Below are 144,179 nucleotides of genomic sequence, written 5' to 3'. Positions count from 1 at the left end.
CTTCGACTAATAAGAGCACTGTTACTCTAAAATGATGAGGTGTTTTTTGTACAAAGTACCCTAGTAAATGTGTCATGCAAAGATGAAATTTTAGGACTAGCAAGCATTTGAGATTTGGCAGTTTCGAACTCAGATGGAAGACCAGCTAGAAAGCTCATGATGGCCATTTGTTCTCGTTGGGCTTGTTGAACCTTCACATCAGGACTAAATGGTAACAACATATTAAGTTCTTCATAAGTCCTTTTGAAATCCATAAAATAAGATGTGATGGTCCTATCCTATTTTTCTACAAGATAGAATGCTTTGCACACCTCATATATGCGAGAAAGGTTACCTCTTCCAAAGTACAAAAAATCTAAATATTTCATTAGTTCTTTAACCAATTCACAATGATTAATTAAATTGACTACCTCACTTTCAATAGAATTTCGAATCTGTAAGAAAAATCGAGCATCATCTCTTAGTCATGCTTGTCTAGTACCATCCATAGGAGGAGCTTGCGTGAGGTGATCATCTTTCTCAAGGCTTAACAAATATAGTCGAACAGTTTTACTCCATTCTAGATAGTTGAAACCATTAAGCTTGTGTTCAATGATTTTTGACATTACTGGAACCATTTCAGCCATAGTTATCGGTTTAATATCTGTCATAATAACGCTCAAAACAGCCGAATAGAATAAATAGCGAGAAACTCTCGCACAAATTAATTTCTGTAGTAACTAGGATTTGAATACATTGCACAATCGACAAAGAACAATGAAAAAGAAGCGAAAATCTGGTCAGAAAGAGAGATTCGTTGACGACGACTGTTCCGACAATGACGATGGCGATGCGTGCGACAGCAAAATGCGACAAAAGTATGGGGATCTGAACGGTCAACGTTGTCTGATTCTAGTTGTGCCAACGGTGAGATCAGCGCGCCACAAAATAGGAGATCTGAGTGCACATTGTCAAAAGAAACAGGCGGCGCGTGTGGGTCACGCGCTGAGCTTCCCGTGGTCGAATTCTGGGAAACTGGCGATCGGTGAAGCGTGCTCCTTTTTAGGGTGGCGGTGAGAACTAATGGTCACTCTACACCAGTGAACCACAAAATTGCTCACTAGGGCTAGAAGAAATTTCCGAATTTGCACACTAGGGCAAACCGGGCTCTGATACCATGAAGAAACTGAAATTCAGAGTATAATTTTATTCATATCATTACTATTACAGAGATACGTTTATATATACACATTAGGTATTCTAGATTAGGAAACGAAATATTTGATTCTTATAACTGAGATCCTATAATCAGCATCTATCAAAATTAATTCCTATAATTAAGCTCTATATACACTAATGCACATATTTACAGATTTTGTAACATATCATATAACCATAAAATGCATAAAAACTAACAACAAAACCATCAACTCAGAATATCCTAAGCCAGCTTTAGAGAAGCTGGTTCTCTCCCCTTCTCCTACTCTTTTCTATTTTCTTCCTGACTCTTTCTTCTCTCCATCCAGGTTTAATTCTCTATTTTGCTCACCATAACTGCTTCTCCAATCCTGCAGTGCCACCTCAGCTGAGAATATTTCTGTTGTCCCATGACTAGGTTGCATGCCTGCTGGTGCTCCACTCTTGGCTAACTGCTTGTTTGCTGCTACTGTTTCTGCTGGATGTGTGCCATGTGTATCCTGTTGATTCACGACTAGTGTTACAAGTTTTAAAAGACGATTGTGGTTGATATTCGACAATATTGGAAAAGGCAATAACAAACTCTTCAATGGCGACAAGAAACCATGAATATGTGGTCGGCTTCTAGGTGAGTTTTCCTCTCTTGAATACCATGTGTTTGGGGCAATGAGGGGTCAGTGGGGATAGAATATTAAAATAGTCAGTCCAATTTTTGGGGTTTCTAGTTGGTTTTGAAAATGGCTTATGGTAAAAGGAAGTGGTTTAGGGTTTGAAAACTGTGTTTATGGTTTAATTTTTGGAGCAAAAATGGTTCTGTAAATAGAGTTTGAGGCTTTAAAATGAGTTGTTTGAGCGTTCATGTTTGGAAGCTGAGATTGTATATTTGTTTGAGATGATGAAAATGATTTTGGATTTAGAAGTCGGTATATCATATAATTGTTGTATCAAAAAGGTTACATAGATAGTGTTAGGATTTTTAAATGAGCTGACTGAGAGTTTATTATTATAAATTGGGATTGAAATTCTTTTAAATTATAAAATTCAGCATGATTGATAGTATTACTACAATTTTCTGTTAGTGAATGGTTCTTTTTATTTGCTAGCGGTGCATGTATTATGGAGCTACTCTATTTATGTTTTGAAATGTTTACTAGTTTACTTGCTGGTAACTGTTAGGAGTTATTCAAACTCCTACAACTTTTGAATTGGAAATCCTTGCTTTTGAGTAATTAATTTTTTATTCAAAATTTAGGTACTTGCTATTGGTTTTGTCTACGTGAAAATTGGGAATTTGGCTTATCTTACTGTGTACTTCCATTTAAATGTCTCTGGAAGAAATCTAAATCTGAACTTAATCATCAACATTCTCCTTACAAGTCAGAGGTCAATCCAAACCTCCACACAAGCTTTAACCCTTACTCAACAAAGAAATAGTTAATGCAGAATATTGTATTGGTGTTTGTTGATTATAGTATTTTATTTTATGTGTTTTTGGGATTAATGGTTTAGTGGAAGTGAGTATGTTGGTAGTGGAGTTTGAACTTTTATGTTGTTGCACTTCAATTATTTTTGTAGTTCACTGTATTTTTATGTTTGTGTGGCTTTTATTGAGGTTGAAGGTGAAGTTTATTTATATTTGTGTTGCAATTGTAGATTTGGATGGAGTGTATAATTTTGTTGTTGAGTGTGTTTGTGTTGTAGCCACAGATTATGTGCAGATTTGGTGATGTTGATTGTGTTTGTGTTGTAGTTGCAGATTCTGTGTAGAAGATCTTGACTATATTAGTTGGAGATTTTAGTGCAAATTTTGGGTATATCAGTAGCTGATTTTGGTGGAAACTATTGCTGATAAGGGGTTGCAATTTTTTTTGTAAAGCTGCAAGTTCTAAAAAGTGAATTGGTGTAGAGGACTCTGTCTAAAGAATTCTGTAAAGTGTTCTAACTTTGTCAACATTATGACATCAACAATCAATGCAAAATTCTAGTCTCTTGCTCAATATAGATTATCTTATTTTATTTTTTCAGATACTGTTTTCTTTTTTGGCCAATTGAATTCAACTGAGAATTGATATAATTTATCACTTCCAGGAATTCACTAGGTCATTGTATTAACATGAGAACACATATAGTGTTATTGTTTTACATTTCATTAATAAAAGACATTTAAGGAATTATAATAAATATATAAAAATATATCAAATAAGAATAAATTAGATGATTAAACTATAAATTAAGGGTGTTTAAGTAATTTTAGGTCAATTTAATATATAATAACAAAAATTCAGCTCCAAAGGGTATTACAGTAAACTATGTTGTTTTTGTATGAAAAAATGTTATTAATGCTAACTAAGGGTCAAAAAATGACATTGCACCAAAGCTTGGGTGAGACAATGTTAATTACTTTTTAAAACTAGACTTAACAAAACTTGAGATGACCCATTAACCCATCATGATATAATATGAAAAAAATCAGGGCAGGATTGTAATTTTTGATATGAGAAGTAATTCGGGTCAGGTTAGAGTTGACCTTTAAAAAATTGAGTTGGGTTAGGGTTGATATGATGTCAACCCAAATTGACCTGAATTAATTCAAAAATTTTAAACAAAATATCACATAACATCATAATAGTAAAAAAGAAAAAAACCAATATCCTTTATTTTTTTCATTTAATAGAAAATGTTTTAACTCACAAAATCTATTTTCTCTAATTGAAATCAATAAAGAAATCGATATTGCATCACCAAATACAAAATCTGCATTATCTAAAAACATTCATTTTAATTTAATAATTCTTTTTGGGAGACTTGTAAAAAACTATTTGTATCTTTTTTTTTTGTTATAAGTACTATTGATTTAAAATTATTATGTTTAATGTGTCATATTCATAAACTTGTTGATGGTTTTAATATTTATGACACTCATATTCATCATATGAATTAAAAATTAATTTTTTTAAATATTTGAAAATAGTTATCAATTTCATTGGTTATCAGGTACATTATTTTGAAATTAAAATTATAGATTTATTTGAGTTATTGATTATAATATTTGTTTTTTCTATCCATACAATTAATCATATAAAGAGGCAATAAATAAACTATTATGTAGCATTTGGTTGGGGTAATTTTTTATTACAAAAAATAAAAAATGATAGCAGAAATAGATAATCTAGAAAATTCTTAGCTATAAATTATTGTGATGTTTGATAAAAATTAGTAGATATAAATAATTATTGTGTTTGATTAGATATAATAAAAAAATACTAAGACATAATTTTAATTAAATGCCCCCGAGTTTAATTATTTTATAATATTTTTTATGTTACTTATTATATTAATTGAAAATTAAAGTAATTTTATCCTAAAATTAATAAATAAAGATATAATTGTAAAAAAGTCAAAATTATCTTGGTAATTTATTAATATTTAAAGTGGAATTGATAATCAGATTACATTTTATGTTACATACCACTTCATTGTTGGGAATAGAAGAATATCAAAATTTTTAATTACTGACCAACTAAATAAAATAATGTTAGTAATAAAAAATAAATTATCAGAGTAATTTTTCAATATAGTGAATCAACTACCTCCTTATTATTAATTTGAAATAGACTAATTTTGTTTTGAAAAAATGTCATTTTGAGTCAAAATGTCTTTTTGTGTAGTATTGCGCAACAAATCTTGTTATTCCTTGAAATTTACCAAAATGTGTTGTTTCGTAAAAAATTATGTCATTACATGTGTTTTGACGCAACTTTACTTATTACATAGTTTAAGTTAATTTGGGACAGGTTAGGTTAACCCAAAAAATATTTCAGTTCAGTTTAAAATTAAAAAATTTTGACATAATTTTATTTTGGGTCTGGTTAAGGTTTAGAGTCTTCGATCCAAAACTCGAATTGACATGATACGAATACGATCTGATGATATAAACTGTCAGGTCTATTTTAAGCAACATTAATATTGAAATACCTTGTTAAATTAAGTTTAACCATGACTTTTATTTGGACCCCTTCATCCGAATTTCAAATTAGAGCTTTTTTATACCATATTCCCCAATTTCATACTCGACTTGACAATTTGTATCATGTCAGTTCAAGTTTCATATCAAAAACATTTAACTTTAGCTTGACCCAAATTAAAATCGTATCAAAATTTTTTAACTTTAACTCAATCCTTTAATATTCAAGTTGACCTTATCCAACCCAACCCAAATTAATTTGAAATTATCTATTGTTTTCACTTTTTAAAGTGTTTTTATCGTTTTAATTTCTTCACTAAATTATCACAATATACCATTAATAAAACACATAAATTAATATTTTGTCTTATCAACAAATAGTCTAAAAATTTATATACTAATATTTTTAAAATACGTCAATAATTTGACAACTAAATTAAATTTTTACTACTTAGTAATAAAATAAAATATTTAAATAAAAATAAAAATAATATAAGTAATTATAATTATACAAAGATACAATTATATGCAATCTATAAATATTTTAAATTCTTAATATAAATATGCAATATATAATTATACGACTAAGAACTTTAAAAAACGTTTATAATCTAACAAACTAAATTAATTTTTTACTATTTAATAATAAAATAAAAATATTTAAATAAAAATAAATAATAATAAGAGTAATTATAATTATATAAAGATACAATTATATATAATCTATAAAAATTTCAACTGATATTGATATTGTCTTTTAACATTTTTATAATTTATTAATAACAAATTATATTAAAGTAACATCTCTTCAAAATATTCGATTAGTTTGGATCATGTTGGGTTACTTTCATGTGAACCCTAATATTACTTGATTTAATTTTATGTAGTGTCAAGTTGATTTTAAATAAATTTCGTATCAAAAAACTCAGGTCTAACCCAATATTTTTCATATCACATCGAATTAACAAGTGTGTTGAAAAATGTCAGCTCTACTTTATACTTAATGAGAGGTTTTTTTCTCCAATTTATTAATCAAGTTTTTGTTTATACCCCTTTTTCCATATTTCAAATTTAAAACTTATTTTTCCATATTTCGATTAATTTTGTTATGTGATTTTTTTTTTTCACAAATTTACTTTAAAGAATTATTTGAAATATAAACAAAATATTTCAATGATTTAGAAGATTTAGGGTTAGGGTTTAGGTAAGAACTAAAAATTTAAAGCAAAAATCCTAATAATTTATTCTCGCAAAAATCCTAATCCTATATCTTCTAAATCATTGAATTTTTGTTTTACTTTTCGGTTTGATGAAAATTTATAAATATGGAGAAAGTAATCATAAAATGGGATGGATTTTGAATCAAAATAAGAAAAGAAAAGTTTCAAAATTGTGTAAAAAGAATGTTAATTAAGTGTGAAATTGGGAAATGTAGTAATGAGGTTTTTTAAAAATAATATAGGTTTTTTTTTGTGGCGAGGAATTTTGATTAAATGTCAATCGCATTTCTCAAAGAGGAAAAAAAAAATACTAAGGTACATGAAATTCATAAGCTTTTACCTTGAGTGTTTCTGGGCATGTTATACAAATAATAAAATTATGTATATCAACTTTAAATTTATAAATGAGTACATATTTAATTTGTATCATTAAGTAATTAAGGGATTCTCTTATACAAAAAATTTAAGGGTGTATTTAGCTCAAATAATCTTTTACTATTAAAAATAAAATATTATCATAAAAATTGATTATCTATAAGATTATTACTATAATTGATAAAATTCAATATATATAAATAATTATTGTTTTCTATTGGCAGTGGTAAAGATTATTAAGTTATTATCTTATTTAAATACTCTTAAAGATTATTAAATATAAATTAGTATCGTGTTTGGTTAAACTAACAAGTTATGTTAAATATTTTCTAAAATATTTCCATCTTAATAATGTATGAGGATTTTTTTTCATATTGTTATATTATGAACTTAATTAAATAATTTTTTAATTTTGTTATGTTATTGTTAATATATTTTTTTAAAATATTTTTCATTTTGTTATTTTAATTAAAAATAAGAATAGTTTTGAAACTATTAACAAAATTAACATTATCTTGGTCATTTTAATAACTAAAGCAGAAGTAATAATCAAATTATCATCTATGTTACCCACCACATTACTATTAGTATGAGAATATTAACACCTCCTAAATGGTTATATTTTTAAGGTTTAGCAATGTATTAATGTAATTAATCATTGAAGTGTGATAAATTAACATAATTTTTCCTGTTAACAACAAGAGTCTCTTTGAAATGATAGTATAAGTGCTTAACGTATTAATGATGATATATATTATATTATTTTTAATTTAAAATCACTTTAATATTATGTTATTATTTATTCCATAATTTGAAATAAAAACAAAATATTTTAATGATTTAGAAGGTCAATCTTTAGTAATTTTTATTAAGGTTAAATTTAGTCTAAAAGAAAAATTTTAAAGTGAGGGGAACTGCTCAATTTGATAAGAGCTAACAATCACTTAGTTTATATTAAAAGGTTATCATTAACCTTAATAAAACAATAAAAATATATATATTAATTTTAAATATATAAATTAATATATATTTAATATGTATTATCATATGATTAGATGATTTTAAATTAAAGATAAAGTGAATCTCACTCACATAATGACAAATATAAGTATATACCTATTTGTATATTCAGAATAGGTACATATAATATTACTTTAAAGATAAAACAAAACTCAATAACATGTATATCTAATTTAGACTTGACAAAATTTGACACAACTTGTTAATCCAATACGATACAATACAAAAAAATTGGGTTATAATTATGATTTTCACAAAAGTAGTATAGGGTTGCCCATAAAAAATCGAATAATGTTTAGATTGACATAGGGCCAACTCAAATTGACTTTAACTAACTAGTTTATTTTGAACTAAATATTGCATAACATGATATCAAGAAAAAATTTTCAATATTCTTTATTTTCTTTATTTGACAAAAAGAGTTTCTATTTATATAATCTTTATTCTCTAATTCGAATCAACAAAAAAATTGACATTATATCACCAAACACCAAATCTATGTCACTCACCCACTACTTCTTGAAATATTGTTCAGGATAGCTAAATGTCTACTTGAAGGTGCTACCTTTAGGCCTTTTGACAAATTTTTATTATTTTCTATTAAAGACATTTATTCTAATTTAATAACTTTTTTTGGCAAGCATGTAAAAAACCATTTGTAGTTTGTTTTTCTTGGTTAGTGTGTACTATTGATTTGAACTTATTATGTTTGGTATGTCATATTTATATATTTGTTAATGGTTTTAATATTTATGACAGTCACATTCATCATTTGAAATGAAATTTAAATTTCTTAATATTTAACAAGTAGTTGTTAATTCGGTTAGTTATCAATTGTGTTATTTTGAAGTTAAAATTGTAGATTTTTTGACATTTGACAAAGTGTGTTATTTCATAATAAATCATATCATTATATGTTATGCTTTAATATGATTTTTTTATATGACCAAGTATGATTTTTTTTATGATCGGAGAACCCCATCCGACTTCGTCAGACAAGTAAACCCCAAAGTACAGTGAGTAGACCTGCAACCACTACATTGGATAAATTAGCTATGATTTATCATGGTACACACTAGTCAACCCCCTAAGCTATTCATACCTATTGAGTTATATGCGAGTTGTATCTCTAAATTATGAAACAAATAATTAGGGTGATTGCATCTTTGTAAACTAGGAAAAGTACATATACTCTTTCCTAAAATAGGATTTAGAATTTAATATAAATATTGATGTAAATTCACTCTTTTGATATATAGAACATTTTTCTCGAGGTTATTCACATGGTATCAGAGTCGATATTAGGCTTTTAAGATTTTTTTTCCATAATCTTGATTTATTTTTCGGTAAAGTTTACGTCATTTTCTGGCTTTCTTTTTTAACCACCATGCTTTTGTCATTTTTCAGTGGTCGTGTCTATACCATTGTAATTGGAACGACTTCACTGATAATCCCCTAAAAAGAGAGTCGTCATATACTAACACACGCATCGTCAAACTTCTCGATAGCCTCTATCGTCGATCTGCTTCTCTAACGAGCACACATTGACACCGCCTCTTCCAGTCCACTTAGAAGATGTCAACGAGTTAGTCTATGGTGACTTCATCGTCATCAGTCACTGGAATCGATTGCACACATCAGTTGTTTCCATCTTGGATCGTCATCTCTGATCTGTTTTTTTGATAAGCATTAGCCTACACCGCCAACACTGTTGAACTCAGAAGATTCCGACGAGTAATCACCTCATAGTCTCTTTGTCATCCGTCGCTGTTGTCGTTGTTGAAAAAATCAAACAGTGCTGAATTTGTTATTTCTTATTAATGGCCAGTGAAGGATCTTCTAAATCAGGTGCATTTACTTCATTTCTCTCCTTTCCTATTATTACTACTGAAAAGTTATTAAGAAGTGTCAATTATACGTCATGGGCTGCATCTATAGAATTATGGTTCACAGGACAAGGTTTAGAAGACCATTTAACTATTCGAGCTATTGATTTAAAAGAAACTGAGATTGATAAGGCTAGTTAAGTCAAAACTGATGTGTTATTATGTAGTCTGTTGTGGCAATCTATTGATCTATCTCTCTATCCTATTTACAAGGCCTATAAAACATGTATTGATATCTGGAATCAAGTCAAATTACTCTACACTAATGATATTCAAAGGTTATAATCGGTCGTCTCTAATATGGTTAATCTGAAACAACAAGATATAAGTATATCAGACTTCCTAGGGCGGATGTCATCTTTAAAACCTGAATTTAATATTATTCTGCTTGCAAGGAAGACTACAGCTAAGGATTTGGCACAACACAACAAGTTCTTTATGATCTTGACTCTCATTGCAATCAATCCTGACCTTGCTCCTGTTAGAGATCAAATCCTGGGAAGTACAACTATTCCAACCTTAGATGATGTATTTGCTCATCTGCTTAGAGTTTCCTCTACCACAGAACCTTCAATTACCAACTTTGTTGCCTTAGTCTTTCGATCTCTGAACCACTCTAAAAAGTCAAGTGACCGTGGGAGTAGAGGTGATTGTCCAAAATGCAGTTACTGTAATAGACAGGGACATACTCGAGAAAAATGTTATAAACTACATGGGAGACCTATACGCAATGTCAATGTTGCACAATCAGTCCCTTAATCAACTCTTTTTGATCATCATTCAGAAATTTCAACAAGATAGTTTAAATTAGTTTCCTAGTCAGTTACTCTCACAAAAGCTAATTATGAAGAATACCTTTAGTACCAGACGACGAAATAGACATCTCAATCCTCTATTGCTTCCTTCACACAGTATGGTAACTTGATCGCTTGTTTATCACAATCCTCCACTCTAGGACCTTAGGTTTTAGATTCAGGTTTCTCGGATCATATTTCTGGTAACTCTAGTTTATTTTCATATTTTAATCATTCCAAATCCTTTTCTTCTTTCATACTAACGAATGGCACAAAAACTGTAGTTAAAGCCGTAGGACATGCTAATCCATTACAACTCTATCTTTAGATTTTGTTCTTTATCGTCCTAGATTCAGGTGTCTCAGATCATATTTCTGGTAACTCTAGTTTATTTTCACATTTTAATCATTCCAAATCCTTTTTTTCTGTCACACTGGTGGATGGCACAAAAGTTGTAGTTAAAGTCGTATGACATGCTAATCCATTAGCCATTCTATCTTTAGATTATGTTTTTTATCTTTCTAATTGTCCATTTAATCTCGTTTCAGTTAGTAAATTAACACGAGCCTTGAATTGTTCCATTACATTTACTAATGATGCCTTTATTATACAAGATCAAAGTTTGGGCAAAACGATTGGCACAGGACGTGAGTCACAAGGGCTTTATCACTTGTCACTTCTTTCTTCCGTTGCTTGCACTATTATTGAGTCTCTAACTCTTCTCTACAATAGTTTAGGGCATCCTAGTTTATCTAAGCTTCAGAAAATGGTCCCTAGTTTATCTAGTTTATCATCTCTTGAGTGTGAGTCTTGTCAACTTAGGAAGCAGTCTCGTAATTCCTTCCTAAGGCATGTCAATGATCGAGCTTTGTCTCATTTTGAGTTAGTTCACTCAAATGTGTGGGGTCCTTGTCGAGTCAAGTCTACTTTAAATTTTCAATATTTTGTGACAGTCATTGATGATTATTCGTGTTGCGCGTGGATAGTTTTAATGAAAAGTCGGTCTGAGTTATTTTCTCATTTTCAATTATTTTGTGCCGAAGTTAAAACATAATTTAATTCCTCTATACGTACATTATATAGTGATAATATGAGTGAATATTTTTCCACTCCTTTTAGAAATTTCATATTTTCATAAGGGATTCTTCATCAATCTTTTTGTGCTTATACCCCATAACAAAATGGGGTTGTTGAGCGCAAAAATAGACACCTTATTGAAACAACTCATACATTATTATTACATTCACATGCTCCTATACATTTTTAGGCTGATATAGTTTTTACTGCTTACTATCTCATTAATTGGATGCCCTCATCAGTATTGTAAAATCAGATTCTGTATTAAATTCTCTTCCTTACTGGCCCTTGATACCCTATTCCTCCACGTGTATTCGGTTGCACATGTTTTGTACATAACCTTTGTCCAGGTTTTGATAAATTATCTACTCGGTCTATCAAATGTATACTTTTTGGTTACTCTCGTCTCTAGAAAGGTTACAAATGTTACTCTCCTACAACACGTCGTTACTTTATATCCACTAATGTTACTTTCTTCGTGTCCTTTCCTTACTTCTCTTTATCTGAAATCCAATCTTCTGTTACTGAGAGTTTTCCATTACCTAATTTTATTTCTACTTTTAATGTACGTCCTATAATCATCTCATAATCTACACTCACACAAAATTTGGAACATGTTTCCCCGATCGTTGACTCTCTTGCAGGTATTGATATCACTTCTATTGCTTCAACGGCTCTTGTTGACTCACTTCATGCTCCTACATCTAGCCCGGCTAGGGTCCTACCTCCTAATGACCAATTTCTTATTGTCATCCGTAAAGTTATAAGATCCTCTCGTAACCTTAATCCTATTTATACCTTTCTTAGTTATCATTGTCTCTCCTCACTATATTATGCCTTTGTGTCCTCTTTATCCTCCATTTCAGTTCCTCAATCTGTTAGTGAGATTCTTTCTAATCCAGGTTAGAGGCAAGCAATGGTGGATAAAATGACTATGTTACATCATAATAGTACTTGAGAATTGGTTAAATTACCTCTGGGTCACTTCACTATTGGTTGTCATTGGGTATACACAATCAAGACTAGTCCTCATGGTACTACTGATCATCTCAAGACCCGGTTGGTTGCTAAAGGTTATACTCAGGTATATGGTTTGGATTATGGTGACACGTTCTCTCCAGTGGCCAAGATGTCCTCCATTTGGTTATTCTTATCTATGGTCGTCATTCATCATTGGCCTTTGTTTCAGTTAGACATAAAAAATGCCTTTATTCATGGTGAGCTTTAGGAGGAGATATATATGAAGCAACCGTCTAGTTTTGTTGCTTAGGGGGAGTCTGATTTAGTTTGTAAACTTTGATGCTTATTATACGGTCTAAAACAATCTCCATGTGTCTAGTTTGGATGCTTTAGTACAGTTATTCAAGAATTTGGTATGACTCGATGTGTGTCGGATCATTTTGTATTTTACAGACACGTCACAAGGAAAGCGCATTTATCTAATTGTTTATGTCAACGACATTATTATCACTAGTAATGATCAGGAGGGTATCGATCAATTAAAACAACATCTATTTAATAATTTCCAGACCAACTTAGGAACACTTAAATACTTTCTTATGATAGAAGTTGCTCAGTCTAAAATAGGTATTATTATCTCTCAGAGGAAGTATGTCTTGGATATCTTAGAGGAGATAAGGATGTTGGATTGTAAACCTATTGATTCTCTTATGAACCCTAATACTAGACTTATGCCAGGACAGGGGGAGTCACTTGCAGACTTTAGGAAATATCGAAGGTTAGTAGGTAAACTCAATTATTTGACTATCACAAGACCAAATATCTCTTTTTCAGTTAGTGTTGTCAGTCAATTCCTCTAATCTCCGTGTGATTCCCATTGGGATGTAGCTATTCGGATCCTGAGGTATATTAAGAGAACACCAGGAAAAAGATTACTTTATGAAGACAAAGGTCATACTTAGATTGTTAGATATTCTGATGCTGGTTAGGCAGGATCTCCATCTAATAGACGCTTGACTTCAAGATATTGTATTCTTGTTGATGGTAACTTGGTTTCATGGAAAAGTGAAAAGCAAGATGTTGTGACTTGATCTAATACAAAGGTAGAATATCATGCTATGGCATTGGCTACCTGTGAATGTGTATAGTTGAAACAATTGATTCAAGAGTTAAAATTTACAGATATATCACAAATGAAGCTTATTTGTGATAACTAGGCAACACTTCATATTGCTTCTAATCCAGTATTCCATGAAAGAACAAAACATATAGAAATAGACCGTCATTTCATTTGAGAAAAGATTTTAACAGGGTGCATAACTACCAACCATGTCAGCTCCAATGATCGACTTGCAGATATCCTTACTAAGTCTCTTAGGAGTCCTCGTATTGAATTCATTTGTAACAAGCTTAGTGCATATGATTTGTATGCTCTAGCTTGAGGGGGAGTGTTAAGTTATATATGAGTTGTATCTCTAAATTAGGAAGCAAATAATTAGGGTGATTGTATCTTTATAAACTAGGAAAGTACATATACTCTTTCCTAAAGTAGGATTTAAAATTTCATATAAATATTTATGTAAATTCACTTTTTTGATATATAGAACATTTTTCTCAAGGTTATTCACACCTAACTAGAGGTGCACATGATCTGGTTTAGTATGGCTTAAGACATTTTTCAAACCAAACTAAAAAAAAAAAATAGTTTGAAAAAATTCTAAACCAAACTGAAGATCAGGAAGAAAAATGACTTACTAGAGAGTTGAGCGACGATTGGGAGGAGTTTGACAATGGCACACACAACAATGGAATTGTTGGATGACAAGTTGATTGATGGCTAAGATGATCACTGATACTAGATTGATGACGACGGAACAATGATTTTTTTCGATTTAAAACAACAATAGTGACACCAGAGTTCAAGATGACAATTGACTATGTCTAGCTGCAACTACGCTTCAAAGGGAGAGATACATTTTTGTTTTATATTCTAAAATTAGGGTTACATGTGGTTGTATTATATACAATATAATATATTTATAAATAAATATCAAAATATATATAAATAAATACGGTTTGATTCGGTTTTGAAATTGCTCAAATTGTAACCCAAACTGTGAACCATTTTTAAAAAAATTTTCAATCCAAACCAAACTAAACCATAATTTTTTAATGATTCAGTCTGATTTTATGATTTAAATCGAATTATACACACCTCTAACCCTGACCTTTCATAAGGGAAGTCTTCCTCTTCACCACTTAGGCCGATCTCTGGGCTCTTAATACAATTTTACCTGTTATATAATTTGAGTTGGATCAAATTATCCTAAAAAAATTTTGATTATGTTTAGGATTAAAAAATTTTAATACAATTATATTTCGGGTCAAATTTGGTTTAAGGGTTTTAATTTAAAATTTAAATTAATACGATATGAATATGATTTCATAATACGAATTATCAAATATACTCCAATTGGTTACTTATAACTTATTACACATAACATTTCTTGTGGTTATCATATACAATCATTAACACACGCTGACAGTTCATTAATGACAGTTTTCTTTTTTTTTTTAATTTTAGAAACTGCAGTTGAAATTTTGTTATTTGATAAATTCGAATAGAGATATACATAATTTAGTTTAAATTATAAAATTAAATTAAATTAATTAAAAATTATAGTTTGATTTAGTTTATAAAATAGTTTAGTTTAAATTGAAAATATCTAACACAAAATTATAAAAAAAAAAAGATCCCCGGTTAGCTAATAGAATGAAATTGGTTGGTAATAAAACTGAATTTTTAATACCATTTGTTAACTTGATACAGAAAAAATAAAGTTAAAATTAAATTTTTCTTACATAAAATTTATTTTGAATTAATCAAATATAATTTTAAACTAAATTAAATAGTATTACGTAAAAATAATTTGAATTAACTCGAATATTTAGATAAATATTATTCTAATTGAATATATTATAAATAAATTTTTAAAATGTTGAAGGATTATATCAACAACAATTGTATGTTTATATAATTATAATTATTCATATTATTTTATTTTTATTTAAATATTTTATTTTAATATTCAATAATAATAATATGATTTGGTTAGTTAGATTATTGACATGATTTAAAGGTCTTGGTAAATATTTTTTAGACCATTTGTAAATACGGTAAAAAATTTAGTATGTGTTTTTATTAATAGTTGGTTGGGATAATTAAGTGAAAAAATTAAAAAGCTAAAAATACTTAAAAGTGAAGATAATAGATAATTTCGAAGTAATTTTAATAGATTAAGTCAACTCAAATATTAAAGGGTTGAGTTACGATTAAAACTTTTTTATACTATTCTAATTTGGATTGAATTAAAATTAAAGGTTTCTTACATAAAACCGAAATTTACACTATATGAGCATAATTGGACAAAACGAGCTGTTACGTCTAGTTGGTAACATGACTATATCATGTTGCCTCTACAGAGGCTACCACACACGATACAAGCCAATCATGATCTGATGCGGGCAACTCCGTTCAAAGCCCCCTACTGATTGCAAGAATTATCATACGAAAACATTCAAGACTAAAAATCCAAGTTCAAATACACATATTTTCCAGTTTCAAGTTTTATAGCAGCCGTGTTTCTATCAATAATAACCCAACCAAAATCAACTGAGTATTCTTCCTGCACAATATGGGAAATGTTTATTCAGGGCAAATCTCAGCCAGTGCTGTCAACCTCTTCCTAGCAGAGGGAAAATACAGAACAGTATCAATATGTGCATCTATCTTTTCCCTCGACAGATTATCTGCATGCGAAGGCAACGATGCAACCTCAATGCCATCGTCCAAAGGCGACCAGCCCGCTTTGGTGGTGCTTGAGCTAGGTTTCTGACTGCCTTCTCCATGCTTCAAAGTAATTGGATTTATGAAGGTCTTGCTGGTGGTAGCCGCAATTGGAGTCTTGACGAGTTGATGAATGAAACGACACTTGGCTCCATACACACATGATCCTGTAACGTATGCCTTGCAATTCTGTGAATACCGAAAACAAAAAGAAATAAAATCATCTCACTATGGATTGGATTACATTAAGTATCAGAATTCAGAAATTTCTTCACTGCTTCACCTCAGATTTGTTCTTGATATTGGAGAAGCGAGTTGGACGTAGCTCCTGTTTTCCGTGAGCAAACTGCCGATAATGAAACTATGCCATTCATAATTTACCAAAAAAGATAAAAATTATTTCATTGAGGACTTTTTCAAACAGTTTGTATGTTACCTGACACTTAACACCAAAACGACATTTTCCAAGGTCTTCCCAAGACCTGCACAACTCCGTCTTGTAGAAATCAGCAATATTACTCCCCGAAGGTGGTGAATTTACCGAAATGCCATCCATCACCAACACGTCATCTTCGTCAAAAACACCAGACAGTGGACTGTTACAGTTACCGCTACAGGAAAGAGGAGAGAACGGATCGCGTGAAGAGCGCGAACGTGAACTGGAACTGGAATTGGAAGCTGAGTTGGAGCTCAAGTATTTGATCATCAATGGCGATACAGCAGTCTTTTGACTGTTCACATTTACCATTTTTGAACTCTTATTCTTATTGTTGTAAAGCGACTCCATCAGTTTCTGCATTTCAACTCAACTCTCCCGCCTAAATTTCAAAACTCTTTCAATTTCACTAACAAATCACACGCCGTACAGATCAATCAAATTATTTTAAATTTTGAAAATTATGTTTAATTAACCTACAAAATAACTTACAACTCGAATTCAACGCAACAAAAATAAATCAGAATAATTGAAATTTCGAAAATCAGGTCTAATTTACCTAGAAAATAACAGATAACTCGAATTCAACAAAAGAAACATCACGATTGAAAATTTCATATGATTAAAAATTGAAAAAAATGTATGATAAAACAGAATTTAATTACTGATGAACTAGAATAACAGTAACAGGGAACTCAAATTCAACATATAAAAATTTATGATTGAAATTTGTAATAGTTAAGAATCACAAAAAAAAAAAAAAAAATGTCAACGAAATTTCGGATGATTCAGTACCGTAATATGAAACATAAATTTTTGAATATGAAGTACCTAAAAATTGGTGAGAGCGTGTGATTGACGCTGAGTTTTAACAATTTTGAGAGAAATGAAGTGAATTGTTATATTTGTCACTAAGACATGGCGGCTCTCAATCTCGAGCAGCGTTTAATTGAAGAGGAAGAGATTCAGAAAGAAAGAGAGACAGAGAGCGCTTTAACTTTAAACTCGTTGAATTTGTACACTAGCCAGTAGCAACAGAGTGAGAGACAGAGAGACAGAGAGCACGCGCCATTTTTCAATCCCCAACTCTTTTTGAGTAACGACCACAGTTTGCAAAATTTCACTTATTTCAAAATAATAGAAATTTCTGTATAGTTGAGTTTTAATTTTTATTGATAGTAATAATATTTTTATTAGGGAAATTATTAAAAATAGGCAAAATTAAAGGGGTCTAAGCGAAATTGTCCAAAAAATTCAGGTTTAAGCAAAAATACCCAGGTTTTGTGAAATGACGAAACTGCCCCCATATATAAACACAGCAAATTTTCACTGTGCAATTCAAAGAGCTTCCCACCTCCCATGGCAATCCCACGGCGAACGTCATTTTGGCCAATTTTCTTGCTTTCCGGCAACTGAAAATGGCAAAGAAGGTTAGTATATCTCCTGTAATCTTGTTTGGATCAAGTTATTACTCATATTATTGAGATTTGATTGAGATTTTTGGGTTTGAAATTTTAGGGTTTACGGTTTGAATAATGCTTAAAATGTTTTGATTCTTGGTTGTTTTCGTTGAATTGATTGAGGGGTTTTGTGTGATACAACGTGTAGATTTGATTTTCGTGAAAATCGGAGACTGAAACGACCAAAATTTGGCCGAAAATGACTGCCGAAAGGATCGACAGTCTTGCCGTGGGAACAGCGTTTCCCACGGCAAACGATTTATCCCACGGCAGCTACATTGACCATGAGTTGGGGGGGGGGGGTAAAGTGGCTTTTTTAAAATATTGGGGTGTTGGGGAAATCATTAGCCCACGTCGGGTTTTTATGAAATTTCCCACGTGGTCGTGGGAAAGGTGAAATGACAAAAATGCCCCTCTTTATAAGCACAGCAAAAACTTCATTTCTTCCCACGACAACTTTCGTTTTCACTGTGCATTTCTACTGAAAATTCCAAAGCTTCCCACCTCCCACATCAATCCCACGTCGATTTTCTTGCTTTCCGACAACCGCAAATGGCAAAGAAGGTTAGTATATCTCCCGTAATCTTGTTTGGATCAAGTTATTGCTCATATTATTAAGATTTGGTTGAGATTTTTGGGTTTGAAATTTTAGGGTTTACGGTTTGAACAATGCTCAAAATGTTTCGATTTTTGGTTGTTTTCGTTGAATTGATTGAGGGGTTTTGTGTTATACAACGTGTAGATTTGATTTATGTGAAAATCGGAGGTCGAAACGACCAAAATTTGGCCGAAAATGGCTGCCAAATGGATCGGCAGTCTTGCCGTGGGAAAAGTGTTTCCCACGGCAAACGATATATCCCATGACAGCGTATTGAGCATGGGTTAGTGGGGGGGTAAAGTGGCTTTTTTAAAATGTTGGGGAGCCGGATGCGATTCGTTAGAACACAGCGGTTTTTTTTGGAAATTTCTCATATAACAGTGGACCTTTTCGATTAAGGAATATTCATGAGGGGGTAAATTGAAAATTTTCTTATCTAGGGTTTCTGATTGTGTAGTTTTCGAATTTTATATCCGTTTTTTCTGTTTTAGGGTTTTTCCATATGTATTTTTCAAATTTGAAATTCCAGTTTTCGAATTTTGGTGCGTTTTGACACAATTTACTATGTAATGATGTAATTTCAACTTAATATTTCGATTTTTTCGTTTATAGTATATCTTGATTCGTGTTTTTGAATTTTAGTTGCGTTTTTCCATATTTTGTCTTTTGATGATATATCGATTCGTTTTTTTAAAATTTTCAAATGATTTTTCGGTTAGCGACATTCATAGGTATTTCAACTGATAGAGTTCAAATTTCAATTCCTTTTTTTCGAATTTTACCATTTCAGGATATATCGATTCGTATTTTCAAAATCTCCTAACGATTTTTCGATTATCGTGACTTTAAGGTATTTCAACGTATAGAATTCGAATTTCAGTTCCATTTTTTCAAATTTCACCATTTTAGGATATATCGATTCGTATTTCCAAGATTTTCGAACGATTTTTTTATTATCGTGACTTTAAGGTATTTCAACGTATAGAATTCGAATTGCAGTTTCGTTTTTCTGAATTTCACCATTTCAGGATATATTGATTCGTATTTTGAAGATTTCCATTATATTTTTCGATTATCGTGACTTTAAGGTATTTCAACATATAAAATTCGAATTTCAGTTCCGTTTTTCTGAATTTCACCATTTCAGGATATATCGATTCGTATTTTCAAGATTTCTGAATGATTTTTTGATTATCGTGACTTTAAGGTATTTCAATGTATAGAATTCGAATTTCAGTTCCGTTTTTTTGAATTTCACCATTTTAGGATATATCGATTCGTATTTTCAAGATTTTCGAACGATTTTTCGATTATCGTGACTTTAAGGTATTTCAACATATAGAATTCGAATTTCAGTTTTGTTTTTCTGAATTTCACCATTTCAGGATATATTGATTCGTATTTTCAAGATTTTCATTCGAGTTTTCGATTATCGTGACTTTAAGGTATTTCAACGTTTAGAATTCGAATTTCAATTCCGTTTTTCTGAATTTAATCATTTCAGGATATATCGATTCGTATTTTCAAGATTTTCGAACGATTTTTTGATTATCGTGACTTTAAGGTATTTCAACGTATAGAATTCGAATTTCAATTCCGTTTTTACGAATTTCACCATTTCAGGATATATCGATTCATATTTTCAAGATCTCCTAACGATTTTTCAATTATCATCACTTTAAGGTATTTCAACGTATAGAATTTGAATTTCAGTTCCTTTTTTTCGAATTTTACCATTTTAGGTTATATCGATTCATATTTTTAAGATTTCTGAACGATTTTTCGAATATCGTGACTTTAAAGTATTTCAATATATAGAATTCGAATTTCAGTTTCATTTTTCTGAATTTCACTATTTCAGGATATATTGATTCGTATTTTCAAGATTTCCATCCGATTTTTTGATTATCGTGACTTTAAGGTATTTCAACGTATAGAATTCGAATTTCAATTTCGTTTTTCTGAATTTCACCATTTTAGAATATATCAATTCGTATTTTCAAGATTTCCGTATGATTTTTTGATTATCATGACTTTAAGGTATTTCAACGTATAGAATTCGAATTTCAATTCCGTTTGTCTGAATTTCACCATTTCAGGATATATCAATTCGTATTTTCAAGATTTTTGAACGATTTTTCGATTATCATGACTTTAAGATATTTCAACGTATAGAATTCGAATTTTAATTTTGTTTTTCTGAATTTCACCATTTCAGGATATATCGATTTGTATTTTCAAGATTTCTGAACGATTTTTCGATTATCGTCACTTTAAGGTATTTCAACGTATAGAATTCAAATTTCAGTTTAATTTTTTTGAATTTCACCATTTTAGGATATATCGATTCGTATTTTCAAGATTTTTGAACGATTTTTTGATTATCGTGAGTTTAAGGTATTTCAACGTATAAAATTTGAATTTCAATTCTATTTTCTGAATTTCACCATTTCAGGATATATCGATTCGTATTTTCAAGATTTCTGAATGATTTTTCGATTATCGTCACTTTAAGTTATTTCAACGTATAGAATTCGAATTTCAGTTCTATTTTTTTGAATTTCACCATTTTAGGATATATCGATTCATATTTTCTAGATTTTTGAACGATTTTTTGAGTATCATCACTTAAAGGTATTTCAACGTATAAATTTCGAATTTCAGTTTCGTTTTTTCTATTTTTCATCATTTTAGGATAACTTGATTAATATTTTGTTATTTTCGATCGATTTTTTGATTGTTAACATTCTAGGGTATTTGAATGTATAGAACTCGAATTTCAGTTCTTATTTGTTAAGTTTTGTCATTTCCGTTTTGATTATTTGGTATTTCTCATATTTTTATGTTTTTTCCACTAATACATTTGTTTACATATTTATTTTTATGAATGTCTAACAAATTTGTAAAATTGTTACAGGATATTTCTCGCAAAAGAAGACGAGTTGACAGCGATCTGTGCATTCCCGATGAGTCTAGACACTTCCAAATAGATGTGATATCTCGTGCATAGCGTACCGCATTATGTCAGATTTTTTCTACATTGACCCTGGGTCAGTTGTGACTATTTGAGAGGACATGTTTTGGGTCTCTCCTTCATTTACCAGAAACCAAATTCCTCGGGATATTGGTTCATGCATTTCTACTACGACAGCTACATCCACCCTTTGCCAAAGACGAGTTTTCATTTAGGGTTAGCGGGGTTGATGTGAGATTTAGCCCATTTGAGTTTGCGTTGGTGACAGGGCTTTTGTTTAGCCGACGCACTGATGTTTCTTCATATATTCCTCACTCCTTCAGACATAGGACCAGAGATACGTACTTTCGCAGTTGTCTGAAGGTGCAGTATTACGACATTGAGCGTGTCTTCTTATCGAGGCCATGGGGGGATGACGATATTGACGCTGTCAAGATGGCCTTGTTGTATATTCTTCACATGGTTTTGTTGGGGAATGATCGATGAAAGAAGGTGTCCACAGATTACTTACAGTTAGTTGAACATTTGGACGGGTTTAATTCCTACCCCTGGGGCGTTGTTGTGTGGCAGATGACATACGATTCTATGTCACAAGTGAGTGAGAGAGTCTGTTCCGGATGAATGCCTAAAATTCGTAAATATGACCTTTACAGATTTCTTTTCGTATTTCAGGTAAGTTTTATATTATCATTTATATTTATTAATTGGAAAAAATATAAATTGATTTATTTATATTGTAAATGATTATATTACAGTACTGGATATATGAGACTCTAGAGACTTTACACGATTGGATTGACCTTGTCCATCCCTATTCATCCCCATGGATGTTGAGGTGGCGTACGCGAGACATCCCTAGTTGGACTCATATAAGTCGTATTTTCACTAGTGATCCGGTATGTACTAGTTAATTAATAAGTCAATTAATTCATTATATGTTACAATTATTTTGACTTATATATCTTCATCATTAGGAGGATGTCACATTCCTTCTTCGTCCATCAGCGATCGAGGAGGGTTTACCATGGTACGCTGAGATTCGTGAGTACACCGATTTACCCGATGTTGATTCCTCCTCATCTTCTTATGTTCCGACCGCGACTAGAGACGGGGCTTCCTATCCTCAAGACCTTCAGATGTACCCGTCGAGAGTTCTGAGACACATGAGAAGCCTATTTAGCCTCCTGTTATAGAACACCCTATATGTTCCCCTGTTGTTCAGAGCCTACGGACGACAGACCATCCTGGAGTGAAGGACCACCCTAGCGTGGAGGAGCACCCTGGAGTGAAGGACCGCACTACCTATCATGCCACCGAGCAGTGTCCCCCATTCGTACCATCTAGTATTTCTACATCAGATGCTATATTTGCGCACTAGGGTGTTACGATTTTACGTGAGATATCGAGTTTTCGCGACGATATCTCTTCTCATATGTCTCAATTACGTGATGATATCTCTTCCCAGATGACTCGATTAGAGGATTGTATGACTCGTTTGGAGGACATCGTCACGCGTACATATCCAGCCCTCGTCGCTAAGGTTGTCAAACTACTTCTAATTTATTACTTATATAAAATGTCTATAGTGTTATTATTCTGACAACTATTATTACATTCGTACAGGAGAGGGACGACGTTATTGGGATGACCTCCCCCATTGATACTGCAATACCATCTCATCAGTCACATGAGGTACGTATGTAATTTCAAATTTATATTTAATGTTTCAATGTTGTTACTATATTACAATATAGTTATATATAAAATGTCACTGAATAGATTTAATATTACTATTATCTTAGGGTAGTCGACAGGATGGGGCACCGGTTGACCCTTCCGTGACTTCATTGATCCGATCTGAGGTATGTCACTTATCATTATAACTTAATTTTTAATACTATTTTGTTATCGATTAATTCATGGTATATATTTGTATAGGGTCTTCGTCATGAAGGTCAACCGATCGGATCTCCTATCGCTTTAGATCGTCTACTAGAGGTATGAAAATTATTGTTTATATGATATTTTATATTAAATATCATTAACCATTTTTTCCTTTTGATGCATATAGGGACTCGACATTGACATATCATCGATCGAGGGTTATCTCCAAACACCATCCCCGAAAGTTCAGGTTATGGGGATTTAAGAAATATCATTGATCAATTTGTCTTTAATATTATATATTTTTTTAAATGATGTTTTGTCTCTTTTTCAGGACGAGCGACTATGGTTACTTGCTGATATCCCAAGCTCGATCAAAAAGCTTGTGGATATTAGTTCACGGGAGGAGGACTTTCAAGAGGATATTTCTGAGACCGTTCACATTGAGGTTTGTCAATTATAATCATTAAATAAATATAATTGATAAATATATGTCACTAAGATGTTTTAATATATAATTATGCAGTCTGTCGACGGAGCATGCGCTGTTGACTTGACCACTTCTCAGGATTTTCCAGTTAAACCTCTTCCCGCATACATAGAGAAGGTAACATAAATCGAATAATGTGTATGTTTTTGTTGAATGAAATAATGAATTAATAGTTTTTTGTAACATGTAGTTGGTTCGTACAGCACGTGGTCGGATCATTCAGAAGGGTCCACTGGTTCACACCCCTTATACAAATCCACTCAGAGGGAGGGTAAAACGATAACTCACGACTATTCCATCCTCTGCGTCAGACTGTGAGGAATCTTTCCTCACATGGTATACCAGAGTTGCGACTTCTGACACACATGATGTGTACTTCATAGGATCGAAGTCGAAGGATAGCTTCTAGAGGCTTGTTGTAGAGTTGCGTGAGTGGTTGACCGACGATGTGAGTTGTCTATACTATATAATTTGGTAAAAAGCTAGATATATTTATTAATAACTAACACGTGAACTTGTTTATACCATTTTAGCATGTCGATTCTTTTTTGGCTTTATTACGTCGGCAGCAGGACGATCACCAATCAACTATCTCACAACAGTGGACGACTACCCACACATTCTTTGGAGGCCATATTGAGATGGTCTGGAAGAGTTAGCAGACCACACCGATTGACGAGTTTAAGTTTTCGAGGCTTTTCACGAGGATGGTTGATACAGCGTACACCCCGGGATTGTTGTACAAACCATGGAGGATGGTCGATTAGGTAGAGTATATATATATAGTTCTATTACATTCAATTGGTTAACGACAACGATAAGTAACTAAAATGTCTCACTGTTTATAGGTTTTCATCCCTATAAACTTTGAGAACGCACATTGGGTCACCGGAGTTATAGATTTTCGTGAGTGGTCGATTACGGTATACGATTCAGAGGTTTTATATTCAGGAAATATAGGGACTCTAGAGTAGCACATGCGATTGTACATGACTTTTATTCCCGCGTTATTAGAGGCGACGAGTTTTTGGACAGTTTTTGGGAGGACTCTACGACGTGATCCCTTCACTTTGCATCAAGCGTCGGATGTCCCTCAGCAGGGATTGGGCTCCGATGACTGTGGCATGTTTATGTTACGATTTTTTGAGTGTTTGGCGTTGTCACGGAGCTACGTTTTTCCCTGAGAGTCGTCTACCTCTATGCGTCAACAATTAGCGGCGCAGTTGTATTTTCACTGTATCGAGTAGCTCACGGATGTACATTTATCGTTATTCCTATTTTTAGATGTATATATTTATTGTTTAGTCGTCTACCTCTATGTGTATGATATAATTTATCTGTGGTTATATATGGATATGTATCGTATTTGATTTCATTTTTTAAATCATCTTGTCATGAAAAAACAATAAAAATGTATGATTACTCAAACATTTACACATTTGAAACAATTAGAAGAAATAAAGTAATACTGAAATAACTCATAAGAAACACTAAATTTATTACATCAAATGACAATACAATTACACGTTTGAAACAATAATAAAATACATCGGTTACATAAAACTGAAGTACCACAATGAAGAATCATATAACAAACAAAATTGAGTATAAGCATGTCAAGATCTCGTTCCTTTGCCTTTTGTAGATGAACGTTGCGAGGCGGAGCTCGAGACCGGTGCTGGGGATTTACATTGGGTTCTTGTGTGCCCCGGTTCATGGCAACGACTGCAAATCCTTGGTGTAATAATTTCTCCTTGCGATGGACGACTTGGACGACGACTATCAAGGACGGGGGCCAATATAACTCTGTCTTCTGGTGAGTGTAACCAATCACATTGATTTCCAAGAGGATTGATTGGTTCCTGATATATTGCACGGTAAATATCGATGCGGAAGAATGGATGAACCCATGCGTGCACATTCGTGAGTCTCATATGTCGTGCAACGGCAATGGCATGCTTGCACAGAATACGTGAAAGCTGAAACTTTCTACACGTGCAAGACATGTCACCAAAGTCCACAATACCCATAAATCCACCAAATATAACAACCTGATACCGAGTAGGTGTAATCGGTCAAACATCCAGACTTGCAGACTTTGATAGATGATTGCTGATCTTATCTTCCGCCGAAGGGGTGAGAAAGTTATGACATTCATCTGTAATTTGAAAAAAATATTAAGAACACATTTGGTAATATGATTAACAAAGTGGAAAAAAGTACATGAGACAACTTTTAATTAATATCGATTTGATACTTACTTGCATGGGTTCTCATCTCATAAAACCATCGTTGCATGGTACCACGAATAAACTCCAAGAACATGGTTATAGGTAGGCCCCGTGCATGTCTGACAAGGGCATTAAATGACTCAGCAATATTTGTGGTCATGATGCTTTATCGATGTCCTGAAAAGTATGCTCTACTCCAACGCTCAAATCTGACATCTCGTAGATAAGCTTCAGCTTGGGGGTTCATTGAGTCAAGGGATTACATCATCGAACCAAATTCAGATTCTATGTAAGATTTTGCGGCTTTCCAATATGCACCCGCAACTTGTAAAATGGTATAAAATATGAAAACTCAATATAAGCAAAATGTATGAAAATGCTAAACTGTTATAAATTTAAATACTTGTTTACACTATACCTTCGAGTCTCGTTTATACTTTGCCCACATGTTACATAGAAGATGATGATAATAGCATCCATAGTGGACATCTGGAAAGACTTCAGCCATTGTCGAGTAGATAACATGATGTCGATATGAGATTATTTCAAGCTTAGAGAGGTCAGGGATGCAATCTTTAATTCTCATAAGAAACCAACACCACGTGTCATGATCTTCTTTTTTGCTGACACCGAAACCAATAGGATATATCTTATTATTACCATCAAGAGCCACCGCAATAAATAAATGCCCCAGATATCGACCTTTAAGGAAAGCAACGTCAATGTAAATAATAGATCGAAGATATTCTCTGAATGTACGAACAGAACATCTTAATGCGATGAAAAAATTCGTAAACCAATGGTCATCATCTATTTCAATAGTAGTAACGGTGCCCAGATTAGTACGTTGTAGATTGTAGCAATAATCTGGTAAAAGCATAAATGATTCCTCCGGTGAACCCCTCAATGAATTGATAGCCCAATTTCTTGCCCGCCAAGCCTGTGAGTAGGAAATATCAATTTTATATCGATCGACGATGTCCACAATTATTTCTTTAGGCCGATAAATTCGATCAATCATCACAAACTTTGATCTCATTAATTGACCTAAAGCTCGGGCCCCAGCTTGTCTGTGATGTGGCATGATTTGATCAACTAAACATGTGTGGGTAGGATTCATAGAGTTGATCCCCCACACATCACCGACAGTGGACTTGGTTGCATGTGTATACCACTTACAATTTTCACCCTTGCACTTAATTTCTCACCGTTTCTTGTCAGACTTTTTGACACCAAATTGAAATCCTTTAAGTACGGTGAATTGCGTCACAACGTCTTTCAATTGGACTTTATTATGAAAAATATCACCAATCTTGACCCCATTCTCCTCTCGGATTGATTTAGAACCATTTGATGATGCTGATGGCTGTGGAGGAAAATCAGGAAGCCACCTAAATGGATCAGTGGGGACATTGTCAAAAAATGGCCTAGAATAATTTCCACCACCTGAAATAGGATCTTCAAGCTGCAAACTATCCATACCCTCGGTAAATGATGCCATATACGCAGACTCTACATCTTCTGAAGGAATGTCGGGCATATCATTTCCATCAAAGTCACCCCAATAGGGAACTATATCTTTTTCTCCATGAGCCCATGAGTTTACAATATACAATAGGTCATTACTGAAATCAATCAACTTTTCCAAATCGTATTTTTTTTTTACCCAACTACTTTCTTTTTCATCTTCATCTTCATCTTTGTCCTTCTGCCCTTTAATTGGGGTACATATAACAAAAACAAGAATACATTCCTGAAAGTATTGGGACATATCAAGAAGACCTTGGACATCTTCATCATTTTGGATCTGGATGGGGCAGTCGAGCTCAATTTTTCTTGGCTTCATTGATACTTGAATGTAGTTTTTCATTGGATCAATACTGCAAGACTTCGTCAAAAGCTCAATAAATCCCTCGAATGTTGTTCCATAAGGGATTTTAATCTATTGTTTAGCTCCTCCAACATATTTCATTGTGTTGTTGCGACCTTACCTTGAATCCATTCTCCCTGGTAACGAATCGATGCATAACCATCCATTTTAATTATCAATCCTGCAATGACAAGTTTTTGAAGATAATTATTCATTTATAATAAAAAAATCAATAATAACTATGTAAAACAGTCGTACAATTATTAATAATTAAAAAAAACTCTTCATATTTTTCTAATATTTTATTTATCCCCCTATAATTATTTAACAATTTATATAACACTTTCGTATGTTATCTTATATCAAAATGCATCTATCTGTTTGTAACGTTCCATTTAAAACGTTTTTATAATATCTATATTTTGAAATAGATATTCAAATTCTATACTTTCAAAAACTTTAAAATGTCAATAATAAAAAATTTCTTCAGAAATCTGGAAAATACTAGTAGATATATCATAAAACGATAAAATTCAAAAAAACTGAACTGAAATTTGAATTCTAAAAGTTGAAATACCCTAGAATGGTAATAATCGAACAATTCTACGAAAATCTGAAAAATACGAGTTGATATATTCTAAAACGGTGAAATTCAAAAAAACAGAACTGAAGTTTGAATCCTAAAAGTTGAAATACCATAGAATGACAACAATCAAAAAATTCTTCAGAAATCTGAAAAATACGAATCGATATATCCTAAAGCGATGAAATTCGAAATATCAAAACTGAAATTCAGAATCTAAAAGTTGAAATACCCTAGTATGGCAACAATCGAAAAATTCTTCAGAAATCTAGAAAATGTGCATTGATATATCCTAAAGCGGTGAAACTTGAAAAAACCTATAATTTCAATTATAATGCGCCTATAATGTTTAATATGAAAATGCGCCCTAATTTTAATAACATTTCATTTGACCCCTCAATTATCTCTTTCTTTATTTAACACCCTTGTATATTGTCTTGTATCAAAGCAATACCTATATATTTTTAACATGTTATATAAATCCTGTATATATTGTAAAATATCCAAAACCCCCATATTTATCTAAAATATCCAAAAACCCCCATATTTACCTTAAATTCTTTAACCCCCTATACTTGTCAAACATTACATTTAACCCCCATATTATGACATAAAAACTGGACTTAACAAATAAAATTAAGTTTTAGGCTAAGATTGGCATAAATACCTTTTTTTGATGAATAGTATTTTTTCGAGTCGAATTTAAAAATACGAACTTCTTTCGTCCGAACGAATCCCTACTAATTGATGTTGAAAAAAAGTGAAAGTGAGAGTGAGTGTTTGAGTTATATGAGAAGTGTGTGTAAATAAAATGAGTGAGGGTTTATATAGATGAGAGGAAGGGTAATTTTGACATTTTAGAAAAAGTAATGAAATAAATAAATAAATATCAAAATGCCTTTACAATGTAAAATATCCAAAAAAACCCCATATTTATCCTAAATTACATTTAACCCCTCATACTTGTCAAACATTGCTTTAACCCCCATATTATGACAAAAAAAACTAGACTTAACAAATAAAATTAAGTTTTAGGCTAAGATTGGCATAAATACCTTTTTTTGATGAATAGTATTTTTTCGAATCGAATTTAAAAATACGAACTTCTTTCGTCCAAACGAATCCCTACTAATTGATGTTGAAAAAAAATGAAAGTGAGAGTAAGTGTTTGAGTGATATGAGAAGTGTGTGTAAATAAAATGAGTGAGGAGGGTTTATATAGATGAGATGAAGGGTAATTTTGACATTTTAGAAAAAGTAATGAAATAAATAAATAAATATCAAAATGCTTTTACAATGTAAAATATCCAAAAACCCCCCATATTTATCCTAACTTATTTTAACCCTCCATACTTGTCAAACATTACATTTAACCCCCATATTATGACAAAAAAAACTAGACTTAACAAATAAAATTAAGTTTTAGGCTAAGATTGACATAAATACTTTTTTTTGATGAATAGTATTTTTTCAAATCGAATTCAGAAATACAAACTTCTTTCGTTCGAATGAATTCCTACTAATTGATGTTGAAAAAAAATGAAAGTGAGAGTGAGTATTTGAGTGATATGAGAAGTGTGTAAATAAAATGAATGAGGAGGGTTTATATAGATGAGATGAAGGGTAATTTTGATATTTTAGAAAAAGTAATGAAATAAATAAATAAATATCAAAATGCCTTTACAATGTAAAATATCCAAAACCCCCCCATATTTACCTTAAATTACTTTAACCCCCATACTTGTCAAAATTGTATTTAACCCCATATTATGACATAAAAACTAGACTTAACAAATAAAATTAAGTTTTAGGCTAAGATTGGCATAAATACCTTTTTTTGATGAATAGTATTTTTTCGAATTGAATTCAGAAATATGAACTTCTTTTGTCCGAACGAATCTCTACTAATTGATGTTGAAAAAAAATGAAAGTGAGAGTGAGTATTTGAGTGATATGAGAAGTGTGTGTAAATAAAATGAGTGAGGAGGGTTTATATAGATGTAAGGAAGGGTAATTTTGACATTTTAGAAAAAGTAATAAAATAAATAAATAAATATCAAAATGCATTTACAATGTAAAATATCCAAAAACCCCCCATATTTACCTTAAACTACTTTAACCCCATACTTGTCAAACATTACATTTAACCCCCATATTATGACATAAAAACTGGACTTAACAAATAAAATTAAGTTTTAGGCTAAGATTGGCATAAATACCTTTTTTTGATGAATAATATTTTTTCGAATCGAATTTAAAAATACGAACTTCTTTCGTCCGAACGAATCTCTACTAATTGGTGTTAAAAAAAAATGAAAGTGAGAGTGAGTGTTTGAGTTATATGAGAAGTGTGTGTAAATAAAATGAGTGATGGTTTATATAGATAAGAGGAAGGGTAATTTTGACATTTTAGAAAAAGTAATGAAATAAATAAATAAATATCAAAATGCCTTTATAATGTAAAATATCCAAAAAAACCCCATATTTATCCTAAATTACATTTAACCCCATAGTGAGTGAGGAGAGTTATAAAAATATGAGGGAAAGGGTAATTTTGGTATTCTAAAAAAAGTCATAGGCATTTTTGCTTAGGAATAGTGATTTTGGGCATTTTGGCTTGAAAATAGTGATTTTGGGCATTTTTGCTTAATGGGAGGGCATTTTGGCCATTTTTTAAAATTTCCCTTTTTATTATTTTAAAAATAAAAAATCATTAATTTGTTATGATACCTCAAAGAGCCGCTTTTTCAATTATCTTTATTCATTATTCTGTCTCCTAGTAGACATAATTTATCTGATATTTATTTTAACTAATTTTAATATTATTAAAAATGGATTGTTATTATCAACTTTGCTTCACCAAAAACAATTAGTTCAATAAACTGAACACAACACAACACATCCCTGGAAAGACAAAATCCTCAATCCACTTCTCCAAAAGGCTAAATCTAGGCATTTACAAGTTTACTTACCCTTGAACGTAAAACACAAAACACAAAAAATTGCATGATCTTACAAATTAAACCTCAAGCAAATCAAACAATAATTAAAACGACCACACCACCACCGATGATGCATTTCCTTGGTCGCCCACTGTTATTTATAATCCATGACAAATCCATCATAATCATACATCACAATTAATTAAACACATAAATATATATCAACAGACCCCAAATCTTATACACAAATTCTGCTTCTTAAAATACCCCCTAATATTTTCTACATCATAACATAACCTTCAATTTCCATCAATAGGATCTTTCAGACTCCCACCAAACAATGACATGAGTCCCCCACCATGAACTCTTCCCTCCGGTAACACTAAATTGAAGCTCTTTCTTTCACTGCTTCCACCAAAACCAATTCCTCCTTTCTCCTGCTTACCATTATTCAACAAACTTGAGTAAGATGAAAATGACTTCATAGATAGCGGTACCAATACCTGTGGTGGTATGAGTTGTGGCCTTTTTTCTGGCTTTTCCAATGACTCAATGCAATCAGATACAGCACTAACTCCTGATGATGAATAATTGTTGTCGAAACTGCTACCTGTTGTTGTTGAAGCAGCAGATACAAGCCCATGAAACAGTTCAGTTCTAATAAGACCTCCCTTGTTTGTCTCCCGATCCTGAACCATGCTGCTATGTGCTGCGCACAAACCACTCTTGCCCCGAGCAAATTTCTCACATTTTCCCTCCCCCCAAGAGCATCGCTTTCCACCGCCATGAGCTTTGCAGTAATCTGTGCTACCTTGGGCACTTTTCCCACAATTCTCAAACTTACAACGCTTCCCACCACCATGTCTAACACAACAGTCAGTGCGCCCACGTGCACTCTTTGTGCATCCTGGCACAACACATCTCTTTCCACCACCATGGGCAACACAAAAATTTGTGCCTCCATGTACACTCTTTGGACAGATACCACCACCATTAAAGAGGCAGCGCTTTCCCCCACCATGTCCTTTACACAATGGTGTGCTCCCTTCTGCACCTTTGTTGCAACCTGCAAATATGCATCGCTTCCCACCACCATGTGCCTTGCAGAACATGGTACTCCCCTGGGCACCCTTCGTACATCCCTCGTACTGGCAACGGCGACCACCCCCATGAGAAATGCACAAGCCAGCCTGTCCTTCAGCACTACGGGTGCACCCATCCACCTTACACCGCTTCCCCCCACCGTGTCTAATGCAAAGTCCTGACTTGCCTCGAGCTGCCTTGGTGCATCCTTCTGGATACTGACACCGTCTCCCACCCCCATGGGCAATGCAAAAATCTGTCTTGCCCTCAGCACTTTTTGTGCAACCCAAGTGCTGGCACCTCCTCCCACCACCATGGGCCTTACAGAATGCAGTACGGCTCTCAGAGCCCTTATTACATCCTAGTTTTTGGCATCTCTGTCCTCCACCATGACCAATACAAAGACCAGACGCCCCTCGAGCTCCCTTTGTACAACCTACAAACTCACATCTTTTTGTGTTGCTCATTCTATAGTTTGAAGATGTCAGATTAGTTGTTTGCTCAGACACACTCCCTGATAAATCCATGTGAGAAGATGGCTCATCGCTCAGTTGTGATTGACGAAAACTGGATTTGGTCCTGAGCTGTGAAAGTTCCTGTTCCTGCACCGTAACTTTGCAACCATCTAGTCTTGGAGCCAAAAGGAGTGATTGCATATAGCCACCAGACTTCTTTGCTGATGTGGAACCCTCATCAACAACAGGAACATCAGCCGGAAGTTCAAGTACAGATGTGTTTATATCAGTCTCGGTTGAAAGAGAACATTCAAGCCCCTTTAAATCTGCCTTCGCCCCTCCAAAAGGGCCAAGTTTTAGGATTGAATTGCCCTCGGATAACAACCCTGGAGGCAATCTGCCAGCCGGTCCTTTGATCTTGTCAACACCAACATTTTGACAATCATTACAATATGTACTTGGTGCTGGACCTAATCCAAGAACCAAACCACAGCTGTCATCAAGAACATTGCCAAAATCCAAACATAGATTGCTTTTACTTCTTAATCCAGTAGGGTTGCTTCCTCCATAGCCAAGACAGTTTAAACGAAGAGTGGTGTCTCCAAAACTGTCATTTTTTGTTAAATCAAAAGTTTGAGAAAACTGTAATCCATTGTTGTTGAGATCCATTTTTCAGAGATGTGGGCTATACAGCCCAAAGGAAACTAGCAATAAAAGTCTTTAGTAGATGCTACCAGCAGGCACATAAATCAGAACTAAAAGAGCCAGCACAAGACATCTAAGAAGCTACCTCCACCACTCACAAAACCAGATGTGTCCGATCTGTCCATCTTACTAACAGTCACCAGCAACAACCAATTATCTGATTATTCAAGCAGTTAGTTTGCTGAGTATCTCACAACATTTCTTGGATAAAATCCTTTAATGAGAGCAGCCAAAGTTGATGCAAAGATATCTTTGGAGCGTCTTTTGCCCCTTATTGATGGATCATTTAGCTTCATTCACCCTGACAAAGAATTAAAAGGTAAAACACACCCTTTAAATGATTAATTAATGAAACCAAAGAATAATGTTAACTAGCTCATTCATCAGAAAAAATAATAATGATAAAAACAACATAATGTGCAAATCCTATACATGTATACAATTAGTGATGCCAAATTCCATGCCACTAAGCACATGTGACAGCACATTCATGAATTAAAACCACAAAATTGAAGAAATGGCAGTTTATTAATTGAATAAAAGTAATATATATATATATATATATATAAAAGAGAAAGAATGAAGTAGCCTATAAGAATTACAAAAATTTTAAATTGCAACAAGGTTCCTATATAAATGGTCAAGACCTAGGCATAAGAAGAAATATAAATATATTTCATGCAAGTAATCTAAATCATTTTCAACTAGAACCTAATTAGGAGAATTGTATCTAGCAGAAAAAAAAAATAGTCTAATAAAATATCTTGATCCCTAAATTAAATACTTCCCTAAATAAATAATAAAAATGATAGATTCTTAATTCTTCTTCACTATCACTTGAGAAAAACTACATAACTCATCTTCCGGAAATCCAAATGAATCTATTAGATGCATTATTACCAAATTTAAACAGGAAAACAAAAGAAGCTGCAAGGTTCTCCAGCTGGCTAAAGTGAACATAAATTTTTTCAGATTCATGTTTGAGAAAAAAGCAGAAAAGAGAGACAAGAGTCCCAAAAGCACATTCATGTATTCAACGAAAGTGTGTCTCTAGCACTACCATGGGAATCAATGTCTAACACCATAAAATGCCTCAATAAAATACAGAGATTCATAATTCTAAGTTTTGACAAAAGTTCATAAATTCGGTGAAGTTCAAAATTAAATGGGAGTCTGAAATGAATTTCAAAGAATTTAAATTTTACACAGGGTGTATGATACTTCACAAAATTAAGTAATTGTAAGGCAGTGTACACCAAGGTTGTGTTTTGATAGAGAAATGGTCACTTCCATAGAATTTTTGAAATAATAAGATTTCAGTATTTCAATGTTCAGTGAATGATACTACCATCATTGTTCATCAGTAAATTAGACAAAGAGATGTATTTTCACAGAAAAAGACAACTGAATATAACATTACAGAAAATTTTACTCCAGTGTTTGATGCCAAAGACAATTACATGCAAATAAAATTCACTTTTTGACTTGTTTACCCAACGCTTTTTTACGTCAAAACTGCATAAGAATTTTTCAGCTTCAGAAAAATATCAATTCCAAACAAGACCTAAATCAATCATGCCTTCAGAGATCCGGTCATAAAATAAATTCACCATCTACAAATCAAATTAACCTAAAAGCTTTTTTCGAAGGAAAAAAAAAGGCAAGTGACAATCATAAATTGAAAATTAACAATCTTAAAACCAACACCAGTTCTAAAGTCTTACAAATAACATACAAATAGATTAACAATCTTAGATCAAAGTTTTAACTACCACAAAATGGCTCTGTCTTATAGAAATTTGTAAATTAAACTGAATAAACACAATCTTATTTTATACTTAAATGTAAAGTATGACCACCAAAAAACAGACAAAGAAAGCCTTAATATTTCTGAAGAATTTAGTTGATAAGTAAATTTTCCATAGAAAGGACACAACTAGTGCATGTAAATATCTTAAATAGTAGAGATCTAAGAATTAAAAAAAAAAAAAAACTATTGTATAACTAAATGTGAAATACGAAGAAGACATCTTCACAACCACAAATTTTTCGTTCATGTTAAAAATTGCACCTTTTTTTATTAAAAAGAAGGCTCTTTAAAGGGAAGCTAATGTTCAGTCTGCCAACTTACAAGTTTATGAATCAATTCATCGATTGAAAAAAAAAATAAGATAAATTAAAATTACCCAATAATTTTACTTTTACATCCAAAATTTCCAATAAATAAAATTAAAAACTCTAAAGTAATGTGTTTGAGATTGAATTCTAGTTCAAGCCACTTATATCAAGAACAAATATCAAGATAGAATAATTCATCTTTAAAGATTAGATCTAACCATATAAAATTGTTCACAAAACATATTCTAAATACCTAAAATTCAGAATTAATTGCAAAAAATAAATATAAAAATAAAATAAATAACTAACAATCATTCAACAAAACATCACATATCAGTAAATTTACCAATCAAGAGTCCCAGCAAAAATTCAGAAAAATAACAATATTTAATTGAAAAAAAAAAAAACATAATAGTTAATCCGTTAAGTATTATACACATATCAAAAAAGTTGAAAAGGAAAACAGAAATGAAATAAAATAATCCGAGATGAGAAAAGAAAAAGGAAATATTAAACCGTGAAGTTGGTGGCAGCGGATCTGACAAGCGGCTACAGACATCTTCAATGTTGAAGGAGAAACGAAAGGAAAGAAGGGAGCCAATTGGAGAGAAGTGCTGAGAGAGATGATTGTAACTAGGTAAGGTGCTGTAATAAACAACCATGGAATTTCATTTGGGCGGCTCTAGTTTTTTTCTGGCCAGAAACTATTCCCACCCTAGGTTTTCTGAAATACAATGTATACCCTCAAGTCTCAAAACGCCAATTTCACACCCATCATCCACTGCTACAAGAGGATTTGAAAGGGCAGGAAATCGGGAATACTATTTTACATAAATTTTTTTATTTTCTCTCTTATTTTTTTTATTTTTTCTATTTTCTTTTTAAAAAATTTAGGAGAATATTAAAAATGATTAAGAAAATTTTTAAGGGTTTTGAAAATTTGAATAAACTTAGAAAAATTCATAAGGGTTTTGAAAATTTGAAAAAAAATTTAGGGGTATTTTAATAGTTTAAAATGTCTTTCAATAATTTCAAAAAGATAATTATACCTTGAAAAAGTGGACAAAACACAAAAAATTTTAAAGTTAGAGTTTTGATTTTTTTAGAAATACAAATGATAAATTTTTATATTGATAAAGATATATAAATAATTTAATATTTATATAATTGTTTTATAATTTTAATAAAAAATTAAAACAGTTATTTTTAAGAAAACCAAATAGAATTTATTAAGGGAAATGGATAAGAAATGAAAATTTAGGTTTTTTAAGTTTGATGGGTGAAACTGTCGTCTCATCTAACCTTGAGTGGTAAATGGTATCTGGCCTTGTAAATGTAAACAACACAAGCTTTTTTTTTGGAGCTCCGATGTTAATTTAAAATATGATTATTTTGTCCACATCAATTGATTGATAATTGTATAAAATTTAATGATTTACTGATGATTTTTAAGTAGGAAAACTTTAATTATTTAAGAAAGGCCAAAAGACTTATTCCCAATCAATATTTAGTTGGATATCAAATTCTCATTTTGTCAAGTTTTTAAAATTTAAATAGTCATCTATTAACTATTAAAGTTAATAAAATTTGTTAAATTTAAAAATAAAAGTATCATTTAACCAATAATATTAAAAGAATAATATTTTATTTTATTTTTCTCTTTTTAGTTTAAAAAATTAATAATTTTAGGGTTTGCACTTTTTTCTCTTACTTCTCCTGCAATTGAAGCTAGCCGACGGCGGATCTTGTCATATTTCGATGCACGACAAATCAAAAAAGGAAGGGCATCTTCTCGTTACGCATTAGTCGTTGACCGATGAAAATGAGTTTGTAAATAGAAGAATGATGGGAGACATTTTGATTTACACCAAAAGAAAGGATGAAGATCCATCGCGCGATGGGAGACGCTTCAATTCATGGTCAAGATCCATCACCCTTCCTTCTTTGATTCATCGCTTGTCAGACGTAGATGAGATCCATCACCCATCCTTCTTTTTTGATCACCAATGACATCTCCCCAGAGAGAGAAAAGATGGGTGGAAAGATCAACTGTAATCACTAGAAAAGCAACGAAAAAAATGTAAACCTTAAGAGGGGAATGGTAACTTTTTGAACTTTTGGATTAAAAAAAATTGTTAACTTTTTAAACAAATGGAGGAAAATGAAATAATTTTTTTTAATATTATTGGGTAAAAAATATTTTTACTTTTAAATTTAATAAATATTATTATTTTTAATAGTTGACGAACAAATATTTGAGTTTTTAAAACTTAATAGGAGTAAGTTTAGATTGGATTAAAACCTTAGGTGGGAATAAGTTTTTTTTGGCCTTTAAGAAACCTCATATTGATTTTAATTATAATGCCATACTCTTTGATTCTTTGAATTTTACTGTAGAGCTGTTACTACAATCAATTGCTAAAATATCTACAAAAGTATCTTCCTAGTACAACCCTGAAAGACAATGTTTTTTCAAATTTTGTATTTTAAATATTGTTTTAGACACTCCTATAAATATTAAAATCATTGAGAAGATTATTTGTTTGATTATTTATTTATTTATTTAACAAAATTGATACATCATTTTTGTTATTGTTGTTGTTGTTGCTTTAGGATATTTAATACAAATTTTATATTTAATAAGAAACTTTATAATTGTAATTTTTTTTTTTTAAATACTATGATTAGGACAAATGCCTGCTTTTTGTTGGAAAATGTCAAAGTTTATCTTTGACACCCAACTTCTCAACAATTATCAACACACCTTCCCATTGTTTTGAACATTAAATTTGCTAGATTCTATCCCAATCATGAAAACTATAAAGAAAAATATTATAAATTAAAATTTGATTTTATTTGCAACTAGATTTTGTAACAAAAGAAGAATTATATTATGAAATGGGACTTAACAATAACAATAATAATAATAATAATAATAATAATAATATATGTCATCAAATATGAATAGGTTTTGAAAATTCTTGTAAAACTTAAAGTTAAAGAGAAGATATCAGGAAACTTGTTATCGCTTTCAACTTCATCACGTTTCTTCGAGAACTCACATTGGATTAATCTTTGATACTTTCTTGATATATTAGTTATAAATTTTTAGATATTCGATTTGATTGTTTTTCAAGGTATTGAAAAAGCTATGGTAGACATATAGAAATTTTTTATATAATCAAGTTAGAAGGAAATATTTATAATCTTAAAGCACTATCAATATAGGATTTCTCTAATGTTGTGTGATCGAATTTCTCCTTGGTTAAACTTACAAAGGCAATAATAAAGAGATGATTCATCTATACATAACAATTAGTATACACACTGCATGTAGTAATCTTTTATCTAAAGTGCGAGATCAGTAACTCCTAGCAGTTAAGATCATTTTCCACAATCTCCTAACATGCAATAGTAATTTCTTATTATCATAAAATCATTTTTTATAACGTCTCTATCTACAATTGAAAACCAATCACACTTATAATAGATGAAAAACGTACGATTCTTTACTTTTCATAACAGAAGGATTTTAACATCTCAAACCCTTTTATCTTATGAATAAAATATCATAAAAAGTCTTAAAAATGACACTTTTGACATTCTATTGATATATTGCTGAATTGTGAATTCAGTTACTCAATAATATAACTGTCATATAAATAGTAGATCAAATCATATTAAAAATGATACTCTATTAATTGTAATCTTATAGTATTATTCTTAATCATTTTGTATTGAAAATTATACTAATTTAATGTACTTATCATCGTAGATACCATTTTTGACATCAACAATAGGATTTATCCTTTCATATAAATTTCATTCAACACTAATTAACTTGGACCAACAAACTTAACAGTAAGAAAGTTAATGGGTAGTTTCGAAAATTGAAGGGAGTACATAGTTAAGCCTTATCAGTTGACTCGAATAAGGGTATTTGAGTCATTTATGAATTGTGTCCCAGATGAGACAGTGGAGTGAAGAAATTAGTGGTCCAGACTGACTAATATCGCAAGCAGAGAGCCAAAGTGAGTTTATAAACAGAAGCTACAGAGCGAACACGCCGCGCCTCACCACACCGAATATTAACACCTCTGACTCTTTTCGCAACAATTATAATACAGCCTTTGGCCCATGGTAACTCGCAAGTGGCTTTTGTCTTTTTTGTGCCAAAAGTGCTTGAGTTATTCATTTGCCACTTAAACTTTCATGAAATTACCATTTTCGCTATTTAAGTTTAAAATAACCATTAATAAAATATATTAATTTTTTTTTAATTAGTAAAAAAAAGACGAAAATATTCTCTGTCTTTATTTAAGCTGAATGACATTTTGTTCTTCAAAAATATATAAATTTTTTTTATCTACTGCTAATTAATAATTATAAAAAAATATATCCGTATGATCATACCTGTTTTGCCAATTGGAAACGACAAAGATAAAAGTTGGTTAAAAGAAATGGATATGAAACTAAAATAGTAGTCAACAATGTATACAATGTGAATCAAAATTGCAAAGAGAAATAAACAGAGCTTGAGAATTTTCTACGATAAAAAGACATTAACAATGAAAAAGTATTTTAGGGATTTATTTTTTATTATTAAAATTATTTTATTTGATTTATTTATTAATAAAAAATTTTAATACTATTTTATTATTAATTGCATGTGATAGATAATATAAAAATAATTTGATTATCATATTTATCATAAATAATTACAAATTATTAAGGTAAATTTGATTTTATTACAATTATACCCTTATCAATTTTTTAAGAAAAAATATCTTTATTTTTAATTAATATAAGAAATAACATAAAAAATATTATAAAATAATTATATTCAATAATTTTAAAGATATTTAAATAAAATAATATCTTAGTATTCATTTATTTTATCTAATCAAACACAATAATTATTTATATTTATTAATTTTTATAAAATAAAGTAATTATAATTTATTTTTATAATAATCTTTTATTTTTTTAAATAAATAATAATCTTATATTATTTGTTGGGAAGAAATCAATTGTGACTAAAATCAAACTCTCTCCCTCTTGAATAAATTATATGACAACAAATAATCAACCGAAATATAATTCTATCATACTAAATAATCAAACATATTTATGTGTATTATTATATAACTAGGGGTTATTTTATTTTAAATTTAAAATCACTTAATTACATGATAATATTAATAAGTATGTATATATTTGTATATCCAAAGTAAATACATATAGTTTTATTGTAGTCAAAAGCAAATATAGTAAAAAAAATACCACAATTTATCATGAAAACCTTTTCGATGCAAGAGTACAATAATGGGGCATCGCCTAAATAAACTAATCCACTATATTTAAAATAATAGTATACTATTTTCTACCTACAAATGAGTAGACAACTCTTCAAAACAATAAAACAAAGAAATAACACAACTACAAAAAATTAAATAATATAATAGAAAACTCGTAAGTTTATATCTCAGTTATAGATATAACATAAAAATCTTCAACTTCCAAAATATAACACTAGATGTGCCTAAAATACTATAAAATTTTGAGAGTAATCCAACGGTAGATAAAAGAGAAAAAGACAATTTTCTAAGAGTTGTTTAAATTGAACTGCGCAATATAATTAATCACGTTCCAACACAAATAACATATTACCTGAAAAACAGATAAGATCTCTACCATTCAAAATAAAGAAAAATGAGTCTATTACCAAAAGTCTAAAAATTAGAGTAATCAAACGGTGAAATGAGAGACAACAAAAATCTCCCACGAACGTGCACTGAGAAACTAAAACAACATTTTTGTCTCTTTCTCTCTTTTCTTTTTTTGACTTTTACGTATTATTTATATGTATATGTTAAACCTTAGTTTACCCTAATTTATTAATACGGTGAGTTGGAGTTTTTATATAAGATAAATCTGAATTTTTCCATGTAAGAAGAAACCAAAGAGCCCAACACTAAGAATTAAAGGGCGCAATGCGAGAAATTTTATCAAAGTTTGGGTAGGAATTGGTTATTCCGCCACCAATATATTTTCAATCAATTTTAGTCTGACTGCGTTATCCAGATTAGGTCCAAAATTCTAATACGTAAGTTTAATATACAATTCCAGGATTTTACATTCTCAATCAAATATATTCTTACTGAAATTTTAACATTCCAATAATTATAGATGGATTAATTTTATCGCTTTTATAAATTATTAGATACTTATGTGAAATTGTCAAAAACTTTATTAAAATATCATAAAACCTCTAAAATATATATTAAAAAAACCGTAAAATTATATTTTAAAAAAAAACCCTTAGGGGCGTTTGGTTCAAGTTATCAAAGATTATCTTGGTAATTTACCTTTTATTTTCTTGTTTGGTTTGTCAGTAATAAAATATTACAGTAATCTTCTATTACTAATACTGACGTGGCAGGTAATATAAGTGGTAATCTGATTACCACCTTCACTTTAAGTATTTAAAGATTATCAAGGTAATCTTGATTTTATTATAATTATATTATTATTTATTAATTTTTTGAGATAAAAATAAATTTATTTTTAATTAATATGATAAAAAATATAAAAAATATTTAAAAATAATTATATTCAAGCGCATTGAAGTAAAATAATTTACTAGTAATCTTTTATTACCTTTAACTAAACACAATAATTATTTATACCTATCAAATTTTAGCAAACATAGTAATCATTTATACCCAGTAATCTTCTAAATAATCTATCTTTAATGTAATCTTTTTATTTTGATAATAAAATATTACCCAAAACAAACGCCTCCCTTAAAGTGATATTTTTAATGCTTTATGATAATTGATGTAAGATATAACATTTCTCAGGAATGAATAAATTATAAACTTAATATAATATTTGTGTTTTAATCATAGAATTAAATAAGATAGATAAAATTTCAAAGACCCTATTCACCTACGGAATGTAAATGGAATTTAATTAGTAGAGCCTTTTTTGGCATCTCTTGATTGGAAGAAAAGACAATGATTGGATTAAAAATGGAAAAAAAAAAAAAAAAAAGTCTTCCTTTGTATTCGTTTGTGCCGTGTTTCAACTGTAACCTAACCTTGACTTTTTATTTAGGCCAAAATGGTCATTTTCTACTATGAAACAACGATGTTTCTTTTGTAGTTTGAAAGCCTATCTTTTTTTCACCCTTTCTCTTTCCACTAGTGTAAACTCTGAGAGACATTTAGTTTTGGAAATATTTTATTATTAAAATTTAAAAATTATTTTAAAAATTATTAGATATAAATTATTACTATATTTGATAAGATTTAGTAAAATTATTAAGTATAAATAATTATTGTGTTTGATTAAAGATAATAAAAGAATACTAATAAATTATTTTACTTAAATACTCTTAGGTATAATTATTTTAAAATATTTTTTATGTTATTTATTATATTAATTAAAAATAAGATTATTTTTTATCCTAAAAAATTAATAAATAAATTATATATTATAATAAAATCAGTATTACTTTAGTAATATTTTAATATCTAAATAGAAGGTGATAATATAATCAGATTATCTTTTATATTACTTGTCACATTACCATTAGGAATAGAAAATTACTGAAATCCTTTATTACTTATAAACTAAACAAAGTAATAGAAGTAATAAAAGATAAATTATCAGAATAATCTTTAATCCCGTTCAATCAAACGTACTCTTACATTAAAAAGGTAAAAAGGTCATTTCATCTAAAATTCTATTAACTTGTAACATCCATTAAATATATACATGGGTATAATAGTGATTTTACTTTTTTTTTTTTAATTTTCTATTTTCCTGCCTTTTACCTCTTTCTCCCGTTCCTCTCTTTCAGTTTCTTTTTGCATCTCATTTTTGGCACCTCTTCTCCATCCTTCATTTTTCTGCCAAACTACAGATCATGCTGCCGGAAACTTGGTATGAAGAGGAGCATGGCAGCATTCGAAGAAGCCATTCTCATTAGTCTGAATGATAATTAAACTTTTGGTGTCTAATGTGATATCAAAATCAATTTTTAGTGCATATGGAATGCATCTGAGATGATATAATGTTAAATTTATACCTAAATATGATTAAAACCATTACGTGCATGAAAGATTGGGTAATGACATATTTCAAGTTTCAGAATCAAGTCACTGAAGACATATTTGAAGAGTTCAAGAATTTAAATATGAAAAATGACTAAAAATGTATGATATTGACACTTTATAAATTTTATGATTGAGTTTATTTTTAGATGTATGATATATTTTATTTTTTACTATGTAACTAAATTTTTTTTTTTTACTATAGGTGTGGCTATTTAAATAAAATTTTAAAAATACTATCTTTATTTTATTTAAATATAAAAAATTATATAATATGACAAACTAATCAACAAAACACGCGGAATAACCTATCTAAAATCCATAGAAACATGATCAAGGGCGTCCTCTCAAGTCTTACTCTTCTAACACATTGGCATAATCCACAAGACTTAGTCTTAACATGTCACGACCTGTAAGTTTAATGAATCATACCAAATTTGACTAGATATAGAACATAGACATCTCTATGCCTAGGGGTAAGGAATGGTACGGAACTCTTTGCTCTTATCTAAAGTACCCTTGAAACAATCTATTTAAAATTTAATTACTTTATAATTTAATAATTATTAATTTCCATCCCTATCGGTGTCATGTTGTCATCTCTAACTGGTGACAATCTCAAGTAACGCTTTCAATGTTACCTTCGATATGTGAAGAACCACATAACCTCGATCTGGGTAGATTTTTGGCAATTGAAGATGCCGAAAATGACGTCATGCATGGACGTAGAAAGAATTTATGAACATGCATGATGTCACCTATGAAATCTTTGGTGATTAGAACCTACACAAATTGATAGATCATCATCTTCTGGTTTGTCAAGTGCCAAAGGTGACACTAGTAGGTGTAATTTTGGTGATGATCATGATCACAAGTGTTGAATGACAATTGAACCATTTTAATATTTTTAAATCTTGTAATTTTTTAATCAAATAAAAAATGTTTTTATTGTTTAGTAAATTAAATAAACTAATATTATATTGAAATTATTCATAATACTTAAAATTAATTATTTTTACCAAATTTTACCCATCATATAATTTTAATCATTATTTTTTTATCGTACAATTATAATTAAATTAATACAAAATTCTAAAAATACTTCTTCACGGCCCCTCTTTCCCTTTCAGCGTATGATACTTTAAAAAAAATTTCTCTCCTCCCATTTTTAACAATTTTTGCTCCCATCTTTCAATCTTCTTTAGTTTTTCAGTTGTATTCATCTCGAAAATGGCTTCACAAGTGAGTTTTTGTTTCGTTTTCTTTTGGTTTATTTGTTTGATCAATATTTCATTAGGGTTAAGAATTTTCAACTAGATAATGATATTTTTTAGTTTGAAAATTGTTATTGATTGAGGGGAAATGCTTAATTGTTTATTTACTTCTTAATTTAAGCTTGTTTACCCAATGTCGTAGCCAAAAAATGAGGAAGCCAAACTTTTCCATTGGCTTTGTCTTTGAGATTCGAATTTTGGTGAAGTAGAATTGTGCATTTTTAAGTTAAAAAATGGTTAATATGTGTTAGAATAAGGTTTCTGATTGATTATTTTGATGATTTGTTAGTTGAAAAATGGTAAAATGTTGGTTTTTTGAGCTGAAATCGTCGGACTACCACTATTTAGGTGAACAATTATCAAGTCGAGGCTCGGACACCACCCTAAACCACAACAAAAATGAACTCCATAGAATATTTTTTTACAATTGTACATTGTTAGTTTTAGATTAGGTTTTATTAAGAATACTTTATTCAAGAATTACCAAATTAGTAAACTGGATTAGCAAGAAACAAAAGATAAAATCAACATCAGAAATCAACAAGATAACACAAGAAATACTTGGTTTATGTTTCGATTTGAAACCCTACATCCAAGGCAGAGACAAAACTCTAATCGAATCCATTATTAAACATAAGCAAATACAACTCACAAAACCCTTTGATTAACACCTCACACGACTACGATACACCATGAAACGAAGTCCCAATCCAAGCCTTCATCAAGACTCAAAACACTTATTCAACCGGAGAAAACCAGAGGATTTCTCTCTGGTTCAACTAAATCACAAGAACACAACCCCAATTTTAGAGAATAGAGGAAGAATAAGGAAGTTGGCCAACAATATACATTACTGCACTAAACCCTAATAAGAAACTTTATATACTTAGGTTAAACACCCAATAAAAAAGACTATATTACCCATTTTGCTTCAAATTACCACACAGACCACAAAACACTCCATAATGACTAATTACCCTCTGACACATTTAAGCGACATTTTACACAACTCCACCATGGCTTAAACAGGTAAAGAAGAGAATTCCACTAGGAGACCTGCTCTGCATCAATTCTGTCACAAACTTGACAGATTTTCAGTAGGTTTAAAGTTTCCTTAAACTTGCTCGCAGGGACAACTTTAGTCAATATATCTGCTAAATTAACACTGAACATGATCTTTTCGACCAATACTTGCTTGTTGGAAAACACATCTCTGATGAAATGAAGTCTCACATCAATATGCTTAGTCCTCTCATGATATGCACTGTTTTTAGAAAGATGAATGACACTCTGAGAATTACTACAAATCATAGGAACATCTGAACTCAGGCCTAACTCAGATGTAATCCCTTTCAGCCATATAGCCTCCTTCGCAACTTCTGTCAATGCAATATACTTTGCTTTAGTGGTGGATAATGCTACAATAGACTGCAAGTTGCATTTCCATCTTACAATATTCCCACCATAGGTAAAAACATAGCCAGTTAGAGACCTTCTTTTATCCAAGTTAGCTGCAAAATCTGAATCACAAAATCCTTTAACCAATAAACTGTTAGTAGCATTAGATGTGTACAATAACCCAAAGTCTACAGTTCCTTTGAGATATTTCATCAGCCATTTTGCAGCAAGCCAATGTTCTTTACAAGGATTGCTCATAAATCTATTTACTAAACTAATAACATAGGCAATATCAGGTCTTGAACTAATCATTGCATACATCAAACTACCTACAACATTTGAATAAGTTATTCTATTCATAAATTCAGATTCAGTAGCAGATAGATTAACAATAGATTTTAATCTGAAGTGAGCACCTATAAGAATATTAACAGGTTTAGTTTCAGACATTTTATATATGTTTAACACTTTTTTAATATATCTAACCTGTGATAGAAACAAAGATCTCTTACCCTTAACTTTTTTAATATCTATACCTAAAATTCTTTTTGCTGACCCTAAATCTTTCATAGCAAATTTAGTTTTCAACATTTGTTTCAAATTTATCAAAGCAGACATATCTTTAAAAGCTAGAAGCATATCATCAACATATAGTAGCAAGTAAACATAATATCCAATATCAAATTTTAAATAATACACACAATGATCATAATTGCATCTTAGAAAATCAATAGATAGAAGAAACTTATCAAACCTCTTATACCACTGTCTAGGAGACTGTTTGAGCCCATACAAGGATTTATGAAGCAAGCATACTTTATTTTCAGCTCTAGGTTCTACAAAACCCTCAGGTTGCTCCATAAGGATTTGTTCTTCTAGTTTTCCATGCAAAAATGCTATTGTGACATCCATTTGTTCCAGTTCCATGTCAAATAACACAACAACTGATAGTATAAGTCTTATTGAGGTGTGCTTAACTACAGGGGAAAATACTTCATGGTAGTCAATTCCTTCTCTTTGAGAAAATCCTTTAGCCACCACCCTTGCTTTAAATCTTGGCTGTTCAACTCCAAGAATACCTGGTTTCCTTTTAAATATCCACTTGCAACCAATTATTTTTTCTTTCAATGGTCTATCAACAAATGACCAGGTATTGTTTCTTTTCAAGGAATCTATTTCAGTTTTCATTACCTTTAACCAATTTGAGCTATCTTTACTCTCATAGGCTTGAGTATAATTCAAGGGTTCACTCATCTCAATCAAATCTCCTATTTGAAAAACATAAGAGATGAGATCAGCTTGATCATATCTTGGAGATAGTCTTATTTCTCTTTTTGGTCTGTCTCTAGCAAGTTGATAGTTAGATAAATTTTGTCTTTCTGGACTATAAGGACACTCAACTTGACTCTATGGTGAGGGTTGCTAATTTAAGTTTGTGATTTCGTACTTTGAAGTACGAATTGTATCTAGACCCAGATCGGGTCCCTTACCAAACTCTAAAGGCTGAGTAACAGACTCAATACTACTTTGGTAAACCTGACACATGTGTCTCCACCTCAAACTGAACCTGTCCAGATTGTCTTTCTAAAGAGAAAAGATCTTTGTAGAATTTTAGTTCATTAAAAGTAACATTTCTACTAACAACACACTTACGCTCATCTAACAACCATAGTTTATAGCCCTTAGTGCTTATGGGATATCCTAGAAAAATAACCTTTAATGCTCTTGGGTTGAGTTTACCTTGACTAACATGAACATAGGCAAGGCATCCGAATGGTTTTAAGTGATACAGTAAAGGTGGTCTATTTGACCACATTTCAATTGGGGTTTTAAACCTAATGCAGATGATGGAGATCTATTTATCAAGTAATAGGCAGTTGCCACAGCTTCTGCCCAAAACCTTTTACTTAATCCAGAATCAGCTAGAATACATCTAACCTTATTTAGGATGGTCTTATTCATTCTCTAAGCCAAACCATTTTGTTGTGGTGTTTTACTGCATGTTTTATGCCTAAGTATATCGTGTTTCTTACAAAAATCAGAAAAGTATTTGCTGTAATATTCTAGGCCATTATCAGTTCTGAGTACTTTAATTTTCTTATTAGTTTGATTCTCAACTAGATTTTTCCAGTCTTTAAAGCACTCAAAAGCTTCATCTTTGTGTTTTAGGAAATATACCCATACTCTCCTAGAGTAGTCATCAATGAATGTCATAAAATAGTGTGAATAGGACAATGAATCAGGGACATGGGGAGAGCCCCACACATCAGAATGCACATACTCAAGAATATCTTGGGATCTATGTGTAGTAGATGCAAACTTTAACTTATGAGACTTTCCAAGCACACAGTTTTCACAAAACTTTAAATCAGAGATTTTGTTTAGGTTAATAAGTTTTGTTTACACAATTCATTCAGACTTGCCATACTAATATGCCCAAGTCTTTAATGCCATAAGATTGTTTCATCCAAGTTATCATGAGTAGAATGCATGCCATCAGACATCACACTACCTTCTAGTATGTACAAACCATTTGATAATTTTCCTTTTATTACAACTAAAAAACCTTTCATGATTTTTAAAACACCATTTTCAGATTTGTAAGAAAAACCATTTAAATCAAGTGAACCAAGAGAAATTAAATTTCTTCTTAACTTAGGCACTAACCTAACATTTTCAAGAATTTTTACTGAACCATCAAACATTTTAAACTTGACATTACCAATTGCAGTCACATCACAAGAATCATCATTACCCATCAAAACTTTTCCCCCGTTTATGTATTTCAAATCAGTAAGCCATTCTTTCCTAGGAGTCATATGAAAATTACAACCAGAGTCCATTACCCACTCTTCATCTAACCCTATTTCAGAGAGAACTAACACTTCTGCACTTTTATAACCCTCAAGAAAATTTGCTAGTTCTAAATTTTCAGGTTTATTAGTATGTACCTTCTTTTTCTCTGGACAATTCCTTTTAAAATAGCCTTCTTTATGGCACAACCAACATGTTTTCTTTTATATAAATTTTGATCTAGCCAACTTTTTAATTGTTTGGTTATTTCTTTTTTCTTGTCTATCTTTAATTTGGAGACCCTCACCAATGGATTTCCTCTCAAATTTTATTTCTAAGTCTTTAGATCTTAAAGCATCTAAGACCTCATCCAATGACAAAGATTCTCTACCATATTTTATGGCAGCTTTAACATCCTTAAAAGATTCAGGTAAAAAATTCAAGATTATTATTGCCTGATTTTCATATGATATTTTCTCATCAATACTATTTAGGTCAATAACAATTTTATGAAAATCATCAAGATTATCATCTAAAGACTTAGTGGAATCCATTTTAAATCCAAACAGTTATTCTTTCAAATAAATCTTATCTATCAATGATTTAGTCATATACAGGGATTCTAATTTTAACCATACTTTTGCAACAGTATCAACATCATCAATTTTTCACAAAACATTATTAGACAGATGCAAAATTAATAAACTATAAGCTGTTTCCATTACCTCAGCTATCTCAACATCAGTCATACCTGCAGAGAAATCAGATGGTTTTCCCAAAGCTTTTGCGTATTTCTGATGAACCAGTATTGCATACATCTTCTTTTTCCACATGTTGAAATTGCTCTTGCCATCAAACTTCTCAATATTGATTCTGGTATGACCCATAGTTATTTGCTGACAATTTCCTTTTTAATCTTTTAGCAAGAAGCAAGATTAGTAGTAACAGAGAACATATACAGGCAAAGATTTAAACAATAGCACCAGAAATAGATCAATCAAAAACATTCAAAACAAAAAATCCTAATCGTCTCTGATACCACTTGTTAGTTTTAGATTAGGTTTTATTAAGAATGCTTTATTCAAGAATTATCAAATTAGTAAACTGGATTAGCAAGAAACAAAAGATAAAATCAACTCAGAAATCAACAAGATAACACAAGAAGTACTTGGTTCAGGTTTTGATTTGAAACCCTACATCCAAGGCAGAGACAAGGCTCTAATCGAATCCACTATTAAACATAAGCAAATACAACTTACAAAACCCTTCGATTAACACCTCACACGACTACTATACACTATGAAACGAAGTCCCAATCCAAACCTTCACCAAGACTCAAGACACTTATTCAACCAGAGGATTTCTCTTTGGTTTAGGGTTATCACAAGAACACAACCCCAATTTCAGAGAACAGAGGAAGAATAAGGAAGTCAGCCAACAATATACACTACTGCGCTAAACCCTAATAAGAAACTTTATATACTTAGGTTAAACACCCAGTAAAAAAGACTATATTACCCCTTTTGCTACAAATTACCACACAGACCACAAAACACTCCACAATGACTAAATTACCCTCTGACACGTTTAAGCCACATTTTACATACATGTTATATAGTAAAATCTCTCCTAAACTTGTGGTCTTTTTTTTGTCAAACAACAAAAGGTGGTCAGGGATAATAACCGAAGTTTTAAAGCATTATTATTTTGACTTTGATTTTACACGCTATTATAGATGTGGCAGTGGGTCGTGCCCCACATTATTTTCACATGCCTCACATAATTTTTGAGTCGTATCTCAGGCAAAAATGGTTGGAGAGGGAAGAAAGAGTGACTGGAGGGAGAGATAAAGCGGAAGGGAGGATAGTTATCGCTAGAGACGATGAATCAATGCTGGAGAGAAGAAGAACAAACTCTAAGGGGGCGTTTGGTTCCAGTTTTTTAAGATTACCTTGGTAATTTATTTTTTATTCCCTTATTTGGTTTGTCAGTAATAAAATATTACAGTAATCTTCTATTATCAATGCTGATGTGACATGTAATATAGGTGGTAATCCGATTACCATCTTCACTTTAGGTATTTAAAAATTACCAAGATAATCTTGATTTTATTATAATTATATTATTATTTATTAATTTTTTGAGACAAAAATAAATTTATTTTTAATTAATATGACAAATAATATAAAAAATATTTAAAAATAATTATATTCAAGGGCATTTAAGTAAAATAATTTACTAGTAATCTTTTATTACCTTTAACCAAACACAATAATTATTTATACCTATCAATTTTATTAAATATAGTAATAATTTATACCTAGTAATTTTCTAAGTAATCTATCTTCAAAGTAATCTTTCTATTTTGGTAATAAAACATTATCCAAACCAAACGCTTCCTAAGGGGTATTCGTTAGTTTTTAAACTTTGGATTGAGGGGAAATTGTAAATTTTTTAAACCTAGAGAGAAAAATGTTATAAAACTTTAATTTTTAAATTTTTTTAATAAATAACGGTCTTACTCCTAATCCTAACTCAAATTTTTAATAGAAATTTACTTATAGATAGATATTTAGATTTTTAAAAATTTGAGAATAAAAATTTGAGATTTCATAATACCCTAAGTGAGAATAAGTCTTTTGGCAATGTGATTAAAACTTTGACATAAAATAGGATTGTAGCGTTGTTGGGATGGGAATGCAACAGTTTGTTCTTTCGATCGTATCTGAAGTTGAGAAACAAAAAGTCTGTCCCTTGAAGATTACTAGAAGGCAAATTCAAATTTTAATAATACAAAATAATTTATTTAATTTAAAAAGAAAATTATTACATGATTCTTATTGGTTAACGTCAATGGCATGAATATTCAAAGCAAAGGTGATGTTGATTCTGTCATTATCAATTTTACGAGCGATACTATTTATACATATTTTTAATATATAATTTGAATATATAAATGATATATCATAATTTAATTAGATGTTTTTTTTTTTAATTCAAAATTATCTAATCACATAATAATACATTATCATATATATAAATTACATATAAAAAAATATATACATAATTTTATCAACCAATTATAAGTTAATTGTTTCAAAATTTAAATTTCCTATGCCAAATTATAAACCATTTGAACAAGAAGTGTGTCTAATGAGATAGTCTAAAGGAGAACTAATTAACATAACCTTAATTTTTTCTGCCTATGCAGTTTTAGCCCTCTTAATTTTAATTATATCTTTCTATCCAAAACCCAAATTTTGTACCCATCATACCCTTAATCTTACCACACGCCTTATGAACCTTAGCTTCCTTCACATTTTGTGTTTCAAAAAAGAAAACATATAAAAGTGACAGACTCTTTATCCTACAAGATTACCACATTCTAAAGTATGTTTCTTTACTCAGCTTATAATATACAAAAAACGTTCATTCTTGTGTTAATGATCAAAGTTTCAAGGAAATCACAATGGAATTTTGTGGGTTGATATAGTTTACCCAGACTCGTATTTTTACCAGCTTTAATTTGACATGACTGAAGGCATTATGGACTATACGAATTTTGCCCTGCCCCAGCATTCACAGGTTTGCCAGACTTGGATTATAACACGGAGCCAAAAGACTTATTCTCACCCATCGGTTAGTACATTGACAAAGTTTTAAAAACTTTCACTTATTAGGGTTTTTTTCTTGGTTAATTGGTCCTTGATCTTTTAGAAAATTTCAGTTTTACACCCACAATTGCATTTTCTAAGGGTGTGTATGGTCTGATTTAGTACGGTTTGATATATTTTTTAAATTAAACTAAAAAAACGGTTTAAAAACTTTTCAAACCAAACCAAACTAGAAAAATATAGTTTGGATTAGAATTTAAATTATGATTATAAGTATTATATGATACACAATACGTATTGTATTCTACAATATGATACGATATAGATGAAAAACAATACATATCATAAAATTTATTAAATTAATATGATACGGTAAACGTATCATACGATATAATATATATTACCTATACGAAATGATACACTTTTTTAAAGAAGAAGATAATACATTAGGGTTGTATATAAAAAATTTTAAAATATTAAAGGTGTTTGTGATATTTTTTAAAATGATGGTGTCTCAATTATAATATTTTATTAGTAATTTATTATTTTAATTTTTAAAAAATGTTTCATACAATATGATACACAATATGGTAAATTGAGTTTTTGATATACGAAACAAACACGATTCGATTACTATGGTTTGAATATTTTAAAATTATTCATATTTATATATGTATCATTTAATAAAATTAATTAAATTATAGTTTTTTAAAACATATATATACGCATGTAAAATATATATATATATATATATATATATATATATATATATACACACACACAATATACTTGTACATAAAATAACAAAATAAATGTAAAAATCCAAGTTGTATATCTAATTATTTATTAGAATATTTTGTCAAATATAATTATATATATATATATATATAATGAAAATATAGTTTGAAAAATTTTAACCAAAACTGAACCATTTTACAAATTAAACCAAACTAAATTATATCTTTTAAATGGTTTAATTTTATTTTATAATTTGAATCGAATTATACAAATTTCTAATATTTTCTCTTAAAGTCAATGGACTAAATTTTGGATGAGAAGAAGTCTTTTGGGTTATAAAACGGACTTAAAGGGCGCGTGATGACATTTAGTGGGGTTTCTCAAATTGAGGTAAGCCACTCGTTATTAAATATTTTACCCTGTCCACTCTTTTACCAAATTTATATAATTTTTTAATTTGATTTGACAAAAATCTACCTTCAATATTCTTTTTGTCAAATTATGATATGATTACAATTACAAGGTGCATACTGACGGTGTTAGTCGTTACGAGTTCCAGTAATAATTCAACCCAAATTATATTAATCAGTTTTAAGACAATGAGTGTATGATGATGGATTTATTTTATTTTATTCAATAATTCAGTATTTGTTTAGAAAAATATGTTTTTTACTTTACAAAAAAGACATTTAATATTTTCAAAAGGATTTTTGGTATTTCTAAAAGATTATAATATCTATAAGAATTTTTAATAAAATAAATTAGTTAAATTCTTGACAATACTTGAGAAAATAAAAAAGCTATGTGTTAATGTGAATAGGCCGAAAGAATTATTCCCACCCATAGTATAATAAAATCTCAAATACTTATCTTTTAACTTTTAACTTTTAAAAACTCAAATATTTATCTATAACCAAATTTCTGTTAAAAATATTAATTAAAGTTTGGGGTAAAACCGTTAGTTACTAAAAAATTTGAAGTTTTATTATATTTTCTTCTCAGATTTAAAAAAACTTATAATTTTCCTTTAACCCAAAGTTTAAAAACTGACAAACACCCTTTAGGGTTTGTTCCTCTTCTCTCCAGCGTTGATTCACCATCTCTGACGATCAATCGTCCTTCCTCCAATCTTATCTCTCTCTCCGGTCACACTCCCTTCCCTCTCTAGTCGTCTTTATCTCAGTTAAAAACGGTCAAAGAGGAAAGGAAGAGTGACCGGAGGGAGAGATAAGACAAGAGGGAGGACAGTTGATCGTTAAAAATGACAAATCAACATTACAGAGAAGAGGAATAAACCCTAAGAGATATTTGTCAGTTTTCAAACTTTGAGTTAGAGAAAAATTGTAAGTTTTTTAAACCTAGGAGAAAAATGTGATAAAATTTTAATTTTTAAAATTTTTTAATAAATAACAGTTTTACTCTTAACTCTAACTAAAATTTTTAACAAAAATTTAGTTATGAATAAGTATTTAGATTTTTAGAAATTAGAGAGTAAAAGGTTGAGATTTCACAATACTTGGGTTGGAATAAGTCTTTTGGCCATGTGATTAAAACTTTGACATAAAAGAGGATTGTAGTGCTGTCAGGAATGCAACAGTTTGTTCCTTCGATTGGATCTGAAGTTGAGAAACCAAAAAAGTCTGTCTCTTGAAGATTACTAGAAGGCAAATTCAAATTTAAATAATACAAAATGATTTATTTAATTTTTATAAAAAAAATTATTATGTGATTCTCATTGGTTAACGTCAATGGCATGAATATTCAAAGCGAAGGTGATGTTGATTCTGTCATTATCAATTTTACCAGCGATACTATTTATATATATTTTTAATATATAATTTAATTATATAGATGATATATCATCATATGATTAAATATTATTTTATTTTAAATTTAAAACTATATAATTACATAATAATACATTATTCGTATATTTAAATTATGTATAAAAAATATATACAAATAATTTTATTAATGAATTATAAGTTAATTGTTCAAAATTTACATGGTTTTTATGCCAAATCATAAACCATTTCAACAAGAAGTGTGTCTAATGAGATTGTCTAAAGGAGAATTCATCAACATAACCTTAATTTTTTCTGTATATACCATTTTAGCCCTCTTAATTTTAATTATATCTTTCTATACAAAACCCAAATTTTGTACCCATCATACCCTTAATCTTACCACACACCTTATGAACCTTAGCTTCCTTCACATTTTGTGTTTCAAAAAAAGAAAACACATAAAAGTGATAGACACTTTATCCTACAAGATTATCACATTCTAAGCATGTTTCTTTACTCAGCTTATAATATACAAAAAACTTTCATTCTTGTGTTAATATTCAAAGTTTCAAGAAAATCACAATGGAATCTTGGTGTTTTTGATAGAATGAAGTATTTTTTTTCATACTTTTGAATTTAAATCAATTACATGAGCGTTAGACAAACATTATCTATTATAAGAACAAGTTTAGTGTTTACATCAAATGATTTCAGATTTATATGTGTTTTTCTTGAAAAATGTTTTGCTTATGTCCATGTATGTATGTATATGACCAAAATTCGATTTTTCAAACTGTGTGGGTTTTTTTTAATGTGCAATAAGTTTGGTTTTTTTGTGAGAATACTACAATCTTGGTATTGTTTTTGTTTTATCTTTAATATCATATCAATAAGAATTGGATAAGATCATATTTATGCTCAAATATGGTGGACGGTAGGTTACTAAATATGATATCAATCAAAGATACCAAGGTGAGGTTCAAAAAATGGATATTAGTTTACTCACAAATCAATTATAACAGACTGATAGAAGTTATTTGTGGTCAATTGGGCATAAATCAAAGTTGCAATGATGTACAAGTGTTTTCGCAAAATGTAAGCACTTCAAATGAAATGAGTTATCAGATCCAAGATGACTACGATGTTACAGTTTTGATAAGGTTAGCCAAGGGATAGAAAACTATAGCGACAAGTCTTTCTATGTTCATAAGCCTAAATAAAAGAGAACCAATTATGAACAACAGTATTCGGAAGGACAACATGGGGTTGGCCCAACCTTGATCATGGACAACAACGATAAGGAGTCTTTTCTACTTTTGTTGGAATACTAGTATAACCTTAAGCAAAAAAAAAAACCTTGGTACTATTACACATATTGAGACAGGTGGAGAAAATCAGTTCAAGTTTATTTTTATAGCTTTGGGGTGCTCAATTAGAGCATTTCAAGATTATTATTGTCCTATCATTTGTGTGGATGGAGAATGTTTAAAACTTCAATACTTGGGGACACTTTTTATTACTATTAGGAAATATGAAAACAACCAGATTTATCCATTGGCTTTTGGAGTTGGCGGAAAGGAGGAGACGATTACCTAGACCCCATTTATGAGAGCTTTACATAGTTGCATTGGCGACATCCTTGGTTTATCCATTGTTTTAAATAGACATCACGTTTATCATTGCCTCAATGAGGTGTTTCTGAATGCCCACCATGGTTGGTGCAACCAACATATCAAAGGAACATGCAAAATAGGTATGAGTAGACCAAGTTGATAGAAGGGTTATTTTGGAAAACGACAAAAGCTCATCGAGTGTCAAATTTTAATGAGGCAATATGGAGAATTTATGTTGTAAACCATGAGACAGCTACCTATTTGAACAATATTGATTTTAAAAGTTGGGCTTATGCTTATTTCATCGATGTCTGTTATAATATAATAACCATTAACATTGTCGAGTTGTTTAATGTCTTTACATGACATGCAAGAAAGCTACCCGTGACAATGTTTATTGAATTTATTCGAGCCACCTTATAAAGACGGTTTTATAGCAAATGTAACATGGTAGGTTCTTATCAAATTAATTACAATAATGTTTAGTATTTTATAACACATTTATTAAATATTAATGTTTTCATTGGATTTATCATACAGAGGCTTATGTTAACCTATTGACCCCGTGGGCCAAGGAGTAAGTGGTCAGACAAGTCCACAAATAAACCATTATGATTATTAAGCCAATAATTGTAAAAAGATATAAAGTGCATGGTTCAAGTCAATTGATCTTTCAAAGGGGGGGAATGAACCTATAGAAAGTTTTAACTGTCGCCCTTCCCTCTACACATGTTGCAGCAGTTGTCAAGTTTATGAACTTGTCAGATTATTACTAGTGGATTAGTAAGTATTACTTCATTAAATATTAAAGAGTATTATACAGGGAAAGTGTAACCCTGCTAGGGGATCAATTAGTGTGGTAGTGTCTTGAACAAATCCTTGTGGTACTTCTGCCTCCAATGCAACATCGACAATTGAGGCAACCTTCTAAACACAATTGATGACCTTCACAGGGAGAGGCAGTGTGGGAATGATATTGCAATTGATGCCACCAAGCTAGACATTTTAGATTGAATTGTTCGAATCTAATCTTGGATGCCAACAAAGCATGTTATGAGACTTCAGCCTGAACATGATAGAAATGAATATTCATAATAATATGTATTTAATTTTCGTATCCTACGAATGAATGTTATTTGCAATGTTTAATAAATTTTTATCAATATTGTTTTTTAATATTGTGAAAGCTTTGATATTATTTAATGCATTATATCATAACCTTAATTTATCCGTTTTACGTGATTCATGAAAATGGGGGCCTGGGCTGGGCTGAAAATTAGAGACTCAGGCCGGCCTGGTCCTCCTGCCATGTCCAAGACGAGTAAAATGAAAGCAATAATCCACTTGCAAATTTCCAAACTTTTTATTTCGCATAATTTGGATACATAATGAAGTTGAAAAAGTGGTTTTAAACTCTTTTCAACTATAATTTAAAGCTCAATTTCCCATTTGGAAAAGAGAAGTAATCATCATGAAGGTCTTTGAAAAAACTCGATTCAAATCCTCACATTCAATAAGTGCTTCAAGCTGCCGACATGAAGCACATGGTGTCCCACTGCAATCTTTCTGTTTCCATTCTCATCAACAACACTTAAATCCTTGCACCCATCAATTTTGAACTTCACTACCGATTCTTGTTGCCCTTTTAAAAATACTTTCTCAAAAGCAATCAAGTGCTTCTGCGGAGAGTTGTGAACATGTGGAGGAGTGGAGAACAAGAATACTGTATGGCTCCCACTTATGCTTGCATTGTTTTTAACTCTGAGATGTATATTAATATTCAAGTTTTGACAACTTTTTTCAACAGCGTCAACTGATTTGCAATTGGATTGGTAGCAAATGTGACTTTCCTTTAATGGCACATATAATTGCTTCGGTGCTTTAAGCAATTGGTGATTGAAGTTTGAATAGCTTAATCCATCTCCAAATGTGACAGCCATTTTATTTTTTCCAAATTGGCGATCTGCTTTAGCTCTGCTCTCTAGAGTTCGTCGGCCATTCTATGCTTTGACACATTGAATGCTTCTGCCTTATTAGCAACATAGTGCTTTGAAGTTGTTTTGATGAACTGTATTGCCATGAGGCATCCATCTCAAGTGCATTCTGTCCCAGCCAAGCTTTTTTCCATGAGGGTAATGGCCTGTCCAGTGGCCAACTTGCCATTCTAAATGTCTGGCCCCATACTTTACGGAAAGCTCAAAGTTACCATTAACTTGTCATGGGTTTTTGTTGGCATAAGCACGACCGCACACAGGAAAAATTGAGCACTATTGTTGATACTTGTTGTATGTTGTTCAACTTCAATATGAATCCTTGCAGGTTATCATGTGTTGATACTCTTTTAGTATTTATTGTGGCCAGATTACACCCTGCCTATTGCTCTTTGCAAATGCCTTGAACTAGAAACAAGAACTTTGCTTAAACTTTCCTTCGCTATAGCTTGTTGAAGGCTCTGATTTTCCCAGATTTCTGTCCTTATTGTCTGCAGACGTTGCTACCTGGACACAATTTTGGCATTTTTTTTGGTGTGTCCGGCCGGGCAGAACAAAACATTGCTGTCACTTGACAATCATACATGTAGATTTGCACTCTGGTGGAAAGTGGCAGTGACAATGATTTTACTGTATTAGTGTAACCATATGATATATATGATAGTTGAATCATATATTGTATGATGTATTAAAAATGTAATTTTTTTATATTGAATATCGAATCATCATTGAATATTATACAAGAAATCACAATATGTTATAATTAAAAATCTAATTATAACATATTGATAGATGTCGTTTGTGGTCAATTGGGCATAAATTGAAGTTGCAATGATGTACAAGTGTTTTTGCAAAATGCAAGCACTCCAAATGAAATGAGTTATCAGATCCAAAATAACTACAATGTTACAGTTTTGATAAGGTTAGCCAAGGGACAAAAAATTGTAGCGACAAGTCTTTCTATGTTTGTAAGCCCTAAATAAATAAGAACCAACTATGAACAACAGTGTTCGAAAGGACAACATAAGGTGGACCCATCCTCGATCATGATGAATAACGATAAGGAGTTTTTTCTACTTTTATTGGAATATTGCTACAACCTTAAGCAAAAAAACTTTAGTACTATTACACAGATTAAGACAAATGGGGAAAATTAGTTCAAGTTTATTTTTATAGCTTTGGGGTGTTCAATTTGAGCATTTCAAGAGTATTATCGTCCTATCATTTGTGTGGATGGATAATTTTTGAAATGTCAATACTTGAGGACACTTTTTATTACTATTGGAAAATATGGGAACAACTAGATTTACTTATTGGCTTTTAGAGTTGGCGGGAAGGAGGAAACAATTACCTGGACCTCATTTATGAGAGCTTTACATCATTGCATTGGTGACATCCTTGATTGATCCATTATTTTAAATAGACACCACGGTATCATTGTCTCAATGAGGTGTTTCCAAATGCCCCCTACGGTTTGTGCAACCAACATATCGAAGGGAACATGCGGAGTAGGTATAAGCAGACCAAATTGACTGAAGGGTTATTTTGAAAAATCACAAAAGCTTATCGACTGTTAAATTTTAGTAAGCCAATGCGGAGAATTTATGTTGTAAACCATGAGACAACTACCTATTTGAACAATATTAATTATAAAAGTTGGGCTCAAGCTCATTTCATCAATGTTCATTATAATATAATGACCATTAACATTGTCGAGTTGTTTAATGCCTTTCACGACATGCAAGGAAGCTACCTGTGACAATGCTCATTGAATTTATTCGAGCCACCTTATGAAAACGGTTTTATAGCAAACGTAAAATTGTAGGTTCGTATCAAATTAATTACAATATTGTCTAGTATTTTATTACACATTTGTTAAATATTAATGTTTTGATTGGATTTATCATACAAAGGCTTATGTTAACCTTTTGACCCAATTGGCTGAGGAGAAAATAGTTGGATAGGTTCGCATATCAATTATTATGATTATTAAGCCAATAACTGTGGAAAGATATAAAGTACATGGTTTTAGTCAATTGACCACTCTTATTGATCTTTTAAAGGGGGAATAAACCTATAGAAAGTTTCAATTGTCACCCCTCCCCTGTACACACGTTGCAACAGTTGCCAAGTTTATAAACTTGTTAGATTATTACTGGTAAATCAGTAAGTAATACTCCATCGAATATTGGAGAGTATTGTCCAAGGAAAGTGTAACTCCGTTAGAGGATCAATTAGCCTGACAGTGTCTTGAACAAATCCTTGTGGTACTTCTGCTTTTCAACCTTCTAAACACAATTGATGACCTTCACAGGGAGAGGAAGTGTGGGAACGATATTGCAATTGATGACAACAAGCTAGACATTTTAGAATGAATTGTTCGAATCTAATCTCGGATGCCAACAAAGCATGTCATGGGGCTTCAGCCCGGACATGACATAAATGAATATTCATAATCAGTTTGTATTTAATTTTTGTATTCTATGAATGAATGTTATTTGCAATGTTTAAAGAATTTTTATCAATATTGTTTTGTAATATTGTGAAAGCTTTGATATAATTTAATGCATTATATCATAACCTTAATTTATTTGTTTTACTTGATTCATGAAAATGGGGGGCCTGGGCTAGGCTGAAAATTAGAGACTCGGGCTGGCCTGGTCTTCCTGCCATGTCTAAGACCAGTAAAATGAAGGCAATAATCCACTTGCAAATTTCCAAACTTTTTATTTCGCATAACTTGGATACATAATGAAGTTGAAAAAGTTGTTTTAAACTCTTTTCAACTATAATTTAAAGCTCAATTTCCCATTTGGAAAAGAGAAATAATCATCATGAAGGTCTTTGAAAAAACTCGATTCAAATCCTCACATTCAATAAGTGCTTCAAGCTGCCGACATGAAGCACATGGTGTCCCAATGCAATCTTTCTGTTTCCATTCTCATCAACAACACTTAAATCCTTGCACCCATCAATCTTGAACTTCACTACCGATTCTTGTTGCCCTTGTAAAACCACTTTCTCAAAAGCAATCAAGTGCTTCTGCGGAGAGTAGTGAACATTTGGAGGAGTGGAGAACAAGAATACTGTATGGCTCCCACTTATGCTTGCATTGTTTTTAACTCTGAGATGTATATTAATATTCAAGTTTTGACAACTTTTTTCAACAGCGTCAACTGATTTGCAATTGGATTGGTAGCAAATGTGACTTTCCTCTAATGGCACATATAATTGCTTCGGTGCTTTAAGCAATTGGTGATTGAAGTTTGAATAGCTTAATCCATCTCCAAATGAATAAACTGTTTCTCCTGTGTAAAATCTGTAAGTCCTTCCTGGATACCGATGTGAAGCATCTGGTCTCATGTTCATGCTACTCATTGGGACCTTTTCAACATATGATTGTGGATACCAAGTCATTGGCAACCGTCCACCTGTAACATAACCATTTGTAAATTATAAACACATTGTCAATTCAAAATTCATGGACAGTGTAACACCCCAGCAATTGTGAAGAAATTGCAGAGATTGATTTTTAAAAAGACTTACTTGGATTATATAGTCCAAAACAAACATCAGCAATGGCAGCTCCACCGGCTTCTCCAGGGTAACCAACCCATAGAATGCTTGTAATTTTCTCATCGTTTTTGGCAAATGATAAGTCAAATCCCCCTCCTGACATTATAATGAGAATCACAGGTCCCTTGGCTGCCATTGCAACTTGAGTTATCAACAGTTGCTGCTGTCCTGGAAGAAGGAGGTCAGTCCGGTCGCGGCTCTCTGCCTCAATCGACTGGTCAGCACCCATTACGAGCACGGTCGCATCTGCCGAGGCAGCAATTTTTTTAGCTTCATCAACCTGTGCAATGCTGCATTGCACATTGGAACAACCCGGCTGATAAGTTGTCGAAACCAGAGCTGCAAGGCCCTGCACAGGCGTTGTGTATTTGCAGGGATTGCCTATGATCATATACAAAGAAACAAATTATAAAGTCTGGTTTAAGAATGTCAATCCAATTTTTTTTCACATTGAGTATAGATATTTGCCTTCGTAATTTCCAATCATGGTCTTTGTGACATTGGCATTGGGTCCAATTACTGCCAGGTTTTTGATGGCAGTGGCAGATAGAGGAAGTGATGCAGCAGTGTTCTTGAGGAGTACTATTCCTTGCCTTGCAGCTTCCCGAGCGAGCTCCTGGTTCTGTGGTGTACACACATTTTTGGGGCCAAGCTTCCCATAAAGTTGCTTTCTTGGGTCACCGTCGAAGAACCCAAGTCGCATCAAAGTAGCAAAATTGTTGAACAAGGCTTTGTCAATGGCCGATTCATTAACAAGTCCTGCTTTAACAGCTGCCTCTGTATGTTGGCCTAGGAAAGATTGGCAGTTGAGATCCAACCCTGATCAACCAATATTATTTTTCAATTCAATTGAATTCAAATTCTAATTAACAATCTGTCTTTTTAGCTAAGTAAATCAATGATGTTATGGGCACCTGCTAAAATAGCTTTAGCAGCAGCTTCTTCGGGGGTCTTGGTGTAGTGCTGTTGATTGTAGAATACATCAACTGAATCACAGTCAGAAACTATGTATCTGCATGAAGCACCAACCCCATTTTCTCACACATTCAGTGAAGCAATTGATGAACATTAGTGTGAAGAGTTGATGATTTAAAGGGTCTAAAAATTAATAAGTACCCATTTAATTTCCATTGGCCTCGGATGACACCTGCTAGCAGATCTGGGTCAGCACATGTTGGCTTACCATTAACTTGATTATAAGAACACATAACACTAGCCACTTTCCCATCAGTAACACAACTCTTAAATGGTGGTTGAAACGTATCTTCCATATCTTGCTTTGTTACCTAAATCATAATAACAACAAAATTAATTAAAACAAAATCATTCATTAACTACTTGAAAAAGTAAAATTTTAAAAAATTAATTACCACAGCATTAAAATGGTAGCGATTAATCCCTTTCCAGTTATCTAAATCATAGGCTGTATAATGTTTACAGCATGCAGCAACCTTAAGCCGATTTGGGTCATTATCATCACTCTTTTGCAGACCTGTAACATAAGCTGTTGCATATTTACTTGCGAGTAAAGGGTCTTCTCCTGGAGTTTCTTGGCCTCTTCCCCATCTGGGGTCTCGAAATATGTTAACATTTGGTGACCAAAATGTTAATCCAGATAGTCCCACATTGTACATAGCTCTTGCTTCAGTTGAGACGACCTAAAAATAAAAAAAAATCTTAATTTCAAAGTTCATTCTTTGAAGCAATGTATATGAATACAATCAATTGCAGAACATATATAGTCAATAATGTGATGATATTCTGGCGTTGGAGGTAACATGCCATCTACAATTAAGACATTAATTTTTAGATTTTTATCTCTTGATCATCTAAAATAGTGACACTTTGATTCTAAATTACTACTTTTTGATTCATTTCTAAAGACAAAAGTAATCCGAATCCATACATTATCTTCTTATTTGATCTCTCTCTATCACCATCTCGTCAATCCTTACTAAAAATTCTACTTGGGAGTCTATGCATGACACTACTTTAAGTTTTTGTCCTAGAAGAAATTTGCGAGGTATTCAATTCATAATATGGACCACTTTCTTATAGATAATATAACCAAATTGCTTTACACGACTCACTATCTTTGGCAGTCTCCCGCATAATTTTAAAAGTAAAAAAATAAAGAAGCACAAGCATCCATTCATTGACCACTTGTGTATAATATCATAGAAAAAAGAAATAAGTAATAAATTTCCACAGCTAAAAAGAGAAAGTCATAGCCACTTGTGTTTTCCTGCCTTTCTCTTTCTTTCTTTTTCTTTTCCTGTCCATATCATATAATATTCCCAGTACATTTTTATGAATGTGGTTACTTTCAATCAATTCAGACGTTTAATTAAAACTTGTTTTCTTAATACGAAAATGATTGTACGGTGGAAGAAGAAGAAGATGAAAATGGATTGAAATATGAATGAACTAAAGAATTCTATAAAAATGCATGCATAAAGAAGAATAAATATTTACCCTTCCAATGGCTTCAAAGAGAGAAGCGTTGAAGGAAGCGGCAGTAAGAATAACCTGAGGAAAACTCGTAGCTCCAGGAATAAGACTAGAAAAATGAGTCCCTGGACCAATGTAAGAGACTCCATGCAAAGCCTCAGACCACCATTCATATTTTGGTATTCCAATTCTAGTAACAGCACCGGCACTATTAACCAAAAACCCAATTTTCTCTTTCAATGTCAATCTCTTCACCAAGTCTCGCACTCTCAAATCTATCCCCAAGGAAGAATTGCAGAACCCCAAGCTCCCCAACGAAGGATTGCTCGCAACATCGCAAGCGAAAACCGGCGACGACTGCGCCCCAACTATTCTCCAGCATAAACAAAAAAGGGTTATATGAATCATAACAAAGAACTTGAGTGCTCTCTTCATTGTGGAGAATAAAGAGAAAGATTTTTTTATGAAAATTCTAATGAAGGTGGTTAGTATTATTATAGTGAGCACATGTTGTTTTGTAGCAACCCGTGATGGATATTGCAAAGTAAGAAATGGGATTGAGAAGTAGTGAATTGAGTCCGTGATATAATATATATATATATAGGTACATTTAGCTGTAATACTTTCCTTTTTCGGTTAGTAAATTTAGCTGTAATACTGCTTTTAGTTATTGTGTTTGAAAGCAGAGACTTTACGCCCGTGATAATCTGTGTATGCTTATACTAATTAGTATGGAATTAGGTCAGTTTCTCGTAAGTCGAGAACTTGGTTGTTTTATCAACGATTCAGTAACTCACGTGCTAATATCTTGGCCTCGTCCAGGCTAGCAAAGCCGATGACAAGTTCAGGTGGAGCTGTGACTGGGCAGGCACAGCCGGAACAGGAAAAAGCACGGCCTACTTTTAGGGTGGGTGAGGGCTTGCAGCTTGCAGGGGAAGTCTGCAGGCTGGCCACATAAGTCAAATAAAAATGGCCAAAAGACTTCTTCACACCCAAGGTAGATCTGAAAATCCAAATTCTCTTTTTTTAATTTTTTAAAACTCAAAATACACATTCATAAAATAATTTAAATTAAAAATTTTAATTAAAATTAAAGATAAAATCATTATTTATTATAAAATTTATAAAATTAAATCTTATTTTTCCTTATAAATTTAAAATTTTTATAATTTCTTTCTACCTAAAATTTAAAAATCATCAACTTGTGATTGGAGAGGAAAATGAGAGAGATCAAAAGGGAGAGATAAGATAGGAGGAAAGACGGTTGATAGCCGAAGACAATGAATCATCATCAGAGAGAAGAGAAAAAAATTTTAAGAAAGAAATTGTCACTTTATAAACTTTAGGTGAGAGAAAATTGTGTGATTTTTAAACCTGAAAGAAAAATATGATAAAATTTTAATTTTTAAAATTTTTAAAATAAATCATGATTTCACCTTTATCCTTAATTAGTATTTTTAATAGAAATTATGTTTTAGATAAATATTTAAGTTTTTAAAAATTAAAGAATAAAACTTTAAGATTTTATTATATCTCGACGGGAATTACCTTTTTGGCCATAAAAAATCAAAGAAAACAAAAACATAATATATTTTCCAATCGTCAGAGTGGTAACTTTGTCCACCAATGGGCGTTTCTAAGGATTATTTGACCTTTTTTTTTGTTATTATAAATACCATAAAAAATTACCCTATTTTAAACTCTAACTCGCAAGCCTCTCAATGTCTCTCCTTGACTCTCGTTTCAGGAGAAGCTCGCTTAATCTGTCTCTCAATTTTTCAAATAATTTTGTTTTTGTTCATTTTAATATCTTGTCAATAATTATATTTCTCTTTGTAATTTCATATCAAATTGGATTATAATTCAAAGAAATTTAATCATTTTTATTATTTTAACGATGAGGATAATAAGTATTTTACCGAAGAAATAGAATCACACCCACAAACACCACCACTTAAAAAAAAAAAAATCAATGGTGTAAGAGTATTTCAATTAAATAAAAAAATATTAGTGGTAAAATGGTTTAATATACAATGTGTTTAATATGTGTTTGTTTAGTTGACAATTGACATCTCTAAGACATATCAACAAGTATTATAAAAATAAAATGCCACAATCAGTACGTGAATCTTTTACTACTAATCCATTCAGTTATATAATAGAAAAAATGTCTAATTTCACATATAATCGAAAGAATATGAGATTATATGGTTAGGAATGTTGTCACAATTTATCAAACTTTTCCATTAGGTTATAAGTTTTTAAGAGTTAATTAGAATCTGATATAGTTAGAAATTATGAACTAATAACAATAAAAACAATAAATGAACTTAGTTAATTTGATAGAACTATTTCAATTTCTGATTTATGAATATCTAATACCTAAGATTTAGGGTATATTTGTGCAACAACTTATTATATTTATTTTGATGAACAATTACAAAAAGATAAAAATTTCATTTTAAGTTTTAGAATGCCCACATACTAGTGTAACCATTTATGACGTATTAGCAAACATTTTTAATAAATATAAAAAAAGAGTATTTTTTCTATCACATTTAATAATGCAAAATAAAACGATAAAATTATTGAGTTAACATTTTTGCTATTAATTATTTCACGTTAAATATGTATATCATACAATGAATTTAATTGCATAAGAGGGAATAAGTTTAGCACATTCAAAAATAGGAATAATTGCACATACTATTACTTATATTTCATCATCTTCTTTCCATTTACAAGCATATCATTTAATATATAAATAAATAAGATTAAAAAGGAAAAAAAAAAAAAACGGATATTACAACTTGTTGGAACTTAACATATTTAAAATTAAAATCATGTGGAGATTATGAAAATATAATTACTTGATATTTTAATATACAATCAAAAGATAAAGATTTTATAAATCCTATATTTTTTACTAAATGTTATTCATAAATTGGTTCTGCTTTGATGAACATGTTAGAATTTCTAAAAAATGCTACTAATCAATGTTTTTGCAACTTGATTAGTTTCTTATTATATAATGAATATTAGTTTTATTTTTTTAAGAATATGGACGTCAAGAAATTTTTGAACCTATTTCAAAATTAGGGGAAGAAATTAAAAAATTGAAAAAATTACACTTTTATTGCTTGCTGCATTTGTTGAACTAAATCTTACGTAAAATTATTAGAAATAAAGAAAGAATATATATATATATATATATATATATATATATATATATATATATATATATATATATATATATATATATATATATATATATATATATATATATATATATATGACACTCAACCAATTATACAAATAATGAGTAATCAACTACTTCTAATGCTAAAAAAGCATAAATTATCAAGTTCAATTCATAATTTTATAGATCTCCCTGATAACATATTTCTAACACTCAGAATTACCTAAAGCATGCTCACAGTTCCAACAAATCACAATCTAGCAATATAAGACATTATTAAAACCAAACCATTATCCATACAAGTCATCCTCTATTCCTTTCCTCCATCGATAGCAAGGAATCTTCATGTGGCTTTGATTGAATTCAGGGTCCAAAGCTATTGCAAAATCACTCTCTCAACTCACACTTTTGTGCTTGGGTTGTCAGCCATGAAAATCCTTTTATTTTTCTGGAAATGATGTCAAGAATAATTGTTCACGAGGTTTTCCACTTAAATGCTAATTTTGAAATCACCGCAAAATAGTTTATATCCAATTTCAAATTCGGTAAACTGATGAACGGTCTGCATACTACTGGGAACACTCGTTCATCTTCTTACACTTTGCCATTTTCATATAACTGAAGCGAAATGATTATTTGCCCCTCTTAAGACATGAATGGGCATCCATCCTTATGGCAAACATCTATTCCAACCCTTATGCACTATTTACACACTTTAACACATTGACACAATAATCACTACAAAAAGACAAAAATACTACTCTTAAGCATATCTATGGATGTTATATTTCTCCATCTTTAAAAGAATTTTATCCTCAAAATTCACTTAAACAAATGTAGGAACCTTTATTCATGTCTTGCTCAACCTCCCAAGTGGCCTCTTCGACCCGATGACTCCTTCATAAAACCTTAATTAGAAAATCATGCTTAATCCTGAGCTTTTTAACCTATTTATCTAGAATTTGAACATAACGCTCCTTATAGACCAAATTGTCCTCAAGCTCCTCATCCTCTATCTTTTGCATATAAGTTAGGTCACTAATATACTTGCATGACAATGATACATGACAAATGTTATGAATGTGATTCATACTTGCTAGTAACGTAAGTTGTTAAGCAACCTTACTTACTTGCTCTAAAATCTCAAACTGTCCCACATATCTCGGAGCCAACTTACCTCTTTACTGAATCTCATCACATGTCTATAAAGGGGAAACCTTAACAAAAACTTTATCATCCACCTCAAACTCATAGTGTCACCTCCTCTGATTGATATAACTTTTCTAGTAATCTTATGCTTGTCTCATCCTCTCTTTAATTAGTCTAATATTCTCAATCATTTTCTAGGTCATCTTCAGTCCCAAAGTCTGTGTCAAGACATCTCTCTCACCTATGTCATCTTAATGAAGAGGTGAACTACACTTTCACCCACAAAGTTCCTTGTAAGGAGCTATCTAAATGGTTGCCTAAAAATTGTTATTTTACACAAACTCTATCAGTGGCAACACATCAGTCTAACTCACTTCTCGATCCAAACAACATGTCCTCAATCACTTTATTAACCCTTTCAGTCTGCCTATCGATCTAAGAATGATAAGCAATACTAAATGCCAACCTCATGCCCAAAAACCTCTATAAACTTTCTTAAAAACTTAACACAAACCTTTTGTCTTAGTCCGACACTATAGTTTTGGTTACCCTATGCAATCTTACAATCTCTTTAACATAAATTTGACTCAGCTTATCAGTACTGACATTATCCTGACCAGAATGAAATATGTCAACTTGGTTAACCGATCCACTATAACCCATAATACATTATATCCACTTTTAACTGTCGAGTCCAACTATAAAATCTGTAGAAATGTGCTCCCATTTCCACTCAAGAATATTCAAAGGTTACAACAACTTAGATGGTTTCTGATGTTTAGCCTTTATCTACTGACATACCAAACACTTAGCAACAAAACTTGCCATATCATTTTTCATACCAAACCATCAGAATGATCTCCTTAGATCTTAATACATTTTTACACTCTCAAGAAGAGTAGTGTAATGAGAACTATGGGTATTTGTGAGGATCCTACTCCTCAAACCATTATTACAGGGAACAAATTTGACCTTAAAATCAAAGACATTATCAATAACACTGAACTCGACCTCAATACCCTTAGTAGTTCTCTATCTCACTTGTTGTAACACTCATAAATATGTCTTAAGGGTAAAATGGTCTTTTATACAGATATGATTAATGGTGTAATGATTCAAAGTGAAATAAATGTTGAATTGTAATTTTTTAGTGACACACAACTATGCATGGATAGGTCATGTCTATGTGTACTGTCACATTAACCAAATAAGGTAATTTCCACATGAAATTTGAATTGAGTGATACATGACCGTGTATGGTGTTACTGTTGGGACTAGTGCCCTAGGCCTAATCCCTATAATGATAGAAGTTCATTAATAAAGGTCATGGTTGTAGTTTTCTATGGAATTCTTCATCATATATGCTTAGACAAATGTCTTAAGAATGGTTGAATCATGACAACAGGATTAGTGTTCAACATCTGATTGTGAAAACCTTATGTTCTTAACACATCCGTAATTCTGATATTACCATGACCAAAAATGCGAGTAATAATAATAGAGTTATTATAGTGTTAAACGATCTTATCAAAAGATGATAACGGTTCTCATATGTCAAAGTTGTTTGTTGATAAATTGGTACATCATATGGGTGCACGTTGTAGACTCATATAGATGGTTGTTCTAATGTCTATGAAAAATATCCTCTTAGTGAATAAATGTATATTTAATCCTTAAACTTGAGGTCATCAGATCGTTTTATATAAGGATCAGTATGGTTTCACACTAACCCAATATAGTATAATCAAAGGATTGCCATAAAGGTGACGATTAACCATATATGATTTACACGAAAACTGTGGTGGATCAACAGAGCATTTGTCACTCTCGATCACAGGAACTAATATCTAAGTTAAGGTCTTTAACAGATGACAATGACCAATTAAACTATAGTCATAATGGGATTGAGTAGAAACTCAATCTGATATTTTTTTAGTCATTAACAAAAGTCAATTTATATAACTCGAGGATCCTTAAGGAAGACAATTCATGTATACCTTAGTCTCAAAGAGATATCATATGACAAAATGATCAAATTGTACAATTAACTGAATCACTAACAGGTTAAAAAGTCATATGTTGACACTATTAACTAGGTGGTCATAATGTCTTGTTAGAGGCAACTTTTGGTCTGTGTTTGTATGGATGCTAGGTCGGGAGCCTGACATAAAAGAGTTCAATATCAATTTAGTGAAGAGTCAACAAGTCATACACAAAAAGAAGTTGATCGAATTCTTAAGGTAAAGGATTTTTTTTTTTTTTTTGTGAATCTAAGTCAGGTCTTAATTAGATTTCAAATTGAGAGTTTCGAGTCTTGGAAAAGCCTTTAGAACTAAAGTAAAATAATCATGAATGGTTAGGATTATATGTGAGAAAATACAAGATTGGATTGAATTTATGCAATTAGATAAAGTCAAGCTTAACTCATAATTTCATATGAATCATAAGTTTAAATAAAATGAAATAAAAATAATTTATATATATATATATATGCATGCATGTTATGTGCATAATTCTCACATGGAAAAAAATGTGAGGTGCACTTCATATAAGGTTCTCATGCAAGAAACAAAGAAAGGTGCACATAGACATGTCAAATGGGTCGGACTAACCCATAGCCCAATCAGAACCACAAAAAAATTATATGGCCCAAAAAGGCTAGACATGCACTGTGATGGGCCATGGGTTGGCTCATGGGCTTTTCGGATCGTATCATGGGCTTGGGTATCAAGCCCGACTTGGCCTGTTACTATTTACATAATAAATAAAAAAATTTTAAAAATAATTAATTGGTTGATTAAATAACAAATATAATATAAAAATTATTTTTTATTAGGTCGACCTAGCTTTATATATATAAGGTCATCTATGATGATAAGCCTATGACTTATGTTGAGGTTGTGTTATGTCCAGACTCTGAGAGATGGCTTGAAGTCATGAAAATTGAGATAGATTCTATGTACTAAAACCAAATATGGTCTTTGGCAAATCCACCTAAAAGGGTTGGGTTTTCAAAGGGAAAGCTAACATGAAAGGTAACATACATATTTATAAAGCATGTTTGGTTATGTAATACCCTTAGGTACGTTCCAAGGGCATTTGTGTCTTTTGATCATACTTTGAGACATTTCCAGTTTTAAATTTATATGTTGAAATGTATGTGTGTGTGTGTTATATACAAACCAATTACAAAGAAAAACAAAAAAAAAAAAAAATATATATATATATATATATATATATATATATATATATATATATATATATTAATATATTCAAAAGTATGTAAATTTATATATATGGTGAGAAAAGTCAAAAAAGGCAACCTTTACACTTTTTCCATCATTTTCCCGTCTCTTCCAGAAGGAGGCAGTTTCTTCCTTTCTTTGCTATGTTTTTGAAGAAAAGTGAGTGATTTGGAAGGGTTTTAGAGGATAAATAAGGAAGGAAAAGAGGAAGAAACACTTTGGGAGCTTGATAACCAAAAGATCTCTTCCTTTTCCCTTTACCTATGTTTATATATATATTGGATGCATGTTATATGACTATGTTAGTATGTTTTGGTGTTGATTTAAGGCGATTTTGGTGATAAAGAAAGCAAAACAAGGAGGAGGGAGCCAACTTGCAAAGATTGGCTTGAAACAAGGTAAGAGATATCATCTTTGATATGTTGCATGTTTTAGGTTTTTGGTTCCTTAGATCTATGTTATAAATGATGATTTTAAAGTTGAGAAATGTTGTTTTGCCATTTGGGTTGTCTATGTGTGTGATTTTGTTCATGGCAGAAAGTTTGATAATATTTATAGTTTTGCCATTATTTTGTCCCATGTTTTGGCTATCTTATCTAATGAATTATGAGTGTTATTATAGCGTGTTGGAAAGATCTTTAAATTCTCTTTTCAATGATATATAACTTGTATGAATTAGAGACCGTTTGGACTGTTAAATGACATGAACAAAAAAACTATCTTACCAAATAAACAGTGAAGACAGTTTTTTTGCCACTGACTTCATCCCACGTTTTGGCTGTCTTATCTGATGAATCATGAGTACTATTATAGCTTGTTAGAAATCTCTTTGAATCCTATTTCCAATTATATATAGTTTGTATGAATTAGAGATCATTTGGACTGTTAAATATTGTATGAACCAAAAGAACTATTTTACCAAATAAACAGTGAAGACAGTTTTTGCCACTGATTTCATCTCACATTTTACTGCCTTATCTATGAATTATGAGTAATATTATAGCTTGTTGGAAATCTCTTTTAATCCTCTTTTTAAATATATATAGCTTGTATAAATTAGAAATCGTTTGGACTGTTAAATTGTATGAAAAAGAAGGCTGCCCTGCCAAATGACTGTTTTGTGAACAGTATTTCGCAGTTTTTGGAAAGAAAGAAAATGAGGAGAAAAAGGAAAGGAAGAAAGAAAGAAAAGAAAGGAAAGGAAAGAAAGAAAAAAAAAAGAAAAGAAAGAAAAACAAGAAAAGGAATTTGAGGCTCAAGATTCAAGGGTCGTCCCAAGAGTATGGTCTGGTCAGTTATGAATAGATTGAGATGGAAGCAAGATTAATAAGATATAAGACACGCATGCATGCTATAAACTATGAGGGGGCACTTTACACTACACCGCCCGTAGTAGGGCACGTCCGTAGTAGGACTTAGACCCCTAGTAGAGTCTGTTCGCAGTAAGCATGCTCGTAATAGAGCTCAATTCAGATTCAAAAATGGTGTAGTAAGAGAAAGAAAGAGAGCTCGAGCTTAGAAAAGTGTCAAATCCCTATAGTCAGCTTCAAAAAAATATCAAATAGATACCATATGGGACAAAGTATGACCCAAATAATAAAAAATAAACTAGATTATTTCCTCGATTTCTTATAGAGGTTATAAATGAAGTTGAGTCCCGAAAGTGAGTTAGAACAGGAAAGGAGATAGTTTACTTAATTCTTTCCCCTTACTGAGTGTTTTTATGTCTCACTTCCTTTTCTTTCATGATTGTAGGTACAAGTGATCGAGGTAGCTGCGAGGCAGGGTCAAGTCAGCGAAGGTAGATCCAACTGGAGCAGGTTACCTCTGGTTTATATTACATGCATATAATCACATGTTCTTATTGATTTTTGACCTTTTTGAGATGATGGTACAGTTATATATGATTACTCCACGTTTTCAGATGTTTTCAGATGAGTTTTCATATGAGTATATACATCTTTTGTTCGCTTCTAGATTTTCAGTTTTCTTAGAATAATTTCTAAACACTTTTAGTGATGCGTTCATGTTAAAGTATTTTAAAAGAAAAAAAAAATAGATGCTCTGGATATTAATTCGTAACATTTCTCCTTTGGTGGTTATTACTTCTAGGGAGGGATGTTACAGGTTGCCAAAGATTTCACTCAAAAACATTGCATTAACTATGATGAGACCATTTCACTGGTTGCAATTCTTAAGTCTATCTTTATTATGTTTGTGATTGTTATATACCATGATTACAAAGTTTGGCAAATAGATGTTAAGACCATCTTCTTGAATAGTAACCTAGTAAAGGCCATCTATATAGCACAACCTGATAGTTTTATTCTTGTTAGATAGGTTGGTAAAGCATTCAAGTTTCAAGAGTTCATTTATGGACTCAAGTAGACTGCAAGGAGCTGGAACATTCATTTTGATGAAACCATTCACGAGTTGGGATTCATTAATAACATGGATGAACTATGTGTGTATAAGAACATTAGTAGGAGCATAATAGTGGTTCTGCTCTTGTATATCAATGACATATCAAGCTTGTAATCAGTAAAGACTTGGTTATCTAAACGTTTCTTTATAAAGAGGTAGCCTATATCTTCGGTATTAAGATCTATTGTGATAGTTCATATTGGCTATTAGGATTAAATCAAAGCATACATAGATAAGGTGCTGATTAGATTCAGTATGCATGAATCCAATAAAAGATTATTGCTTATATCCGATGGTGTATATCTCTAAAAAAAATATGTCCTAAAACACAATCTTAGAGGAATAAGATAAGGAAGATCTCATACGTATCTATGGTAGGATTAATTATGTATCATGTACTTCATGTTATGTATAAGGGTTAATATCTCATATGCCTTGAGCATTTGTAATAAATATCATTCAGATCTAGACAAAAGACACTAGATAACTGTTAAGAATATTTTGAAGTACTTAAGAAGGACTAAAGATGTTTTCTTGGTTTATAGAGGAGAACCTGAGATTATTATAAGAGGACACAGTGATATGAGTTGTTAAAAAAAATTAGGATGAGTTTAAATCCTAATTAGGATTTATATTTTATTTGAATGGTGGTGTAGTTAGCTAGAAAAGCTCCAAACAAAATACAATTACTAATTCTACAATGGAGCTTGAGTACATTGGCGTTTCTGAAATGACAAAGGAAGTTGTTTGGATCAAAAAGTTCATTTCAGAACTTGAAATGGTTTCCAATATTGTCAAACTAGTTGACCTCTATTGTAATAATAATGGAGCTATTCCTCAAGTAAAGGAATTGTGGTCTCATTAGAGATTTAAACATATACTCAAATGATATCACTTGATTCAAGAGATCATTCAATGTTGAGACATTTAAGAGATCATTCAATATGGAGACATTCAAGAGATCATTCAGTGTGGAGAGATACAGATTATGAGAGTTGACACAGATGATAATTTGGAAGACCTGTTGTCCAATTCTTTGTCATAGTAGAAGCATGATAGACATGTAGTTGCATATGACATTAGATATATGAGAGATTCGATATAGTGCAAGTAGGAAATTGTTAGGATAATGCCCTAGAACTGATTAGATTTGTGTATTTGTAGTTCAAATATTTATTATTATTAATAAAAGGTTTTTATCATATATTCATATTTGTGTATATACAATAGGTTCGTAAAAATGATATGTCCTTAGAATAGTAGAACTATGATGAGGAGATTAGATGACTAATCATATAAACCCTACAAAAATATTAATTGGTTATTCTAGAAACATTTGTAATCTTGACATTACTCTAATTAAGGGCACAAGAAAGGAGATGTGATTATCATAGTTTTAGTCGTAATCGTTGATACTGATTGTTTTAAAAAGCTATCTCGACCATTCGTGCATAGATTTTAGAGAAAATATCTCTCTCAAGTTCCAATGGACAGATTTTCAGTTGCAACGACTCTATTATGTACATTTCAAGTTACATTTTTCTTATAAATAGAGCAAGAGTCAATGAAAATGGGTTAGAGAAACTATTGAGCAAACCATATACTCACTCTTCTTACTTTTATTGTTTATCACTCTCACAAAGCTTTCATTGTATTTTTTTGAGAGACCAAGTGCACTTAAATTGTATTTTCAACTCCTGTGAGACATTCAGTACTCCAAAATTTATACTTTTAATACTTGAGAGCGAAATCCCGTATCAACTAGTGTATTGGGTGCAATTCCGAACAAACTAAATGTAAATAAGTTTTTCAAGTGATAATGAAACTCCAAAACAATTTGCTTAGAGAAGTGGATGTAAGAGATTTGCAAGAAGTGTAATGAAGTTGTTCTTTTTGTCTTTGCCTTCTCCTAAATTTTGTGTCTTTTCTTAAAAAACACCCGCCATCAAATCCTTTTGTCTCATCATCCTTCTTTGTTCCTACGCCTTCAATGCATTGCCAACTCTGACTAGGATATACTTAACATATCCTTTGACTCTTCTAATGAAGAGATTTTAGATTCATATTTCTCATATTTGGGTTTAGTATTTAAGTTCTGGTTTGTGTTTTTGGATCGACTCAACTCACGGGTCCCTTAAGACAATAACTCTAATATCAATTTGCTGTTGTATGGCACATGAAATTAAAAAAAGAAACGAAACAAAACAAAACAACAAAAGAAATTTTAATAAATACAAGTATATCCTTAAATACTAAAAATTCTAAACAGAAACTAGATAATCTCCTTATACAAAGGCATGACTAACAATTTAAAATTAAACAACTAACTTTCTAAAGATATGGTCTTCAGCAGACTCATTCTTTCTTCGTTTGCACCCTACCAACTTGTTTCACACATTATCAGTTTTGTCAACAACCCATGTCAATCTTATGTAATAGTTGCTTATAAATTTTTGCAATAGAAACAGACAATCAATAATGAGAGAGATTTGGTATATGCTCTCAAAGTTAAAGAATGCCCTCAAATTTTGTTTTTACCGGGAAGGAGGATCATGTACAGGGAGAAAGGTAAGACAGGCCTTGCTCGCTTAAGAGTGATGTGAAGCCCCTATACATTGAATTCTTGTTCCTGGAAAGCTGCAATTGACAATGGTCTTTGCAGAGTGGCATAGCAGATGAGTTGATTCAAATGATTGCACATTTCTTTTACAAAGCAAAGAGGCTTTCATGGATCAATAAAGGAAGTCGTACCTTGTTATTAGTATAAAGTTGGTATCCAATCTTTTTATTCAATGAAAAAAATGTTTTCTGCTAGTTTTTGGTCCATCATTTTCTTTACTTGATCAGCATTCCCTGTATAATATAGTTTTTTTTTTCTTTTATGTAAATTGATTGCAGTTCCATGGCATGCATATAATAAGTGTGGTTTATGATGAGGAGTAACATGATTTGGCAGGTTGAGCTGTTAGACTAGGCATAACTAGTGTTGCTGATGCTGTAGAATCTCCGACTGTGCTAGTTGTTGAATTGAGTTAGGCTCTCTGGCGTCACTCTTGTTTGGAGGCTGCAATGTGCAAAACCAATGGTTAAAGGCGAAAGAAATACCTCTAAGACAAATTGTATTTTCCTACAAAAGCAGATTCACTTGTGTATGATTCTGGATCTTGAACAACATTGTTGGTGTTTAAGATCCAATACTATACCTAACTCTGTCCAATTTTGGTAAATAATTGTAATGTTAATCAGTCTCAAGATTTCTTTATTAACTCTTTTCCCTTGACGCGCTGAAGCAGTGGCAGTTGGAAAAACAATCATAGTCACATTCAGGTAGCACATCAACAACTTCTAATCATGAAATTCCCTTGTAATTGAATGAGCAGAATCAACATTATTTAATCTCTTAAAGGAATCATGATTTAATAAATTCAAGATCCACCTGTTTAAATTAATGCCTTTGTGCTCTCAAAATACTATATAATTAATCTGTCTCATCATATAAGACACCAAAAGCAACAGAATTTGGAAATCTTCAACAATTTAATAAAAATTAACTATAGAACATATTATAAGGAAAGCCCAAATCCCAGATATTAAAAACTGAAAAACTGACGATTTAAACGGGAAAAAACATTAACTAGCAACATACACATGATACTATATGGAAAAACCTAAGCTGTAATCAGCTCGCAGTCGCTTGAACTCTAGTTCCATTTCCATCCGCTTGTTCTCAATTTTCAGAGTTTCATTTTCCAGTCTCATCTTCTTCATCTTCCTGTCTTGCTTCCACCAAATCCTCTGCCACTTAAACCGCTGCTTCTCCAACTTGAGCATTTGAGCCTTCACATGTAGCCTCTCCACCCTTATCCGACATGACCGAAATGCCATCCATTTCTTCCACAATCCATCTATGTCGCTTCCCTTGGGGCTGATATGATGATCAGTGTGACTTTGTTGTCGTTGGTCCTTAAATGTTCCATTAAAACCCACAAGCTCTGAGGGACAAACAGCTTCTTTATCTCTGCTGACCTCTTCCAAACTTTTTCCAGAGACCACTGAAACTCCGAGCATTGCACCAATATCCAAAGTTTCATCATCTTGATGTTGTTTATCAATTCCATTGAAGCCTTCAAAATTCAGGAGATTAACAACTTCTGCTTCTCTTGCTACAGAGACCTCTTGAACCCCCAAAATTCCACCACTATCCTCAGTTTCATTTGATTGACCATGAGCTCCAGCACCTTCAACTCGTTCATCAGAATCATTAGCCCTGTAACTCCTTGAGTTAGACTCAAATTTTTCTCTCCTCTTGAGTGCCAATTGCAAGTATCTCTGCAAATCTGGGTCATTAGGAAGATATAGTTGATTGCCATTGTGATATGAGCACATGTCTTCATAAAACAATTGTTTTGAGCACAATATTTTCCTTACATCCTCCCTATCCTTGTCTGATATGTTCATCTCATCTAAGAGCTTTGGGCTTGCCACAACTTTGCAAGAGAAGCCTCGCCCAAGAACTTCATTGAGTCTCTTGTAGTTTTTATTTAAATTATTAAACTTGTCCTCACATTGCTGGGGAGAGACATGATAACCCCTCTCAACCATGACATTTGAGACAAGCCTCCATTTTCCTATTTTCTGCAAGACCGAAGACCCCTGTCTTCCACTGCCAATAACACAAGATGCATATTGCCGAATGTAAGAAACAGCAGTAATCAAAAGCTTCACCATTTGTTCAGTCCATTTTATACGCTGCCATGGTTTCTCCATCCCTTTACCAACTTCATTATGATCATTAACACCTATCTCATCGATAGTACAGTCAATGACTGAAATAGGTTGCACCTGCATAGACTGTACATTCAAGTGGGAACCACTTTCGGTGTGCTGTTGAACCATAGAACCCCGTTCATAAAATTGTGGGTCTTCGTGGTGATGAAGCTGCATCGGTCCTTGCACGTCTTCAAAACTGTGTAGCCTTTCTAGAATCATAAAACTATCTAATAATGATGCACCTTCCATTTGTCTATCAAATTACTGAATTTAACATCAACCTTTATGCAAAACTTCACACTAAAATAAATTCAAGCTACATATCTTCCTTCAAACAGATCCACGGCACACAATTATCCATAGACAAGTGAACCAAACTTATAACAGTTTAAATCATACTCAAGAACACATATATTTGAAATGAAGATTCAAGCAAAATCAAGAAACTCATACTAAGTTTTAATCTTTAAACTGAATCTACCATCCTGAGGAATCAAACATACTTACAAATTCATTGAACAAGCTTAACTCAAATCTGAGAGCCCTTAAAAAAATAACTTATCTAGCACTGAAAGGCAAGCAAAAAAGCCATGTTGTCCGGAGCTCTTGGTTGAGTGGATCTAATTCCAATCAGAGAGCCATTGGCAATGTCAGTTTCATAATCAGGACAACGACAAATAAAAATGTAACGCTCAAAAAGACAACTTACTTTAAGCATGCATTGAATTACCTTGATTTGTTTTTAGCATGGAAATAGATTCCTTACCTTTTTCCACAAGTCAAATTAATAGCTAAACTACATGGTAATTTTATACTACTGAATCTAAACTTTACATTTGTAAATTTAACAATCAATCATTATAGAGCAATCAACTTGATTTTATAAAAGATATTAAAATTGTTTTGAAAATACATTTTTGGTGGTAAATAAATTAAAATAATTTAGTGCAAGATTACTACTTTTGCAGATGCCAACATTAAAAGTTACCCATTTGTTCTAAAATTAACTTTTCTGTCAATTGAGTAATGATATATTTCAGTGTTTTAGCGTAAATATTTTCATATTTGAAAAACATGTATTGTAAGCACAAATAACATGCATATCAGATATCTTCTAGTCATAAGTAGCTGTAGATACTACTATAAGGCACCACATGCCCAGATCTAATTCCATTATCATTAAAACTGCTATATTTGTCTATGTACCAGAAAGGTTAGAAAACATTTTTTTTGTGACAAATGACTCTGAATTCTTGGACTCCAGCCTGGACAACAACACACTTGAAAAGGAAAGGCAATACCTAGACTAGCAGTCTCAAATATGAAGCTTCAAGCATATACGTAACTTCCATGTACCATTTAAATTTCATCCTTAGTTTAAACATAATTTGATTTTGAGACACTAAAATATACAATAGATCACATCAGCGTGACTTTTCAATTTCCTTTTATAATAGCAGTGATAGGCTCTCAATAAGGGATAATAATTCATTCCTATCTCTCACTAACCAGTTGTAAAAAGATCAGGTTCTGTTTGATATATCTCAGTAACTACTGCCATCGGAGTAAAAAAAGAAAAAGGAGAACCTATTTTTCATAATTCATGACAAAGCCAATAGTATCATAGTAGCACGCAATGAATCTCTAATCACGAAGGTAGAGCACGAGGAATGCACGTCATACAAAAGTTCTTCCAAAACATTGAAAAAGCAAATCATATCACGAGGTTTTGCAAGTCATCATGTGGAAAGATTCAAATTTGAAAAACCAAAAAACTGAAAAATATAGCTGGCACACAAAACGTAAGCTATGCAAACTGAAGTAATACTAAAATGATGCATGGAAGTTGAAAACTAAAATTCTAAATGTGGAAACTACTTTCCTATAGGAGAGGTTATTCAATGCTCTTGTAACACCATGCTTCAGACTTACAAACTTAAGGATCAGATACATAAATCAAATAGTGGAACAAGCGAAATAGGAGAATGCATAAAAAATCCTTCATTTCGATACCAATATGATTATGCTTCCATCAAATTAAATAGTTATAGTTGGTTGAATTTATTTTCCATAGTACAATGAACTTTGTTTATAACAATTTACACAAATTTTAAGAGTACACTGGCATCTTTGGCATTTTTCTACCATTATTTAAGTTGTGGACCATTTCAAAAGAAGGCCTAGCAAAAATTTTTTTTTTTTTTTCTCATGTGGACTAAGAAAATTTTCTTTGCTAACTTGATTATGATCCTTTCAAATATTCTTTAAATTGTTACTGAGCCTGCATTTTTTTTAATCCATGACAGAAATGCTTAGCATAACCTTAAGTACTTTGAAAATTCATGGTTTAATCATTCCAAACCCAAGAGAAAATTCTCACCAAAATCTAACTTTAGTTCTCCTATTCATTTGACAATACCCGACATAATCTTAAATTGAGCTTAGCTATTAGCATGAAATCATATCAAAATACAATTAAGAATATTCAATTAAATGTTGGAGTCCAGAAGCTATGCTGCGAACTCTAAAAAAATATGTATCACCATAATTACATTCTAAGCTGTCTGCATAGTTCAGATTTTTGTGTTGACTGATTCTATGAAAGTAGTTTTATGTGTGCTAGCTCTATGTCCAGTTCACGATATCATAGTAAACAATGACATGACTAGTATTATGACTTTTAGAAGTTTTAAACAAAAAAAAAGATAAAGGAAAATGAACTAGAAGAAGAAATCTGATCTCAAAGTTCCAATAGATAAACACTGTCCTTGTAAATCAAAATAAAATGTACAGTTACACTCAAAAGACTGGGATGAAATTTATTCTAAGAATCCCCAAAAGTAATTTCAAGGCCTACTTTTAACTTATCTTTCTCCTATAAAAATACATAAATCACTTTCAGAAAATGTATTGCCTTCCTAACCATTCAGATAAAAAAAGCACATATTTTTAACCTTCCCTGTCTGTCTCTCTTATAATTATTTGAACTCTAGTTTCAAAAGATCACCATTGCTGGTAATAAACTTTACTCCTCTTCTTTAAGCCACCAGCACAAACCATAAGGAAACAGGACTTCAAACAGGCCTTGCATCCGTAATTATGTTAAAGACACAGAACCCAAACCAAACAAATTTAATTTTTGCCACAGCAATTCTGATTAGCTGGCAGAAGAAAAATAAATAAAATTAGAAGAAAGTGGTTTAGCTCCTACAGTATAATAGTTGGATAAGAAAATTAACTGACCCATTAAAAGCTGCTACTTTGGAAGCAAATTTAGTGAGTCCACACTTGTGTTTCAATGGTCTGTAGATGCATAGGTATTCTGGATAAAGTTAAACAGTATAAGATAATTTATGTAACACTCAAAATTTTACATGCTAAATTTAACCAGCGACGACTTGCTTTCACCAACAGAAGATAAATTTCCCTGTTGACACTTCAATTTTTTCATGTTAAAGATGTAGTGATATGATTTTGAAATAACAGATAAAATCTAAAGAATAGAGCTAAACTGTATCCCAGGAACAGATTCTCATTGAAAGAAACAACAAACTTTCATTGGTAGCATGATAGCCTCAGTTTCAAGGCAATGCAATAGGTTCCACTTAAAAATAGAGCTCACTGCTGAAAACAAAATGAATAGATAGAAGTCTCTTATAGACATCAGATGCTACAGTATGTATAAAAATCACTTACTTCACATAGTAAAACAATTATGTCAAAGCAAATCCAGCTACGGAAAATAATATAATATAAAGCATTAATTACTATCAAGTATCCAAATAATGATATAAAGAATATAAGAATATAACAATTACCTTGTTAACAATATGGATTTAAGTAGATTCGAAACTGATAAAAGAATATCTTATAAACAGAAAAAAACCAGATATTCATAAACATCCTATCAGCTTTATGCTCGATAATTTGGTACCTTATCTTTAAACCTAAGCACCAGTACAGTCATTCTCAAGTAGTATCATCCCAAATCTTTGATTAGCCTTCCTCAAGATAAAAATAAATAAATTTATGACCTCTACTTTCTTAAAATTTCCAAATAAATGAAGAAAGATAAAAGGAGTTGCAAAGTTAAATGAAGAAACAACAAAGTTGTGCATTATCTGCAAATAAAATGGAATTCAACATATATGATGCCATTGCACAAGGAATAAGCAGATAATCATAATTCCCAAGGCCCTTAATGTAAACAAAAGAATGCACATGATATGAGAAAGAGTGATACATTGGCATACATTTCATACTACCTCCTTCAAAATTTTTGTTATGTTGGATTTCTCTGATATTAATCACCACATTGTGTGGTGTTAGAGTATAATAGTATAATCCAATTTAAAATGAAAGAATTACAGCCTATATGGTAGGGCTACAGGGGTGCCAAACCACCATGAAGAACCCAACAAAAATTATAACCTGCTTTTGAATCCATTTGGAAAGTATGCGGTGGATAGCTAGGCAACCAATTGCTTTATTAATTAAACTGTCAAAATACAGCCAATGTTAATGCTGGAATTACCCTCCCCTAGGCCACAGATATGCCAGTAATAGTAACCCAATGGCACCTGGCAGCAAAGATGCCAGTTTACCCTAGGCCGAAGCCCTCTACCCCTTAATTCCCTTTACTTTTTCCTTGATGATTACTGGCAACTTCTTCCTCCTTCCAGCAGAGATGCCAATATTTGTTATGCTTATCAAGCCCTTCTTCCTTTGATACACCTTGATAATGCGTGGCCTATCAGTATGCAATTACTCAAAGTTGCCCAAATATGTACATAACTGTCTTCACATACATTCATTCTCCTACCTTTAACAATTACAATCTTTTCTTGCTTCCAGTTAATCTTGTAGCAATTCTGCCGCTGCTGCAACTGCAACTCAAGCTTCTGGCCCTTAATCTACAACTTTTTGTCTTATCAGTTAAACGGAGCAAAATCCATGCTTTGCTTCCAGATCCACTGGCCTTGGCCTTGCTGTCCTAAGGGCAAGTAGTTCTTGTACTAGTAAGAAAATTTCAGGATAAACATCAATCGTTATTTCGCATCTAAAATCTATTATTGACACCATCATCTTCACTATTGCCCACAATATTACAAGCATATGGCTCCCATATTCAAGAATGTCCCCAGTATCCTATTTTATGTTATCTCAACCATTAATTACAGAATTTCTATTATCTACTTTCTCATAAACAAGTTAAACTGCTTCAACTCTTACATTATTAATCATCTCAATCCGAGGATCAACTGCAACTACCACTCAAAGTAGGACTGAACATAAGATACGATGAACTTAAAAACCAATTTTTTTTTCCTCAAATCCTCTTTTTAACATTCTTAGAATATCACAAATAATAGCTTTAGGTTCTCCAAAATCAGTCACAACGCTTACATTAGACTCACAAATTTCGTTGAAATCATTAAAACTTGGACTCAACACTATGGCAATACATGACAAACAAAGAAACAAACTTCCATTTCAATAAATACATTCCACAACAGCATTTTCAACTTCTCTATTTTTTGTTTGATTTTGGTTTTAGTAAAACTATGGCGGTCATCACTACACATCAAGCATGCTTAAGTGAAACCCATATAATTTTTCGCCCCTCCCAGTTATCATTCAAGTAAACGAATTAAATACACGATGCAATTAAAGTAAAACTGGGAAAATTATAAGAGAGACATTCATAAAAGAAGCATCAAGCAGCTGAAACTAGGCACTCATCTGTACTGTACTGCTCAAACCCATCTCGCCGGAAAAATAAATAAACTATGGGTACCTAATTAGAGTGCTAATTAGTGATAAAAGTAAAATCCAAAAGCACATTATTGTACTCGTATATATACACCGTATTTAAAACTTCCACCGCTCACCACCGATTGAACAGTTTATGCCAAAAATGTTTGAAGAGACTATTTTACACACATGATTGCCAAACGCCAAATCAAATAAATGTATTACCCTATTGGTAATTACTGAATTACAATAAAGAAATTCTAAATAATTTTATTAATAATTCGTAATAGGCTAATAATGAAATGAGATAATTAAAAATTAAAAAGAACATTATTAATATATAAAATTAACATGAAAAATCAAAGATAGAAGTTTGGTTAGTACTCAAATGTATGGTAACTAGGCCAAAAATCACCATAAAATACTGCTCGCTAACACTGTTACCTTATACTGCTTTTAATTTTAAACTTTACCCTTGAGACGAAGAAGTTTTCAATTTGAATTAAAACTGTTATACAGTCAAAAATTCTTTTTGAACAAACTTATGGATACAGCCTCGCAACAATTAACAATTAACAATCAGTGAACAAGCATCAAGACAAGACATGGCCACGGCTTGTCTCCCAAATTAAATACCTAATTCTTCAATTTCAATTTAGATTAGGATTAAAAAACTCTTTTTCTTTTGTTCAGAACTCTTCCTTTTGCAAGCCCTAGAAAAATTATGTCACCTACCACCACCACCATCATTACCACCACCAGTATAAATACGGCAGAGGAGGACCGGGTCTTGGCCACTGCTCATCAGTTATGAGAGATCAGTTGTGTCGTTTTCTAGTATGAGTTTATATTAACAAAACCTATGGGATAGAATTTTGAAGTGGTAAATCACTGTTTTAACCCAAGGTTTGGAGAAATTACAAGGTTTCACTTATTGAATTATTAAACCACAAATTCTAATCCAAAACATATCACTTTGTTAACACCAATATATTATCATATTGCCGCCTAACTATTTTCACTTTTTTGAATATTATATTAGTACTATAATTTGCACAAATAATATGTTTAATCATGTACAGAAGTAATAACATGACACTATATAAATTAAATAGTTTTAAATTAAAGATAAATCAAAAGACATGTTCCCACCCAAGGTTTGATGGAATCTCAAAATCTCACCTGTCAATTTAAAAAAACCCAAACACTTACCTATGAATCAATTTTTGTTAAAAATTTTAGTTAGAGTTAGAGGTAAAACCGTTATTTAATAACAAATTTAAAAAAACTAAAGGTTTATCATTTTTCCCCATAGGTTTAAAAATCTACATTTCCCCCACTATGGTTTGAAAAATAAACACTTTCCCCTTAGGGTTTGTAGTTTTCCCTTGTTGATGCTCCTCTGGTGATTAGAGTCAACCAACCTCCATACCAGCTCTCCTCCCTCTTTTGGACAATGACGAATAGTCGACCAACCAGAGGTGGGTTGACGATTTATCGATACAAAGACGAAACAAATTTGTGTGTCACACAAGTATGTTTCTTTCAGTTAATTTGTACGTCGATTGAAGAATAGATTGATTGAAAGAAACAAATCTATGCAATGCATAGATTTGCTTTGTCTTTGTGCTGATGAATCATCGCCTCACATTCGGTTGGCTGATGATTTGTCATCATTCGAGAGAAAGAAGAGCATTGGTATGGAGGTTGGCTAGCTCCGATCATCAAAGGAGCAACAACAAAGGAAAACTACAAACCCTAGAGGGGAAAGTTTCATTTTTCAAACCTTAGGTAAGAGAAAAATGATGTATTTTTAAACCTACAGAGAAAATATAATAAAACTTTAGTTTTTTAAAATTTTTTATTAAATAATGGTTTTACCCTTAACCCTAATTGAAATTTTTAATAGAAATTAACTCATAAGTAGATGTTTAAATTTTTTAAAATTGATGGATGAAACTTTGGGATTACATTAAACCTTAGGTGGAAACAAGTCTTTTGGCCTTAAAAATAAAAATAAAAACATTTTTTCACGTAATGACATATTATTATTTATATATATAATTTATACACATAATTTTACTAACATTATATCACTGGTTATTGGTGATCCGGTCAACCCCATCCTAAATCACATTAATCAAAGTGCTATGTTTTTTTATTTGACTAGATCTCACCATTTCGGGTGCAAGTGGCAAGAATTACACTTTTCTACTCAACCTCGCCCATCCTATCCTCATCCTTCGTGCTCTACTCCTCTCCTTGGTGAGTGAAGGATTGAACCAACATCACCATCAAAATAATCAAGGAGAACCAAATAAAATATATAAAAATAAAACTTGTAAATTCTTAGTGGTCTTTCTTGGTCAAAGTTATTTTCACTTGGTTTGACTGACCACATCTAATCTAGATTGAGCAACCATGATCTGGTCACTGTTTGGTTAGATATATAGGGTACCAAAAGGCAGCACCTTAGAGGAAGCTAACTGAGGAGAAGGAAAAATATGTAGAAGAAGGAGAAGGAAAGCAAAGAAAAAGAGAAGGGGAAGAAGAAAAAAAAGGGAGGAGAAAACAAGGGGCCTGAGAAAAGTGAGGAAAAAAAATAATAAAAGCAGGAAAAAGGACAAAAGAAAAACCTAGTAGCTCACTAACTTCAATCAAATCTTTTTGCATTTTGTTTTTCAAAAATATGGAAAGTTATATGGTTAGTTTTTGTTTGAAAGGAATTACAATTCTTATGAACTATTAGAATAAAAGAATTTGAAGGATGAAATTAAGATTTTCCAAATCTAGTAGAAAATTATAATTCACTCTTTCAAAAATTTTCTATACTATCGTTATTATAACCTAACACTATAATTAGATTCGAATTGAATTGATCTTAAATTTAAATTTTTAGCCAATTCAAATTTAGTTTAGTTTGAGAGAAATTATCAATGATTATTTTTAAAAAATTATGTTTTTTAATAAAAGAAAACTCTATTTTTTCGGTAATTTATGTTATCAAATAAAAAATAATATTGGAGTGAATTGATATGATATTAAATAGGATAAAAAGTGATACGGTTTATAAAGAGTGGAATGAGGGGATGCAATGTCTTTTTCTATGACGAGATTTTTAGCTTTTTACACTTAAAGTCCGTTTGGTTAGAAGATTTAAAAATTATTTTGATAATATATATTTTATTACTTTTATTACTTTATTTAATTTGTAAAGTAATAAAAGATTTTAATAATTTTTTATTATCAATAGTGATATAATAGGTAATATAGAAGATAATTTGATTACTACTTTCACTTTAAATATTTAAAAATTACCATAATAATCTTAATTATTATTACTTTTTTATCTTTATTTATTAAAATTTTAGGACAAAATTACCCTCAATTTTTAATTAAAATAATAAATAATATGAAAAATATTTTTTATACCTATTAATCTTTCATATAATAAATAAAATAATATATTAATATTCTTTTATTACTTTTAATCAAACACAATAATTATTTATACATATCAATTTTACCAAACATAGTAATAAATTTATAGTCAATAATCCTCAAGGTAATCTTTCAACTTTGGTAATAAAACATTTCTCAAACTAAATACTCCTTTAGAGTTTATCAGAAAATTGAGCTTATAAGAACTTGGTTTATTTAATTAGGTTTTTGATAATTCAGTTGGGATCCTAGGTAGTAAATATGCGTATTATTATTATATTATTCACATTTCCATATTATTTGTGTATTAAACACACACAAAAGAATTTTTGAATCTAAAATGTAGTAAATGCATATTTTATGCCCTTCCTATATTAAACAAGAATTATACATCGTATTTTACGTTTGCCTTTTTTTTTTAATGTTTGGCTAAACTTAAAGTACAAAATTATTCCTTTTATTTTAATTATTTACAAAAATACCACTGTCATTTAAAAAAAAAATCCAACAACATTTATTTCTTAATTTTCAATCCTAATTTTACATTTTCCTCCCATATGGTCTGTACAAAGATTCACTTTGATTTGAAGTTTGAAATTCAAACTAATTAATTTGTTAACTTTTCCCAACTGACTAGTCCTTTATTTATTGTACAAAAAAAATTTGATCATGTATTATGTTATATTAGGCTCAATAGTTAATTAAATACTTTATATTTGAATTATTATATTGATTTTCAATAAAAGATTCATAAAAAGTAATAAAATTATTATGATATTACTATATTTTTATAAGCGTATTATTAACAATGTGTCATATTAAATTTGTATATACATGTTTCGTATTTTTTTCGTATGCGAATTTTAAGAGTTTTTTTTATAAACATATTTTTCATTATTTATTGTATTATATTCGTATAATTTACGTACTATTTTTTCCTATTCATGTATTTATTAACTACGATTGGGATATCAAGTTGTGTGTGATTGGGTTCGAAATTTGAGAAGAAAATTGAATTGAATTTAATTGGGTTTCGGAAAATAAAATTAACATGAAATTTTATTTAATTGAATTGGTTTAATGCCATAGACATGGTTGAGATTACACCTGGCAAACAAGCGAACTGGGTTGGGTGCAGGTTGGGTCGATGTGAGTATAGGTAAAACTTGTACGGGTAAAAAATGGATCGAGTTATATGAGTAATAATTTTTAAAACATGTATTTGTCGACATGCGAGTTACATATTAATATTATTTTTTCACTATTTCTCTTTTGTTTTTATTATTTTAATGTATTCTTTTCTTAATTTTCAATATTTTTTTTCTTTAAATACATAAGTATTCCGTAGAGAAACTAAAATTAACCTCAAATTATACAAATATTTTATAATTTTGAATAATTTTAGTATTAAAAAAGGAATGAATATTCATAAGTGTCTAATGCTCATATATTTTTTTTAAATTTGTTTTCAACACAACAAATTTTTTTATTTAAAAGTAGATTGAATTCATTTCATGTCAAAAAAAAAAATATGTGAAATTTGTATTTGATATATTATAAGTTCGATATTAAAGTGAAAAAATAAAATAAATAGAAAAAATGAATGATCTGTGAGTGTCGTAGGCATATTCAACCTACCTTTAAAAATTTATTACTCGCGAAAACGGGTAACCCACCCCTTTCACCACCTCTAGTTGGGGTACAATTTAAAAAGGGAGAAGGACTATTTCCCACCCAACTTTTGATGCGTTCTCAAAATACCACATACGTCTGATGAAAATCCAGTTTTCCCACCCATGAGCTGTTAATTTGGATGGTTTCTGTTTGCATAAAGGTAAAATGTTCATTTTACCCTTATTAGATGAAATGACAAAAATACCCCTCTGCAAAATTCATCCCAAAATTGATGTGAGGTTTTCCTTCACCCCCCTTAGGTTTTAGAAACTAACATTTCACTTTACCTAAAGTTTTTAAACTTTGAAAACTAACATTTTCACCCCAAACCTAAGGTTTCCAAATTTTTCAAAAAAACAGCCGCCCCCCATAACTTTCAAAACTAGCAGTTTCACCCCCATTCTGCCACTTCATCTCCCGACGTCGTCTCCGGCTTAGTCACTTGCCTCCTCCTTCTCCTGGTGCGACGGCGGTGGTGGCCGAAGAAGGAAGAGACGGAGATCTCCTTCTCCTGGTGCACGGTGCGACGAAGAGACGGAGATCTCTTCGTCGCACCACCGTGCGACGAAGAGGTCTCTCTTCGTCGTTCCACCCAGACGACGAAGGATGACTCTTCGTCGTCCTTCGTCGCTCGTCGCGTCGTCCAGATCTGTTCTTCCAGATCTCCGTCTGTTCTTCATCGTCGCGTCGTCCAGATCTGTTCTTCGTCGTCCAGATCTCCTTCGTCGTCCTTTGTAGTCGGAGATCTCCCATCGATCGATTGCAGCGGCCGTCGGTGGTGGCCGGAGAAGGAAGCAAAACCCTAGGGGGTGAAATTAAAGTTTTCAAACTTTGAGGATGGGTTATTTACTTTTTGAAACCTGAAGGGGAAAACGGTGAAATTTTAAAGTTTTAATGTTTTAACTAGTAAATGACGATTTTGCCCCTGTTCCTAACTGAAAAAATGGATGGCAGTTTGGTCATGGGTGGGAAAACTGGATTTTCATCTAGCGTGGGTGGCATCTTGAAAACGCATCAAAAGTTGGGTGGGAAATAGTCCTTCTCCCATTTAAAAAAGACACGGTCTATTATTGTAATAGATCATATTTGGCCTATGGACTGATTGAATGGTGTCATAGGTCTGACCTTCAAACTTGTAAATCAACCCAATCTGTTATAATATTGTAATTGTGCCTTTAATAAATTCAAAAAGAGGTAAAATGATTTGATTAATTAATCATTAAAAAAATTATATACATAAATAATACAAACAATCACATGTATAAATAATATATATATAATTGTGTGAATAAATAACACCATATCATTTTACATTACCAGTGTTGTCAACAATGATCCAATTCAATTTTTTTGTTATGGATCAATGGATTACTCCCACAACACCAATCAACAACTATCCCAATTAGTTGAAATATTTTTGAGATGGCCAAATGACTGTTTCCCACCTAAGGTTTAATACAAACATAATTTTTTATCCGTTAACTATTAAAAATTCAAATATTCATTATTTTGTTAAATTTTATTGTTATTATCAGGAGTAAAATTGTTATTTAAGAAAAATATTTTAAAAACTAAAAATTTATCACATTTTTACCCCATAGGTTTAAAAACTAATAAAGTCAACCCCACAAAAACTTTGAAAAACTTACATTCCCTCCTAGGGTTTTTGCAGTATTTACTTATGGTTGAAGATGATGATGACGACAACAACGTTTTCTCTCTCTCATGGCTCCTCTTTTAGCTGTAGTTTATTTTTGACCATCATTGACCGTCTTCTCCTCTCATCAATGGTGCGACAAAAGAGACCGAGATTTAGGTCTTTTCATCGCACCATTGTCATGCAATAAAGAGATCTCAATTTTTTCATTCTCTTCATCGCGTCATTGGTGAGAAGAGAAAATGATTGAAAATAAAGCACGATTGAGAGAAAACCCATGAAAGAGGGAGAACATTATCGTCGTCGTTTTCGACTACTAGTAGTTGTTGCAAAAACTTAAGGGATAATATAAGTTTTTCAAAGTTTTGGTGGGGTTGACTTTGTTAATTTTTAAGCATGGAGGATAAAAATATGATAAATTTTTTGTTTCTTAAATATTTTGTTGAAATAACCATTTTACTGCAAAATTTTTTTGAAATAACAATAAAATTTTACTGTTATTATCATGAGTAAAATTATCATTTAAGAAAAATATTTTAAAAACTAAAAATTTATCACATTTTCGCTCATAGGTTTAAAAACTAACAAAGTCAACCCCACAAAAACTTTGAAAAACTTACATTCCCTTCTAGGGTTTTTGTAGAAGCTACTGATGGCTGAAGATGACAATGACGATCACATTTTCTCTCTCTCATAGCTCCTCTCTTAGCTGCAGTTTATTTTCGACCATCTTCTCCTCTCATTGATGGTGCAACAAAAGAGACCGAGATCTAGGTCTTTTTATTGCACAATGAAGAGATCTCAGTCTTTTTGTCGCATTGTCATGTAACAAAGAGATCTCAATTTTTTCGTTCTCTCCATCGTGTCATTGGTGAGGAGAGAAAATGATTAAAAATAACGCGCGATTGAGAGAAAACCCATGAGAGAGGGAGAACATTATCGTCATCGTTTTCGACTACTAGTAGTTGTTGCAAGAACTTAAGGGATAATATAAGTTTTTCAAAGTTTTGGTAGGATTGACTTTGCTAATTTTTAAGCATGGAGGATAAAAATATGATAAATTTTGTGTTTTTTAAATATTTTTTAAAAATAACCATTTTACCCTTGGATGGGAAATAGTCATTTGGCCTTTCGAAACCTAAATCAATCCCAAAACATTTCATAAGAACCCAAATCTCACACCACTCTCATCATCAATCCCTCAATGCGGCCATTGCACCATGCCCTCACAACTACAATTTCGAAATCCACCAGCGTGTGGCGCGTATTTGCACGGCAGCAAAGCGCGTGGCTCTTCAGCTTCTGGAAGGTTTACTAATGTACTCTCAACATCTTCACTACCTTTTCTGACGTCGCCCACGGAGCATGTTGTGTCGACGATCTCTCCGCCGCCACGTTAAACGCCGATCTTTTAATACACTACGGCCACAGCTGCTTCGTTCCCGTTATTTTACCCAAATTCCCTGCTTCTACGTGTTCGTCGAGATCAAGATCAACGTCAACCATCTGATCGGCACCGTTATACTCAACATTGAAAACTCAAACAGCGTTAAAATTATCTTGGCGGCCACGGTACAATTCGCCTCCGCTATCAGATCGGCGAAATTAGAACTGGAAAGACACGGATTTACAGTTATAATTCCGCAATCGAAACCGTTATTGTCCGGTGAAGTTCTAGGTGGCACTGCCGGTAAAGTTTCAGTTCCTGAATCGGAATTGGAATTAGAATGCACTGTAGTATTTATTGCAGATGGGCGTTTTCATTTGGAGGTTTTTATGATAGCGAATCCAAGGATTAAAGCATTTAGATATGATCCTTATACGGGGAAGTAGTTTTTAGAGGAGTATGATCATAAGGGAATGAGAGATGCGAGAAAGCGGGCGATTGAAAAGGCCAATGAGGTGAAAAGTTGGGGGGATAGTGTTGGGGACATTGGGGAGGCAAGGGAATCCAAGGAATTTGGAGAGGTTGCACTTGCAGAGGAAAATGAGTGAGAAAGGGTTTGATTATGTTGTGACTTTGATGTCAGAGATTAGTCCAGGGAAGGTTGCTTTGTTTGAAGACTCTGTGGATGCTTGGATTCAAATTGCGTGCCCTAGATTGTCCATTGATTGGGGTGATGCTTTTGGAAAACCTCTTTTGACCGCCTTTGAGGCTGAGATCGCGCTCGGGGTTATCTCCGGATGGAGGGAAAGATGTTTGGCAGTGCATTCAGGTTGTAGTGAAGACGAATCAAGTGGTGGGTGTGCAACTGGGGAAGAAAAATTTTGTAAAAATGAAGTTCCCGGTGGAGTGGAGATTATCCCATGGATTATCATGCACAGGATGGTGGGGAATGGAATTCCACATAAATGAAGAAAGGAGAAATTTAACTGAAACTGCTTGTTGGCAAAGAGTGAATAGTGACAATGGTTGTATATCAAAACAGTTGTTCAGAGCAGGAAAATTCTAACTCTATATATTAAATTCCCACTGTAATTGTTCTACCCACTTTAATTGTTAATTATATATGTAGTTTCTAATTTCCTGATTGCAATATTGTATATGAAGACAATGAATATGCACATCCAGTTTTACACTCTTTATCTTCCTTGAATTTCTTTTGAATACTATACTTTTTTGTTGTGTTTCTTGGGATCTTTTTTTCAGGAGGTGGTTTACCTCAGTATTTATTTGTAACATTCATACTTTAGATGTATCTGTGCATACTTACAATTTGAATAAACGTCATGCAGAATATTTGTGAGATTGTCAAATCAACCAGCAATATCTTTAAGTCTTTAACCGAACGAGATTGAGATTTTTATTAATACCACAATATTATACACCATGATGTTTGTCTTCTCTTCTCATTTTCCATTTATGGAAGATTTTCATTCTCAAGCTGCAGTGCTGCCCTTCCATTTTTGACACTGCACCAGAAAAACAGAAAACAAAACGAAATTTTATTGATTTCAAAATTTATCAATATATGTTCTCAAAGTTAGTATATTTATAGAGGAAATAGAGAGCATACCTGTATGAATCTGGATCGCACTTAATCTGGCACTTGCGGTCACACCGCTGCATAAGCCTTTCTGCAAAAAACAACGGCAAAGCGATCAGTTCAGATCTTAATTTATAAAATTATAAGAAAATGTTGCTGATAATAAAAAACCTTAAAAAGAAATAGAAATAAACTTAACGGTCTTTTTGAACGCAGGCTGTGGTACAAGCGTCTAAGCAGTCGGCAGCGGACGGTTGAGCCGTCTCAAAATGGGAAGAGATGAAAAGAATTATCATCACTGCGACAGCTATTTTCTTCATCGTTATTGTCTAGCTTCTTCGTATAACTCTTTGCTCTCTCTTTTATTTCTATTTATAGAAATTAGAAGGCTTAAGTTGCAGGAGTAAAGAGCCACAACCACATTGTCAGTTGCAAATTGAAAGTTTTGGATTTCCGAGGGAAGCAGCCGCCTGGGAATCACCGTATTTAATTGACCGTTGACCGTTGACTTTTGACCAAAAAAGTAAATAAATCATAAATGTTCCTCATGAATGATGGCGGTGAGATTGAGTCAATTATTTCCCTTCCAAAGTTTGCCAAAATCAAATTATCATCAATTGAATTTTTAAATTACAAACATTCATCTCAAATATAACTCTGTTAAAAAAAAAAAAAAACTAATAAAAGATGTCATTCTCCAAAAAAAAAAAAATCAAAAGTGAAAAAATTTATTGATGTAAATTGATTTGGCAAAAAACACATTAAATAAGTGTGTCTCACAAAATCACATTTAATTTTACCCAAGTGGTATATGATCTCGTAACTGTAATCCTTAAACAATTCTAAACACTTCATCTATCTCATATTCAACTCTTTGTGCATGAAAAAGTATGATATCACCTTATTTCTCTATGTCAAACACAACTCTTAAACCTTAGAGAGAAGTATATGTATAAATAAACAAATTCTCACAATTAGTTGATAGTGTAAGAATTAGTGCAGGTATCAACCTCCTCTTTAGCATTTGGAAACTCTCCTCACTTTCTCTTAATAGAAGTGAGACCATCTAAAATGAATATTCTTCATTGTCAATGCAATCAACAATCCGGTTAATCTGGCAAAAACCCTTCATAAATTGTTGGTAATAACCTAACTACTTAAAAAAACTTTGTACCTCCTTAGTTGTCTTCAATCTTTATCACTATAACATGACCTCCATCTTACTTAGGTATAATGAGATACCATCTACTAAAATCATATGCCTCAAGAATGTCACTCAATCCAACTAGAACTCATATTTTGAAAACTTGGCATACAACTATCTAAGCCTCTATCTTTATAATTTTATCATCAAATACTACTCATATTCCTCCCGAGTCCTATGGTACACCAATATGTCATCTATAAACACCACTATAAAGTTGTCAAGGAAATCTTGAAATATTATATTATCCAATTCATTGTTATGTCTTACTCGTAAATGCACGAATTGATCAACTGTAAAATAGAAATATATTGATCCCATAAAGATAGAGAGCTAAATACTAGTTTCTTTTGCAACTTAAATTAGTAGTGGCAATGAAATTAAATGCACCTGAAATATTAAGACTATCTTAACCCATTAATTAATTCAAGTTACCGAAATTAAACTAACTTAATTATTGAGTGTAAACCATCAATTAAGATTTCGTTACCACGTAACCTTCAATGTATGCAATTTGGTCTATAATAATTTGATAAGTTTTGATGGTTGATCATCCTTTTATACGTAATTTCTCTCTCAAAGTTGATTAAGCATGTAAACATTAAACAAATTCTTACTATTATAGTGTGCGGTTATATAAACTCATTAAGTTTTGTGATGATCAATGACTCCACAAAGATTTCAATTTGTCTCTAAATTAAATCTCAAAGTTTAATGATTGTATGAACTAAGTGTGTTAAAATAAATTTCTAGGTTTAAAGATTGCATGAACTAAGTGTGTGAAATTAAACTAAGTCATATTTAATTTAACATTTACTTAACGTAGTCTGTAATTAAATAAATGCTCCAACTATATCAAATCAACAACCCTCATTGTTGGACTAAAGAAGTTATATTAGACTTTATAGCTGAAATATTAAGACTATCTTAACCCATTAATTAATTTAAATTACTGAAATTAAACTAACTTAATTACTGAGCATAAACTATGAATCTAATGATTCAAGGGTTAAGATTTTGCTACCACATAACCTTCAACGTATGCAATTTGCTCTATGATAGTTTGATAAGTTTTGATGGTTGATCATCCTATTATACCTAATTTCTCTCTCAAGATTGATTAAGCATATAAACATTAAACAAATTCTTACTCTTATGGTATCTGGTTTTATAAACTCATAAAGTTTTGTGATGATCAATGACTCTACAAAGATTTCAATTTATCTCTAAATTAAGTCTTCAAGTTTAACGATTGCATGAACTAAGTGTGTTAAAATAAATTTCCAGGTTTAAAGATTGCATGAACTAAGTGTGTCAAATTAAACTAAGTCGTATTTAATTTAACATTTACTTAACGTAGTTTATAATTAAATAAATGCACCAACTATTTACTTCAAATCAGCAACATCACTGTTGGACTAAAGAAGTCTTGTTAGACTTCATAATAGGTCAAGATCTCATCAAATCAATTTTAACTTTTACTTTGACAAAAAAGTTAAATTGACTGATTAGATAGATCAACAAAAAAAGTCCATGATCTCAAGTCAAGCCAACAAATCACATGACATCAATTGTGACTCTCAATTTTAATAAAGCGGATACTACATATCATCGTACATTGATAACTTGTACATCCTTACTTAGCTTCTAACACATTCCACCTTCATTTTAGCAAATGAGTTTCTTGTGTTAGTTAAGTCAAACCTAATATGGACGAACACTCGATTTTTCATATGGTAAAAATATACATTTTACTTTGGTGAACAAGAATTTGAGGAATAAGGCCTTAGTCAAGGTGTCATATTGGAAGGTTCCAATTACCTTTTACTTAATATTATGTGAGCAATTTGTTATTAGGTCTCACCAATTTTATCTTTTTTTTTTTTTTAACCAATTTTATCTTGGCTTATGAGGTGATCTTAGTAAGTAAAATCCTAACATGTATCTACAACGTAAATTAAATTGTGTTTATCTAATGTTCAGTCCTCTAAGCCAATATGGGTTGAAAGGTCAACCTAAGGTCTTGCTGTTCATATCTTCAAGACTTTTTATGTTTTTCTCCATTTTCTTCGGATAATCTTTGAATAATTACAGGAATTTTCCTAAATACATTTTATTTTAAAAGTAAAATAAGATTTTTTTTTCTAATTTTACTTTGTAAATTAGAAACCAGAGTTACATTTGAAGGAAATGAGCTAAGAAAAGAATGTACAATAGAGACTTAAATGAAGATATAACATATATTTTCAAAATATCCATATGTCCTAGGTTCTGCATCGAACAACATGTATGTCTAACCATAGACATCAATCAATTAAAATTATATAATTAATTTTAATTATCTTACCAAGTTGTCAAATTTTTTTGCACCCTTAATTTTTGCAGAATTATTTCAGGCCCCAAAGGTTTCAAAAATTGTAGTTTGATCCCTATTTTGGTTAAAAGGGTCAAAACTGCACATTTGAATTGATGCATAGGTGTACAAATAAAATACACAGTTGTGCATGATATTAAAGTTCAAACTTGTGCACAAGGAGGGTGTCACAACCTATGCATTGGTAAAATTTTTCCTATGTACAACCATACATGCATAAGGGAGTGAATAGGATAGGTGTTATGACCCATGCAATTGTGAAATTTTGTTTTTGTACATGCTTGCATGTTGAATGCACGATTGTACAAGGTGTCAAATTGAGATAGCACAACATGAAAGTCTTGTTGGGGATTTACAGTCGTTAGGCAGCAGAATCGCAATTACAATTTTTTAAATTAATAAACGAACATATCACAAAAAACACCTTTTAGATTGCCCTTATAGGATAATTAATTTACAAACATATTATTAATACTCATAAGATGTTTATAGAATATACTTGAGTAAAAAGGTTTCTTTGACTTCTATTGATGATGACAGTTTATGAAGTCGTTCATAGAATCAAGTATATGTCTAAACCTTGATATCTAAACAAAGCACGAACTAGATTGGAGGCTAAACCTTGTTCAAAGATCTGCTAGAATCACAAGGATGACATGCGACTTTTCTTGAAAGCCATGGGAAGAGTAATCCTTCATTAATAAAAAGTTGCTAGGGGTTTCTTTGTGTGCATGAAGTTTACTGTTTTTCTACCCTGGGGGCTAGGGCATCTCCTTTTATTCTTATTTGTATAATGTGCATTTTTTGCAACAATGAGTAAAATACACACAAAGCGTGCATATATAAACATATGCACACATGTAGACCCCACCCATGAGGGTTATAAGATTATATATAAATTATTATCTATATATATTTTTTATGTTATTTTACTTAAACTTATGAGTCTCATGAAATTATAAATTGGGTTTGAATTTATCTAATTGGATGAATCCAGTCCAACCTTGTACTTTTTCATGTACAACCTTAACAATTCATGATTATTTTACGTTAGTCTTTAAGTATCATAAAATACACTTTTAGGTCTAAAGACCTTCCCAAGACTCGAAACCTTCAATCCAAAATCTAAATTGGATTTGACTAGAATTTAATTCAGAAAATCTTATACCTCTAGAGTTCGTTCAACTTTTTTGTGTGTATGGTCTATAGACTCTCTACTAAATCATTAGTGATTGGATTTGTGTTGGACTCCTAACTTGATATCTATCTATACACAAACTACGAGCGACCTCTAACAAGACATCATGACCACCTGATTAGTGAAGTGTCAACATATGACTTATTAACTTGTTAATGATATGGTTACTCGTACAATTTGATTTTTTTATCATAAGATATCTCTTCAAGACTGAGGTATAGATGAAATGTCTCCTTTATCTAACCTCAAATTATATAAGTTAACTTCTGTTAATGACCTGATAAATATCCGATCAAACATTAACTTAATTCCACTATGACTGTAGATTAATTGGTCATTGTCATCATCAAGAGGCTCTAACTGAGATATTAACTCTCATGTTCAGAAGTGACAAATCCTCTATTGATCCTTCATAACTATTGTATAGATCTCGATATGGTTAATAACCACATTTTTGACAATAATTTGACTAGACTACATTGGACTGGTGTTAAACCATACTTATCCTTACACAAGATGGTCTAATGCCCTTAAGTCTAAGGATTATATACACTTTTGTTCACTAAAAAGATATATTTCATAGACACTAGAGTAACCATCCATATGAATTCTCTTAGTGGGTTAGTTCGGTAAACATATCTATAACGTACACCTATGTGTTGCACCAAACTGTTGACAAATGACTTTGACACGTGAAAACTATCATTATCTTTTGATAAAGTCATTCAATACTATGATAATTTTATCACTATTACCCATGCCCTTAGTCATGATAATATCAGAGTTACAAATATTTTTAAAAACATCCACTTATTGTGCATATAGGGTTATCACAATAAGGTGTTGAGCATTGATCCCCTTGTCACGATTTAACAATTTTTAGAACATTTGTCTAAGCATATATCGATATGCTTTATAGACAAAGAATACTATAGTAAATTACAAATATGACCTTTATCAATGAACTTGTATTATCATAAGGATTGACTTTAGACCATTGACCCCAACAAGCCATATGCCACACAATCGAAATTTCCACAATTTATACATATTTAGTTTAATAAATGAAAACCATCAACACAAAACTAGACAATAGATAACAAATTTATGTTCTATGATTTCAAATAAACACACAACAACATATTTATAAAATTAAATCAAGTTTACTAATGTGACATCAATACACACATATATCCAATCAACCATATTTGTTTTTTGTAAAATCACATTTTTAAATGTGGCTCTGATATCATTGTTAGGTTTATGACATATAATAAAGGGATAATGCAACAAAGTTAAATGTAAAATTTTTAATCATGCATAAAAAAGCCATAAATGATACCATAAGATCCGTTTATAAAATATGAATTTACAACATGCCTCAAGCACATACAAAACACGCATAGGGTATTTTTTAAGAAACATATAAGCATACGACGACTTCTTTGTATTTCAATCACTTTTGAATACTCTAATTCTTGCTTTAAATCCAAGTATAGGATTGCACCTTAGTATCCACAATAAACATGAACGTGTTGAGGTTGCGACAAATATCTTAGGTTTGCTTGAACAACTTATGCACGGGTAGGGTCTTTATGTGAATGGGAGTTAGCTTTGTATGTTAGGCAAAAGCCTCTAAATTGTGAGATCTAGTATGCTTATGTAAGAGATGATATTGTGCATTATCATGCACGATCATGTATCTGATCTTTATTTTAACCCGACATTCCATAATTATCCAAATTATGGTTGATCTGATAAGATCCATGCACAAGGTTAACTCAAGATAATGCACAACCATGCACAATCGTGCATGTGACTTGAAAGTTATCCATTTTAGCTTTATCTTTATCTAATTCGGATAAAGTCAACCATACACAATTCCATGCACATCTAAATTATTTTACTTTGTTCCTCAGAGCATGTTTAATTTATGTTTTGAGCCTAATCATTTCATGAAACTCAAAATTGATTATCTAGATATTGAACTCAATTCACCTTGAATAATCGAATACCTCTAGAGTTTGATCAACTCTCATTATGTGTGACCCGTAGACGTTTCGTCAAGTTGGTAGTACATAGATTTTTGTTAAATCTACAATCAATAGTTATCCATACACAAACCAAGATTGTCTATAGTAAAACATCATGACCACCCAACTGATGAAGTGTTAACAAAGGATTATTAACCTGACAATCCCTTAGTTATACAATATCTTTTCAAGGCTAAGACATATATTAAATGTCTACCTTAGTGAATCTTTAGTATATATGGATTAACATCAATATCAATAATCAGATAATATTAGCTAGACTTTGAAACAACTTAATCCTACTATGTAAGGCTAGAATTGAGCCAAGCCTAAGCCTAAGCCTAAACTTAGGCTTAATGGGCTTTAAAAATGGGTGATGAGCTCGAGCTTAGCTCAGCTGGGCTCAACTAGCCCAAGCTGAGCTGAGCTTGGCAAGCTTAATGCTAGTTTGTTCAGAATTCATGACTTTTAAAACAACTATCTAAAACAAACAAATTGATTCATTTTAAGTTGTGTACTAACCTTGTTGTTCATCTGCATACTAACATTAAGAACTTTCATTCCATCTTTGGTTCTTTTGACTAAATAATGTTTCCATGGCAAGCCATAAAATTGTTGAGAACTAATAAAACTCATGATGTAATTGACACTAGGGAAGACATAATAGCAAAACCTTGGTCAACAATTCTCCACATCTATAGGGAAACCAAGAATAAGAACTTCTCAAAGAAAAAGCTTTGCCAAAAGTTTTTTGGGCTGAAGTAATGGCATGTTCTGTATACTTGTTGAATAGGTGTCCAACAAAGAGTCTTGTCAATAAGACTCCACACGAAGCATGAAGTGGATTTAAACCAAGTATAACACACCTAAGAATCTTTGGTTGCATTGCCTATGTACAAGTCCCTATTGTAAGAAGACTGAAACTTGATGACCATGGAGAAAAATGCATATTCGTGGGATATAGTGAGGAATCCAAAGCCTACAAATTGTATAATCCTCAAACAGGAAAATTGGTGGTGAGTCGAGATGTTATTTTCGATGAAGTAGCAATGTGGAAATGGGATAACACTGAAACACAAACACATGCAGGAAACACAAAGGCAACGTTTGAAGCCATTACTCCTGCATTAACAACTCTTTCACCTTTTGAATCACCTCCTCCAAATGGTGAGCACATTCTGGAAGAAGTTGTCACATCTGCATCACCAACTCCTTCACCTCACATTTTGAGTAGTCCCTCCTCAAGTGAAACACCACCTCTCAGAACAAGGAGATTATGTGAAATATATGATACTACCAATGAGTTAAGAGATGATGATGATAATGAGACAAATTTATTTTGTCTTTATGCAGACCATGAGCCTTTAAGTTTCCAGGAGGCAAGTGAACAAGAATGCTGGAATATTGCTATGGAAGAAGAAATGCAAGCCCTTAGAAAAAATGATACTTGGCAGCTGACTGAACTCCCACCATATCAAAAGGCAATTGACGTCAAGTGGGTATATAAAATTAAAAAAAATTCTTATGGTAGCATAAATCGTTACAAAGCAAGGCTCGTGGCGAAAGGGTATAAACAAAAATATGGAATTGATTATGAAGAGGTATTTGCTCCGGTTGTCCGACTCGATATAGTGAGACTACTAATCTCATTGGCTACAGCCCACAAGTGGAAAATTTATCAACTTGATGTCAAGTCAGCCTTCCTTAATGGGATACTTGAGGAAGAAGTATACGTTCGACAACCCGAAGGGTTCATCGTTTCTGGTGAAGAGCACAAAGTGTATTGCTTGAAGAAAGCACTGTATGGGCTCAAGCAAACTCCTAGAGCCTGGAACGCACGAATTGATGGATATTTACTAACACATGGATTTGTGAAATGTCCAAAGAGCATTCGTTATACACTAAAAAAGTTGAGGATGGAGAATTTATGGTGTTATGCATTTATGTTGATGACTTGCTTTTTACGGGAAATAGTGAAAATCTATTTGCTCAGTTTAAGCAAGACATGTTCAGAGAGTTTGAAATGACTGATAATGGACTCATGTCCTATTTTCTTGGCATACAAGTGCATCAAATGGCTGCAAGAATTTTTATATCACAGAAAAGGTATATGGGTGAGATACTTGATAAATTTGGAATAAGCAATTGCAATGTTGTCAACACTCCTGTTATAGTGAATCACAGAATATCAGAAGATGATGAAGGAAATGCTGTGGACTCAACTAAATATAAAAGTCTTATTGGGAGCTTAAGGTACCTCATAGTTACAAGGCCTGATTTAGTATACAGAGTAAGCTTATTAAGTCGATATATGGAAACTCCAAAAGAATCACATTGGCAGGCAGCAAAAAGAATTTTACGGTATGTCAAAGGAACAATGAATTTTGGGTTGTTTTATGCATATGGGGAAAAGCTGAAATTGATTGGTTATTCTAATAGTGACTGGGGCCGAGATCCTGAAGAAAATAAAAGCACTACAGGTTATGTATTTTTTTGTTCTTCAACTGCATTCTCTTGGTCTTCGAAAAAACAAAGCATTGTTGCACTATCCTCATGTGAAGCAGAGTACGTTGCAGCTGCCTCCACAGTTTGTGAAGCAATTTGGTTGAGAAATTTACTCTCTACTCTTGACCATCCACAGCAAGATGCAGTCTTTATTTACGTAGACAACAAATCTGCAATTAAGCTAGCAAAGAATCCAGTACAACATAGGAGGAGCAAACACATTGACACCAGATTCCATTTCCTTCGAGATCATGTTAAACAGAAAACTATGGAGCTAGCTTACTGTCACACACTTGAACAAGTAGCTGACATCTTTACCAAACCACTATCTTTTAAGAGTTTTTCATTGTTAAGGAGCATGCTTGGGATGAAAGAAGTTCAACGTGAAAGAGAGTGCAAACAGTTCTAGTTTGAAGGAGAGTGTTGGAAATAACAAACCAGAACTGTTATGACCTGGTCTTCTGTCGAAAATCAATTTGACTTCTTATCTTCTGTTTCTATTTCGTTTTGCTAGCTGATTTTTTGCTGATTTTTTGGATTAGTTTGTTGATAATCTTATCCAATAAAGTTGCTTGTAACTCCCTTATAAAAGGGTGATGTAGTGAAATAAAAACTGTGAGAGTATTCAGCTTGTTTCAGATTTAGAGTTCTTTTCTGTCTAAACCAAAAGGAACCAACAGCAAGGATGCCTCTCTTCCTGGTGGTGAATATAAAGGTGAAGGGTTCGGGTGCATGGGAGCCTTACCCTTGTCGTTTCCATCTCTGCACATTGTAGCCTCTCTTAGGTCACAGAGGTATTCTTTGATGGCCTCCATGTCTGCGCCCAAAGTTCCCATCCTAGCGTTCATGTCTCCCATCTGCGTGCGCATATCCTCCATCCCTTCCTTTACTTCAATCATGTTCACCTCCAATGTCTCGACTCATGGCTCCATTCTTGTCGTCATGCTCTGATACCACGTTGTTATAACCAATTTAAATCCCAAGAATCACAACAAAGTGCTGCCAACAAACTGCCACTCTTCAGTTCACAACTACAGCTAACTGCCAGCAACAACAACCACAACTCCAGAATATTCACAACAAGCAACAACCCAAGATGCAACCAAAAATACAGTTTTTAATGGATGTAAATGAACAATGAATTGTAGCAATGTGTGTAATAGAACAGAGTATAGAATAAGAAGTTGTATTGATTTTCTGGAAATGAGTTCAATACAAAGTCTGAAAACAAACTCCAAACTACTACACATATACTAGCCATTTGAGAGGTTAGTCCCCTCATCTAATACTTAAGACCAATTGCTAATTTATTTTTGGCCAACTTCCTTTACCAACCACCTCCTTATATAGTCTTGTGCTCTAACTAATTTTCCTCCTTCTAATTAAGTCCATCCATATGAGCTCTTCTAGATTTTTCTTCATCCATTTCCATTTGTGCTATACCAAAATTCTCCTGAATGCTAGTCTTGAATTTCACTGGAGTTTTCTTGAATTTTACTAGAATCTTCCTAAATGCTAGAAGCTTCCCGATTCGCACTAGAGTTTTTTACCATTTTCCCTCTTTTTTGTGCCTGTGGACATATACTTTTGTAATGAGGCCTTTATCAGTCTACAACGTAAATGTAAACTAATAATGAAATCAAAACAATCCTATGTTTGGCATTTGAGAGGCTAGCACTCTCTATACAGTTGAATATTTTGCTGATGAGTGTCTGGGAAAATATCAGATTTTTTGGGTATATATTGCCTTTACTGAACCTAATAAGGTAAGGATCCTGAAACTGAGACATAGGAATTATTGCGGAAAAGACTTAACCTGTTTCAACTAATAACCCAAGATTGTTTTACATGCATCGAACCCGCCTAACACCATTAAATAAGTTCTTGTATCAAAGAGGAATAGGCTTTTGAGTAACATTTCTGTTTCTGGAAATTTTGGTTTGAATGAGATTTTACTAATAATGATATTGAAGCTAAGGTGGCCTTTAAATCAATCTTTGTGAAGAAGAGAGTAGGATGTTCCCAGGTTGCAAGTTCTTGTTATAAGTAACGAGGGCTTATAAGAGCAACAAAGAGATTAAGGAGAAGCACAAGATATGAAGTAGAATACATGAACTACATCATAAGCAATAAACAAAAAGCACTTAATCCAGAGTCAATTCATAGAATAAAATGATGTGAAGGGATGTTTTGAATTAAGATGTGATCTTAGTGGATTCAAAATTTCATTCTGAAAAAGCTAAATGTTAATTCTATTTAATCATTGAGAGTAAATTCTTTATATAAGTAATGATATTTTTGCAAGTTCTTGTTTCAAGTAACGAGGCTTGGAAGAGCAACAACAAGATTAAGTAAAAGCACAAGATTTGTAGTAAAGTTGTAACCAATACATGAACTACATCATAAGCAAGGGAAAAAAAAAAAAACATTGTATCAAGTGTTGATGCATAAAATCACTAAAATGATGTGAATAGGCATTTTGAGTTAAGATGTGATATTTGTGGATTCAAAATCTCTTTCTTTAAAAGCTTAAATGTTAATTCTATTTAATCATTGAGCATTGTGTTAAACTTCTTCTACCACTTTTATAGGAGTCTAGTGCAACGTGTACAAGTTTTTATTAAGTACACGTATTTTGAAGGCTGAGTCTTTTGAGTGATCACTTCACACAGAAAAAGTTGGTAAGACCATATTATATTATCCACCAAATATGGAAAAGTGGTAACATACTTTAGTTCGGGATGGGAACTCTAAGTTGAGGCAGCGTTGCATTAAAGGTGTATTATTATCAGTGAGGCTCTGTATAAATTTGACCTTAAGGTTGAGTTTTCCCGTCCCCTAATTTTTTTTCTTATGATTGCTACTTGTGCTTGTAACTCAGCCTATATTCAGTTTCATACTTCTATCCTAGCCTTATTCATGATTTGTTAGAAAAATGAGACTGATTATTCACTTGTTATATCTTAATGGAGGTTTTTCGTTAACAAGTGGTCCCAGTGACTACAGTGTACAATTTAGTCCTTGAGGAAACTGTTGTTACCGTGCAGTAGGCTTTCCATCTCTTATTGTGTGAACAGTTGATACTTATGCATTGATGTGCTTTTTGTGTTTTGACATTTCTGGCTATCAGTATTGCTTCATTATGATTTTAATTATCTGGAAATGACTGTCTTTTGTTTTCTTGAATAGGCGTCTCAACAACAACAGTTTGTCTGGAGAAATTCCTATGTCATTAACTGCCCTTATGTCACTGCAAGTCCTGTGAGTGTTGTGCTAATATCATAATTTTTGGCCACATTAAATATTTTTCCCTTTGTCTCATTGTCATCTAGCATTATAGTTTGCTAGAATGTGAGAATTATTTTTGTGTGAAATGTAGGGATCTTTCATACAATGGCCTAACGGGAGATTTTCCAGTCAATGGATCCTTTTCACTATTCACTCCCATCAGGTTTGTTCCAAGTCTATTGTTTCTTTTAAATCCACCTGTTGATTAGTTTAAGAAATTAGTGAACTGAAGTTTTGTTGAAAAATTTGCCGACTTTAATAATTAATATTTGCAGTTATCTAAATAATCGGCTTAATCCTCTTCCAGTTTCTCCTCCTCCTCCCATTCAATCAACACCACCTGGTCCATCAGGTTTGTGATGACATCAATTTTTGAGAATCAGTTCCTGATTGACAGTGGGATCCATCCTTGTCTTAAGTGCTTTTTCCTGTAATATTCACTATTTTTTCCTTTCTGAAATTGTGACCTGCTTGGTATTTAGAACTTATTGAAATATAAATATTAAGGACATAGAAACTGTCACAAGCAATAATGCTACTGTGAAAATCAGATTGACAGTGCTATGCACATCTGGCATTGCTGCCTGCCATGAATCAGAGTAGTTTTATCATCTCTCTGAGGTGTGCCACATTTTCGAGTCTCCAGATAAGCATGAAAACTGTCTTCACCTGATCTTTCTCACTCTAAAATCAAAGAGGATGAAAAAGTTCAATTCCACTGATTGCTTATTCTTGTTGGGGTCGTGCTTGGTTGAAAAATGGATCCTTCTGGCCATGTAAAGAAATAACTGAACATATCCATATGTTTCAACTGTTGTCTTATTAGGTATTGGAGCAACTGTTGTCTTATTAGGTATTGGAGCCACTGTAGTTGTTGCTGGGGCAGTAGCTCTCGGTGCTTCTCTGCTCTTTGCTGCCCCTTCAATTGGGCTTGCTTATTGGCAAAGTATGAAATCACAGGATCATTTCTTTGATGTACCTGGTTAGTAGCCCGAAAAACGAAAGGGAAATGAGAACAAAAGAAAATAATGCATATTGATCATAAAGTAGTTGTATGTGATGCAGTATACTCTCTTTTTTTACAGCTGAAGAAGATCCAAAAGTTCATCTGGGGCAGCTCAAAAGGTTTTCTCTACTTGAATTACAAGTTGCAACAGATAATTTTAGCAACAGAAACATTCTGGGCAGGGGTGGATTTGGTAAGGTTTATAAAGGACGCTTAGCCGATGGTTCTTTAGTGGCAGTAAAAAAAATGAAAAAAGAGCATACCCAGGGTGGGGAGTTACAGTTCCAAACAGAGGTAGAAATGATCAGCATGGCTGTTCATCGAAATCTACTTAGTCTACGTGGATTTTGCATGACACCAGCGGAACGATTGCTTGTCTATCCTTTTTTGGTTAATGGAAGTGTGGCATCATGTTTAAGAGGTATGCTTGTTATCATCTTTTTGCACTGTTAATTTCATTTTCTTTCCTTATCACTATGCCCCGCTCGGGCAGGGGAAGAGGGGAGTTCCATAATAATTTATTTCTCATATATAATTTCAGGTCTCCAATTTTATTTTTTGTTACAGTTTTGACCTTTTTAGTTTAATTACTGATGCAATTTGCCCAAAAAGCTGAAGTATCAATTATTTGTTCTGAACTCTTGTAGTACAGTATTTTTGAGTTTCTTGTGTTTATGATGTGAAATTTGTTCTCTCATATGATGTGTTCTCTAGGGCAGCCGCAATCACAACCTCCTATAAGTTGGCCTGTAAGGAGGCGGATTGCACTAGGATCTGCGAGGGGGCTTGCTTATTTGCATGACCATTGTGACCCTAAAATTATTCACCGTGATGTTAAAGCTGCTAATATATTGTTGGATGAGGAATATGAAGCTGTTGTTGGAGATTTTGGGTTGGCTAAGCTCATGGATTACAAAGATACACACGTTACCACTGCTGTACGTGGCACAATTGGACATATAGCTCCTGAGTACCTTTCATCTGGTAAGTCATCAGAGAAGACTGATGTGTTTGGGTATGGTGTCATGCTTCTTGAACTCATCACAGGACAGGGAGCTTTTGATCTTGCTCGGCTTGCAAACGACGGTGATGTCATGCTACTTGATAGGGTATGAACTCTCTGTTGCACATACCAAACACTTAATTATTTACAATTGACTGTTCTGCACTTAATGCAAAATTATAGTTATGATTTCTGATTATTGTTGCAGTTGCTTGGCCAAGGGAAGTAGTAATAGCACATCGGAGTTTATTTTCTAAATTTTTTCAGCAGAAAAGAGGAAGACTAGATGGAGGGTTTTAAAATGTTGATATCATTTATAATAATGGGAATTATACAAGTTTCTCTAGCAGAATTATTATTAAATGCAGTTGAACTTAAATTTAGTTCATAAATTTCTTTTCATACATGGTTTCCAATTTCAAATTAATTGCTTGTGACCTTGAGGCATAGACTAAATGTTTTTGACTGGTGATTTTGGTCGTGTTACTTTCCCTGCTTATTGAATGAATATCTGTCATATTGTTGACGTGGGGAAACTTACTCTTTTTACTGCCCAAAGATTGTCTTCTGGGATTGATTTCGTTTATGCCAATGAAACTTTTTCCTCAACTTCAGATCATCATTGTCTTCTATGAACTCTTTTTTGGTTTCCTCTGGTATTAACTTCAATATCTCAGGTGAAACGACTTCTAAAAGAGAAGAAATTGGAACAGTTGGTTGATGCCAACCTACAGGGCAATTACATTAAGGAAGAGGTGGAGCAGTTGATTCAGATGGCTCTTCTTTGCACACAAGGCTCACCGCTAGAGCGACCAAAGATGTCAGAGGTGGTGAGAATGCTGGAAGGTGATGGATTGGCTGAAAGATGGGAGGAATGGTACAAAGAGGATATACACCAAGAGTTTAATCGCTTTCACCAGCATAGTACTAACTGGATCGTTGATTCAACTTCCCACATCCAACCAGACGAATTATCTGGTCCTAGATGATACCTTGTTGCTTTCTTTTGAAACTGATACTGATCCACATTTGTGCATGCATTTTATCTTTTCAATAAAAGTGTGTATATATATATTTTTGACGCATAATTTAGGTACGCCAATAATATGTCATTTTATGATTAGATAATTTTGAATTAAAGATAAAATAATATTCAATTATATAATGATATTCAAATTGTGTATAAAAAATATGTATACATAATATTGATCTTATCTTATTTGTTTTTTGTTTTTCCATTTTCAATTTCCATTTTATACAACTGATTGTTTTGTCAGCTCGACAATGTTATAAATATCACTTGAATCTGACCTCTAAACTGAATTTAGTAATTTAGAGCACGGATGTATGCAGTTATCTTTTTGCATATAAATCTATTTTAAGGTGTGCATGGTCTGGTTTGGTCGTCCATTTTATACAACAAATTATTTTATCAACTTGACAATGTTGTAAATACAACTTGAATCTAAACTCTAAATTGAATATAGTAATTTAGAGCACGAATGTATGTTGTTATCTTTTTGCATATCAATGGGTTAAAAGTGAATTGTAAATTTATTTTAAGGTGTGCATGCTTTGGTTTGGTTTGATTTAAAAAATTTTTCAAACTGAACCAAACTTATATATGTGTATTTGGTATTTCAAACCAAATTTAACCGAACTGAAAAGTTGTAGCTTAGTTTAGTTTGGTTTACGGTTTGGGTTTGTAAAAACAAAATATAGTATTATCATTTAAGGATATGTTATTAACCACATTTTCATATTTTATTCTTTTATATATTTATAAAATTTCTTAAAGTCAATATTATCTCAAGCTTAAGGTATTAAGAATTATGAAGATACACTATTGTCTACCTAATGAAATGTATTATTGGTTGTTAATAAACAAAGCAAAGTGTTCATCAAGGTATGTGATAGACATAGTGGTTACATTTAATTTTGATTAATGTTTTACTAATTAAGAAAGAACATAATTTTTTCTTGGGATATTAAATTTTTGCCTCAAAATAGGTCCACCTATACATTTATATCTCCCCTTTTTATACCCCACACATTTTTATCATTTGATGTGTTGGAATACCTAAATTACCATTGTCTTCAACCTTATAAACACAAAGGAGGCAAAGCCAAAAATTTCATTAGAGAATTTACATATCTTGCAAAGATTTCATAACAAAATCATCCAAATCCAAGTCAATCTTGATTCAAATCCTTATGTTATGTGTTTTCTTGTTTAATAATTGAAAATCAAAGGATGTATGGTAAATTCATGTTTATGACTTTATGTAAAATATAATTTTGATGTGATTTCATGTTGTTCTATTATTTAATACTGTTATAATATAATTAGAGTATTGATAGTTAAAACTAAGAATGAGTTGACAAAGATCTTGGTCTAAACCAAAAAACACAAGATGAAAGGGTTGACATCGACGCCAAGGCCCTGAATGCCTACTTGTTCTTTTGGACCAAATCCCAATTGAAATCAACATGTGTTTTATGTTCCAGGTTTAGTTAAGTCAGATGGAAAAACTTGCATTTAAAATTCATTATAGGGGCCAAGATGACAATGTGATAAGATATGTTGGTTGGAATGAGAGAAAGTTGTGCATTGACAAAAGTATTGATTTCGAAGGATTTATAGTGAGAATAAGTTATCGTCTAAGATTCGACTGAAATCAGTCAAATATGCATATATTTACCCTAGGTAATGTGGGTCCAATCGAGATTATAGACGATGATGATTTTGAGTATGTGATGGTTGAAGCAAGAAGTTTACGGGGATGAACCAAAGTCTATGTTACCGAGAGTCCAATTGAAGGAAAGGACAATGAACAAGCCGAAGATGTTCATGAGAAAGAAAGAGAGGATCATCCGACAAATGAATAGGCATAACCGTAAAGTTTCCAAGAGTTTGATGAGAATTATGGTGATGATGATAATAATGACATGGATGAGGATTATGAAGTTGAAGGTAATGAGGATGACAACGATGATGATGAAGTACTGAGCCAAGATGTTAGCATAAGTCAAATCAATGCTTGTAATGATAGGGCTAAATGTAACACGAGACGTCATGGCTCTATAAATATTAAAGCATATCCGAGTTACATCCATAATCCAAAATCATTTCAATGGGTTGCTGAGTCTGTCATTGATGTTGAGAATATAGGTATTAGCAATCAAGTGACATAAAGAGACAATCATTTGCAAGTGATGAGTTTTATAATTCGAAGGCAAAATTGAAAGCATTATTTTGGACATGTGTTAGAGACTAAAATTCAATAAAAAGTTAGTCACTTTGATAGTATACGGTATGAGATTAAGTATGTACATCCACAATGTAAATGGCGAGCTTGAGCAACAAGAGGAGAAGATGGAGATTATTAGGTGTTACGATGTATGGATGAGACATACACTTGTCTACGAGATCAAATTTTGCCACATTATAGACAAGTAGTGCAAAGTAATAGGGGAACATTTTGAAATCAATATTTGTGGTTGATTGTATTTATTGATTGAAGGAAATTATTTTAGACATGAAAGACAGGTACACAATTGATATTTCTTATATGCAAGCATGACATACCAAAACATATACACTAAATGCATTAAGAGGATCTCCTAAGGAGTCTTTCATGCTTTTGTGTGAATATTGTCATAATTTGGAGTTCAAAAACCTAGGAATCATGACACGTATTGATATTAATGCAAAAAATAGGTTTAAGTTTTTCTTTATGTGTATAGGTTGTTCAATCAGAGGGTTCCAACAATTTCGTCATCCGATGATTTGCATTGATGCTTTACTTTTAATAGGAAAATATCTTAGGTCTTTTTTCATTGTTGTTATAAATGACTTTAATAATCAAATTTATTTACTTGCCTCTGGTATTAGGCACAAGCAGGGAATTGATATGTGAACCCTCTTTTTGACGTACTTACACATGTGTATTAGTGATTTATTGGATTTTTCCATTATTTTTTATTGCCATTATTCAATAATTATATCGGTGGCAAACATACTATCTAATGCCCATCATCGGTTTTGTAATTACCATATAAAGGATAACATGCATACCCAATTCAAAAAAACCAAACATATTGAAAGATTATTTTGGAAAGTTATTAAAGCATATCACCTTAGAGGCTTCCAAATTGCCATGAATAGAATTATCCAAGTAAATCCCACTGTGACTGCTTATTTGAATGATATTGGGTATGAAAGATAGGCATGTGCCTACTTCGAAAGATAGCAGTACAACATTATGATAACTAATATTGTTGAGTCCTTCAATGTTTTGACACAAACTACTTAAACTTTGCTTGTCACCATATTGGTTGAGTTTCTTAGGAGAATAATGCAACTTTGGTTTTTCAATAGGTGAAATATGGCTAGTACGTATGACTAAAATTGGTTTAATGTTCATTGGGTTTTATTAGTTATTGTAATAGGTGAGAGATCTCATCTATTAACACTATGGGTTGAGGACAAGTTTGCTAGATATGTGCACAAATCTGCCAATATGGTGGTTAAACCAATTAATATGCAAGAATACAAAGTCCATGATTCATGGTAATGGGTATTCATCATGAATATTCTCTATCAAACATGCGATTATGGGAAATTTATATTTTCCCAGATTTCATACACACACGCTGCAAATGTTGTAAGGTACAATAACATCTCAGACTATGTAGGATAGGTCAGAGCATATTACTTGATGGAATTTTTACGAGCGGTGTATAGAAAAGATGTTAATCCACTAAGGGATCAATCAACTTGGACACCATCTAATATGCCTGTGATTTATCCCTTAATGATGGAACAACAATGGTTCGATCATCCTTCTAGCCATACAAAGAGACCTTCACAAAGAGGCCTCATGATAAGGAAATTTGTAAATGGACGGAAGCAGTAAAGACCTAAGGGTTAGCCACATGGGTGGTGGAAACCTATGCCAAGGGGGTTACCATGGGGACATGAGGGAGCTGAGACTTAGCGGTGGAGGATTGCAAAGATCCAATGAAGGTTGCTTGAAAGGTAGCAAGGCAAATTGATAAGGTATCATTTTCGTCGTTTGATTTTGTCTACTCGTCATTTGATGATGTCTCTGATGTCTCTTCATCTATAAACTCCAGAGTCTGTATGTACTACTCAGACTCGTGCTCAATCTCAGTCAAATGCAATTTAGTTGTAATAACCTCTTGGAATATAAATAAAATTTATAAGAATTAATGAAATGGAAGATGAAATGATAAAATTTAAATCTCTCAATGATCAGCTTACTAGAAGAGGGTCCCAAAGTATTGATATGTCATACGATGTCAGCACTACAACAGTCATTTACTTTAGCATATGAGGGACCTAATCATCTTCTTTCAGACTGACATTAGGTGATAGATTTTGAATCCTCTCGTAAATCCAATATTGCATAATGTATAATATTTATGGTTAATATTTACAATCATTGGTATGAATTTTAACTTTATGGATTATGCGATACTTATCTAGAAAGCAATTGGGTATCCCAAAACATTGTAGCTAAGTAATGAGATCGGACTTATATAGGGCAAATAGTGTTCTAGACAATACTGATATTTGCTATATTTTATGCCACCATCTCGTATGGGTACCAACTAAATGCATCTAGATCATCGACTAAATGCAAAAAATGATTTGGTATTTGTGTTCTATTGATTGCTTATACTAGTCCTGTAAATGCTAAAAGAAATGCCGCAAACTTCACAACTTCCTCGTCATTGTCTCCCCAAATTTGATCATTAACTATTTGCTTGATATGCTCATGCAATAAAAACTTGTTAATACCTGAGATGTATCCCCATACAATTAATGTAGTTGGGCACCTTTGTGTTATCCTTGAAGATCACACTAGTGACTAACATAAACTCAATAGGGCTGAATTAGAACTCATGACGACTTAATCTGAACCAAATTTCTCTCACTGGGTCCCCATGGTTAATCATATGAAGTAACATCACATGCATCAAAACAACACTAAACCTTGGCTTTGCCAAATCCAATAAGCGTTGGAAATAGGTTGTTTGAAATATAGTTCTCTAACTATGCATTAGTTTGTTCTTAATAATGGTCATGGTGTTCGAAGTGACATGTGCACTTGGTATCCATAGGCCTCATGGAATCTATACCCCTTTCTCGGTAATTGATTGCAAATTCCTAAAAAATATACTATTTAATTATTACATTAATCAAAGATATCATTAATTTGGTTGGCATTGATGCCAACTCCTTCTTCCCAACAACACTTCCATATCAATCCATTAAACATGTTAAAAAAAGAGGGAAAATTAGAAAAAAAACCTCTCCTGTGGTCTTACTATTGCATTGACGCTGCTAATCTAAAAAGTTTCATCATTAGCTGGTGATTGATAAAGTTGTCGATCAGTCATCGCTCAAGAGATAACTTTAATGACCTTTGAATTTTCATCGCTCTAACTTTTTAAAACCTAGTGAATTCTTCTTGTTCATTCACGGGAATAGATGTGATGCATTCTTCTTTTTCAATCATGGGAAAGCAAGTCTGCCACTCACCTAACTTTGTTGCAAACTCGTGAATTGGGTAGTGATAATTATAATATTGCTCTATTGCATTCTTCTTCTTTAGTCATTAGAAAACAAGCTTGCAACATGCTTCTTATGCTTTAATATTTATAATATTTTTCTACAAAAGCAAGTGCATGCCTTATGTTTTAATAATAATATTAATAATATTCTTGCTGCACAAAGTAGGTGTTGCTTTCTTCTTCTTTATTCATGGTAGCAGCTAAGACTGGATTTGAGCTGAGCTGAGCTCAAGTTCAAGCTTGAGCTCGTGGAAGCTAAGCTCGAACTCGGCTTGACTCATTTTTTATTACTAAAACGACGTTGTTTTAATACATATTAATCAAAACGACATCGTTTTGTATCAAAATTTTTGATTAAAAAATTTGATGAGTAGCTCGAGCTCGACCGAGTTCGTATAAGGCTGACTCATTTCTGACTCGTTCAAACCATGCTCGAGCTCGAGCTCGAATGGGCTCGATTCGAGTCCAGCCCTTATAGTAGAAAAGGTAAGGGTATTTTTAGGTTTTTAAAGTTTTTATGGTATATTTGTGAAACCAATGTGAGATGTGGTATATTTGTATAGATAGGCCTATTTTGGGACAAAAAATTTAATATTCCTTCTTTCTTTATCTTTGATAACAAATAGTTTATCTTGTATTTTAATGTCACTTTTATGTATTAAAATGAGAGATAAGGAGGATGGAAATTCCGATGTGTCTATAATTCTTTTAACTTTTGAACAATTCTTTAACTTTTTAATATAAAAGTTTCGTTGTATGAAAGATAATTTTGAAGGTTGAAACACAGAGGTATTATTACGTTTTTCAATATTGTTTATATGTTTTCATTTTTCTAATATTTAGGGTTGTTTGACATAGATTATAATTTTTGGATTATAATTTTTAATTTTGCATTATACCATAAAATCTTTTATATATTTCAAAAATTATTTTATATTATTATGTTTTTTAATATATTTTATATATCTTTCTATACAAAAACTTCTTGCATGTAAATAAATTATAAAATATATTATTGAAAGTAGTTAAGATATGGGAGCTGAATGTCTAATTATTTGTCCAAAAATAAATGAGGCAATAATTAAAGCAATAAAAATATAAGAGTTTGTGGATAACGGTCATAAAGATTTAATTTAAATATTGACTTAAATTAAAACAAATTTTTGAGATTACATAATGATCAACTATTTTTTGTTGAGATTACATAATGATCAACTATTGGGTCTGGGTTCACCATGACGAATTGATTTGATTCGGTTTTCTTAACATTGCCAATGGGTAGTTATATGGCAATTGGGTGGCAGGAGAGATAATAAGAGAGATAATGCATTTGTTTAGAGAAGAGTTTTTCTTCTCCTCTTGGAACAAAAAGCATAGGAAATCTCTCCCAAGGATTGTAGTACTTAGGTAAATGGGGTTGTGAAAATGACTCACGTCAAATCCTCTGAGCATAATTAAATGAACCATGTGATCAGAAATCAAATATGGGTACGCTTTTTAGTTTACAAAATTCATAGAATTTGATTTATAACATGCTTAAATGTTTCTAATATTAGTTGTGTTTATGCCTATTGATTATGTGAATTATATAATCTGAATTTTTGGTTTTTGTATGAATATTTATTACAATTCAAATTTTGGGCACAAATTAAATTCAGCCAAATTGCATGAAATTTAGGACTAGAAATGTGTTTGAGTGTTGCTTAGAGTTATTTTACATGCACCGAATTAAAAAAATGCTTGAAAACTATATCAAACTTGACGGATTCAAAGCCAAAAACTATGACCCAAGACATGACTTTCATACCATTATTTTGCCAAATTTCGATGATGTTGGCACCGAACGTTGATACAAGGTGACTCGTCATCAAAGGAGCTTCAAAAGCCCTATGGTCTTGTTACTAGAAGATGACCAATTAAACCGACCAAGAATTAGGGTTCATAGCTCATTTCAGGTTGGAAAAACCTGATTACTCGACTTGTTTGGTTAATAGGTTGTCCAAACCTGTTAGTCAATAAGTCAACTCATGGTCAATTGCATTGAACCTGAAACAGTCAACACCTACTAGGGTTAATTGACTAGTCAATGGTCAAAGTTTGATTGATCATTAGTTGATAAATCAACAATAATTGGTCCACACCAATCAACACGGTTAACGATCAACAACTGTCCACCAACATGTGACAGTGCATATGGCTTATTCTTGGAGAGTGAACGCATGTGGATGTACTATTTCAGCTTGTAGAGGTGTGTGCGATGTCAACTCGGCATATAAGATCTTGTTTTGGCGCGTAATAATGTGTGAGACACTATTTTTGTTACGTTTGTGAAATCCATTTTTCGACACATGGTAGCTGTGTGATGCTCGGATCTGCACGTGAAATGTGTTCTATGGGCTCGTATACATTAGAATGTATTAGTTCCAATAATTCTTTGGATCTTTCCCTTTATTTTTAAAGGTTAATTTGATCAGTTTTCCTTGAATATAGGATTCACAAGTTGGATAGTGTTCATACCTCAATGAATTCAAAATTCCATTTGTTATTAATCTCATTATCCTATTATCTCCTATGTGACCAAAACGATGATGCCAAAGTAACCTTGGATTAATTTCTTTTTGAGATCTTTTATTTCTAATAAAATTTATAATATTTAGATCATTTAGTTCCAAAACATACAAACCATTTGTATTTATTGCTTTGCTAACTAAAGAATCTTCAAAATGAATCAAGCATTCCTATTGAATTGTATATTGTAACCATTTTTATATAAGACAGATACAAAAATTATATTTCTAGTAGTTTTAGCAAAATACTAAACTCTGTGCAATCTCAAAAAATGTCTTGATGGAAGCTTTAGAGAATAATCCCTTATGGCTTCAATTGTAACTCTTACTTCATTGGCCATCTTCAAAATGACTTCATTCTTAGACAATGCAGAACTATTTTGTAGGTCCTGCAATGACACACCTAGTGAGATGTAACTACTAAATCTAATATCTAGATTTGATCATTTGAATTAATATTTAACTCAATTTCTATCAAAAATAAAGGAAATATACCTGTTTTCTTTTCCTTCAAACTCTGAAGGTATAAAGGACAATTCCTCTTCTAGTGTCTATCCTAGTTACAATGGAACCACTACCTCTTTGCCTTGACCTTATCTGTATTGGGTTGGTCTTTCTTAAAGTTATTTTTCTTTGGTCTAACTTTTGGACCTTTTCAAGTTTGTTTATGTTTCTTCTTTGCACTACTCGTGGAGGTAATGTTAACTTCCCCATGCCCTTTCCCTTACTTTTAGAATTCCTAAATCTCATTCAGAAGTAATGTGATTTGTTATAAATGGTTTATAACTATTTGGGAGGGATTGAAGAATCAAATTCACCTTGATTTTGTAGGGAATCATAACCCCATAGACATTTAACTGCTCTAGAATATTTATTATCCTAATGATATGGTCATCTGGAGGCATTCCTTCCTTTAGCCTCATTTTGAAAAGTGTCGCACACAGATTGTACTCGACCACTCGTGAGTTCTTGCCATACAACTCTTGTAAGGCTATGAGTATATCATACACACTCAACCTGTTTTCATGCTTTGTTTGGAGTTATCTGTTCATTGAAGCTAGCATATAGCTTTGGGCACTTAAATTATGATCTTGCTAGGCTTTAAAAACTTCCTTTTTATCATTCGTGGCATCTGGAGCCAAGTTAAGTGGAATGGGTGCTTCCAATACATACGCAACTTTTTCAAAGGTGAGAACAATTCTCAAATTTCTTAACTAGTCTTTAAAGTTCGGTTTGGTTAATATATTGTTATCTAGAATTCGTAGTAAGACATTATTGGTCATTTCTTTTTATCTTATCACATTTGTTTAGAAAATACTGCAAAGAAAATTGAATTTTTATTAGTGTCTTGTATATATATGAATTTAAACTCTTTTATTACATAATCTCATTAACTTCCACTATTTTATTCAAATCCCACACTTATTTCGATAAGACTTGGAAATTTCATTAGATTAAATTTCTTAGTGCAGAATTGAATTCTTATTAAACATAATTAACCTCAGATAATAAAAATCTTGGTTAATTAAATTTAATAAGTAGAAAACCTTTTTTATTTATATCCTTATATAAGACTCGATTCATTTGGCATGTCTTTTGCTCTGGATACCTCACATAATATAATTCTTGGTACTTTTGGCTAGTTAAATCCAAACCATCACGCTTTCCCGAAATGACATTTTCATCATGTCCTTACATAATAGAATTCTTAGTTATGATGAAAATATTTACTCAAAAGCAAGAGAAATTTGATTCAATGACATAAATCCTACATCTCTCACATATAGAAATCTTGAGATATTAAAATTTATATTATAGAATTAAATTATCTCATGAAGGGAGACATAAATTTAATAATTTTAATTAGAAATATTTAGACTTAATTTAATTTTAATTAAGTTTAATTAAGCATGACAAACATATATCTCATATATGCATAATTTAAAACATGGTGGGATGATCATGAAATTTTGAAATTACAACCTAATGGCAAATTATTCACTTAGGTCTACGTCTTCATTCAGATCATTATCTGGATTGTCTTTGAGTCCTCATCTAATCACTTTGATTACATTCGAAACTAAGGTGCGTAAACCCTATAAAACAAAATTAAACAAATGAGATGAGGTTATTTAATACAAACCCCTTAATTAAAATAATATTACAGCCTAAGTATTCCAAGTTTTGAAAGAAGACAAATTACATCCATGATTATGTTATAATCAATCATCCATCCAACGTTCACATTAATATTTAATATAAATTATGAACTTTTTCATAATCTATTAAACATTAATTCATAAAATATGATCTAATAAAAAACATGCAATAATTCAATCATTTGAGCATAAATGGCATGATGGGTATTATCCAAATATTCATAATATTTATTTTAGGTAACATTTCCCTAACGTTAGACCATGATAACTTTCATATTTAATCAACATTAAATGTTAGTTGCCCTTGTACACCTAATCAACTCATGTACTCAATCATATTAATAGAAGTTGATACTTATACGTAATGTCTCATTCAACTAATGCACCTAATCACATTAATGCAAGTTGATTCTTGCACACAATCTTTTATTTAACTAATGCACCTAATCACATTAATACAAATTGATTCTTACATACAATTTTTCATTCAACTAACACATTGAATCACATTAATGTAAGTTGATTTTTGCACACAACCTTTCATTCAACTAAAGTGAACAAAATCATGCACATCATCTCATGGCTCATACACATCTATTACCATTCAAAATAACATGCATATATTTTCACCATGCATCATAATTTTTTAGATTATATGTAATTACATTAATCACATACATCATAATCTTCACCCAAGTGTCTTAATCAATATTAAAATATCATTTAGCATGTCCAAATGTGAACTTGAAAAATCTAGAATTGTTTTTTGAACATTTCAACATGTATATGCAAATATATTAACACATTTCCATATATCAAACTTTCCTATGTATATACCATATGCATGCCCTTAATTCATGCATTTTACATGCAATACAAAAAAATTAACATAAATTTTTCAATGTAAATCATCATATACACCCAACCAACATGCATTAATATAAAATCCAGGATTTAATTTCAATTCTCAAGCTAAAAAGCATATGTATGTCTAAATTAAACACATATACATGCATCCTATGAACACTTCATTATATACATGCCTTAAAACACATGTTCTTCATCTTAAAATCATTAGATCATGGGATAAGAAATAAAACTCAGCTAAGAAAGATTCAACCAAGAGTTATAAAGCAAAACATGCTTGAAAAGCTTGATTTACTAGCAAACTAACAACATGCATGTACACATATGAAACATATACATACCCTTATGCATAAAAACCATATATTTAGCCTCAAAAAGACATGCAAGGACTTGGACCAAGCTCTGATACCATTTTGAAAGATGGGTGAAGAGAATAGACAAACATACATGTCAAGAGAGAAAGAATCAAAACATGCATTTGCAAAAGAAAGAAAGGATAAGGATTTTACTTACTTTTTTGCCTCCTATATGGATATAAGATGATGGAATGAGTCTCCTACTTGCAAGAACTCCAAAGAAAGTCCATCACCAAGCCAAAAGACAACCCTTGTTGTGAAGTAGAGAAAAGAGAGAGAGTTTTGCAATTTTAGTTAGAGAATTTTTAGTTTAAAATGGACTAACTCATTTTGAATGAACTAACTTCATTTTTTTATAATAGTGGTTAGTTGTAGTTTTCTAAAATTCTACTTTTGGCCATGCATATATATATATATATATATATATATATTGATTTAAAGATTTGCCATGAATGTATATATATATTTATTTATATATGTTATAAATAAATATATATTAGCCAATATTAATTCCATCTCACTAACACCTTAACTTTTAAGATGTTATCTTTGCATTCTTATAACATTTTATGATTTTTATTATCCTTCAGAAGGTACTAGCCAACCTCAGATAATTAATTCTTGCTCTCATAAGCTTGGTTTATTGGTTTGACCCTTTAGGTTCACTGTAGCATAGTTATGAGTCCTTTTTTAGATGATCAGAAAGTATATGTAAAAACTCAATGACTATGGTAAACATTTATCAATATGTCATAACCCCTAAATCACAGTGAAGAAATACTTCATCGAAACTAAAATCTCCAATCGTATGTTCCATGTAGGTAATATCCTTCCGTTGTCTAATCTAGATCAATTTCAGACTCATTGATTGTCAAAGTCCTAATGTCATAATGCACATCCTTCTTATGACTTATATTATACTTTGGCCAGAGATTTGATTTTCAATATTTATTGATATTTGCTTTAGAACATAGATTTGGATTGAATTAACAAATATTTAGAACCCAACACTTTATGAGTAATCGGATCCCATCTTGACCATCATTCTTCTCCATATACAAATAACACACGACCAACATGGTTTGTCGTACAAGATGTGGTTAATCCTGTATATATTCATCACATAAATCACATGTATCTGTATTGGATCTGATCATGATGTCTTAGGTCAAAAGATTACTTTGTATAATAGTACGATCTTATGATAAGTCATTGACTATGATTTGATGACCATGTGACTTATCGTTATTGGTTATCTTTGAAAAATGGTTCTCTAACTATTAATCCATACTAATACCGTAATGACATGATCATCATCATCACCCATACTAATGTCATCTCATGACATTCAAAGGAGATATTCAATATGCCTATTATGTGATATAATTGTCCAAGTTATATCATATTCGTAAGGAACAATGTAATGATTCAGTTTGTATTAAGTGAGTCATTTGGACAGTTTATACACATACTTTATATTATCGCAAAATAAAGGAAATAATTTATACATATGAACAAAAGAACTACTTTATTAATAAATTGTTTAAAAGATTATATACAAGATGAAATACCTTGAAACCGATAACACAAATAGTTCCTAAGGCATATACTAACACAATAAGTTATAGCATTCATAATGATATGATTAGATCTGTGTCACTCTTAATAGAGCTTGAAATCACGATATTTAGGTGTGATTCACTATATGTCTAATAAGTTCATATCCTTTGAATTATGGATATCAACCTCTATTATGTGTGACACATAGGTTCTCTATCATGTTCGTAATGAATAAATTTATGATTAATTTATAATTAATCAAACATTTATTCACAAACCTTGAATGACCTCTAGCAAGACATCATAACTACCTAAACGATAGAGAATCAACAAAAGACTGATGTTAACCTTTCAATTGTACAAAAATCATGCAATCAAATTCTCTCATCAACTGGTATCTCATTAGGGTTAAGACACAACAATAGTGTCTACCTTAGATCATCCTTTGACATTAGTGTTTGGTTAGTAAAACAATAATTGAATTAATGTTGGATCAAGTATCAACCTGTTCCTACTATGACCATAAATTTTTAGTAAATTGTCATAACCAAACCGCATAGTAAGACATTTACTCTCTTACATGACTAAGGTAGGCACTTTAGATGCTCAAGAAATGAGAGTTTTTATCAGTGTCCTACAAGGGAACTTAAGGGTGGATGTACAAACTTAGAGACCCTTAAACTCAAATGAGGTAATTGGATTGGCAAGAGTGTTTGATAGCTAATGTTACAAAGCCATGGATTCAAAGACTCAAAAGAATGAACTGAGCTCCTTAGAGGTTTCCTCTTAAGCCTAACTTGAATAACATCTCTATCTATGGATGACTTGTAAGCTTTAACACCTCAACTACATTAAGGTGTGTGCAATTGTTGTAGATGATATAGATTTAATTATTTATGTTATCGATGTTTGTCAATATTTAATGTGTTACACCTTTTTACATGTTGCATATGGATTAAGCTTAAATTGTTTGTCATGCTTTAAAGTTCCATTGTTTGTTAGAGGAGAATTAAAGTTAACACGTCTCTTTGGGTCTATATTTTGAGTAAGAGTATGCATCTAGCAAAGGGTATTAAATTTTTGGTACTAGAATATGATTTTGGATCCCAAAAATGTGTATAAGTCTAGGTGTCTGAAAGTGCATAAGTTAAGTAATTAACTTTCATGTAACGCTGATCGTTCTTATGTGCCAACCATTGTAAGTATAATTTTAACCTATGTTTGAATAATGGTACATCTGATTGAGTTTTGATTTCATTTCAAAACAAGGAAATCTATGAGATTGACTAGAGAGGCTCTAGATGTCCTTACCCAAAAAAGAAACTAGGCTAAGGCTTAGAGACAAGCTTTTGGTATAGCTACAACACTACAAATTAATAACTTAGTGATTCAATAGATAATGTAAAAGGTTCTTCAATTGAATCATGAAACATTTGAGAGTATTGGGCATCTAGTTGAGGTTTCTCTAATTGTTAAGCAAATACCAATTATGGATCAACTGCCTTAACATGATTGAATGAGTAAAGACTTCTAGAAGACAATTGTTAGAAGTGGTAGCAAAGGCCAGATACGCCATATCTATAGTCTGGCAAACATATATTAGCCTTTAGAGTATAGAAATGGTTTGAGGATTAGATCAGTACCACTTAAAAAGTGGCTAGAGGTAGTTTAGAATAATATGGATTATTTGAAATGACTGACTAACAGAAGGTTTAGTATACTAGTTTCTTGCTCAAAAGAGATGATAAGACTTAGTGACAGATACTACATGATACCCACTAATTAGTAGACATGTCATGAGTTGATTTCAGGTGGGCCTTTGAGAAAGAATACTTGTATGTTGATATCTTATATATCTGGGCCTAATAGTTCATTAATTTGAGGTAAGAATAGATGACTATAAAAGAATTCTCCAGGCTAAATGGGTTAGCTAAATTTAATACCCACAAGTATGACTTTAGGGTATTATGGTCATTTCTATGTCAATACATATGTATGATTGATGTAATGTGAACTAAATGAAGTATTATGGAATATTATTGAAGGACGACCGTGCATGGGATGGTCATACTTGTGTGTCAGTTATCACATCAATCAGAAAAACTATGCATCCTATTAGATTAATTTTAAGTAAAGCACAACCATGTGTAAGAGGATATATACTCATGCATGGCGTTACGTGTAGATAGTTTAAATAAGGCATGTTAGCAATGTTTTAGGGAACATTATCCCAAAAAAACTTGTATAACCTAAAGAGAGAGATAGGGTTTCAAGTTTGATTGTTTGTGTTTAATGTAGAGATTTTAGGGATCATTCTCCAGTGAAGTGGTGGTAATGAAAGAATATAGAAGAATGGTTGTTGATCAATCCAAAAATAGCAGTTTTTGGACAAAAGGTAAGTATGACTCTTCTCTCCTCCCTAATCATTTATATATAGATGATGGACTGAGGGTTTTTACGTTTTGCCAATAATGGATCACTGTTGTAATTAGGAGATTATGTATATATATTGGTCTTATTGAGTATTATGTCATGATCATGTTTGATTATTGTTCAAATGATTATGTTAGTATATGAATCTATTGATTGATCAATTTAAGGGCTAAGTGGGATGATTGAAACTATGTGAATTTTATTGATGAAATATGGCATAGTTTTACTTATGTATTAGTATTATGTGATTGTGTTAATGATTATGTAAAAGTCTAATTCTTATGAATAATTGTTGATGTTGTGATTGAACTTCATGTTTAGGAATTTCATAGTGGCATTAAATTCACTATAATTAGGGTTTGGATGAATTGAAAACACATAGAGATAAATAAGGTACAATTTAGTATGTTTTTACGTTTCTAGAATTCATACAGATCGTGTATGTCATATGGTATAGGACATATGCCTATATATGTACGACATAGTTTTAACATCAATTTCTCTAACGATCTAGTGATTTGTTGGAACCATTGATCCATGACTAATTAACTAGTGTTAGAAATTCACTTGTGTACATTTAGAAAATGATTATGTGTAAGGCAAAAAGACGAAAATACCTTTAAGAAGTTAAGTTTTGATCAAGTTTAAGTTATAAGATGGCTAATGCCTATCCTTAGAGAGGGACACATGCCCATGTGTATGTTCAAGTGAGAAAATAGGGAAAGTAAATGGTAAAAAAGGGCATTCACGCTTGAAGAAGAGAGGCACTTGTGTTCTAGAGATGACACGCCTATCTCTATGGCACAGAAGTGGCATGCCCTTGAGGTGATAATTATGTCTCCTGCACAAGAAAATGAGTACCCATGTATCCAAATAAGGGATGCCTGTGTATAAGGGCAAAGTAAAGAAAGATAATGGAGAACTAGGCTAGAATGCCTTATCCCTAAAGACTACACATAAGTTACAAGTACATAGTAGTAACTTACGTGCCCAAGAGATAAAATGATATGAAGGTAGGAGTTATGTTTATGGTGAAACTAAGATGAGCCTAATGTGATTTGAGGCTTGAGATGCACGCATGTTAGATGTCATAGGTGTTAAGGTAGATGCCTTAGAGCCAATTGATTTGATATTTGTAATTGTAATTTATCTCATTAATTAATAAAAAAGATTTATAATTATTCAGTTCATATGTTTGTCTATTAAATGATTCTGTGAATAACATGCCCTTAGAATGGTAGAATTGTGATAAGAGAATCAATGATTGATCGTAAGAAACCTATGCACAAATAGATGACCATTTTAGAAATGTCTATAATCCTGACATTATAATGATCAATGATACATGTAATAGTGATGAGATTATCATAATGTTGAATGATTCCACAAAAAAGGTGGCGACAATTCTTACATATCGAAGCTGTTCATTGATAGCTTTGTGCAACACATGAGTACACGTTATAAACGTGTTTATCAGAGTGACCCTACCAGAGGATATCCAAATAGATGGATGCTCTAATGTCTATGGAATAAATCCTCTAAATACCACAAGTGCATGTGATCTTTTGACTTAAGGTTACTAAACCGTCTCATGTAAAGATTGGTACGGTTTGATATTATTCAATGTATCATTGTAATAGAGGTATCATAAAGATAATGAATGACCATATAGTGAGATATATAAAGGCTATGGTTGATCACTAAAAGATTTGACACTTTTGAGGATAAGAGAAGATATCTCAAATGTGAATGTTAAAAGACATTCATGACTACTTGAATCTAATGTCGTAGTGGGATGAAGTTGTATCCTAATCCGTGTAAGTCATTAATATGTATTAGCTTATATCAAGGAACTACTGAGATAGACATACTTCTATGTCTCAGCCTCGAGAGATGTTGATTGACAAAAAGATTGAATTGGAAGTAATTGTGATGTTGTAAAAACTTATAGAGATATTTATTGACACTCTATCATTTAGGTGGCTATAACACTTTGTTAGAGGCCAATATTGGTTTATGTCTAAATTTGATTTGAATTTAGACATTGGCAGTTTAATAGAGAGCTTATAGGTCACACGTATTAAAAGGTTAATACGAACCAAGAGGTAAGGATCGATTGATGATAGTCCTGAGATCATGTAAAGAGATAAATATATAGATATGTTTTGACTGGAATCATTTGGTGTGAATAGTATCATGTGGCATTGTGTAAATGCACTATATGGTTTCGGCTAGACCCATTTAGAAGTCCAACCAAGCAAGGCCAAATGATAGATATGAGTCAACTGGCTGAGTTAACTCGTGGGTAAGGTGTTCTACCTAAACACAAATTCTTCAAAGTCTTTATTTGATAAAAAGTTTAGGTTGAATTAGAATCCTAATTTAATTAAGATTTTTATACATTAAAACTTTCAATAAATTCATACTCTTTGTTTGATAAAAATTTAGGTTGAGTTAGAATCCTAATTTAATTAAAATTCTTATGCATTAAACTTTTAATTAATTAAGAGTTTAATTTTAATAACTTTCAGACACCTTATCACGTAAGTAGTTAGAGTTCTAACTAACTTAGGATTCTTTTACACCTTATAAATAAATGTGTTTTGTTTGAGTCAAAGTTTTCTTTTCTTTTTTTTTTACAAGACAACAACCCTAAACATGTATATCTTAGACACACATCTTTATGCCTAGAATCTTGTTGACACAAGCTTTCATTGCAGTGATCTAATTTCCAAGATCTAATTAATAGAAGCCCTAGCAGCCTTCTTTCTAAACCACTTCTTATTTTTGCTCCATGTGGATACCAAGACATCACCTTAAGAGGGTTGGATAATGATCTTTATATAGCCACATGAAGTCTTAGAAGAGCCTACAATGCAAGTATAATTTCTAAACACCATATTTGTATTTAACATGTGCATGAATCTATACATTAAAATGAGTATCTTAGATAGATTTTAGGATCTTTGATTTTTTTTTTAATTTTTAATTCTGCTACGTTGCCGATTAATAGAGCCTTAAAACCCTATAGTGGTATTAGAGCCACCGTTTAGGCATATTTTCATAAAAATATAACTACAAGTTTTTATTATATTTATATGTCATTGCATGTAATTGATAAATAATCAAAATCTTAGAATTGGTAAAATTGATTTGCAATCATGTTGCCGCACGATTTGTTAAGTTCAAGAATAACATAAAGATGTGTTAAATTTGTTAAGTGATTATTCCTAAAATTTTTTTGAGTTTAATTGTTGATGTAGTCTTATATTCAAGGTTGATAGTTGGTTTGTCATATGAGCGTGGTTTACACGCCATCATTGCTCACACGATGATTGGCTTGCCTTGTACGATGGCTCTAAGTTTTTCCATGATTGGAAAGTCCAAAAACCAAGGTTGGAAACATCACTTTGCATGGTTGGGATGAAAACAGAACAAGGTGGTGTCACACATGGCAAGGCTACTCTATGCCGCGATACACACCTATACAAAATCTATTTTGTGTGTTAATAAAGGTGGCAACCTGAGCTCCGACTACTTGGATGTTGTAGGGCAACCTTTGCCTTGTCCCATTCCTAAGGTATAGGTTAGTGCATCACCAGCCGACACCAGTATGGGTAGTTTTGTCCAAGCTACACATTGTTGCTGGTGTACTCACTGCACTTTGAACTTGTGTGTGGCTGGGCAGTTTTTCTACTTATGTCATGATTGTTTTTAGTGTAAACCATGTATAATGGTTCTCCATCATACCCTCGACATGCCTCCCAAAATGCCTACATGCCTTTTGAGATTAGGAATTAGATTTTGGTTCGAATTTCGTTGAGTTAGAACAAAAAAAGAAATTTCCTTGAGTCTTGGGATTGAACAATTATTTTGCAAAGTTTTAGGGATAAAAATGTAATTTAACACTTGGTTAATTAATAATTAAAATTTAATTTTAGCTAGATGGGCATGTACAAATGTATGTATGCATGCTGTTTAGTACACAACTAATGAACGAATGTGAATTTTTTATTTTATTTATTTTCTTTGGGTTCTAATTTTCAAATAGGGTCTATGTGTCCTACCTTAGTTTCTCTTCTTCTTTAGTTTAGGTTGTTATTTAATTTTCCTAGAACAATATAACTAAGAAATAAAACCATGTAATTATTAAAAAATGAAGGTGAAAAAGGCAAGCGTGAAGACGAAGATCCAAAGACAAAATATTCAACTAGGTTAACCAGTCAGACCCTATTGGCTTAAAAAGGTTTGACATTACTTATGGCTATGTACTAACTTATTTTAATTTTACGTTGTTGGATGGATGTAAATGGTTATATTTTTCCAAATATCACCTAACATGTGACATAAAATCTAATGAGACCAATTAATTAAAAACCCTCAATTTAAATATTAAATTTAAGATTATATTGGTATCTTCTAATATGATACCTTAACTAAACCCATGTTTGTTAGAACCTTGTTTGCCAAAGTGAAGTGTACACTTTTACTAGGCGGAAAATTAAGAGATATTCATATTGGATCTGACTTAACTAGTGTGTTTTGCTTGTTCAGCAAAGTGAAGGTGAAGTATATTAAAGGTATGAGTAGGGAATATATTTGTCGATACAAGGTGATATGTAGTATCTACCTTGTTGATATCGAGAGCCACATTTGAGGCTAAATGATTTGTTGGGCTAAAACCTAATTTAAGATCATGGGTTTTTAGTAATTAATTTGAAATTTACCTATTCGATTATTTGAACTTGTTTGCCAAAGTGAAAGGGAAAATTAATGCGATAGGGTTTCAGTCCACTAGAAAGTTCATCAGAACTTTCGGAGTACAATAATGAGAGCTATTGGCTTGAGAAAAATATTATGACCATTTTAATGAATTAAATCCATAATTAAAAATGAATATTAATTATGAATAGGCCAAAGGAATATTTCCCACCCAAAATATCCTCTGATCTCAAGATTTTACCTTTTAACTTTGAAAATCCCAAACACGTACCCATGAGTGGTTAAAATTAAAGGTTTTAGGGGTAAAATCATAATTTTATTTGTAATATTAAAATAAAACTAAATTTTAATTTCTTTTTCCTCCCTTAAACTTTTTCCCTCAAACCTAAGTTTTATAAAATGATAATTTCCACCTAAGGTTTAGTTTCCAAATCTCTGGTGCCAAATCCGTTACCATTGTCAGTGATAAATATCTCATGATGCCTCCCCTCCCTCTAGTAGCCAAGCTTATCATCAGGAATTTGCTTGTGTTTGAACTCTTTAACTTACTAGTCTAATATTTGAGTTAGATATTCTTTATAGACTAGATCATCCTTTAGGTCAATATCCCCAACAGTAAGCACATGGGTAGGGTCATTGATGTACTTGCATAATAGCGATACATAGAACATGTTATGAATACGATCCATGCTCGCTGCTGGTGTAAGCCTATAGGTAAAATTACCTATACTCTTTAATACCTCAAAAGGTCTCGAATCTCATAACATGCTTGTAAGGGGCTACTCTGACAAATACATTATCACCTACTTGAAACTCAAGATCACATTTTCTTTGATCTATGTAACTTTTCTAAGGGTCAATTGGGGTCCCAATGACAGAGCTAAAACATCTCTCTCTCTTATCTCATCCCAGTGTAACAATGATTTACATTTTGTATAAAGCCTCATAAAGAGCCATCTTGATAATTGCCTAGTAACTATTATTATAAGCAAACTCCATCAACGATAACACATTTATCCAACTCGTTACTCTATCTAGGCAACAAACCCTAAACATGTCCTCGATCACCTAATTAACTCTTTCAGTCTATCTACCAAATACGGGATGATATGTTGTATTGAGTGCCAACTCGTACATAAGGATTTTTGCATACTCTGACAAAATACTAAGATAAATCTAGTGTCTCAATCTGACACTATTATCATAGATTTAACCCAGATTTGACCCAATTGATCAGTACTTGTAGTGTCTATGACTGTTATAAAATATGTTGACTTGGTTAACCGATCTACTATAACCCATAATGCATTATAGCCACTTTTGACCCTCGATAATCTAATTATGAAATCTATTGATATATGTTCCTACTTCTACTTAAGAATGTTAAAGGGCTATAAAAGTTTAGATAGCCTCTGATGTTCAGCCTTATTTGTGTGTCTTTGCTAGGATCTTATCTTTTAAACTTTGCTCTCAAAGAACATATACTCTCTCTTGAAACCTTAGGATATCTTCTACCATATTAAACTTAATCTCAATATTTTCGACCATTTTTTGTCTGATCTATAAACATCCTTCATTTGAAACCTGTACTATATAGATTTCATCTAAAAGGGTCAACTGAATCTAGAGACTTGCTAATTGCTTTATAATTACCTTAATCTACTTTCTCACCAACTCCTATTGTAACTCACTATGAGCAGTAATCTATGATAGGAACATTTTTCTAATCAAGATATTTGCAACTACATTGGCTTTACTTGGGTGTTACTTAATCTCGCAATCATAGTCTTTTACTAATTCTAGCAATCATCTTTATCTCATAATCAGTTTCTTTTGACTGAAAAAATATATAGGGTTCTTATGATCTAGGTAGATGTTACTTTTTACCCCATATAGGTAGTGTCATCATATCTTAAGTGTAAACACCATAACTACCAACTCAAGATTGTGAGTGAGGTATCTAGTCTCATACTTTTTTAACTAACGAGAAGTATAAGCTATCACCTTCCCTTTCTATATTAGTATTGCTTTTAAACCTTGATGTGAGGTATCTGTGTATAAATAATAGTTTTTGCCCTCTTCTAGCAAGGTAAGGATGAAAGTTGAGGTCAATCTCTTTTTCAATTCTTGGAATCTCTGGCCTCTAATCATTTAAAAGCAATCTCTTTATGTGTCAACTTTATGGAAGGCCGAGCTAACTTGGCAAACCCCTTAACAAAGTGTTTGTAACAAGCTACCAATCCTAAAAAACTTTTAACCTTTTTTGCTATCTTAAGCCTTTACCATATGTCTCAATTTTGTTAGGGTCTACTGATATGTCTTTGCTAAAACCATATAACCCAAAAATGCCACTTTATTTAGCCAAAACTCATATTTAGAGAACTTTACAGACAATTACCTCTCTCTCATCTTCTGGAGCACAAATCTCAAGTATTGTTTATGCTTCTTTCGAGTTATAAAGTAGACCAAGATGTCATCAATGAATACTACCAACAACGTATCCAATCATTCTTAGAACACCCTATTCATGAGGTCCATAAATACTATCGGGACATTGGTCAATCTAAAAGGCATGACCACAAACTCATAATGCCTCTACCTAGTTCTAAAGGTAGTCTTAGATATATCCTGTTGTGTTACTCTGACTTGGTGATACTCTGACCTCAAATCTATCTTAAAGAATACTAAGACACCCTTAAGCTAGTCAAATGAATCATCAATCCTTGGGAGTGGGTACTTATTCTTTATTATCACCTTATTCAACTCCCTATAGTCAATGCACATCCTCATCGATATATTTTTCTTCTTTGTAAAAAGGATTAGTATACCCCATAATGAGTGGCTTAGTCTGATGAATCCATTATCCAACAATTCCTGTAATTGTTTCTTTAGTACCTATAATTCGATTAAGGCCATTCTATAAGGGGCTTTAGAAATTGGTGTTGTTTTCAAGGCTAACTCAATGCTAAACTTTAACTTTCCCTCTGGTGTTAACTCTAGGAGGCTATTAGGGAATATATCTGAAAACTCTTGTACCACTAGAATGTCTTTTCTACTTGAAATTATCTCTATTAATTTTTGAACCATTTATATCAAATACATGACCTCAAGTATCACATTGAAGATTCGAACTTGATAATGCTTAATACTGCTAATCATCATACTGAACATTCGACTCTTTCTAAATATGAACTACTTACCCTTAACCATATTGAATCTAATTTTCTTCTTCCTGTAATCTATTTCTCCTTCATATCTACTTAAGAAGTCCATGCCAAGTATCACATCGAAGTCTAGTATGTCTATGATTATTAAATCCATGGCCAAGACACAACTTCTCAAGAAAACTGTCTCCTTTACCAATATTGAACTATTATGAACTTGGTCTTCATCTAACATCTTTATTCTAATTTGAGAGGTGACTGAAGGCTTCAGTCCTAATCTCTCAACTATGGCTCTAGTAATAAAATAATAAGTGGCCCTAGAGTCAATTAAAACATATAAAGGATAAGAAGGAAACAATAACTAACCCGTCATAATTCTAGGGTTAATATCTGGCCGTGTCTGAATAGCTACGAATACTCAAGTTGTCTTCCCCTACTTATTTACGCTACTAGGGTTAGCACCGACAGTAAGGATGTATATGCTTGAAAAAATATCCTAACTGTGTACATCTGTAGCATACCCTTTGAGTAGCTAAACACTCGATAATATGTCTCCTACCACATCTATGACATGCAGAGGAACTATTATGTCTAGGCTGCTCCTTTTTTCACTGTTTGTTACCCCTAAAGTTTTTCTTGTTCTTAGGCTGGAAGGGTCTCTTACCTTTATTGTCTCTATTGAGACCATCTTTGTTGTCACTAATAGTTAACTAACTTTATCTTTATACCGAGGTTGATGGTGTGGTCTCTTTTGATAACTCTCTATCCCTGGCCATGCATTGCCTCATGATCTCAAATCTTAGTGCTCAACTGAAGGCCTTTGAAAAGTCTTAGAAGGATTATCACTCATCATCACATCTTTGGCTATATTTGGCCTCATCCCTCTCATGAACATATCTAGCGTGCCTTTCTCTGAATTAGTTACGCTAAGAGCATACTTGGCCAATTAGTTTAGTTTAGTCAAGAACTCTTTGATCGACATGTTCCTTTGCCCTAGATAGAGGAACTCTTCGGCCTTCACATACGTGACGTCAACTGAAACATACTTTGACTCAAAGGTTTATTTGAAGTTTACCTATGACATCTCTGAAACTCAATGGGTCTCACATAATGTTTACCACTAGACTTTAGTATTAGCTTTTAGTAAGAGACTAACATACTATATCTTATTAACATTTGTCATTGAGTAGATCCTCATGGCATCCTCCACTATCTCCAACCACTTCTTGGCTAGTAATCCCCTTAACCCTGTATTACCTTTAAAATCTAGGGACTGATGATGACTAGACAAGCTATAAATAGGATATGTCTATCCTCTAGTGCTACCTCCAATCTTTATTCGAAGAGCTTCTATACACTTTCTACTCTACTAGAAGGGTACCTCCATGTTTGAATGCTACTTTAAGATCGGTGGGGTCTAGGTTAGATTTCTCACATTGGTTGACACTCTTTGTTTTGTTTCAAAACCTCCTCCATAATCTGGCAGATAGCAACATTATCAATAAAGGGCACAACTGGTGCACTAAATGCTTGTCCCCGAGCCTCTGTTTGGCTTATTTCCTGACTAAGGGCTTTTAAGGCATCTCTAATTAATCTTCTAGATCTCTTTATCCTAAAATCACAAGAATCTTTAGGCATATATTACTTTAATTTGGCAAGCATGTAAGGGCGGTCGATGCTACACAAAGGACTACTTTCTTACTTAACTTTATATGCATTTTTTAAACATATAAAACTTTTCACCTTTTTGGATACCAAGATTGTGCTCTGATACCATAAATGTAACACCCATTTTTAGATACATACCTTTGATAGGAATATACCAAAAGAGGCATGCACAGTTAAATTATTTGAAAACTTTAATACATGATCATAATTATAAAGCGTGTAAAAAGGTGATATAATTAAAACATTTTATTAATCAATACTCATATGATATTATGTGTCTAAAAATACTAGTAATAATGACAACAATAAAAAGAATAAAACTATATGTTTGATGAAAACTGAGTAACAAAAGACCTCTCTCCTTGTACAGCTGCTAACTGGATCATTGGATCCCTCATCTGTCCTACAACTCACCTTTACCCACAAACATATGAAAGAAAATGCATGAGTAAACTTCAAAAAGTAGTGACCTTTTGACACCCAAAACTATTATAAGTAACAAATGGTAAAACTTATGTTCCATTCGTAAGCTAAAAGTAGTCACATTATGACATCTTAGTGCCTTAACAAGAATTATTCACAAAAGGTGTGAAGACCCAAGTTGAAATCAGTAGATCTGATACCTTGCTGAAAGCTATTATTATGCCTTACACATATACCAAATAGCGTATTGAGTTATTCAACTGGAACCCTTTAATCATATGGGAAAATCTATAATAGTAGCTTATTCCCTTACTACATAAGCTAATCAAACCTACTAATTACCTTGATACATATGTGGTGTATCTTACTGATCACGTGAGAAATATCTAAAAGTCATATCCTTACCATGCATGTCTAAACTGAACTAGGTGGTTACGTGCCTTAGCACCGAGTGCATGATGCATCTCATGGGTATTTAGCCTTATTATTTCCATAATTACTGTCACTTATGCATATAGTTGGTGACTATCTAGTCGTGTCACACTAGCCTTAAGGTTGTTAACTTTTGACTCGAATTTAACTTAATCTAAGTTTATGTCGTTGTCCATATAGTCGAGCATCTTATCCTATGTCTTTCTTTAATTCTTTATCCTCTAACAAGTTATTATTCTTCTTATGTAACTCTCCCATTCTATATGCATAACTTAGGGGTATAATCACGTTATGCCTTTGCCTAGGGGTATATAGTGGTATGTTTCTTTATTCATACTTGTGTATCTCGTAACCCATATATACAGGTATGTGTCATGTAGCACACATGCATGATGATCCACGTGTGCAAGCCATATGTCTTCTAACATGTGTCATCCATTTTAGAAAGCCATACACGAGGTTGTGTCCTATACTACATAGTTATGCATATCCTCCCTCAAAACGAGTGTGGGATTTTCAGACTTTCAAAATTTTTGGAATGACATATAGACGTGTATAGTGCTATACACAATCATGTGTCACAATCTAGAAATTGCACCTTAGGGTTTCTACGCTTTTTTTATCACAATTCTAACAAGATTACTTCTTCTAAAGCATACATAAAAGTCTTTACACATCCTAAACATGATATTCACACAATTTATTTAATCAAAGTACATATACATGGCTCTAAAACATTAATCAAATCAAAGCCTAAACATTCATACCATTAAAAGATTAGACATGCATATAACTCTTCAATTTCGCATATCACCATTAATTCTATCAACAAGATCATCACTACTATATCTAAACATCCCTAGATTGTATATATAATAGAAAAATTCAAAAATTTCCTTTACATGGTTACGATGATTCTGGTGATTGTTGGTGGTTCCACAGGTGACAAAAATGCCCTTTATCTCTTTATCTTTGTTTTCTATAGCTATGACAGATAATGGAAGAACGTTAGGGTTATTGCATTTTGATTTTATCTTCAGGACACAATACACGGATATGTATAGACCATACATGGTCAAATGTCTAATTGCATAAGACAACCTTATGTTTCGTCATGATCATAATCTGATCCACTAATTAACTTTCTATTAACCATACATATATAGGTGTGTATTCTTGAAAATCATTAATCATTGAATTTAAAAGGTAAAAAAAAGACTAAAATGCCCTTGAGCTTACCTATGGGTGTTACATATAAACTATTGAGCCTAAGTTAAAGTACATACATAAGTAAGGTGTTGACAAGATTCTTTATAGAGAAATCTAAGAAGGCATTTTTGCCTATGTCCTATGGTGTATGTTTTTCAAAAAAGATGTGTCCATATTACAATCTGAGAGAGATAAAATGAGTAAATTCTCATTTGCCTTATTATAGAATCAATCATATATGTCATGTGCAAGACCTAATGTCTCATACACTTTAAGTGTTTGCAATAGGTATCAATTTGATCCAAGTGAAAAATATTAGATGGTTGTTAAGAACTTCCTAAAGTACCTGAGAAAGACTAAAGTTGCGTTGTTGGTTTATAAAAAGGATTCATTAGAGGCTATAGTGATGCCAGTTTACAAGCTAATCAAAATGACTTTAAATCACAGTCTGGTTTTTTGTTTTGTTAAATAGTGATGTAGTAAGCTGAAATAATCCAAGCAAAGTACAATGGCTGATTTTATAATAGAGTTTCAGTACATTGCCCTTTCAAAGTACAATAGTTAATTTTATAATAAAGTTTGATAGAACTGGGAGTGGTTCCAAGCATTGTTGTACCAATTGAGCTTTATTACGACAACAATGGAGTGATTGCTTAAGCAAAAGAGCCACAATTTAATCATAGGTCCAAACACATACTTAGATGATATCATCTTATCTAAGAGATTATTCAGCGAGGTGACATATAGATAGAAAGGATTGATATAGATGACAATTTAGCTAACCTATTAACAAAACCTCTATTGTAGTAAAAACATGACAAACACGTAACAAGATTGGGTATTAAATACAAAACCGATTGGCTATAGTGCAAGTGACAGATTGTTAAGGTATATGCCCTACAACCAATTGATTTAATATTTGTAATTGTAATTTATCTCATTAATTAATAAAATGATTTACAATTATTTAATTCATATGTCTGTCTATTATATGTTTGTGTAAATAACAAGCCCTTAAAATTATAGAATTGGGATGAGGGGATTAGACAATTGATCGTGGGAACCCTATGCATACATTATATGACCATTCTAGAAATGTCTATAGTCTCATATTACAATAACTAAGGGCACATGTAATGGTGATGAGATTATTATAGTGTTGAACAACTCTACTGAAATGTGGTAACAGATCTCACATAACTGAAGTTATTTGATAACGGCTTGATGCAATACATGGGTGCACATTATAGAATATTTATTAGACTAACCCCACCAGAGGATATCCATATGGATAGTTGCTCCAATGTTTATAAAACAAATCATCTGAACACTATAAGTGTATATAATCCTTTGACTTAAGGTTGTCAAACCGTCTTGTGTAAGGATCGGTATGCTTTAACACTATCCAATGTATCGTTGTAATAGAGGTATCATAAAGGTAGTGAATGACTATATCATGAGATACATGAAGGCTATGGTAGATCAATAATTCATCACTTTTGAGCATAGAATAAGATATCTCATATGCAAATTTTGAAAGACATTCATGACTGCTTGAATTTGTGGCCACAATGGTATGAGGTTGTAGCCTAATTTGTGTAAGTCATTAATGTGTATTAGCTCATATTGAGGAACTATTAAGATAGACACATTTCTATATCTCAACCTTAAGAGATATCAATTAATAAAAGAATTGAATTGCACATAACTATGATGTTGTAAAAACTTAAAAAAATGTTCACTGACACTCTATTATCTGAGTAATCATAATGCTTTACTAGAGACTAATCTTGGTTTGTGTTTAAATTTGATCTGAATTTAGAAACCACTAGTTTAATAGAGAGCTTATAGTTCACACACATTAAGAGGTTGATACGAACCAAAAAGCAAGGATCATTTAACAACAATCCTTAAATCATGAAAAGAGATAAATATATGGATATATTTTGACTGGAATCATTTGGTGTGATGGTGCCATATGGCATTGTGCAAATACACTATATGGATGCTAGTTAATTGGCTGAGTTAACTCGTGGGTAAAGTGTTTTAGTTAAACAAACATTCTTCAAAGTCCTTGTTTGATAGAAAGTTCAGGTTGAGTTGAAATTCTAATTTAATTATGATTTCTATGCATTAAAACTTTCAATAAATTCAAAGTCTTTGTTTGATAAAAAGTTTAGGTTAAATTGGAATCCTAATTTAATTAAAATTCCTATACATTAAAACTTTCAATAAATTAAGAGTCTTATTTTAACAAGAACTCTTTGATACTTTATCATGTAAGTAGTTAGGTCCTAATTAACTTAGGATTCTTGCACACCTTATAAATAATGGTGTTTAGTTTGACTCAAAGTTTTTGTTTTTTTATAACACAAGAATCCTAAACACACATCTTTACACCTAGAATCTTGTTGATGCAAACTTTCATTACCATGATCTAACTTCCAAGATCCAAACAATAAAAGCCCTAATAGCCTTCTTTCCGAACCATCTCTTATTTGTGCTCCATGTGGATACCAAGGTGTCGTCTTAAAAGAGTTGGGTAGCGATCTTTACATAGCCACATGAAGTCTTGGAGGAGCCAAAAACACTGGTATAATTTCTAAACACTCTAGGTGTGTTTAACATGTTCATGAATTTATGCATTAAAATGGGTATCCAAGATAGGTTTTAGAATCTTTGATATGTTTTTAAAAGTTTTAATTTTGCTACACTGTCAGTTAACGACGTCCTAAAACCTTACAATAAGGTTATTACAAAAGGGCATGGTGAGTACATCTTCCCTATACTGCTTGTAGTAAGACATGTTTATAGCAGGAAACTGTATCTATAGTAGGGCACCAAGTCATAGTAGGGAATAGTACAATTATAGTCTGATAGTCTAATAGTGATATAGGCAAGTGAACTATATAATAAGTGTTCACATGACTGAGGTATCATATTCCTATATTTGATCCAGTTTGATTGGCATAGCATACAACTATGGGACATAGCTTTCAGATAATAGTGCTTTCACTGAGTGATGATATGGTCACACTAGTTGAGGATCTAATAAGTGGTTCCTTAGTGACTGAATGAGAGATAGTTCGTTCCGAGAATGATACGTAGCCTAGATGTTTTTAAGTTTACTATGAGTTACATATATGAGATAGATGACCCACAATCATCCTAATGGAAGTTTAGGGATAGACTCCGAATGATATAGTTATGATGGGTCAAGCTAAAAGCAATTTGGGAAATTTGTAAAAGTTAGTAGTAGACTTCCTATTTACTGAATGTTTCATCATTGACTCCTCTACTTTTATGTGTACAAGTACATATAATCGTGAGGGCTTTAGGGCAAGCGGTTGTAGATTATTATTATTATTATTATTGTCATTTTTAATATGATAAATTTTGTTTGAAATAAGAGTTAGAGATTGTGATATAATTTGAATATTAAAGATATGGGATACGCTTGAATTTTGAAAATGGATGAAAACAAATTTAAATGTTAATTATAATAGATAATTATTTTATCTTTCATTTCAAGGGAATAGATATTTTTGAATATTAAGATTTGAGATAAAGATTTTAATTAAGGATTTGAATATCAAAGATTTGTGATATTTTTGAAGATTTAAGAATTGAGATATTAAGGACTTCTATTTGAAAGAAAATTTTGAATATTAAGGAGGATAAGGTAAAATTGAATTTTGTGGAAGATTTTAATTAATTAGAGATAAAGATAAGAGTCAACTTACCAATACTTTTCATTAATTGGAGATTAAGTGTGATCCTTTTGAAAACTTACATAGAAAAAAAAAATTCTTTCAACCAACTCAAGCATTTTTTAAGAGCAAAGTGAGATTGGGAGTGTTAACTATAGGAAAAAAAATTGGTGAAAAAAGACTTGTAATAGTGAAACAATGTTGTTGGAATAGTTTCTCATACTAAGGTAACTCTCAATATTTTCATTATTCGTGTTTATATATGATTTGGTGATTCGAGTTTTTTAGAATTGCAATTTAGCTTTTCTATTATAGAGTAGAACATATTCTAGATTAAATTGTATATTATTTGTTTCATAATAGTGGTATATTAGTTTATAAAATAAACAAAAGAAAAAAACAAATATATATATATATATATATATATATATATATATATATATATATATATATATATTGTTTTTATTTATAATATTTATGTTATTCTTGAATGTATTTGTCCAGTAATAAAAAAATTATCATATATATTTTATTCTATTTTATTTTACATATTAATTAAATTTTGTAAAAACCTGGAATTTTTAATAGTCTGTTTATATACTAACTTTGTGAATTTAAAATGCTGGTTTAGAGTATTTCAAAAATTCTGAAAATTTTATTTAAGATGCTATAAAGTACTATTAACCATTTTATGAATTTATAGGTTATAAAAATTGCATAAAATTAGCTAAAATTTTAAAGTGTTAAACTTGAAATTTCCAATAGAGTTTATAATCAGTAAAAGAATTTAGCATTTTTATAGTAGGAAATTAATTAAAATAGGCATAAAATTTTCTGTATAAACTTTTTTTGGCAAACTCTGAGTGATTTTTATTTTTAAAATAAATTTAATTTTTATTTCAATAATATCCTTTACCTTACTACTTCATAATCGGAATAGTTACATTTTTCTTTATCTCTTGTATCATTATATTGAGTATACAAATTAATTTTAGATTATATTTTGTGTAATTGTTGATATTTATGAATCGAAAACAGATTAATTTCTGATGTAAAAGTTTATATTTACAAATCGTAATGAAACGATAAACATAACTACAGAAACTGTGTTTTGGTGCGAAAGAGTGCATGTGGGTGCGAAAAGGTGCATGCAGGTGCTAAATAGTGCAAGCGAATGCGAAAGGGTGCAAGTATATATGAAGGGGTGCAAAGAATATATGATATAATATGTATTATAAATAATATATATAATATAATATAATATAATATATATTTATACACCCAAATGCACCCGCTCACACCTTTTTACACCATCGCACACCGTTTAGCAGCAGCATGTATCCTTTCTCACCCACACACACTTTATGTAGTTATGTTCATCATTTTGTTATGATTTATAAATATCAACCTTTACATCAGAAATTTATTTGTTTTTGATCCGTAAATATCAACAATTACACAAAATTAATCTAAAGTTAATCTGTATACTCAATATGATGATACACGAGGAAAAGAAGATTGTCTAGTGAAAATTATTTGAAATATGAAGTAATAAGGTAAAAGGTATTATTAAAATAAAAATTAAATTTGCTTAAAAAAGTAAAGTCACTCAAAGTTTGTCGAAAACGGTTTAGGCAGAAAATTTTGTGCCTATTTTAATTAATTTCCCCTTTATAACCTTCTTAAACATTTTCAATATGAATATTTTTTTATACATAAATCAATATTTCTTTTTCTATTCTGGGAATTTTCATAATTTTACAAATTTAATATGATTTATTAAAAAGAAAAAGGACTATTTCCCACCCAAGTTTTAGAGTAATCTCAAAAACATAACCACGACAGTTTAAAAACCAAATACCCACTTATGAGTTAACTTCTATTAAATTTTT

At 31.7% G+C, this 144,179-nt stretch overlaps 6 protein-coding genes and 1 pseudogene across 9 annotated transcripts; 2 read left to right on the top strand and 5 right to left on the bottom strand.

Moving 5' to 3' along the window:
* Window positions 1-16,063: 16,063 nt before the first annotated feature.
* Window positions 16,064-17,382, bottom strand: LOC123193672 (zinc finger protein zfs1-like). The gene is made up of 3 exons (XM_044606734.1): window positions 16,756-17,382; window positions 16,603-16,665; window positions 16,064-16,508 (listed from the first exon to the last, which is right to left on the bottom strand). The coding sequence occupies exons 1-3, from the start codon at window positions 17,116-17,118 to the stop codon at window positions 16,179-16,181; spliced, it is 756 nt and encodes a 251-aa protein (XP_044462669.1). The 5' UTR covers window positions 17,119-17,382; the 3' UTR covers window positions 16,064-16,178.
* A 14,364-nt stretch (window positions 17,383-31,746) lies between these two features.
* LOC123193007 lies at window positions 31,747-36,819 on the bottom strand. The gene is made up of 2 exons (XM_044605753.1): window positions 36,665-36,819; window positions 31,747-34,331 (listed from the first exon to the last, which is right to left on the bottom strand). The coding sequence occupies exon 2, from the start codon at window positions 33,992-33,994 to the stop codon at window positions 32,087-32,089; it is 1,908 nt and encodes a 635-aa protein (XP_044461688.1). The 5' UTR covers window positions 33,995-34,331; window positions 36,665-36,819; the 3' UTR covers window positions 31,747-32,086.
* A 22,147-nt stretch (window positions 36,820-58,966) lies between these two features.
* On the bottom strand, window positions 58,967-66,024 carry LOC123192419 (beta-D-xylosidase 4-like). 2 transcript variants are annotated; one of them, XM_044604961.1, is made up of 8 exons: window positions 65,528-66,024; window positions 64,423-64,710; window positions 64,169-64,338; window positions 63,967-64,064; window positions 63,521-63,871; window positions 63,023-63,433; window positions 62,769-62,907; window positions 58,967-59,414 (listed from the first exon to the last, which is right to left on the bottom strand). In XM_044604961.1, the coding sequence occupies exons 1-8, from the start codon at window positions 65,936-65,938 to the stop codon at window positions 58,982-58,984; spliced, it is 2,301 nt and encodes a 766-aa protein (XP_044460896.1). In that variant the 5' UTR covers window positions 65,939-66,024; the 3' UTR covers window positions 58,967-58,981. The 2 variants fall into 2 exon arrangements, with proteins under 2 accessions (XP_044460896.1, XP_044460895.1); XM_044604960.1 differs by lacking the exon at window positions 58,967-59,414 and having other exon boundaries at window positions 62,181-62,907; window positions 65,528-66,012.
* A 13,014-nt stretch (window positions 66,025-79,038) lies between these two features.
* On the bottom strand, window positions 79,039-86,852 carry LOC123230314. Of its 3 annotated transcripts, none has more exons than XM_044656485.1 (3): window positions 83,844-86,852; window positions 83,534-83,612; window positions 79,039-83,451 (listed from the first exon to the last, which is right to left on the bottom strand). In XM_044656485.1, exon 3 carries the CDS (start codon window positions 80,537-80,539, stop codon window positions 79,175-79,177), a length of 1,365 nt encoding a protein of 454 aa, XP_044512420.1. In that variant the 5' UTR covers window positions 80,540-83,451; window positions 83,534-83,612; window positions 83,844-86,852; the 3' UTR covers window positions 79,039-79,174. The 3 variants fall into 3 exon arrangements, with proteins under 3 accessions (XP_044512420.1, XP_044512421.1, XP_044512419.1); XM_044656486.1 differs by having other exon boundaries at window positions 83,534-85,024; window positions 85,113-86,852; XM_044656484.1 differs by having other exon boundaries at window positions 83,534-86,852.
* A 790-nt stretch (window positions 86,853-87,642) lies between these two features.
* On the top strand, window positions 87,643-95,447 carry LOC123193135 (annotated as a pseudogene).
* Window positions 95,448-95,588: 141 nt separating this feature from the next.
* Window positions 95,589-96,186, bottom strand: LOC123192443. The gene is made up of 3 exons (XM_044604996.1): window positions 96,003-96,186; window positions 95,834-95,894; window positions 95,589-95,729 (listed from the first exon to the last, which is right to left on the bottom strand). Exons 1-3 carry the CDS (start codon window positions 96,121-96,123, stop codon window positions 95,678-95,680), a joined length of 234 nt encoding a protein of 77 aa, XP_044460931.1. The 5' UTR covers window positions 96,124-96,186; the 3' UTR covers window positions 95,589-95,677.
* Window positions 96,187-108,304: 12,118 nt separating this feature from the next.
* LOC123192706 (BRASSINOSTEROID INSENSITIVE 1-associated receptor kinase 1-like) lies at window positions 108,305-111,496 on the top strand (the record flags this gene model as incomplete). The annotated part of the gene is made up of 7 exons (XM_044605351.1): window positions 108,305-108,378; window positions 108,497-108,568; window positions 108,681-108,757; window positions 109,241-109,387; window positions 109,491-109,832; window positions 110,126-110,520; window positions 111,092-111,496. Coding segments are annotated over 7 exons (1,419 nt in total), but the record flags the coding sequence as incomplete, so codon positions are not given.
* Between the last annotated feature and the right edge of the window lie 32,683 nt (window positions 111,497-144,179).

The sequence above is a fragment of the Mangifera indica genome, chromosome 12, assembly GCF_011075055.1.
Source record: "Mangifera indica cultivar Alphonso chromosome 12, CATAS_Mindica_2.1, whole genome shotgun sequence".
NCBI classification, from domain to species: domain Eukaryota; kingdom Viridiplantae; phylum Streptophyta; class Magnoliopsida; order Sapindales; family Anacardiaceae; genus Mangifera; species Mangifera indica.
The sequence above is the reverse complement of the archived record's forward strand: the minus strand, read 5'-3'. Positions and strand labels throughout refer to the sequence as shown.

Coding starts and splice junctions, on each gene's coding strand:
- LOC123193007 (XM_044605753.1), bottom strand. CDS start 33,994: ATGGATCTCAACAACAATGGATTACAGTTTTCTCAAACTTTTGATTTA.
- LOC123192443 (XM_044604996.1), bottom strand. CDS start 96,123: ATGAAGAAAATAGCTGTCGCAGTGATGATAATTCTTTTCATCTCTTCC. Junction 95,895..96,002: donor AGCCTGCGTTCAAAAAGACC/GTTAAGTTTATT, acceptor TGTTTTTTGCAG/AAAGGCTTATGCAGCGGTGT. Junction 95,730..95,833: donor TGCGATCCAGATTCATACAG/GTATGCTCTCTA, acceptor TTTCTGGTGCAG/TGTCAAAAATGGAAGGGCAG.
- LOC123230314 (XM_044656484.1), bottom strand. CDS start 80,539: ATGGAAGGTGCATCATTATTAGATAGTTTTATGATTCTAGAAAGGCTA.
- LOC123193672 (XM_044606734.1), bottom strand. CDS start 17,118: ATGCAGAAACTGATGGAGTCGCTTTACAACAATAAGAATAAGAGTTCA. Junction 16,666..16,755: donor GTTTTGGTGTTAAGTGTCAG/GTAACATACAAA, acceptor CATTATCGGCAG/TTTGCTCACGGAAAACAGGA. Junction 16,509..16,602: donor ATATCAAGAACAAATCTGAG/GTGAAGCAGTGA, acceptor CGGTATTCACAG/AATTGCAAGGCATACGTTAC.
- LOC123192419 (XM_044604961.1), bottom strand. CDS start 65,938: ATGAAGAGAGCACTCAAGTTCTTTGTTATGATTCATATAACCCTTTTT. Junction 64,711..65,527: donor TCTTTGAAGCCATTGGAAGG/GTAAATATTTAT, acceptor TTTTATTTTTAG/GTCGTCTCAACTGAAGCAAG. Junction 64,065..64,168: donor GGCCAATGGAAATTAAATGG/GTACTTATTAAT, acceptor TGCTTCATGCAG/ATACATAGTTTCTGACTGTG.